Source organism: Somniosus microcephalus, unplaced genomic scaffold (genome assembly GCF_052327205.1).
Source record: "Somniosus microcephalus isolate GS21.2 unplaced genomic scaffold, FLI_Smic_1.0 unresolved_chr1, whole genome shotgun sequence".
Taxonomy (NCBI): Eukaryota; Metazoa; Chordata; class Chondrichthyes; order Squaliformes; family Somniosidae; genus Somniosus; species Somniosus microcephalus.
This window is the reverse complement of record NW_028225179.1, coordinates 42,808,544-42,952,722: the sequence shown is the minus strand read 5'-3', so window position 1 is coordinate 42,952,722 and position 144,179 is coordinate 42,808,544. Positions and strand designations below refer to the sequence as shown.

Sequence of the window (144,179 nt, the reverse complement as noted above, 5' to 3'; positions counted from 1 at the left end):
GAGACACCAGTCAGTGTACAGATATCTCCCTCTGAGAGAGAGGGACTGAGAGACACCAGTCAGTGTGCAGATATCTCCCTGAGAAAGGGACTGAGAGACACCAGTCAGTGCACAGATATCTCCCTGAGAGAGAGGGACTGAGAGACACCAGTCAGTGTACAGATATCTCCCTCTGAGAGAGAGGGACTGAGAGACACCAGTTAGTGTACAGATATCACCCTGAGAGACAGGGACTGAGGGACACCAGTCATTGTACAGATATATCCCTGAGGGAGAGAGACTGAGAGACACCAGTCAGTGTACAGATATCTCCCTCTGAGAGAGGTACTGAGAGACATTAGTCAGTGTACAGATATCTCCCTGAGAGAGGGGACTGAGAGACACCAGTCAGTGTACAGATATCGCCCTGAGGGAAAAGGAATGAGGGACACCAGTCATTGTACAGATATATCCCTGAGGGAGAGAGACTGAGAGACACCAGTCAGTGTACAGATATCTCCCTCTGAGAGAGGTACTGAGAGACATTAGTCAGTGTACAGATATCTCCCTGAGGGAGAGGGGACTGAGAAACGCCAGTCAAAGTAAAGATATCTCCCTGATGAAGAGACAGACTGAGGGACACCAGTCAGTGTACAGATATCTCCCTGAGAGAGGGGACTGAGAGACACCAGTCAGTGTACAGATATCTCCCTGAGAGAGAGAGGGACTGAGAGACACAAGTCAGTGTACAGATATCTCCCTGAGAGAGGGACTGAGAGACACCAGTCAGTGTACAGATATCTCCCTGAGAGAGAGGGACTGAGAGACACCAGTCAGTGTACAGATATCTCCCTGAGAGAGGGACTGAGAGACACCAGTCAGTGTACAGATAGCTCCCTGAGAGAGAGGGACTGAGAGACACCAGTCAGTGTACACATAACTCCCTGAGGGAGAAGGACTTGAGAGACACCAGTCAGTGTACAGATATCTCCCTTAGGGAGAGTGGTCTGAGAGACACCAGTCAGTGTACAGATATCTCCCTGAGGGAGAGGGGACTGAGAAACGCCAGTCAAAGTAAAGATATCTCCCTGAGGAAGAGACAGACTGAGGGACACCAGTCAGTGTACAGATATCTCCCTGAGAGAGGGGACTGAGAGACACCAGTCAGTGTACAGATATCTCCTGAGGGAGAAGGACTGAGAGACACCAGTCAGTGTACAGATATCGCCCTGAGGGAGAGAGACTGAGAGACACCAGTCAGTGTACAGATATCTCCCTGTGAGAGAGGTACTGAGAGACACCAGTCAGTGTACAGATATCTCCCTGAGGGAGAGGGACTGAGAGACACCAGTCAGTGTACAGATATCTCCCTGAGAGAGGGGACTGAGAGACACCAGTCAGTGTACAGATATCTCCCTGAGAGAGGGGACTGAGAGACACCAGTCAGTGTACAGATATCTCCCTGAGAGAGGGGACTGAGAGACACCAGTCAGTGTACAGATATCTCCCTGAGAGAGAGGACTGAGGGACACAAGTCAGTGTACAGATATCTCCCTGAGGGAGGGGTCTGAGAGACACCAGTCAGTGTAGAGATATCTCCCTGAGAGAGAGGACTGAGGGACACAAGTCAGTGTACAGATATCTCCCTGAGGGAGGGGTCTGAGAGACACCAGTCAAAGTACAGACATCTCCCTGACTGTTGTATCGTATGTTAATGAAGACCCGGAGGCAGGAGTTGATTCAACAAGTGTTTACTGAACAAAGTCTGGAGGTGAACTAACTATACAAGATGCTATACAGGCTTATATACCCGAGTGGTCACTACCGGTACTACAGTACCCAGGGGCTTCTAAAAAACATAGTTCCTCTTAAAGGTACATACACTACAATTCCTCCCCTTTTAGATAAATAGTACATAACATTTTAAGTAATCATTCATTAACATTTTTACAAGAACAATAATCTACACATTTGCTGAAGTTAATTAATTACAAATTCAGTCTCCCTGGAGGCTTCCTGACTCGGTCCGGATAACGCCTCGGGGGTGTAGTAGGTTTCGGTGGTGTAGTAGTTTTTGGTGGTGTAGTAGGTTCTTTTGGCAAGGTCGATTCGGCTTGAATGCCAGTGCCGGGTTCATCTGGTTCCAGTATCACCGGATCGGAGGTAGATACTATGGGTATCTCTGCTTCATCATTAGGCGTATAGAGTTGTGGTATAGGTTGTCCCTTTTCGGATGACTCTATGATTTGGTCAGCATGGCGCCTTATTATGCTTTCTCCAATGTCCACGGTATACATCAGCGGTCCTAGTCGTGTGCAAATAGTTCCAGGCTGCCATTTCTCGGTACGGTAGTCCCGGGCCAAAACTTGTTGACATTTCTGGAAGGTTCTAGTTGGCCTTTCATTCATGCCTTGAAATTGCCGGTTCTCTACGTCCCTTCTGATGTTTGGCTTGATCAAATCCAGCCGGCATCTTAGTCTTCTATTGAAAAACATCATGGCTGGGGTTTGGTTTGTAACCACATGTGTTGCATTCCTGTATGCAAACAAGAAGTTATCTACCTTATGTTGTAGATTTATGTCTTCATTACCCATGGCCTTCTTGAAGGTCTGGACAAACCTTTCAGCTAATCCATTGGTGGCGGGATGGTATGGGGCGGACGTGTAGTGCTTAACCCCATTGTTTTTAAGAACTTCCTGAATTCTTCGGATACAAATTGCGGTCCATTATCAGAACAGATCTGTTCAGGCAGCCCATTCCTGGCGAATATGGTCCTTAATACTGTGATGGTTTTTTCTGCGGTGGTGGAGGACATCTTTATTACCTCCGGCCACTTGGAGTGTGCATCAACCGCGATTAAGAACATTGAGTCCATAAATGGACCAGCAAAGTCGATATGTACCCTTTGCCAGGGAGATGAGGTCCACTCCCATGGATGTAGAGGGGCTTGTGGTGGGGCGTTTTGGACCTTCTGGCATCCTAGACAGCTCTTGGTCATTTCTTCGATGTCTCCATCGATACCTGGCCACCACACAAACGCTCTGGCTAAGTTCTTTATTTTCACTCCACCCAGATGCCCCTCGTGAAGCTCCTTTAGCACTTTATCCTGGAGTTTGGGTGGAATCACCACTCTGGATCCACACATCAAGGTTCCTCGGCACACTGACAGCTGTTCTCTTCTTTGCGAGAATGCTGGCAACAGTGGTTCGCCATGTGCTGGCCATCCCTTCACCGTTAAATCGTAGACTCATGAGAGAGTCGGGTCATTTCTCGTTTCCTTTTCAATGGTAGAATTTGTCACTGGTAGACATTCAACTATGGTCGAGTGGAACATCTCCACTGGGTCCACTGTAGGTGCCTCTTCTACCGTTGGCAACGGTAGGCGCGATAAACCGTCAGCATTCCCATGCTGTTTTGTTCCTTTGTATTCTATGTCATGTTGGTGTGCCCCTAGGAAAAGGGACCACCTCTGTAGCCTTTGCGCTGTCATGATGGGAACGCCCTTTTTAGGGTTGAATATGGAGATGAGGGGTTGATGGTCAGTCAACAAGGTAAATTTTTGTCCGTGTAGGTAATGGTTGAATTTCTTCACCCCCCACACCAGGCTGAGTGCCTCCCTGTCGATCTGGGCATAGTTACGCTCAGCTGAGTTCAATGAGCGTGACGCAAAAGCTGTCGGCCGCTCCGAGCCATCAGGGAATTTATGCGATAATACCGCTCCCACGCCGTAAGGGGATGCATCGCATGCCAGTCTGATTGGCAGTGATGGGTTGTAATGAGCCAACACTTCCTTGGACGTGATCAAGCCTTTGCATTTATGGAAGGCACGTTTACAGTCTTCGCTCCATTTCCAAATTACTCCCGTTTGTAGCAGTGCGTTAAGAGGTTGCAGAACCGTTGACAAGTTCGGTAAAAATTTATGATAGTAATTTATTAATCCCAGGAACGACCTTAATTGTGAGACATTTTCAGGCGCTGGGGCTTTTACGACCGCTTCAATTTTTTCAGGTGATTTATGCAACCCTTCTTCATTAATGACATGGCCACAATATGATATTTGTTTCTGGAAAAATTCGCACTTGGGGCGATTTGCTCGTAGGCCCCGTTCTCTCAGCCTCGTGAGCACCTGCTCCAAATTGGCAAGGTGCTCGTTGTCATTTTCTCCTGTTACAAGGATGTCGTCTAGGTAGCATTGAGTCCCCGGAATCCCTTGCAGTACTTGCTCCATAGCTCTTTGCCAGATAGCTGGAGCTGATGTTACTCCGAAAACTAGCCGATTCTACTGGTACAGGCCTTTGTGTGTGTTTATCGTGAGATATTTTTTAAAGGTCTCCTCAACCTCCATCTGTAGATATGCCTGTGCCAAGTCAATTTTGGATGAAACGTTTCCCTCCGGATAGTGAGGTGAAAATATCTTCTATCCTCGGAAGAGGATACTGTACCATATGAAGAACTGGGTTTACGGTCACCTTGAAGTCCCCACAGATGCGAATTTTTCTCTGTTCTTCAGATTTATCATTATTCAACGTTTTCTTCATGACCGGGACGATGGGTGTTGCCCACTCGCTCCAATCTACCTTGGATAACACGCCTGCTTTTTCCAAATTCTCCAGCTCTGCCTTGACTGCTGGGCGAATTGCGTATGGCACCGGGCTTGCCTTAAAAAACTTGGGAATTGCCGCATCTTCCACTTTTATTGAGGCGGTGGCGCCTTTCAGGCTTCCTAGTTCCTGTTGAAACACTTCTTTGGCGTTAGCCAAGATTTCTTTTAATCGTCCAGGGATGACGTCATCATCATTTTTTTTCTTACTGGTCACCGTCAGTGCCTGAATGGAGTGCCAGTCCAAACGTATCTTTCTGATCCATTCACGTCCCAACAACGGTAGACCACCATCTTGCAGAACGTATAAATACAACTTCTGTATTTCCTTGCCGTTGTATACAACAGGCACCCTTATTTTCCCTCTGGGGTATACTTTCTGCCCCGTATATGTCTTCAAGATAATGGATGTGTCTTTCAAAGGTATATGCGGAAATAGCCGCTCATAATCCCGTCGACTTATGACGGTCAGAGCTGATCCTGTATCTAGCTCCATTTTAACTGGGGACCCCGCTATTGTGAGGGTAACCCAAATGGTCTGGTAATCTTCTTTGGCAATTATATTATGTAATTTGAGACAGCTTAGTCTCTTGTTTTCGGAGTCGCTATCGCTCTTCTGGTCTTCGGAGCTACTGTCCGTCATCATTTGTACCTTCCTGTACTTTTCCTTATTGACCTTTTTACTGTCAGCGGATTTTTTTCCAGATCGGCATACACGTGCAATGTGTCCCATCTTTCCGCATTGCCTGCATGCTTTGTCCTTGAACCAGCAGTCCCTCTGTTTATGGGTGGATCTGCTGCAGCGATAACATCTCTCGAAACCCCGTGTCATTTCATGGGTGCCAAAGTCCTGTGGCTTTTGCTGTATGTCTGCAGCTCCTCTTGCTGCTGCTTCGTATGATACAGCCACACTGAAAGCCTTGTCCAGTGTCAAATCTTTCTCAGAAAGTAGTCTTTTCTGTGTTCCTTCGCTTAGGAGACCACAGACGAATTTGTCTCGTAGAGAATCTGCCAGTCCTGCCCCGAATTGGCAGTGCTTAGACAGCTTTCGTAATTCAGTGAGGTAATCAGCGTTACTTTCATTCTTGTGCTGATTCCTCCTGAAGAATTTGAATCGTTCCGCTATCAGCAGCGGTGTTGGGTTTAAGTGCTCCTGTAGGGTATCAACAATCTCCTTAAAATTCTTGTCCATCGGTTTGGCTGGAGTGATCAAGTTTCGTAACAGCCCGTATGTCCTTGCGCCCATCAGATTTAGAAGTACCGATGCCTTTTTATCATCTGCTACTTCATTCGCCTTGCAATATACCTCCACTCTTTCCACATATGTGGTCCAATCCTCTATATCACTATCGAAAGCAGTAATATTGCCAGTCTTAGGCATCCTGAAAATCAAAAATGGCGCCTCCCGTGCTTTCCTTCTTCCCTGCCGAGTCAAAATGGCGCCTCCCGCGCTATCCCACCGCTGCTGCTGCTGCCAACGCTGTTCTCTGCGGTTTTTATTCACATATATATTTTTAAACAGTTTCTCCGTCACTTGGAGAATCGTTCCTGTCGGACTCTCTGGGACTTTCCCCTCCCTTTGCTTGGTCCGAACGCCGACCTGCTTTGCAGCGCCGGCCGTGTCCTGAGTGCTCCACCCTCTGTCTCTGTTTGCTTCTGCCTTACGACTCGCTGCCCGGCCCCGCTGCAGAGCTACCCGATCGAGCCCCAGCCCGTCGCCCAGGAAGGATCAGTGCACTACCTGCCACCAGCCCGCTTAGCTGGTGAAACCACAGTTTAGGAATCGATCTCCTTGAGGTGTTGCCGAATTGCAGGTAAGTTAATTTCTAACTCGTCGCCACTGTTGTATCCGTATGTTAATGAAGACCCAGAAGCAGGAGTTGATTCAACAAGTGTTTACTGAACAAAGTCTGGAGGTGAACTAACTGTACAAGACGCCATACGATCTTATATACCCGAGTGGTCACTACCGGTACTACATTACACACGGGCTTCAAAAAAACATAGTTCCTCTTAAAGGTACATACACCACAAGAGACACCAGTCAGTGTACAGATATCTCCCTGAGAGAGGGACCGAGAGACACCAGTCAGTGTACAGATATCTCCCTGAGAGAGGGGATGAGAGACGCCAGTCAGTGTACAGATATCTCCCTGAGAGAGAGGGACTGAGAGACACCAGTCAGTGTACAGATATCTCCCTGAGAGGGAGAGGGGACTGAGAGACGCCAGTCAGTGTACAGATATCTCCCTGAGAGAGAGGGTCTGAGAGACACCAGTCAGTGTACAGATGTCTCCCTGAGAGAGGGGAATGAGAGACGCCAGTCAGTGTACAGATATCTCCCTGAGAGAGAGGGACTGATGGACACCAGTCAGTGCACAGATATCTCCCTGAGAGAGAGGGACTGAGAGACACAATTCGGTGTACAGATATCTCCCTGAGGGAGAGGGACTGAAAGACACCAGTCAGTGTACAGATATCGCCCTGAGGGAAAACGACGGAGAGACACCAGTCAGTATACAGATATCTCACTGAGCGAGAGGGGACTGAGAGACAACAGTCAGTGTACAGATATCTCCCTGATAGAGAGGGGACTGAGAGACACCAGTCAGTGTACAGATATCTCCCTGAGAGAGGGGACTGAGAGACACCAGTCAGTGTACAGATATCTCCCTGAGAGAGGGGACTGAGAGACACCAATCAGTGTACAGATATCTCCCTGAGGGAGAGTGGGACTGAGAGACACCAGTCAGAGTACAGATATTTCCCTGAGGGAGAGGGGACTGAGAGACACCAGTCAGTGTACAGATATCTCCCTGAGAGAGAGGGGACTGAGGGACACCAGTCAGTGTACAGATATCTCCCTGAGGGAGAAGGACTGAGGGATACCAGTCAGTGTACAGATATCTCCCTGAGAGACAGGGGACTGAGAGACACCAGTCAGTGTACAGATATCTCCCTGAGGGAAAGGGATTGAGAGACACCAGTCAGTGTACAGATATCCCCTGAGAGAGAGGGACTGAGAGACACCAGTCAGTGTACAGATATCTCCCTGAGGGAGAAGGACTGAGAGATACCAGTCAGTTTACAGATATCACCCTGAGAGAGAGGAGACTGAGAGACACCAGTCAGTGTACAGATATCTCCCTGAAATAGAGGGACTGAGATACACCAGTCAGTGTACAGATATCTCCCTGAGGGAGAGCGGTCTGAGAGACACCAGTCAGTGTACAGATATCCCCTGAGAGAGAGTGACTGAGAGACACGAGTCAGTGTACAGATATCTCCCTGAGAGAGAGGGACTGAGAGACACCAGTCAGTGTACAGATATCTCCCTGAGAGAGAAGGGACTGAGAGACACCAGTCAGTGTACAGATATCTCCTTGAGGGAGAGAGACAGAGACACCAGTCAGTGTACAGATATCTCCCTGAGAGAGAGAGGCTGAGAGATACCAGTCAGTGTACAGATATCTCCCTGAGGGAGAGAGACTGAGAGACACCAGTCAGTGTACAGATATCTCCCTGAGAGAGAGCGACTGAGAGACACCAGTCAGTGTACAGATATCTCCCTGAGAGAGAGGGTCTGAGAGACACCAGTCAGTGTACAGATATCCCCTGAGAGAGGGGACTGAGAGACACCAGTCAGTGTACAGGTATCTCCCTGAGGGAGAAGGACTGAGAGATACCAGTCAGTGTACAGATATCACCCTGAGAGAGAGGGTACTGAGAGACACCAGTCAGTGTACAGATATCTCCCTGAGAGAGAGGGACTGAGAGACACCAGTCAGTGTACAGATATCGCCCTGAGAGAGGGGACTGAGAGACACCAGTCAGTGTACAGATATCTCCCTGAGGGAGAGAGACTGAGAGACCCCAGTCAGTGTACAGATATCTCCCTGAGGGAGAGAGACTGAGAGACACCAGTCAGTGTACAGATATCTCCCTGAGAGAGAGGGACTGAGAGACACCAGTCAGTGTACAGATATCTCCCTGAGGGAGAGGGACTGAGAGACACCAGTCAGTGTACAGATATCTCCCTGAGAGAGGGGACTGAGAGACACCAGTCAGTGTACAGATATCTCCCCGTGGGAGAGGGACTGAGAGACACCAGTCAGTGTACAGATATCTCCCTGAGAGAGGGGACTGAGAGACACCAGTCAGTGTACAGATATCTCCCTGAGAGAGAAGACTGAGGGACACAAGTCAGTGTACAGATATCGCCCTGAGGGAGAAGGACTGAGAGACACCAGTCAGTGTACAGATATCTCCCTGAGTGAGAGGGACGGAGAGACACCAGTCAGTGTGCAGATATCACCCTGAGAGACAGGGACTGAGGGACACCTGTCAGTGTACAGATATCTCCCTGAGGGAGAGAGACTGAGAGACACCAGTCAGTGTACAGATATCTCCCTTGTGAGAGAGGTACTGAGAGACATTGGTCAGTGTACAGATATTGCCCTGAGGGAGAAGGACTGAGAGACACCAGTCAGTGTACAGATATCGCCCTGAGGGAGAGAGACTGAGAGACACCAGTCAGTGTACAGATATCTCCCTGTGAGAGAGGTACTGAGAGACACCAGTCAGTGTACAGATATCTCCCTGAGGGAGAGGGACTGAGAGACACCAGTCAGTGTACAGATATCTCCCTGAGAGAGGGGACTGAGAGACACCAGTCAGTGTACAGATATCTCCCTGAGAGAGGGGACTGAGAGACACCAGTCAGTGTACAGATATCTCCCTGAGAGAGGGGACTGAGAGACACCAGTCAGTGTACAGATATCTCCCTGAGAGAGAGGACTGAGGGACACAAGTCAGTGTACAGATATCTCCCTGAGGGAGGGGTCTGAGAGACACCAGTCAGTGTAGAGATATCTCCCTGAGAGAGAGGACTGAGGGACACAAGTCAGTGTACAGATATCTCCCTGAGGGAGGGGTCTGAGAGACACCAGTCAAAGTACAGACATCTCCCTGACTGTTGTATCGTATGTTAATGAAGACCCGGAAGCAGGAGTTGATTCAACAAGTGTTTACTGAACAAAGTCTGGAGGTGAACTAACTATACAAGATGCTATACAGGCTTATATACCCGAGTGGTCACTACCGGTACTACAGTACCCAGGGGCTGCTAAAAAACATAGTTCCTCTTAAAGGTACATACACTACAATTCCTCCCCTTTTAGATAAATAGTACATAACATTTTAAGTAATCATTCATTAACATTTTTACAAGAACAATAATCTACACATTTGCTGAAGTTAATTAATTACAAATTCAGTCTCCCTGGAGGCTTCCTGACTCGGTCCGGATAACGCCTCGGGGGTGTAGTAGGTTTCGGTGGTGTAGTAGTTTTTGGTGGTGTAGTAGGTTCTTTTGGCAAGGTCGATTCGGCTTGAATGCCAGTGCCGGGTTCATCTGGTTCCAGTATCACCGGATCGGAGGTAGATACTATGGGTATCTCTGCTTCATCATTAGGCGTATAGAGTTGTGGTATAGGTTGTCCCTTTTCGGATGACTCTATGATTTGGTCAGCATGGCGCCTTATTATGCTTTCTCCAATGTCCACGGTATACATCAGCGGTCCTAGTCGTGTGCAAATAGTTCCAGGCTGCCATTTCTCGGTACGGTAGTCCCGGGCCAAAACTTGTTGACATTTCTGGAAGGTTCTAGTTGGCCTTTCATTCATGCCTTGAAATTGCCGGTTCTCTACGTCCCTTCTGATGTTTGGCTTGATCAAATCCAGCCGGCATCTTAGTCTTCTATTGAAAAACATCATGGCTGGGGTTTGGTTTGTAACCACATGTGTTGCATTCCTGTATGCAAACAAGAAGTTATCTACCTTATGTTGTAGATTTATGTCTTCATTACCCATGGCCTTCTTGAAGTTCTGGACAAACCTTTCAGCTAATCCATTGGTGGCGGGATGGTATGGGGCGGACGTGTAGTGCTTAACCCCATTGTTTTTAAGAACTTCCTGAATTCTTCGGATACAAATTGCGGTCCATTATCAGAACAGATCTGTTCAGGCAGCCCATTCCTGGCGAATATGGTCCTTAATACTGTGATGGTTTTTTCTGCGGTGGTGGAGGACATCTTTATTACCTCCGGCCACTTGGAGTGTGCATCAACCGCGATTAAGAACATTGAGTCCATAAATGGACCAGCAAAGTCGATATGTACCCTTTGCCAGGGAGATGAGGTCCACTCCCATGGATGTAGAGGGGCTTGTGGTGGGGCGTTTTGGACCTTCTGGCATCCTAGACAGCTCTTGGTCATTTCTTCGATGTCTCCATCGATACCTGGCCACCACACAAACGCTCTGGCTAAGTTCTTTATTTTCACTCCACCCAGATGCCCCTCGTGAAGCTCCTTTAGCACTTTATCCTGGAGTTTGGGTGGAATCACCACTCTGGATCCACACATCAAGGTTCCTCGGCACACTGACAGCTGTTCTCTTCTTTGCGAGAATGCTGGCAACAGTGGTTCGCCATGTGCTGGCCATCCCTTCACCGTTAAATCGTAGACTCATGAGAGAGTCGGGTCATTTCTCGTTTCCTTTTCAATGGTAGAATTTGTCACTGGTAGACATTCAACTATGGTCGAGTGGAACATCTCCACTGGGTCCACTGTAGGTGCCTCTTCTACCGTTGGCAACGGTAGGCGCGATAAACCGTCAGCATTCCCATGCTGTTTTGTTCCTTTGTATTCTATGTCATGTTGGTGTGCCCCTAGGAAAAGGGACCACCTCTGTAGCCTTTGCGCTGTCATGATGGGAACGCCCTTTTTAGGGTTGAATATGGAGATGAGGGGTTGATGGTCAGTCAACAAGGTAAATTTTTGTCCGTGTAGGTAATGGTTGAATTTCTTCACCCCCCACACCAGGCTGAGTGCCTCCCTGTCGATCTGGGCATAGTTACGCTCAGCTGAGTTCAATGAGCGTGACGCAAAAGCTGTCGGCCGCTCCGAGCCATCAGGGAATTTATGCGATAATACCGCTCCCACGCCGTAAGGGGATGCATCGCATGCCAGTCTGATTGGCAGTGATGGGTTGTAATGAGCCAACACTTCCTTGGACGTGATCAAGCCTTTGCATTTATGGAAGGCACGTTTACAGTCTTCGCTCCATTTCCAAATTACTCCCGTTTGTAGCAGTGCGTTAAGAGGTTGCAGAACCGTTGACAAGTTCGGTAAAAATTTATGATAGTAATTTATTAATCCCAGGAACGACCTTAATTGTGAGACATTTTCAGGCGCTGGGGCTTTTACGACCGCTTCAATTTTTTCAGGTGATTTATGCAACCCTTCTTCATTAATGACATGGCCACAATATGATATTTGTTTCTGGAAAAATTCGCACTTGGGGCGATTTGCTCGTAGGCCCCGTTCTCTCAGCCTCGTGAGCACCTGCTCCAAATTGGCAAGGTGCTCGTTGTCATTTTCTCCTGTTACAAGGATGTCGTCTAGGTAGCATTGAGTCCCCGGAATCCCTTGCAGTACTTGCTCCATAGCTCTTTGCCAGATAGCTGGAGCTGATGTTACTCCGAAAACTAGCCGATTCTACTGGTACAGGCCTTTGTGTGTGTTTATCGTGAGATATTTTTTAAAGGTCTCCTCAACCTCCATCTGTAGATATGCCTGTGCCAAGTCAATTTTGGATGAAACGTTTCCCTCCGGATAGTGAGGTGAAAATATCTTCTATCCTCGGAAGAGGATACTGTACCATATGAAGAACTGGGTTTACGGTCACCTTGAAGTCCCCACAGATGCGAATTTTTCTCTGTTCTTCAGATTTATCATTATTCAACGTTTTCTTCATGACCGGGACGATGGGTGTTGCCCACTCGCTCCAATCTACCTTGGATAACACGCCTGCTTTTTCCAATTTCTCCAGCTCTGCCTTGACTGCTGGGCGAATTGCGTATGGCACCGGGCTTGCCTTAAAAAACTTGGGAATTGCCGCATCTTCCACTTTTATTGAGGCGGTGGCGCCTTTCAGGCTTCCTAGTTCCTGTTGAAACACTTCTTTGGCGTTAGCCAAGATTTCTTTTAATCGTCCAGGGATGACGTCATCATCATTTTTTTTCTTACTGGTCACCGTCAGTGCCTGAATGGAGTGCCAGTCCAAACGTATCTTTCTGATCCATTCACGTCCCAACAACGGTAGACCACCATCTTGCAGAACGTATAAATACAACTTCTGTATTTCCTTGCCGTTGTATACAACAGGCACCCTTATTTTCCCTCTGGGGTATACTTTCTGCCCCGTATATGTCTTCAAGATAATGGATGTGTCTTTCAAAGGTATATGCGGAAATAGCCGCTCATAATCCCGTCGACTTATGACGGTCAGAGCTGATCCTGTATCTAGCTCCATTTTAACTGGGGACCCCGCTATTGTGAGGGTAACCCAAATGGTCTGGTAATCTTCTTTGGCAATTATATTATGTAATTTGAGACAGCTTAGTCTCTTGTTTTCGGAGTCGCTATCGCTCTTCTGGTCTTCGGAGCTACTGTCCGTCATCATTTGTACCTTCCTGTACTTTTCCTTATTGACCTTTTTACTGTCAGCGGATTTTTTTCCAGATCGGCATACACGTGCAATGTGTCCCATCTTTCCGCATTGCCTGCATGCTTTGTCCTTGAACCAGCAGTCCCTCTGTTTATGGGTGGATCTGCTGCAGCGATAACATCTCTCGAAACCCCGTGTCATTTCATGGGTGCCAAAGTCCTGTGGCTTTTGCTGTATGTCTGCAGCTCCTCTTGCTGCTGCTTCGTATGATACAGCCACACTGAAAGCCTTGTCCAGTGTCAAATCTTTCTCAGAAAGTAGTCTTTTCTGTGTTCCTTCGCTTAGGAGACCACAGACGAATTTGTCTCGTAGAGAATCTGCCAGTCCTGCCCCGAATTGGCAGTGCTTAGACAGCTTTCGTAATTCAGTGAGGTAATCAGCGTTACTTTCATTCTTGTGCTGATTCCTCCTGAAGAATTTGAATCGTTCCGCTATCAGCAGCGGTGTTGGGTTTAAGTGCTCCTGTAGGGTATCAACAATCTCCTTAAAATTCTTGTCCATCGGTTTGGCTGGAGTGATCAAGTTTCGTAACAGCCCGTATGTCCTTGCGCCCATCAGATTTAGAAGTACCGATGCCTTTTTATCATCTGCTACTTCATTCGCCTTGCAATATACCTCCACTCTTTCCACATATGTGGTCCAATCCTCTATATCACTATCGAAAGCAGTAATATTGCCAGTCTTAGGCATCCTGAAAATCAAAAATGGCGCCTCCCGTGCTTTCCTTCTTCCCTGCCGAGTCAAAATGGCGCCTCCCGCGCTATCCCACCGCTGCTGCTGCTGCCAACGCTGTTCTCTGCGGTTTTTATTCACATATATATTTTTAAACAGTTTCTCCGTCACTTGGAGAATCGTTCCTGTCGGACTCTCTGGGACTTTCCCCTCCCTTTGCTTGGTCCGAACGCCGACCTGCTTTGCAGCGCCGGCCGTGTCCTGAGTGCTCCACCCTCTGTCTCTGTTTGCTTCTGCCTTACGACTCGCTGCCCGGCCCCGCTGCAGAGCTACCCGATCGAGCCCCAGCCCGTCGCCCAGGAAGGATCAGTGCACTACCTGCCACCAGCCCGCTTAGCTGGTGAAACCACAGTTTAGGAATCGATCTCCTTGAGGTGTTGCCGAATTGCAGGTAAGTTAATTTCTAACTCGTCGCCACTGTTGTATCCGTATGTTAATGAAGACCCAGAAGCAGGAGTTGATTCAACAAGTGTTTACTGAACAAAGTCTGGAGGTGAACTAACTGTACAAGACGCCATACGATCTTATATACCCGAGTGGTCACTACCGGTACTACATTACACACGGGCTTCAAAAAAACATAGTTCCTCTTAAAGGTACATACACCACAAGAGACACCAGTCAGTGTACAGATATCTCCCTGAGAGAGGGACCGAGAGACACCAGTCAGTGTACAGATATCTCCCTGAGAGAGGGGATGAGAGACGCCAGTCAGTGTACAGATATCTCCCTGAGAGAGAGGGACTGAGAGACACCAGTCAGTGTACAGATATCTCCCTGAGAGGGAGAGGGGACTGAGAGACGCCAGTCAGTGTACAGATATCTCCCTGAGAGAGAGGGTCTGAGAGACACCAGTCAGTGTACAGATGTCTCCCTGAGAGAGGGGAATGAGAGACGCCAGTCAGTGTACAGATATCTCCCTGAGAGAGAGGGACTGATGGACACCAGTCAGTGCACAGATATCTCCCTGAGAGAGAGGGACTGAGAGACACAATTCGGTGTACAGATATCTCCCTGAGGGAGAGGGACTGAAAGACACCAGTCAGTGTACAGATATCGCCCTGAGGGAAAACGACGGAGAGACACCAGTCAGTATACAGATATCTCACTGAGCGAGAGGGGACTGAGAGACAACAGTCAGTGTACAGATATCTCCCTGATAGAGAGGGGACTGAGAGACACCAGTCAGTGTACAGATATCTCCCTGAGAGAGGGGACTGAGAGACACCAGTCAGTGTACAGATATCTCCCTGAGAGAGGGGACTGAGAGACACCAGTCAGTGTACAGATATCTCCCTGAGAGAGAGAGGGACTGAGAGACACCAGTCAGAGTACAGATATTTCCCTGAGGGAGAGGGGACTGAGAGACACCAGTCAGTGTACAGATATCTCCCTGAGGGAAAGGGATTGAGAGACACCAGTCAGTGTACAGATATCCCCTGAGAGAGAGGGACTGAGAGACACCAGTCAGTGTACAGATATCTCCCTGAGGGAGAAGGACTGAGAGATACCAGTCAGTTTACAGATATCACCCTGAGAGAGAGGAGACTGAGAGACACCAGTCAGTGTACAGATATCTCCCTGAAATAGAGGGACTGAGATACACCAGTCAGTGTACAGATATCTCCCTGAGGGAGAGCGGTCTGAGAGACACCAGTCAGTGTACAGATATCCCCTGAGAGAGAGTGACTGAGAGACACGAGTCAGTGTACAGATATCTCCCTGAGAGAGAGGGACTGAGAGACACCAGTCAGTGTACAGATATCTCCCTGAGAGAGAGGGGACTGAGAGACACCAGTCAGTGTACAGATATCTCCTTGAGGGAGAGAGACAGAGACACCAGTCAGTGTACAGATATCTCCCTGAGAGAGAGAGACTGAGAGATACCAGTCAGTGTACAGATATCTCCCTGAGGGAGAGAGACTGAGAGACACCAGTCAGTGTACAGATATCTCCCTGAGAGAGAGCGACTGAGAGACACCAGTCAGTGTACAGATATCTCCCTGAGAGAGAGGGTCTGAGAGACACCAGTCAGTGTACAGATATCCCCTGAGAGAGGGGACTGAGAGACACCAGTCAGTGTACAGGTATCTCCCTGAGGGAGAAGGACTGAGAGATACCAGTCAGTGTACAGATATCACCCTGAGAGAGAGGGTACTGAGAGACACCAGTCAGTGTACAGATATCTCCCTGAGAGAGAGGGACTGAGAGACACCAGTCAGTGTACAGATATCGCCCTGAGAGAGGGGACTGAGAGACACCAGTCAGTGTACAGATATCTCCCTGAGGGAGAGAGACTGAGAGACCCCAGTCAGTGTACAGATATCTCCCTGAGGGAGAGAGACTGAGAGACACCAGTCAGTGTACAGATATCTCCCTGAGAGAGAGGGACTGAGAGACACCAGTCAGTGTACAGATATCTCCCTGAGGGAGAGGGACTGAGAGACACCAGTCAGTGTACAGATATCTCCCTGAGAGAGGGGACTGAGGGACACAAGTCAGTGTACAGATATCGCCCTGAGGGAGAAGGACTGAGAGACACCAGTCAGTGTACAGATATCTCCCTGAGTGAGAGGGACGGAGAGACACCAGTCAGTGTGCAGATATCACCCTGAGAGACAGGGACTGAGGGACACCTGTCAGTGTACAGATATCTCCCTGAGGGAGAGAGACTGAGAGACACCAGTCAGTGTACAGATATCTCCCTTGTGAGAGAGGTACTGAGAGACATTGGTCAGTGTACAGATATTGCCCTGAGGGAGAAGGACTGAGAGACACCAGTCAGTGTACAGATATCGCCCTGAGGGAGAGAGACTGAGAGACACCAGTCAGTGTACAGATATCTCCCTGTGAGAGAGGTACTGAGAGACACCAGTCAGTGTACAGATATCTCCCTGAGGGAGAGGGACTGAGAGACACCAGTCAGTGTACAGATATCTCCCTGAGAGAGGGGACTGAGAGACACCAGTCAGTGTACAGATATCTCCCTGAGAGAGGGGACTGAGAGACACCAGTCAGTGTACAGATATCTCCCTGAGAGAGGGGACTGAGAGACACCAGTCAGTGTACAGATATCTCCCTGAGAGAGAGGACTGAGGGACACAAGTCAGTGTACAGATATCTCCCTGAGGGAGGGGTCTGAGAGACACCAGTCAGTGTAGAGATATCTCCCTGAGAGAGAGGACTGAGGGACACAAGTCAGTGTACAGATATCTCCCTGAGGGAGGGGTCTGAGAGACACCAGTCAAAGTACAGACATCTCCCTGACTGTTGTATCGTATGTTAATGAAGACCCGGAAGCAGGAGTTGATTCAACAAGTGTTTACTGAACAAAGTCTGGAGGTGAACTAACTATACAAGATGCTATACAGGCTTATATACCCGAGTGGTCACTACCGGTACTACAGTACCCAGGGGCTGCTAAAAAACATAGTCCCTCTTAAAGGTACATACACTACAATTCCTCCCCTTTTAGATAAATAGTACATAACATTTTAAGTAATCATTCATTAACATTTTTACAAGAACAATAATCTACACATTTGCTGAAGTTAATTAATTACAAATTCAGTCTCCCTGGAGGCTTCCTGACTCGGTCCGGATAACGCCTCGGGGGTGTAGTAGGTTTCGGTGGTGTAGTAGTTTTTGGTGGTGTAGTAGGTTCTTTTGGCAAGGTCGATTCGGCTTGAATGCCAGTGCCGGGTTCATCTGGTTCCAGTATCACCGGATCGGAGGTAGATACTATGGGTATCTCTGCTTCATCATTAGGCGTATAGAGTTGTGGTATAGGTTGTCCCTTTTCGGATGACTCTATGATTTGGTCAGCATGGCGCCTTATTATGCTTTCTCCAATGTCCACGGTATACATCAGCGGTCCTAGTCGTGTGCAAATAGTTCCAGGCTGCCATTTCTCGGTACGGTAGTCCCGGGCCAAAACTTGTTGACATTTCTGGAAGGTTCTAGTTGGCCTTTCATTCATGCCTTGAAATTGCCGGTTCTCTACGTCCCTTCTGATGTTTGGCTTGATCAAATCCAGCCGGCATCTTAGTCTTCAATTGAAAAACATCATGGCTGGGGTTTGGTTTGTAACCACATGTGTTGCATTCCTGTATGCAAACAAGAAGTTATCTACCTTATGTTGTAGATTTATGTCTTCATTACCCATGGCCTTCTTGAAGGTCTGGACAAACCTTTCAGCTAATCCATTGGTGGCGGGATGGTATGGGGCGGACGTGTAGTGCTTAACCCCATTGTTTTTAAGAACTTCCTGAATTCTTCGGATACAAATTGCGGTCCATTATCAGAACAGATCTGTTCAGGCAGCCCATTCCTGGCGAATATGGTCCTTAATACTGTGATGGTTTTTTCTGCGGTGGTGGAGGACATCTTTATTACCTCCGGCCACTTGGAGTGTGCATCAACCGCGATTAAGAACATTGAGTCCATAAATGGACCAGCAAAGTCGATATGTACCCTTTGCCAGGGAGATGAGGTCCACTCCCATGGATGTAGAGGGGCTTGTGGTGGGGCGTTTTGGACCTTCTGGCATCCTAGACAGCTCTTGGTCATTTCTTCGATGTCTCCATCGATACCTGGCCACCACACAAACGCTCTGGCTAAGTTCTTCATTTTCACTCCACCCAGATGCCCCTCGTGAAGCTCCTTTAGCACTTTATCCTGGAGTTTGGGTGGAATCACCACTCTGGATCCACACATCAAGGTTCCTCGGCACACTGACAGCTGTTCTCTTCTTTGCGAGAATGCTGGCAACAGTGGTTCGCCATGTGCTGGCCATCCCTTCACCGTTAAATCGTAGACTCATGAGAGAGTCGGGTCATTTCTCGTTTCCTTTTCAATGGTAGAATTTGTCACTGGTAGACATTCAACTATGGTCGAGTGGAACATCTCCACTGGGTCCACTGTAGGTGCCTCTTCTACCGTTGGCAACGGTAGGCGCGATAAACCGTCAGCATTCCCATGCTGTTTTGTTCCTTTGTATTCTATGTCATGTTGGTGTGCCCCTAGGAAAAGGGACCACCTCTGTAGCCTTTGCGCTGTCATGATGGGAACGCCCTTTTTAGGGTTGAATATGGAGATGAGGGGTTGATGGTCAGTCAACAAGGTAAATTTTTGTCCGTGTAGGTAATGGTTGAATTTCTTCACCCCCCACACCAGGCTGAGTGCCTCCCTGTCGATCTGGGCATAGTTACGCTCAGCTGAGTTCAATGAGCGTGACGCAAAAGCTGTCGGCCGCTCCGAGCCATCAGGGAATTTATGCGATAATACCGCTCCCACGCCGTAAGGGGATGCATCGCATGCCAGTCTGATTGGCAGTGATGGGTTGTAATGAGCCAACACTTCCTTGGACGTGATCAAGCCTTTGCATTTATGGAAGGCACGTTTACAGTCTTCGCTCCATTTCCAAATTACTCCCGTTTGTAGCAGTGCGTTAAGAGGTTGCAGAACCGTTGACAAGTTCGGTAAAAATTTATGATAGTAATTTATTAATCCCAGGAACGACCTTAATTGTGAGACATTTTCAGGCGCTGGGGCTTTTACGACCGCTTCAATTTTTTCAGGTGATTTATGCAACCCTTCTTCATTAATGACATGGCCACAATATGATATTTGTTTCTGGAAAAATTCGCACTTGGGGCGATTTGCTCGTAGGCCCCGTTCTCTCAGCCTCGTGAGCACCTGCTCCAAATTGGCAAGGTGCTCGTTGTCATTTTCTCCTGTTACAAGGATGTCGTCTAGGTAGCATTGAGTCCCCGGAATCCCTTGCAGTACTTGCTCCATAGCTCTTTGCCAGATAGCTGGAGCTGATGCTACTCCGAAAACTAGCCGATTCTACTGGTACAGGCCTTTGTGTGTGTTTATCGTGAGATATTTTTTAAAGGTCTCCTCAACCTCCATCTGTAGATATGCCTGTGCCAAGTCAATTTTGGATGAAACGTTTCCCTCCGGATAGTGAGGTGAAAATATCTTCTATCCTCGGAAGAGGATACTGTACCATATGAAGAACTGGGTTTACGGTCACCTTGAAGTCCCCACAGATGCAAATTTTTCTCTGTTCTTCAGATTTATCATTATTCAACGTTTTCTTCATGACCGGGACGATGGGTGTTGCCCACTCGCTCCAATCTACCTTGGATAACACGCCTGCTTTTTCCAAATTCTCCAGCTCTGCCTTGACTGCTGGGCGAATTGCGTATGGCACCGGGCTTGCCTTAAAAAACTTGGGAATTGCCGCATCTTCCACTTTTATTGAGGCGGTGGCGCCTTTCAGGCTTCCTAGTTCCTGTTGAAACACTTCTTTGGCATTAGCCAAGATTTCTTTTAATCGTCCAGGGATGACGTCATCATCATTTTTTTTCTTACTGGTCACCGTCAGTGCCTGAATGGAGTGCCAGTCCAAACGTATCTTTCTGATCCATTCACGTCCCAACAACGGTAGACCACCATCTTGCAGAACGTATAAATACAACTTCTGTATTTCCTTGCCGTTGTATACAACAGGCACCCTTATTTTCCCTCTGGGGTATACTTTCTGCCCCGTATATGTCTTCAAGATAATGGATGTGTCTTTCAAAGGTATATGCGGAAATAGCCGCTCATAATCCCGTCGACTTATGACGGTCAGAGCTGATCCTGTATCTAGCTCCATTTTAACTGGGGACCCCGCTATTGTGAGGGTAACCCAAATGGTCTGGTAATCTTCTTTGGCAATTATATTATGTAATTTGAGACAGCTTAGTCTCTTGTTTTCGGAGTCGCTATCGCTCTTCTGGTCTTCGGAGCTACTGTCCGTCATCATTTGTACCTTCCTGTACTTTTCCTTATTGACCTTTTTACTGTCAGCGGATTTTTTTCCAGATCGGCATACACGTGCAATGTGTCCCATCTTTCCGCATTGCCTGCATGCTTTGTCCTTGAACCAGCAGTCCCTCTGTTTATGGGTGGATCTGCTGCAGCGATAACATCTCTCGAAACCCCGTGTCATTTCATGGGTGCCAAAGTCCTGTGGCTTTTGCTGTATGTCTGCAGCTCCTCTTGCTGCTGCTTCGTATGATACAGCCACACTGAAAGCCTTGTCCAGTGTCAAATCTTTCTCAGAAAGTAGTCTTTTCTGTGTTCCTTCGCTTAGGAGACCACAGACGAATTTGTCTCGTAGAGAATCTGCCAGTCCTGCCCCGAATTGGCAGTGCTTAGACAGCTTTCGTAATTCAGTGAGGTAATCAGCGTTACTTTCATTCTTGTGCTGATTCCTCCTGAAGAATTTGAATCGTTCCGCTATCAGCAGCGGTGTTGGGTTTAAGTGCTCCTGTAGGGTATCAACAATCTCCTTAAAATTCTTGTCCATCGGTTTGGCTGGAGTGATCAAGTTTCGTAACAGCCCGTATGTCCTTGCGCCCATCAGATTTAGAAGTACCGATGCCTTTTTATCATCTGCTACTTCATTCGCCTTGCAATATACCTCCACTCTTTCCACATATGTGGTCCAATCCTCTATATCACTATCGAAAGCAGTAATATTGCCAGTCTTAGGCATCCTGAAAATCAAAAATGGCGCCTCCCGTGCTTTCCTTCTTCCCTGCCGAGTCAAAATGGCGCCTCCCGCGCTATCCCACCGCTGCTGCTGCTGCCAACGCTGTTCTCTGCGGTTTTTATTCACATATATATTTTTAAACAGTTTCTCCGTCACTTGGAGAATCGTTCCTGTCGGACTCTCTGGGACTTTCCCCTCCCTTTGCTTGGTCCGAACGCCGACCTGCTTTGCAGCGCCGGCCGTGTCCTGAGTGCTCCACCCTCTGTCTCTGTTTGCTTCTGCCTTACGACTCGCTGCCCGGCCCCACTGCAGAGCTACCCGATCGAGCCCCAGCCCGTCGCCCAGGAAGGATCAGTGCACTACCTGCCACCAGCCCGCTTAGCTGGTGAAACCACAGTTTAGGAATCGATCTCCTTGAGGTGTTGCCGAATTGCAGGTAAGTTAATTTCTAACTCGTCGCCACTGTTGTATCCGTATGTTAATGAAGACCCAGAAGCAGGAGTTGATTCAACAAGTGTTTACTGAACAAAGTCTGGAGGTGAACTAACTGTACAAGACGCCATACGATCTTATATACCCGAGTGGTCACTACCGGTACTACATTACACACGGGCTTCAAAAAAACATAGTTCCTCTTAAAGGTACATACACCACAAGAGACACCAGTCAGTGTACAGATATCTCCCTGAGAGAGGGACCGAGAGACACCAGTCAGTGTACAGATATCTCCCTGAGAGAGGGGATGAGAGACGCCAGTCAGTGTACAGATATCTCCCTGAGAGAGAGGGACTGAGAGACACCAGTCAGTGTACAGATATCTCCCTGAGAGGGAGAGGGGACTGAGAGACGCCAGTCAGTGTACAGATATCTCCCTGAGAGAGAGGGACTGAGAGACACCAGTCAGTGTACAGATGTCTCCCTGAGAGAGGGGAATGAGAGACGCCAGTCAGTGTACAGATATCTCCCTGAGAGAGAGGGACTGATGGACACCAGTCAGTGCACAGATATCTCCCTGAGAGAGAGGGACTGAGAGACACAATTCGGTGTACAGATATCTCCCTGAGGGAGAGGGACTGAAAGACACCAGTCAGTGTACAGATATCGCCCTGAGGGAAAACGACGGAGAGACACCAGTCAGTATACAGATATCTCACTGAGCGAGAGGGGACTGAGAGACAACAGTCAGTGTACAGATATCTCCCTGATAGAGAGGGGACTGAGAGACACCAGTCAGTGTACAGATATCTCCCTGAGAGAGGGGACTGAGAGACACCAGTCAGTGTACAGATATCTCCCTGAGAGAGGGGACTGAGAGACACCAGTCAGTGTACAGATATCTCCCTGAGAGAGAGGAGACTGAGAGACACCAGTCAGTGTACAGATATCTCCCTGAGGGAAAGGGATTGAGAGACACCAGTCAGTGTACAGATATCCCCTGAGAGAGAGGGACTGAGAGACACCAGTCAGTGTACAGATATCTCCCTGAGGGAGAAGGACTGAGAGATACCAGTCAGTTTACAGATATCACCCTGAGAGAGAGGAGACTGAGAGACACCAGTCAGTGTACAGATATCTCCCTGAAATAGAGGGACTGAGATACACCAGTCAGTGTACAGATATCTCCCTGAGGGAGAGCGGTCTGAGAGACACCAGTCAGTGTACAGATATCCCCTGAGAGAGAGTGACTGAGAGACACGAGTCAGTGTACAGATATCTCCCTGAGAGAGAGGGACTGAGAGACACCAGTCAGTGTACAGATATCTCCCTGAGAGAGAGGGGACTGAGAGACACCAGTCAGTGTACAGATATCTCCTTGAGGGAGAGAGACAGAGACACCAGTCAGTGTACAGATATCTCCCTGAGAGAGAGAGACTGAGAGATACCAGTCAGTGTACAGATATCTCCCTGAGGGAGAGAGACTGAGAGACACCAGTCAGTGTACAGATATCTCCCTGAGAGAGAGCGACTGAGAGACACCAGTCAGTGTACAGATATCTCCCTGAGAGAGAGGGTCTGAGAGACACCAGTCAGTGTACAGATATCCCCTGAGAGAGGGGACTGAGAGACACCAGTCAGTGTACAGGTATCTCCCTGAGGGAGAAGGACTGAGAGATACCAGTCAGTGTACAGATATCACCCTGAGAGAGAGGGTACTGAGAGACACCAGTCAGTGTACAGATATCTCCCTGAGAGAGAGGGACTGAGAGACACCAGTCAGTGTACAGATATCGCCCTGAGAGAGGGGACTGAGAGACACCAGTCAGTGTACAGATATCTCCCTGAGGGAGAGAGACTGAGAGACCCCAGTCAGTGTACAGATATCTCCCTGAGGGAGAGAGACTGAGAGACACCAGTCAGTGTACAGATATCTCCCCGTGGGAGAGGGACTGAGAGACACCAGTCAGTGTACAGATATCTCCCTGAGAGAGAGGGACTGAGAGACACCAGTCAGTGTACAGATATCTCCCTGAGGGAGAGGGACTGAGAGACACCAGTCAGTGTACAGATATCTCCCTGAGAGAGGGGACTGAGAGACACCAGTCAGTGTACAGATATCTCCCCGTGGGAGAGGGACTGAGAGACACCAGTCAGTGTACAGATATCTCCCTGAGAGAGGGGACTGAGAGACACCAGTCAGTGTACAGATATCTCCCTGAGAGAGAAGACTGAGGGACACAAGTCAGTGTACAGATATCGCCCTGAGGGAGAAGGACTGAGAGACACCAGTCAGTGTACAGATATCTCCCTGAGTGAGAGGGACGGAGAGACACCAGTCAGTGTGCAGATATCACCCTGAGAGACAGGGACTGAGGGACACCTGTCAGTGTACAGATATCTCCCTGAGGGAGAGAGACTGAGAGACACCAGTCAGTGTACAGATATCTCCCTTGTGAGAGAGGTACTGAGAGACATTAGTCAGTGTACAGATATCGCCCTGAGGGAGAAGGACTGAGAGACACCAGTCAGTGTACAGATATCGCCCTGAGGGAGAGAGACTGAGAGACACCAGTCAGTGTACAGATATCTCCCTGTGAGAGAGGTACTGAGAGACACCAGTCAGTGTACAGATATCTCCCTGAGGGAGAGGGACTGAGAGACACCAGTCAGTGTACAGATATCTCCCTGAGAGAGGGGACTGAGAGACACCAGTCAGTGTACAGATATCTCCCTGAGAGAGGGGACTGAGAGACACCAGTCAGTGTACAGATATCTCCCTGAGAGAGGGGACTGAGAGACACCAGTCAGTGTACAGATATCTCCCTGAGAGAGAGGACTGAGGGACACAAGTCAGTGTACAGATATCTCCCTGAGGGAGGGGTCTGAGAGACACCAGTCAGTGTAGAGATATCTCCCTGAGAGAGAGGACTGAGGGACACAAGTCAGTGTACAGATATCTCCCTGAGGGAGGGGTCTGAGAGACACCAGTCAAAGTACAGACATCTCCCTGACTGTTGTATCGTATGTTAATGAAGACCCGGAAGCAGGAGTTGATTCAACAAGTGTTTACTGAACAAAGTCTGGAGGTGAACTAACTATACAAGATGCTATACAGGCTTATATACCCGAGTGGTCACTACCGGTACTACAGTACCCAGGGGCTTCTAAAAAACATAGTTCCTCTTAAAGGTACATACACTACAATTCCTCCCCTTTTAGATAAATAGTACATAACATTTTAAGTAATCATTCATTAACATTTTTACAAGAACAATAATCTACACATTTGCTGAAGTTAATTAATTACAAATTCAGTCTCCCTGGAGGCTTCCTGACTCGGTCCGGATAACGCCTCGGGGGTGTAGTAGGTTTCGGTGGTGTAGTAGTTTTTGGTGGTGTAGTAGGTTCTTTTGGCAAGGTCGATTCGGCTTGAATGCCAGTGCCGGGTTCATCTGGTTCCAGTATCACCGGATCGGAGGTAGATACTATGGGTATCTCTGCTTCATCATTAGGCGTATAGAGTTGTGGTATAGGTTGTCCCTTTTCGGATGACTCTATGATTTGGTCAGCATGGCGCCTTATTATGCTTTCTCCAATGTCCACGGTATACATCAGCGGTCCTAGTCGTGTGCAAATAGTTCCAGGCTGCCATTTCTCGGTACGGTAGTCCCGGGCCAAAACTTGTTGACATTTCTGGAAGGTTCTAGTTGGCCTTTCATTCATGCCTTGAAATTGTCGGTTCTCTACGTCCCTTCTGATGTTTGGCTTGATCAAATCCAGCCGGCATCTTAGTCTTCTATTGAAAAACATCATGGCTGGGGTTTGGTTTGTAACCACATGTGTTGCATTCCTGTATGCAAACAAGAAGTTATCTACCTTATGTTGTAGATTTATGTCTTCATTACCCATGGCCTTCTTGAAGGTCTGGACAAACCTTTCAGCTAATCCATTGGTGGCGGGATGGTATGGGGCGGACGTGTAGTGCTTAACCCCATTGTTTTTAAGAACTTCCTGAATTCTTCGGATACAAATTGCGGTCCATTATCAGAACAGATCTGTTCAGGCAGCCCATTCCTGGCGAATATGGTCCTTAATACTGTGATGGTTTTTTCTGCGGTGGTGGAGGACATCTTTATTACCTCCGGCCACTTGGAGTGTGCATCAACCGCGATTAAGAACATTGAGTCCATAAATGGACCAGCAAAGTCGATATGTACCCTTTGCCAGGGAGATGAGGTCCACTCCCATGGATGTAGAGGGGCTTGTGGTGGGGCGTTTTGGACCTTCTGGCATCCTAGACAGCTCTTGGTCATTTCTTCGATGTCTCCATCGATACCTGGCCACCACACAAACGCTCTGGCTAAGTTCTTTATTTTCACTCCACCCAGATGCCCCTCGTGAAGCTCCTTTAGCACTTTATCCTGGAGTTTGGGTGGAATCACCACTCTGGATCCACACATCAAGGTTCCTCGGCACACTGACAGCTGTTCTCTTCTTTGCGAGAATGCTGGCAACAGTGGTTCGCCATGTGCTGGCCATCCCTTCACCGTTAAATCGTAGACTCATGAGAGAGTCGGGTCATTTCTCGTTTCCTTTTCAATGGTAGAATTTGTCACTGGTAGACATTCAACTATGGTCGAGTGGAACATCTCCACTGGGTCCACTGTAGGTGCCTCTTCTACCGTTGGCAACGGTAGGCGCGATAAACCGTCAGCATTCCCATGCTGTTTTGTTCCTTTGTATTCTATGTCATGTTGGTGTGCCCCTAGGAAAAGGGACCACCTCTGTAGCCTTTGCGCTGTCATGATGGGAACGCCCTTTTTAGGGTTGAATATGGAGATGAGGGGTTGATGGTCAGTCAACAAGGTAAATTTTTGTCCGTGTAGGTAATGGTTGAATTTCTTCACCCCCCACACCAGGCTGAGTGCCTCCCTGTCGATCTGGGCATAGTTACGCTCAGCTGAGTTCAATGAGCGTGACGCAAAAGCTGTCGGCCGCTCCGAGCCATCAGGGAATTTATGCGATAATACCGCTCCCACGCCGTAAGGGGATGCATCGCATGCCAGTCTGATTGGCAGTGATGGGTTGTAATGAGCCAACACTTCCTTGGACGTGATCAAGCCTTTGCATTTATGGAAGGCACGTTTACAGTCTTCGCTCCATTTCCAAATTACTCCCGTTTGTAGCAGTGCGTTAAGAGGTTGCAGAACCGTTGACAAGTTCGGTAAAAATTTATGATAGTAATTTATTAATCCCAGGAACGACCTTAATTGTGAGACATTTTCAGGCGCTGGGGCTTTTACGACCGCTTCAATTTTTTCAGGTGATTTATGCAACCCTTCTTCATTAATGACATGGCCACAATATGATATTTGTTTCTGGAAAAATTCGCACTTGGGGCGATTTGCTCGTAGGCCCCGTTCTCTCAGCCTCGTGAGCACCTGCTCCAAATTGGCAAGGTGCTCGTTGTCATTTTCTCCTGTTACAAGGATGTCGTCTAGGTAGCATTGAGTCCCCGGAATCCCTTGCAGTACTTGCTCCATAGCTCTTTGCCAGATAGCTGGAGCTGATGCTACTCCGAAAACTAGCCGATTCTACTGGTACAGGCCTTTGTGTGTGTTTATCGTGAGATATTTTTTAAAGGTCTCCTCAACCTCCATCTGTAGATATGCCTGTGCCAAGTCAATTTTGGATGAAACGTTTCCCTCCGGATAGTGAGGTGAAAATATCTTCTATCCTCGGAAGAGGATACTGTACCATATGAAGAACTGGGTTTACGGTCACCTTGAAGTCCCCACAGATGCAAATTTTTCTCTGTTCTTCAGATTTATCATTATTCAACGTTTTCTTCATGACCGGGACGATGGGTGTTGCCCACTCGCTCCAATCTACCTTGGATAACACGCCTGCTTTTTCCAAATTCTCCAGCTCTGCCTTGACTGCTGGGCGAATTGCGTATGGCACCGGGCTTGCCTTAAAAAACTTGGGAATTGCCGCATCTTCCACTTTTATTGAGGCGGTGGCGCCTTTCAGGCTTCCTAGTTCCTGTTGAAACACTTCTTTGGCGTTAGCCAAGATTTCTTTTAATCGTCCAGGGATGACGTCATCATCATTTTTTTTCTTACTGGTCACCGTCAGTGCCTGAATGGAGTGCCAGTCCAAACGTATCTTTCTGATCCATTCACGTCCCAACAACGGTAGACCACCATCTTGCAGAACGTATAAATACAACTTCTGTATTTCCTTGCCGTTGTATACAACAGGCACCCTTATTTTCCCTCTGGGGTATACTTTCTGCCCCGTATATGTCTTCAAGATAATGGATGTGTCTTTCAAAGGTATATGCGGAAATAGCCGCTCATAATCCCGTCGACTTATGACAGTCAGAGCTGATCCTGTATCTAGCTCCATTTTAACTGGGGACCCCGCTATTGTGAGGGTAACCCAAATGGTCTGGTAATCTTCTTTGGCAATTATATTATGTAATTTGAGACAGCTTAGTCTCTTGTTTTCGGAGTCGCTATCGCTCTTCTGGTCTTCGGAGCTACTGTCCGTCATCATTTGTACCTTCCTGTACTTTTCCTTATTGACCTTTTTACTGTCAGCGGATTTTTTTCCAGATCGGCATACACGTGCAATGTGTCCCATCTTTCCGCATTGCCTGCATGCTTTGTCCTTGAACCAGCAGTCCCTCTGTTTATGGGTGGATCTGCTGCAGCGATAACATCTCTCGAAACCCCGTGTCATTTCATGGGTGCCAAAGTCCTGTGGCTTTTGCTGTATGTCTGCAGCTCCTCTTGCTGCTGCTTCGTATGATACAGCCACACTGAAAGCCTTGTCCAGTGTCAAATCTTTCTCAGAAAGTAGTCTTTTCTGTGTTCCTTCGCTTAGGAGACCACAGACGAATTTGTCTCGTAGAGAATCTGCCAGTCCTGCCCCGAATTGGCAGTGCTTAGACAGCTTTCGTAATTCAGTGAGGTAATCAGCGTTACTTTCATTCTTGTGCTGATTCCTCCTGAAGAATTTGAATCGTTCCGCTATCAGCAGCGGTGTTGGGTTTAAGTGCTCCTGTAGGGTATCAACAATCTCCTTAAAATTCTTGTCCATCGGTTTGGCTGGAGTGATCAAGTTTCGTAACAGCCCGTATGTCCTTGCGCCCATCAGATTTAGAAGTACCGATGCCTTTTTATCATCTGCTACTTCATTCGCCTTGCAATATACCTCCACTCTTTCCACATATGTGGTCCAATCCTCTATATCACTATCGAAAGCAGTAATATTGCCAGTCTTAGGCATCCTGAAAATCAAAAATGGCGCCTCCCGCGCTTTCCTTCTTCCCTGCCGAGTCAAAATGGCGCCTCCCGCGCTATCCCACCGCTGCTGCTGCTGCCAACGCTGTTCTCTGCGGTTTTTATTCACATATATATTTTTAAACAGTTTCTCCGTCACTTGGAGAATCGTTCCTGTCGGACTCTCTGGGACTTTCCCCTCCCTTTGCTTGGTCCGAACGCCGACCTGCTTTGCAGCGCCGGCCGTGTCCTGAGTGCTCCACCCTCTGTCTCTGTTTGCTTCTGCCTTACGACTCGCTGCCCGGCCCCGCTGCAGAGCTACCCGATCGAGCCCCAGCCCGTCGCCCAGGAAGGATCAGTGCACTACCTGCCACCAGCCCGCTTAGCTGGTGAAACCACAGTTTAGGAATCGATCTCCTTGAGGTGTTGCCGAATTGCAGGTAAGTTAATTTCTAACTCGTCGCCACTGTGGTATCCGTATGTTAATGAAGACCCAGAAGCAGGAGTTGATTCAACAAGTGTTTACTGAACAAAGTCTGGAGGTGAACTAACTGTACAAGACGCTATACGATCTTATATACCCGAGTGGTCACTACCGGTACTACATTACACACGGGCTTCAAAAAAACATAGTTCCTCTTAAAGGTACATACACCACAAGAGACACCAGTCAGTGTACAGATATCTCCCTGAGAGAGGGACCGAGAGACACCAGTCAGTGTACAGATATCTCCCTGAGAGAGGGGATGAGAGACGCCAGTCAGTGTACAGATATCTCCCTGAGAGAGAGGGACTGAGAGACACCAGTCAGTGTACAGATATCTCCCTGAGAGGGAGAGGGGACTGAGAGACGCCAGTCAGTGTACAGATATCTCCCTGAGAGAGAGGGACTGAGAGACACCAGTCAGTGTACAGATATCTCCCTGAGAGAGAGGGACTGAGAAACACCAGTCAGTGTACAGATATCTCCCTGAGAGAGAGGGACTGAGAGACACCAGTCAGTGTACAGATATCTCCCTGAGAGGGAGAGGGGACTGAGAGACGCCAGTCAGTGTACAGATATCTCCCTGAGAGAGAGGGACTGAGAGACACCAGTCAGTGTACAGATGTCTCCCTGAGAGAGGGGAATGAGAGACGCCAGTTAGTGTACAGATATCTCCCTGAGAGAGAGGGACTGATGGACACCAGTCAGTGCACAGATATCTCCCTGAGAGAGAGGGACTGAGAGACACAATTCGGTGTACAGATATCTCCCTGAGGGAGAGGGACTGAAAGACACCAGTCAGTGTACAGATATCGCCCTGAGGGAAAACGACGGAGAGACACCAGTCAGTATACAGATATCTCACTGAGCGAGAGGGGACTGAGAGACAACAGTCAGTGTACAGATATCTCCCTGATAGAGAGGGGACTGAGAGACACCAGTCAGTGTACAGATATCTCCCTGAGAGAGGGGACTGAGAGACACCAGTCAGTGTACAGATATCTCCCTGAGAGAGGGGACTGAGAGACACCAGTCAGTGTACAGATATCTCCCTGAGAGAGAGAGGGACTGAGAGACACCAGTCAGAGTACAGATATTTCCCTGAGGGAGAGGGGACTGAGAGACACCAGTCAGTGTACAGATATCTCCCTGAGAGAGAGGGGACTGAGGGACACCAGTCAGTGTACAGATATCTCCCTGAGGGAGAAGGACTGAGGGATACCAGTCAGTGTACAGATATCTCCCTGAGGGAAAGGGATTGAGAGACACCAGTCAGTGTACAGATATCCCCTGAGAGAGAGGGACTGAGAGACACCAGTCAGTGTACAGATATCTCCCTGAGGGAGAAGGACTGAGAGATACCAGTCAGTTTACAGATATCACCCTGAGAGAGAGGAGACTGAGACACCAGTCAGTGTACAGATATCTCCCTGAAATAGAGGGACTGAGATACACCAGTCAGTGTACAGATATCTCCCTGAGGGAGAGCGGTCTGAGAGACACCAGTCAGTGTACAGATATCCCCTGAGAGAGAGTGACTGAGAGACACGAGTCAGTGTACAGATATCTCCCTGAGAGAGAGGGACTGAGAGACACCAGTCAGTGTACAGATATCTCCCTGAGAGAGAGGGGACTGAGAGACACCAGTCAGTGTACAGATATCTCCTTGAGGGAGAGAGACAGAGACACCAGTCAGTGTACAGATATCTCCCTGAGAGAGAGAGACTGAGAGATACCAGTCAGTGTACAGATATCTCCCTGAGGGAGAGAGACTGAGAGACACCAGTCAGTGTACAGATATCTCCCTGAGAGAGAGCGACTGAGAGACACCTGTCAGTGTACAGATATCTCCCTGAGAGACAGGGACTGAGGGACACCAGTCAGTGTACAGATATCTCCCTGAGGGAGAGAGACTGAGAGACACCAGTCAGTGTACAGATATCTCCCTGTGAGAGAGGTACTGAGAGACATTAGTCAGTGTACAGATATCGCCCTGAGGGAGAAGGACTGAGAGACACCAGTCAGTGTACAGATATCGCCCTGAGGGAGAGAGACTGAGAGACACCAGTCAGTGTACAGATATCTCCCTGTGAGAGAGGTACTGAGAGACACCAGTCAGTGTACAGATATCTCCCTGAGGGAGGGGGACTGAGAGAAACCAGTCAGTGTACAGATATCTCCCTGAGGGAGAGGGACTGAGAGACACCAGTCAGTGTACAGATATCTCCCTGAGTGAGGGGACTGAGAGACACCAGTCAGTGTACAGATATCTCCCTGAGGGAGAGGGCACTGAGAGACACCAGTCAGTGTACAGATATCTCCCTGAGAGAGAGCGACAGAGGGACACCAGTCAGTGTTCAGATATCAACCTGAGAGACAGGGACTGAGGGACACCAGTCAGTGTATAGATATAGCCCTGAGGGAGAGAGACTGAGAGACACCAGTCACTGTACAGATATCTCCCTGTGAGAGAGGTACTGAGAGACATTAGTCAGTGTACAGATATCTCCCTGAGAGAGGGGACTGAGAGACACAAATCGGTGTACAGATATCTCCCTGAGAGAGAGGGACTGAGAGACACAAATCGGTGTACAGATATCTCCCTGAGAGAGAGGGACTGAGAGACACCAGTCAGTGTACAGATAGCTCCCTGAGAGAGAGGGGACTGAGAGACACCAGTCAGTGTAGAGATATCTCCCTGAGGGAGAGGGACTGAGAGACACCAGTCAGTGTACAGATATCGCCCTGAGGGAAAACGACGGAGAGATACCAGTCAGTATACAGATACCTCCCTGAGCGAGAGGGGACTGAGGGACACAAGTCAGTGTACAGATATCTCCCTGAGGGAGAAGGACTGAGAGATACCAGTCAGTGTACAGATATCCCCTGAGAGAGAGGGACTGAGAGACACCAGTCAGTGTACAGATATCTCCCTGAGAGAGAGGGACTGAGGGACACCAGTCAGTGCACAGATATCTCCCTGGGAGAGAGGGACTGAGAGACACAATTCGGTGTACAGATATCTCCCTGAGGGAGAGGGACTGAGAGACACCAGTCAGTGTACAGATATCGCCCTGAGGGAAAACGACGGAGAGATACCAGTCAGTTTAGAGCTATCTCCCTGAGCGAGAGGGGACTGAGAGACAACAGTCAGTGTACAGATATCTCCCTGATAGAGAGGGGACTGAGAGACACCAGTCATTGTACAGATATCTCCCTGAGAGAGAGGGACTGAGGGACACCAGTCAGTGTACAGATATTTCCCTGATGGAGAGGGGACTGAGAGACACCAGTCAGTGTACAGATATCTCCCTGAGAGAGAGGGACTGAGGGACACCAGTCAGTGTACAGATATTTCCCTGAGGGAGAGGGGACTGAGAGACACCAGTCAGTGTACAGATATCTCCCTGAGAGAGAGGGGACTGAGGGACACCAGTCAGTGTACAGATATCTCCCTGAGGGAGAAGGACTGAGAGATACCAGTCAGTGTACAGATATCTCCCTGAGAGACAGGGGACGGAGAGACACCAGTCAGTGTACAGATATCTCCCTGAGGGAAAGGGATTGAGAGACACCAGTCAGTGTACAGATATCCCCTGAGAGAGAGGGACTGAGAGACACCAGTCAGTGTACAGATATCTCCCTGAGGGAGAAGGACTGAGAGATACCAGTCAGTTTACAGATATCACCCTGAGAGAGAGGAGACTGAGAGACACCAGTCAGTGTACAGATATCTCCCTGAAATAGAGGGACTGAGATACACCAGTCAGTGTACAGATATCTCCCTGAGGGAGAGCGGTCTGAGAGACACCAGTCAGTGTACAGATATCCCCTGAGAGAGAGGGGACTGAGAGACACCAGTCAGTGTACAGATATCTCCTTGAGGGAGAGAGACAGAGACACCAGTCAGTGTACAGATATCTCCCTGAGGGAGAGAGACTGAGAGACACCAGTCAGTGTACAGATATCTCCCTGAGAGAGAGCGACTGAGAGACACCAGTCAGTGTACAGATATCTCCCTGAGAGAGAGGGGTCTGAGAGACACCAGTCAGTGTACAGATATCCCCTGAGAGAGGGGACTGAGAGACACCTGTCAGTGTACAGATATCTCCCTGAGAGAGGGGACTGAGAGACACCAGTCAGTGTACAGATATCGCCCTGAGGGAGAAGGACTGAGATACACCAGTCAGTGTACAGATATCTCCCTGAGTGAGAGGGACTGAGAGACACCAGTCAGTGTACAGATATCTCCCTGAGAGAGAGAGGGGACTGAGAGACAGCAGTCAGTGTACAGATATCACCATGAGAGACAGGGACTGAGGGACACCAGTCAGTGTACAGATATCTCCCTGAGGGAGAGAGACTGAGAGACACCAGTCAGTGTACAGATATCTCCCTGTGAGAGAGGTACTGAGAGACATTAGTCAGTGTACAGATATCGCCCTGAGGGAGAGAGACTGAGAGACACCAGTCAGTGTACAGATATCTCCCTGTGAGAGAGGTACTGAGAGACACCAGTCAGTGTACAGATATCTCCCTGAGGGAGGGGGACTGAGAGACACCAGTCAGTGTACAGATATCTCCCTGAGGGAGAGGGACTGAGAGACACCAGTCAGTGTACAGATATCTCCCTGAGAGAGGGGACTGAGAGACACCAGTCAGTGTACAGATATCTCCCCGTGGGAGAGGGACTGAGAGACACCAGTCAGTGTACAGATATCTCCCTGAGAGAGGGGACTGAGAGACACCAGTCAGTGTACAGATATCTCCCTGAGAGAGAAGACTGAGGGACACAAGTCAGTGTACAGATATCGCCCTGAGGGAGAAGGACTGAGAGACACCAGTCAGTGTACAGATATCTCCCTGAGTGAGAGGGACGGAGAGACACCAGTCAGTGTGCAGATATCACCCTGAGAGACAGGGACTGAGGGACACCTGTCAGTGTACAGATATCTCCCTGAGGGAGAGAGACTGAGAGACACCAGTCAGTGTACAGATATCTCCCTTGTGAGAGAGGTACTGAGAGACATTAGTCAGTGTACAGATATCGCCCTGAGGGAGAAGGACTGAGAGACACCAGTCAGTGTACAGATATCGCCCTGAGGGAGAGAGACTGAGAGACACCAGTCAGTGTACAGATATCTCCCTGTGAGAGAGGTACTGAGAGACACCAGTCAGTGTACAGATATCTCCCTGAGGGAGAGGGACTGAGAGACACCAGTCAGTGTACAGATATCTCCCTGAGAGAGGGGACTGAGAGACACCAGTCAGTGTACAGATATCTCCCTGAGAGAGGGGACTGAGAGACACCAGTCAGTGTACAGATATCTCCCTGAGAGAGGGGACTGAGAGACACCAGTCAGTGTACAGATATCTCCCTGAGAGAGAGGACTGAGGGACACAAGTCAGTGTACAGATATCTCCCTGAGGGAGGGGTCTGAGAGACACCAGTCAGTGTAGAGATATCTCCCTGAGAGGACTGAGGGACACAAGTCAGTGTACAGATATCTCCCTGAGGGAGGGGTCTGAGAGACACCAGTCAAAGTACAGACATCTCCCTGACTGTTGTATCGTATGTTAATGAAGACCCGGAAGCAGGAGTTGATTCAACAAGTGTTTACTGAACAAAGTCTGGAGGTGAACTAACTATACAAGATGCTATACAGGCTTATATACCCGAGTGGTCACTACCGGTACTACAGTACCCAGGGGCTGCTAAAAAACATAGTTCCTCTTAAAGGTACATACACTACAATTCCTCCCCTTTTAGATAAATAGTACATAACATTTTAAGTAATCATTCATTAACATTTTTACAAGAACAATAATCTACACATTTGCTGAAGTTAATTAATTACAAATTCAGTCTCCCTGGAGGCTTCCTGACTCGGTCCGGATAACGCCTCGGGGGTGTAGTAGGTTTCGGTGGTGTAGTAGTTTTTGGTGGTGTAGTAGGTTCTTTTGGCAAGGTCGATTCGGCTTGAATGCCAGTGCCGGGTTCATCTGGTTCCAGTATCACCGGATCGGAGGTAGATACTATGGGTATCTCTGCTTCATCATTAGGCGTATAGAGTTGTGGTATAGGTTGTCCCTTTTCGGATGACTCTATGATTTGGTCAGCATGGCGCCTTATTATGCTTTCTCCAATGTCCACGGTATACATCAGCGGTCCTGGTCGTGTGCAAATAGTTCCAGGCTGCCATTTCTCGGTACGGTAGTCCCGGGCCAAAACTTGTTGACATTTCTGGAAGGTTCTAGTTGGCCTTTCATTCATGCCTTGAAATTGCCGGTTCTCTACGTCCCTTCTGATGTTTGGCTTGATCAAATCCAGCCGGCATCTTAGTCTTCTATTGAAAAACATCATGGCTGGGGTTTGGTTTGTAACCACATGTGTTGCATTCCTGTATGCAAACAAGAAGTTATCTACCTTATGTTGTAGATTTATGTCTTCATTACCCATGGCCTTCTTGAAGGTCTGGACAAACCTTTCAGCTAATCCATTGGTGGCGGGATGGTATGGGGCGGACGTGTAGTGCTTAACCCCATTGTTTTTAAGAACTTCCTGAATTCTTCGGATACAAATTGCGGTCCATTATCAGAACAGATCTGTTCAGGCAGCCCATTCCTGGCGAATATGGTCCTTAATACTGTGATGGTTTTTTCTGCGGTGGTGGAGGACATCTTTATTACGTCCGGCCACTTGGAGTGTGCATCAACCGCGATTAAGAACATTGAGTCCATAAATGGACCAGCAAAGTCGATATGCACCCTTTGCCAGGGAGATGAGGTCCACTCCCATGGATGTAGAGGGGCTTGTGGTGGGGCGTTTTGGACCTTCTGGCATCCTAGACAGCTCTTGGTCATTTCTTCGATGTCTCCATCGATACCTGGCCACCACACAAACGCTCTGGCTAAGTTCTTCATTTTCACTCCACCCAGATGCCCCTCGTGAAGCTCCTTTAGCACTTTATCCTGGAGTTTGGGTGGAATCACCACTCTGGATCCACACATCAAGGTTCCTCGGCACACTGACAGCTGTTCTCTTCTTTGCGAGAATGCTGGCAACAGTGGTTCGCCATGTGCTGGCCATCCCTTCACCGTTAAATCGTAGACTCATGAGAGAGTCGGGTCATTTCTCGTTTCCTTTTCAATGGTAGAATTTGTCACTGGTAGACATTCAACTATGGTCGAGTGGAACATCTCCACTGGGTCCACTGTAGGTGCCTCTTCTACCGTTGGCAACGGTAGGCGCGATAAACCGTCAGCATTCCCATGCTGTTTTGTTCCTTTGTATTCTATGTCATGTTGGTGTGCCCCTAGGAAAAGGGACCACCTCTGTAGCCTTTGCGCTGTCATGATGGGAACGCCCTTTTTAGGGTTGAATATGGAGATGAGGGGTTGATGGTCAGTCAACAAGGTAAATTTTTGTCCGTGTAGGTAATGGTTGAATTTCTTCACCCCCCACACCAGGCTGAGTGCCTCCCTGTCGATCTGGGCATAGTTACGCTCAGCTGAGTTCAATGAGCGTGACGCAAAAGCTGTCGGCCGCTCCGAGCCATCAGGGAATTTATGCGATAATACCGCTCCCACGCCGTAAGGGGATGCATCGCATGCCAGTCTGATTGGCAGTGATGGGTTGTAATGAGCCAACACTTCCTTGGACGTGATCAAGCCTTTGCATTTATGGAAGGCACGTTTACAGTCTTCGCTCCATTTCCAAATTACTCCCGTTTGTAGCAGTGCGTTAAGAGGTTGCAGAACCGTTGACAAGTTCGGTAAAAATTTATGATAGTAATTTATTAATCCCAGGAACGACCTTAATTGTGAGACATTTTCAGGCGCTGGGGCTTTTACGACCGCTTCAATTTTTTCAGGTGATTTATGCAACCCTTCTTCATTAATGACATGGCCACAATATGATATTTGTTTCTGGAAAAATTCGCACTTGGGGCGATTTGCTCGTAGGCCCCGTTCTCTCAGCCTCGTGAGCACCTGCTCCAAATTGGCAAGGTGCTCGTTGTCATTTTCTCCTGTTACAAGGATGTCGTCTAGGTAGCATTGAGTCCCCGGAATCCCTTGCAGTACTTGCTCCATAGCTCTTTGCCAGATAGCTGGAGCTGATGCTACTCCGAAAACTAGCCGATTCTACTGGTACAGGCCTTTGTGTGTGTTTATCGTGAGATATTTTTTAAAGGTCTCCTCAACCTCCATCTGTAGATATGCCTGTGCCAAGTCAATTTTGGATGAAACGTTTCCCTCCGGATAGTGAGGTGAAAATATCTTCTATCCTCGGAAGAGGATACTGTACCATATGAAGAACTGGGTTTACGGTCACCTTGAAGTCCCCACAGATGCAAATTTTTCTCTGTTCTTCAGATTTATCATTATTCAACGTTTTCTTCATGACCGGGACGATGGGTGTTGCCCACTCGCTCCAATCTACCTTGGATAACACGCCTGCTTTTTCCAAATTCTCCAGCTCTGCCTTGACTGCTGGGCGAATTGCGTATGGCACCGGGCTTGCCTTAAAAAACTTGGGAATTGCCGCATCTTCCACTTTTATTGAGGCGGTGGCGCCTTTCAGGCTTCCTAGTTCCTGTTGAAACACTTCTTTGGCATTAGCCAAGATTTCTTTTAATCGTCCAGGGATGACGTCATCATCATTTTTTTTCTTACTGGTCACCGTCAGTGCCTGAATGGAGTGCCAGTCCAAACGTATCTTTCTGATCCATTCACGTCCCAACAACGGTAGACCACCATCTTGCAGAACGTATAAATACAACTTCTGTATTTCCTTGCCGTTGTATACAACAGGCACCCTTATTTTCCCTCTGGGGTATACTTTCTGCCCCGTATATGTCTTCAAGATAATGGATGTGTCTTTCAAAGGTATATGCGGAAATAGCCGCTCATAATCCCGTCGACTTATGACGGTCAGAGCTGATCCTGTATCTAGCTCCATTTTAACTGGGGACCCCGCTATTGTGAGGGTAACCCAAATGGTCTGGTAATCTTCTTTGGCAATTATATTATGTAATTTGAGACAGCTTAGTCTCTTGTTTTCGGAGTCGCTATCGCTCTTCTGGTCTTCGGAGCTACTGTCCGTCATCATTTGTACCTTCCTGTACTTTTCCTTATTGACCTTTTTACTGTCAGCGGATTTTTTTCCAGATCGGCATACACGTGCAATGTGTCCCATCTTTCCGCATTGCCTGCATGCTTTGTCCTTGAACCAGCAGTCCCTCTGTTTATGGGTGGATCTGCTGCAGCGATAACATCTCTCGAAACCCCGTGTCATTTCATGGGTGCCAAAGTCCTGTGGCTTTTGCTGTATGTCTGCAGCTCCTCTTGCTGCTGCTTCGTATGATACAGCCACACTGAAAGCCTTGTCCAGTGTCAAATCTTTCTCAGAAAGTAGTCTTTTCTGTGTTCCTTCGCTTAGGAGACCACAGACGAATTTGTCTCGTAGAGAATCTGCCAGTCCTGCCCCGAATTGGCAGTGCTTAGACAGCTTTCGTAATTCGGTGAGGTAATCAGCGTTACTTTCATTCTTGTGCTGATTCCTCCTGAAGAATTTGAATCGTTCCGCTATCAGCAGCGGTGTTGGGTTTAAGTGCTCCTGTAGGGTATCAACAATCTCCTTAAAATTCTTGTCCATCGGTTTGGCTGGAGTGATCAAGTTTCGTAACAGCCCGTATGTCCTTGCGCCCATCAGATTTAGAAGTACCGATGCCTTTTTATCATCTGCTACTTCATTCGCCTTGCAATATACCTCCACTCTTTCCACATATGTGGTCCAATCCTCTATATCACTATCGAAAGCAGTAATATTGCCAGTCTTAGGCATCCTGAAAATCAAAAATGGCGCCTCCCGTGCTTTCCTTCTTCCCTGCCGAGTCAAAATGGCGCCTCCCGCGCTATCCCACCGCTGCTGCTGCTGCCAACGCTGTTCTCTGCGGTTTTTATTCACATATATATTTTTAAACAGTTTCTCCGTCACTTGGAGAATCGTTCCTGTCGGACTCTCTGGGACTTTCCCCTCCCTTTGCTTGGTCCGAACGCCGACCTGCTTTGCAGCGCCGGCCGTGTCCTGAGTGCTCCACCCTCTGTCTCTGTTTGCTTCTGCCTTACGACTCGCTGCCCGGCCCCGCTGCAGAGCTACCCGATCGAGCCCCAGCCCGTCGCCCAGGAAGGATCAGTGCACTACCTGCCACCAGCCCGCTTAGCTGGTGAAACCACAGTTTAGGAATCGATCTCCTTGAGGTGTTGCCGAATTGCAGGTAAGTTAATTTCTAACTCGTCGCCACTGTTGTATCCGTATGTTAATGAAGACCCAGAAGCAGGAGTTGATTCAACAAGTGTTTACTGAACAAAGTCTGGAGGTGAACTAACTGTACAAGACGCCATACGATCTTATATACCCGAGTGGTCACTACCGGTACTACATTACACACGGGCTTCAAAAAAACATAGTTCCTCTTAAAGGTACATACACCACAAGAGACACCAGTCAGTGTACAGATATCTCCCTGAGAGAGGGACCGAGAGACACCAGTCAGTGTACAGATATCTCCCTGAGAGAGGGGATGAGAGACGCCAGTCAGTGTACAGATATCTCCCTGAGAGAGAGGGACTGAGAGACACCAGTCAGTGTACAGATATCTCCCTGAGAGGGAGAGGGGACTGAGAGACGCCAGTCAGTGTACAGATATCTCCCTGAGAGAGAGGGACTGAGAGACACCAGTCAGTGTACAGATGTCTCCCTGAGAGAGGGGAATGAGAGACGCCAGTCAGTGTACAGATATCTCCCTGAGAGAGAGGGACTGATGGACACCAGTCAGTGCACAGATATCTCCCTGAGAGAGAGGGACTGAGAGACACAATTCGGTGTACAGATATCTCCCTGAGGGAGAGGGACTGAAAGACACCAGTCAGTGTACAGATATCGCCCTGAGGGAAAACGACGGAGAGACACCAGTCAGTATACAGATATCTCACTGAGCGAGAGGGGACTGAGAGACAACAGTCAGTGTACAGATATCTCCCTGATAGAGAGGGGACTGAGAGACACCAGTCAGTGTACAGATATCTCCCTGAGAGAGGGGACTGAGAGACACCAGTCAGTGTACAGATATCTCCCTGAGAGAGGGGACTGAGAGACACCAGTCAGTGTACAGATATCTCCCTGAGAGAGAGGAGACTGAGAGACACCAGTCAGTGTACAGATATCTCCCTGAGGGAAAGGGATTGAGAGACACCAGTCAGTGTACAGATATCCCCTGAGAGAGAGGGACTGAGAGACACCAGTCAGTGTACAGATATCTCCCTGAGGGAGAAGGACTGAGAGATACCAGTCAGTTTACAGATATCACCCTGAGAGAGAGGAGACTGAGAGACACCAGTCAGTGTACAGATATCTCCCTGAAATAGAGGGACTGAGATACACCAGTCAGTGTACAGATATCTCCCTGAGGGAGAGCGGTCTGAGAGACACCAGTCAGTGTACAGATATCCCCTGAGAGAGAGTGACTGAGAGACACGAGTCAGTGTACAGATATCTCCCTGAGAGAGAGGGACTGAGAGACACCAGTCAGTGTACAGATATCTCCCTGAGAGAGAGGGGACTGAGAGACACCAGTCAGTGTACAGATATCTCCTTGAGGGAGAGAGACAGAGACACCAGTCAGTGTACAGATATCTCCCTGAGAGAGAGAGACTGAGAGATACCAGTCAGTGTACAGATATCTCCCTGAGGGAGAGAGACTGAGAGACACCAGTCAGTGTACAGATATCTCCCTGAGAGAGAGCGACTGAGAGACACCAGTCAGTGTACAGATATCTCCCTGAGAGAGAGGGTCTGAGAGACACCAGTCAGTGTACAGATATCCCCTGAGAGAGGGGACTGAGAGACACCAGTCAGTGTACAGGTATCTCCCTGAGGGAGAAGGACTGAGAGATACCAGTCAGTGTACAGATATCACCCTGAGAGAGAGGGTACTGAGAGACACCAGTCAGTGTACAGATATCTCCCTGAGAGAGAGGGACTGAGAGACACCAGTCAGTGTACAGATATCGCCCTGAGAGAGGGGACTGAGAGACACCAGTCAGTGTACAGATATCTCCCTGAGGGAGAGAGACTGAGAGACCCCAGTCAGTGTACAGATATCTCCCTGAGGGAGAGAGACTGAGAGACACCAGTCAGTGTACAGATATCTCCCCGTGGGAGAGGGACTGAGAGACACCAGTCAGTGTACAGATATCTCCCTGAGAGAGAGGGACTGAGAGACACCAGTCAGTGTACAGATATCTCCCTGAGGGAGAGGGACTGAGAGACACCAGTCAGTGTACAGATATCTCCCTGAGAGAGGGGACTGAGAGACACCAGTCAGTGTACAGATATCTCCCCGTGGGAGAGGGACTGAGAGACACCAGTCAGTGTACAGATATCTCCCTGAGAGAGGGGACTGAGAGACACCAGTCAGTGTACAGATATCTCCCTGAGAGAGAAGACTGAGGGACACAAGTCAGTGTACAGATATCGCCCTGAGGGAGAAGGACTGAGAGACACCAGTCAGTGTACAGATATCTCCCTGAGTGAGAGGGACGGAGAGACACCAGTCAGTGTGCAGATATCACCCTGAGAGACAGGGACTGAGGGACACCTGTCAGTGTACAGATATCTCCCTGAGGGAGAGAGACTGAGAGACACCAGTCAGTGTACAGATATCTCCCTTGTGAGAGAGGTACTGAGAGACATTAGTCAGTGTACAGATATCGCCCTGAGGGAGAAGGACTGAGAGACACCAGTCAGTGTACAGATATCGCCCTGAGGGAGAGAGACTGAGAGACACCAGTCAGTGTACAGATATCTCCCTGTGAGAGAGGTACTGAGAGACACCAGTCAGTGTACAGATATCTCCCTGAGGGAGAGGGACTGAGAGACACCAGTCAGTGTACAGATATCTCCCTGAGAGAGGGGACTGAGAGACACCAGTCAGTGTACAGATATCTCCCTGAGAGAGGGGACTGAGAGACACCAGTCAGTGTACAGATATCTCCCTGAGAGAGGGGACTGAGAGACACCAGTCAGTGTACAGATATCTCCCTGAGAGAGAGGACTGAGGGACACAAGTCAGTGTACAGATATCTCCCTGAGGGAGGGGTCTGAGAGACACCAGTCAGTGTAGAGATATCTCCCTGAGAGAGAGGACTGAGGGACACAAGTCAGTGTACAGATATCTCCCTGAGGGAGGGGTCTGAGAGACACCAGTCAAAGTACAGACATCTCCCTGACTGTTGTATCGTATGTTAATGAAGACCCGGAAGCAGGAGTTGATTCAACAAGTGTTTACTGAACAAAGTCTGGAGGTGAACTAACTATACAAGATGCTATACAGGCTTATATACCCGAGTGGTCACTACCGGTACTACAGTACCCAGGGGCTTCTAAAAAACATAGTTCCTCTTAAAGGTACATACACTACAATTCCTCCCCTTTTAGATAAATAGTACATAACATTTTAAGTAATCATTCATTAACATTTTTACAAGAACAATAATCTACACATTTGCTGAAGTTAATTAATTACAAATTCAGTCTCCCTGGAGGCTTCCTGACTCGGTCCGGATAACGCCTCGGGGGTGTAGTAGGTTTCGGTGGTGTAGTAGGTTCTTTTGGCAAGGTCGATTCGGCTTGAATGCCAGTGCCGGGTTCATCTGGTTCCAGTATCACCGGATCGGAGGTAGATACTATGGGTATCTCTGCTTCATCATTAGGCGTATAGAGTTGTGGTATAGGTTGTCCCTTTTCGGATGACTCTATGATTTGGTCAGCATGGCGCCTTATTATGCTTTCTCCAATGTCCACGGTATACATCAGCGGTCCTAGTCGTGTGCAAATAGTTCCAGGCTGCCATTTCTCGGTACGGTAGTCCCGGGCCAAAACTTGTTGACATTTCTGGAAGGTTCTAGTTGGCCTTTCATTCATGCCTTGAAATTGTCGGTTCTCTACATCCCTTCTGATGTTTGGCTTGATCAAATCCAGCCGGCATCTTAGTCTTCTATTGAAAAACATCATGGCTGGGGTTTGGTTTGTAACCACATGTGTTGCATTCCTGTATGCAAACAAGAAGTTATCTACCTTATGTTGTAGATTTATGTCTTCATTACCCATGGCCTTCTTGAAGGTCTGGACAAACCTTTCAGCTAATCCATTGGTGGCGGGATGGTATGGGGCGGACGTGTAGTGCTTAACCCCATTGTTTTTAAGAACTTCCTGAATTCTTCGGATACAAATTGCGGTCCATTATCAGAACAGATCTGTTCAGGCAGCCCATTCCTGGCGAATATGGTCCTTAATACTGTGATGGTTTTTTCTGCGGTGGTGGAGGACATCTTTATTACCTCCGGCCACTTGGAGTGTGCATCAACCGCGATTAAGAACATTGAGTCCATAAATGGACCAGCAAAGTCGATATGTACCCTTTGCCAGGGAGATGAGGTCCACTCCCATGGATGTAGAGGGGCTTGTGGTGGGGCGTTTTGGACCTTCTGGCATCCTAGACAGCTCTTGGTCATTTCTTCGATGTCTCCATCGATACCTGGCCACCACACAAACGCTCTGGCTAAGTTCTTTATTTTCACTCCACCCAGATGCCCCTCGTGAAGCTCCTTTAGCACTTTATCCTGGAGTTTGGGTGGAATCACCACTCTGGATCCACACATCAAGGTTCCTCGGCACACTGACAGCTGTTCTCTTCTTTGCGAGAATGCTGGCAACAGTGGTTCGCCATGTGCTGGCCATCCCTTCACCGTTAAATCGTAGACTCATGAGAGAGTCGGGTCATTTCTCGTTTCCTTTTCAATGGTAGAATTTGTCACTGGTAGACATTCAACTATGGTCGAGTGGAACATCTCCACTGGGTCCACTGTAGGTGCCTCTTCTACCGTTGGCAACGGTAGGCGCGATAAACCGTCAGCATTCCCATGCTGTTTTGTTCCTTTGTATTCTATGTCATGTTGGTGTGCCCCTAGGAAAAGGGACCACCTCTGTAGCCTTTGCGCTGTCATGATGGGAACGCCCTTTTTAGGGCTGAATATGGAGATGAGGGGTTGATGGTCAGTCAACAAGGTAAATTTTTGTCCGTGTAGGTAATGGTTGAATTTCTTCACCCCCCACACCAGGCTGAGTGCCTCCCTGTCGATCTGGGCATAGTTACGCTCAGCTGAGTTCAATGAGCGTGACGCAAAAGCTGTCGGCCGCTCCGAGCCATCAGGGAATTTATGCGATAATACCGCTCCCACGCCGTAAGGGGATGCATCGCATGCCAGTCTGATTGGCAGTGATGGGTTGTAATGAGCCAACACTTCCTTGGACGTGATCAAGCCTTTGCATTTATGGAAGGCACGTTTACAGTCTTCGCTCCATTTCCAAATTACTCCCGTTTGTAGCAGTGCGTTAAGAGGTTGCAGAACCGTTGACAAGTTCGGTAAAAATTTATGATAGTAATTTATTAATCCCAGGAACGACCTTAATTGTGAGACATTTTCAGGCGCTGGGGCTTTTACGACCGCTTCAATTTTTTCAGGTGATTTATGCAACCCTTCTTCATTAATGACATGGCCACAATATGATATTTGTTTCTGGAAAAATTCGCACTTGGGGCGATTTGCTCGTAGGCCCCGTTCTCTCAGCCTCGTGAGCACCTGCTCCAAATTGGCAAGGTGCTCGTTGTCATTTTCTCCTGTTACAAGGATGTCGTCTAGGTAGCATTGAGTCCCCGGAATCCCTTGCAGTACTTGCTCCATAGCTCTTTGCCAGATAGCTGGAGCTGATGCTACTCCGAAAACTAGCCGATTCTACTGGTACAGGCCTTTGTGTGTGTTTATCGTGAGATATTTTTTAAAGGTCTCCTCAACCTCCATCTGTAGATATGCCTGTGCCAAGTCAATTTTGGATGAAACGTTTCCCTCCGGATAGTGAGGTGAAAATATCTTCTATCCTCGGAAGAGGATACTGTACCATATGAAGAACTGGGTTTACGGTCACCTTGAAGTCCCCACAGATGCAAATTTTTCTCTGTTCTTCAGATTTATCATTATTCAACGTTTTCTTCATGACCGGGACGATGGGTGTTGCCCACTCGCTCCAATCTACCTTGGATAACACGCCTGCTTTTTCCAAATTCTCCAGCTCTGCCTTGACTGCTGGGCGAATTGCGTATGGCACCGGGCTTGCCTTAAAAAACTTGGGAATTGCCGCATCTTCCACTTTTATTGAGGCGGTGGCGCCTTTCAGGCTTCCTAGTTCCTGTTGAAACACTTCTTTGGCGTTAGCCAAGATTTCTTTTAATCGTCCAGGGATGACGTCATCATCATTTTTTTTCTTACTGGTCACCGTCAGTGCCTGAATGGAGTGCCAGTCCAAACGTATCTTTCTGATCCATTCACGTCCCAACAACGGTAGACCACCATCTTGCAGAACGTATAAATACAACTTCTGTATTTCCTTGCCGTTGTATACAACAGGCACCCTTATTTTCCCTCTGGGGTATACTTTCTGCCCCGTATATGTCTTCAAGATAATGGATGTGTCTTTCAAAGGTATATGCGGAAATAGCCGCTCATAATCCCGTCGACTTATGACAGTCAGAGCTGATCCTGTATCTAGCTCCATTTTAACTGGGGACCCCGCTATTGTGAGGGTAACCCAAATGGTCTGGTAATCTTCTTTGGCAATTATATTATGTAATTTGAGACAGCTTAGTCTCTTGTTTTCGGAGTCGCTATCGCTCTTCTGGTCTTCGGAGCTACTGTCCGTCATCATTTGTACCTTCCTGTACTTTTCCTTATTGACCTTTTTACTGTCAGCGGATTTTTTTCCAGATCGGCATACACGTGCAATGTGTCCCATCTTTCCGCATTGCCTGCATGCTTTGTCCTTGAACCAGCAGTCCCTCTGTTTATGGGTGGATCTGCTGCAGCGATAACATCTCTCGAAACCCCGTGTCATTTCATGGGTGCCAAAGTCCTGTGGCTTTTGCTGTATGTCTGCAGCTCCTCTTGCTGCTGCTTCGTATGATACAGCCACACTGAAAGCCTTGTCCAGTGTCAAATCTTTCTCAGAAAGTAGTCTTTTCTGTGTTCCTTCGCTTAGGAGACCACAGACGAATTTGTCTCGTAGAGAATCTGCCAGTCCTGCCCCGAATTGGCAGTGCTTAGACAGCTTTCGTAATTCAGTGAGGTAATCAGCGTTACTTTCATTCTTGTGCTGATTCCTCCTGAAGAATTTGAATCGTTCCGCTATCAGCAGCGGTGTTGGGTTTAAGTGCTCCTGTAGGGTATCAACAATCTCCTTAAAATTCTTGTCCATCGGTTTGGCTGGAGTGATCAAGTTTCGTAACAGCCCGTATGTCCTTGCGCCCATCAGATTTAGAAGTACCGATGCCTTTTTATCATCTGCTACTTCATTCGCCTTGCAATATACCTCCACTCTTTCCACATATGTGGTCCAATCCTCTATATCACTATCGAAAGCAGTAATATTGCCAGTCTTAGGCATCCTGAAAATCAAAAATGGCGCCTCCCGCGCTTTCCTTCTTCCCTGCCGAGTCAAAATGGCGCCTCCCGCGCTATCCCACCGCTGCTGCTGCTGCCAACGCTGTTCTCTGCGGTTTTTATTCACATATATATTTTTAAACAGTTTCTCCGTCACTTGGAGAATCGTTCCTGTCGGACTCTCTGGGACTTTCCCCTCCCTTTGCTTGGTCCGAACGCCGACCTGCTTTGCAGCGCCGGCCGTGTCCTGAGTGCTCCACCCTCTGTCTCTGTTTGCTTCTGCCTTACGACTCGCTGCCCGGCCCCGCTGCAGAGCTACCCGATCGAGCCCCAGCCCGTCGCCCAGGAAGGATCAGTGCACTACCTGCCACCAGCCCGCTTAGCTGGTGAAACCACAGTTTAGGAATCGATCTCCTTGAGGTGTTGCCGAATTGCAGGTAAGTTAATTTCTAACTCGTCGCCACTGTGGTATCCGTATGTTAATGAAGACCCAGAAGCAGGAGTTGATTCAACAAGTGTTTACTGAACAAAGTCTGGAGGTGAACTAACTGTACAAGACGCTATACGATCTTATATACCCGAGTGGTCACTACCGGTACTACATTACACACGGGCTTCAAAAAAACATAGTTCCTCTTAAAGGTACATACACCACAAGAGACACCAGTCAGTGTACAGATATCTCCCTGAGAGAGGGACCGAGAGACACCAGTCAGTGTACAGATATCTCCCTGAGAGAGGGGATGAGAGACGCCAGTCAGTGTACAGATATCTCCCTGAGAGAGAGGGACTGAGAGACACCAGTCAGTGTACAGATATCTCCCTGAGAGGGAGAGGGGACTGAGAGACGCCAGTCAGTGTACAGATATCTCCCTGAGAGAGAGGGACTGAGAGACACCAGTCAGTGTACAGATATCTCCCTGAGAGAGAGGGACTGAGAAACACCAGTCAGTGTACAGATATCTCCCTGAGAGAGAGGGACTGAGAGACACCAGTCAGTGTACAGATATCTCCCTGAGAGGGAGAGGGGACTGAGAGACGCCAGTCAGTGTACAGATATCTCCCTGAGAGAGAGGGACTGAGAGACACCAGTCAGTGTACAGATGTCTCCCTGAGAGAGGGGAATGAGAGACGCCAGTTAGTGTACAGATATCTCCCTGAGAGAGAGGGACTGATGGACACCAGTCAGTGCACAGATATCTCCCTGAGAGAGAGGGACTGAGAGACACAATTCGGTGTACAGATATCTCCCTGAGGGAGAGGGACTGAAAGACACCAGTCAGTGTACAGATATCGCCCTGAGGGAAAACGACGGAGAGACACCAGTCAGTATACAGATATCTCACTGAGCGAGAGGGGACTGAGAGACAACAGTCAGTGTACAGATATCTCCCTGATAGAGAGGGGACTGAGAGACACCAGTCAGTGTACAGATATCTCCCTGAGAGAGGGGACTGAGAGACACCAGTCAGTGTACAGATATCTCCCTGAGAGAGGGGACTGAGAGACACCAGTCAGTGTACAGATATCTCCCTGAGAGAGAGAGGGACTGAGAGACACCAGTCAGAGTACAGATATTTCCCTGAGGGAGAGGGGACTGAGAGACACCAGTCAGTGTACAGATATCTCCCTGAGAGAGAGGGGACTGAGGGACACCAGTCAGTGTACAGATATCTCCCTGAGGGAGAAGGACTGAGGGATACCAGTCAGTGTACAGATATCTCCCTGAGAGACAGGGGACTGAGAGACACCAGTCAGTGTACAGATATCTCCCTGAGGGAAAGGGATTGAGAGACACCAGTCAGTGTACAGATATCCCCTGAGAGAGAGGGACTGAGAGACACCAGTCAGTGTACAGATATCTCCCTGAGGGAGAAGGACTGAGAGATACCAGTCAGTTTACAGATATCACCCTGAGAGAGAGGAGACTGAGAGACACCAGTCAGTGTACAGATATCTCCCTGAAATAGAGGGACTGAGATACACCAGTCAGTGTACAGATATCTCCCTGAGGGAGAGCGGTCTGAGAGACACCAGTCAGTGTACAGATATCTCCTTGAGGGAGAGAGACAGAGACACCAGTCAGTGTACAGATATCTCCCTGAGAGAGAGAGACTGAGAGATACCAGTCAGTGTACAGATATCTCCCTGAGGGAGAGAGACTGAGAGACACCAGTCAGTGTACAGATATCTCCCTGAGAGAGAGCGACTGAGAGACACCAGTCAGTGTACAGATATCTCCCTGAGAGAGAGGGTCTGAGAGACACCAGTCAGTGTACAGATATCCCCTGAGAGAGGGGACTGAGAGACACCTGTCAGTGTACAGATATCTCCCTGAGAGAGGGGACTGAGAGACACCAGTCAGTGTACAGATATCGCCCTGAGGGAGAAGGACTGAGATACACCAGTCAATGTACAGATATCTACCTGAGTGAGAGGGACTGAGAGACACCAGTCAGTGTACAGATATCACCCTGAGAGACAGGGACTGAGGGACACCAGTCAGTGTACAGATATCTCCCTGAGGGAGAGAGACTGAGAGACACCAGTCAGTGTACAGATATCTCCCTGTGAGAGAGGTACTGAGAGACATTAGTCAGTGTACAGATATCGCCCTGAGGGAGAAGGACTGAGAGACACCAGTCAGTGTACAGATATCGCCCTGAGGGAGAGAGACTGAGAGACACCAGTCAGTGTACAGATATCTCCCTGTGAGAGAGGTACTGAGAGACACCAGTCAGTGTACAGATATCTCCCTGAGGGAGGGGGACTGAGAGAAACCAGTCAGTGTACAGATATCTCCCTGAGGGAGAGGGACTGAGAGACACCAGTCAGTGTACAGATATCTCCCTGAGTGAGGGGACTGAGAGACACCAGTCAGTGTACAGATATCTCCCTGAGGGAGAGGGCACTGAGAGACACCAGTCAGTGTACAGATATCTCCCTGAGAGAGAGCGACAGAGGGACACCAGTCAGTGTTCAGATATCAACCTGAGAGACAGGGACTGAGGGACACCAGTCAGTGTATAGATATAGCCCTGAGGGAGAGAGACTGAGAGACACCAGTCACTGTACAGATATCTCCCTGTGAGAGAGGTACTGAGAGACATTAGTCAGTGTACAGATATCTCCCTGAGAGAGGGGACTGAGAGACACAAATCGGTGTACAGATATCTCCCTGAGAGAGAGGGACTGAGAGACACAAATCGGTGTACAGATATCTCCCTGAGAGAGAGGGACTGAGAGACACCAGTCAGTGTACAGATAGCTCCCTGAGAGAGAGGGGACTGAGAGACACCAGTCAGTGTAGAGATATCTCCCTGAGGGAGAGGGACTGAGAGACACCAGTCAGTGTACAGATATCGCCCTGAGGGAAAACGACGGAGAGATACCAGTCAGTATACAGATACCTCCCTGAGCGAGAGGGGACTGAGGGACACAAGTCAGTGTACAGATATCTCCCTGAGGGAGAAGGACTGAGAGATACCAGTCAGTGTACAGATATCCCCTGAGAGAGAGGGACTGAGAGACACCAGTCAGTGTACAGATATCTCCCTGAGAGAGAGGGACTGAGGGACACCAGTCAGTGCACAGATATCTCCCTGGGAGAGAGGGACTGAGAGACACAATTCGGTGTACAGATATCTCCCTGAGGGAGAGGGACTGAGAGACACCAGTCAGTGTACAGATATCGCCCTGAGGGAAAACGACGGAGAGATACCAGTCAGTTTAGAGCTATCTCCCTGAGCGAGAGGGGACTGAGAGACAACAGTCAGTGTACAGATATCTCCCTGATAGAGAGGGGACTGAGAGACACCAGTCATTGTACAGATATCTCCCTGAGAGAGAGGGACTGAGGGACACCAGTCAGTGTACAGATATTTCCCTGATGGAGAGGGGACTGAGAGACACCAGTCAGTGTACAGATATCTCCCTGAGAGAGAGGGACTGAGGGACACCAGTCAGTGTACAGATATTTCCCTGAGGGAGAGGGGACTGAGAGACACCAGTCAGTGTACAGATATCTCCCTGAGAGAGAGGGGACTGAGGGACACCAGTCAGTGTACAGATATCTCCCTGAGGGAGAAGGACTGAGAGATACCAGTCAGTGTACAGATATCTCCCTGAGAGACAGGGGACGGAGAGACACCAGTCAGTGTACAGATATCTCCCTGAGGGAAAGGGATTGAGAGACACCAGTCAGTGTACAGATATCCCCTGAGAGAGAGGGACTGAGAGACACCAGTCAGTGTACAGATATCTCCCTGAGGGAGAAGGACTGAGAGATACCAGTCAGTTTACAGATATCACCCTGAGAGAGAGGAGACTGAGAGACACCAGTCAGTGTACAGATATCTCCCTGAAATAGAGGGACTGAGATACACCAGTCAGTGTACAGATATCTCCCTGAGGGAGAGCGGTCTGAGAGACACCAGTCAGTGTACAGATATCCCCTGAGAGAGAGGGGACTGAGAGACACCAGTCAGTGTACAGATATCTCCTTGAGGGAGAGAGACAGAGACACCAGTCAGTGTACAGATATCTCCCTGAGGGAGAGAGACTGAGAGACACCAGTCAGTGTACAGATATCTCCCTGAGAGAGAGCGACTGAGAGACACCAGTCAGTGTACAGATATCTCCCTGAGAGAGAGGGGTCTGAGAGACACCAGTCAGTGTACAGATATCCCCTGAGAGAGGGGACTGAGAGACACCTGTCAGTGTACAGATATCTCCCTGAGAGAGGGGACTGAGAGACACCAGTCAGTGTACAGATATCGCCCTGAGGGAGAAGGACTGAGATACACCAGTCAGTGTACAGATATCTCCCTGAGTGAGAGGGACTGAGAGACACCAGTCAGTGTACAGATATCTCCCTGAGAGAGAGAGGGGACTGAGAGACAGCAGTCAGTGTACAGATATCACCATGAGAGACAGGGACTGAGGGACACCAGTCAGTGTACAGATATCTCCCTGAGGGAGAGAGACTGAGAGACACCAGTCAGTGTACAGATATCTCCCTGTGAGAGAGGTACTGAGAGACATTAGTCAGTGTACAGATATCGCCCTGAGGGAGAGAGACTGAGAGACACCAGTCAGTGTACAGATATCTCCCTGTGAGAGAGGTACTGAGAGACACCAGTCAGTGTACAGATATCTCCCTGAGGGAGGGGGACTGAGAGACACCAGTCAGTGTACAGATATCTCCCTGAGGGAGAGGGACTGAGAGACACCAGTCAGTGTACAGATATCTCCCTGAGAGAGGGGACTGAGAGACACCAGTCAGTGTACAGATATCTCCCCGTGGGAGAGGGACTGAGAGACACCAGTCAGTGTACAGATATCTCCCTGAGAGAGGGGACTGAGAGACACCAGTCAGTGTACAGATATCTCCCTGAGAGAGAAGACTGAGGGACACAAGTCAGTGTACAGATATCGCCCTGAGGGAGAAGGACTGAGAGACACCAGTCAGTGTACAGATATCTCCCTGAGTGAGAGGGACGGAGAGACACCAGTCAGTGTGCAGATATCACCCTGAGAGACAGGGACTGAGGGACACCTGTCAGTGTACAGATATCTCCCTGAGGGAGAGAGACTGAGAGACACCAGTCAGTGTACAGATATCTCCCTTGTGAGAGAGGTACTGAGAGACATTAGTCAGTGTACAGATATCGCCCTGAGGGAGAAGGACTGAGAGACACCAGTCAGTGTACAGATATCGCCCTGAGGGAGAGAGACTGAGAGACACCAGTCAGTGTACAGATATCTCCCTGTGAGAGAGGTACTGAGAGACACCAGTCAGTGTACAGATATCTCCCTGAGGGAGAGGGACTGAGAGACACCAGTCAGTGTACAGATATCTCCCTGAGAGAGGGGACTGAGAGACACCAGTCAGTGTACAGATATCTCCCTGAGAGAGGGGACTGAGAGACACCAGTCAGTGTACAGATATCTCCCTGAGAGAGGGGACTGAGAGACACCAGTCAGTGTACAGATATCTCCCTGAGAGAGAGGACTGAGGGACACAAGTCAGTGTACAGATATCTCCCTGAGGGAGGGGTCTGAGAGACACCAGTCAGTGTAGAGATATCTCCCTGAGAGGACTGAGGGACACAAGTCAGTGTACAGATATCTCCCTGAGGGAGGGGTCTGAGAGACACCAGTCAAAGTACAGACATCTCCCTGACTGTTGTATCGTATGTTAATGAAGACCCGGAAGCAGGAGTTGATTCAACAAGTGTTTACTGAACAAAGTCTGGAGGTGAACTAACTATACAAGATGCTATACAGGCTTATATACCCGAGTGGTCACTACCGGTACTACAGTACCCAGGGGCTTCTAAAAAACATAGTTCCTCTTAAAGGTACATACACTACAATTCCTCCCCTTTTAGATAAATAGTACATAACATTTTAAGTAATCATTCATTAACATTTTTACAAGAACAATAATCTACACATTTGCTGAAGTTAATTAATTACAAATTCAGTCTCCCTGGAGGCTTCCTGACTCGGTCCGGATAACGCCTCGGGGGTGTAGTAGGTTTCGGTGGTGTAGTAGTTTTTGGTGGTGTAGTAGGTTCTTTTGGCAAGGTCGATTCGGCTTGAATGCCAGTGCCGGGTTCATCTGGTTCCAGTATCACCGGATCGGAGGTAGATACTATGGGTATCTCTGCTTCATCATTAGGCGTATAGAGTTGTGGTATAGGTTGTCCCTTTTCGGATGACTCTATGATTTGGTCAGCATGGCGCCTTATTATGCTTTCTCCAATGTCCACGGTATACATCAGCGGTCCTAGTCGTGTGCAAATAGTTCCAGGCTGCCATTTCTCGGTACGGTAGTCCCGGGCCAAAACTTGTTGACATTTCTGGAAGGTTCTAGTTGGCCTTTCATTCATGCCTTGAAATTGCCGGTTCTCTACGTCCCTTCTGATGTTTGGCTTGATCAAATCCAGCCGGCATCTTAGTCTTCTATTGAAAAACATCATGGCTGGGGTTTGGTTTGTAACCACATGTGTTGCATTCCTGTATGCAAACAAGAAGTTATCTACCTTATGTTGTAGATTTATGTCTTCATTACCCATGGCCTTCTTGAAGGTCTGGACAAACCTTTCAGCTAATCCATTGGTGGCGGGATGGTATGGGGCGGACGTGTAGTGCTTAACCCCATTGTTTTTAAGAACTTCCTGAATTCTTCGGATACAAATTGCGGTCCATTATCAGAACAGATCTGTTCAGGCAGCCCATTCCTGGCGAATATGGTCCTTAATACTGTGATGGTTTTTTCTGCGGTGGTGGAGGACATCTTTATTACCTCCGGCCACTTGGAGTGTGCATCAACCGCGATTAAGAACATTGAGTCCATAAATGGACCAGCAAAGTCGATATGTACCCTTTGCCAGGGAGATGAGGTCCACTCCCATGGATGTAGAGGGGCTTGTGGTGGGGCGTTTTGGACCTTCTGGCATCCTAGACAGCTCTTGGTCATTTCTTCGATGTCTCCATCGATACCTGGCCACCACACAAACGCTCTGGCTAAGTTCTTCATTTTCACTCCACCCAGATGCCCCTCGTGAAGCTCCTTTAGCACTTTATCCTGGAGTTTGGGTGGAATCACCACTCTGGATCCACACATCAAGGTTCCTCGGCACACTGACAGCTGTTCTCTTCTTTGCGAGAATGCTGGCAACAGTGGTTCGCCATGTGCTGGCCATCCCTTCACCGTTAAATCGTAGACTCATGAGAGAGTCGGGTCATTTCTCGTTTCCTTTTCAATGGTAGAATTTGTCACTGGTAGACATTCAACTATGGTCGAGTGGAACATCTCCACTGGGTCCACTGTAGGTGCCTCTTCTACCGTTGGCAACGGTAGGCGCGATAAACCGTCAGCATTCCCATGCTGTTTTGTTCCTTTGTATTCTATGTCATGTTGGTGTGCCCCTAGGAAAAGGGACCACCTCTGTAGCCTTTGCGCTGTCATGATGGGAACGCCCTTTTTAGGGTTGAATATGGAGATGAGGGGTTGATGGTCAGTCAACAAGGTAAATTTTTGTCCGTGTAGGTAATGGTTGAATTTCTTCACCCCCCACACCAGGCTGAGTGCCTCCCTGTCGATCTGGGCATAGTTACGCTCAGCTGAGTTCAATGAGCGTGACGCAAAAGCTGTCGGCCGCTCCGAGCCATCAGGGAATTTATGCGATAATACCGCTCCCACGCCGTAAGGGGATGCATCGCATGCCAGTCTGATTGGCAGTGATGGGTTGTAATGAGCCAACACTTCCTTGGACGTGATCAAGCCTTTGCATTTATGGAAGGCACGTTTACAGTCTTCGCTCCATTTCCAAATTACTCCCGTTTGTAGCAGTGCGTTAAGAGGTTGCAGAACCGTTGACAAGTTCGGTAAAAATTTATGATAGTAATTTATTAATCCCAGGAACGACCTTAATTGTGAGACATTTTCAGGCGCTGGGGCTTTTACGACCGCTTCAATTTTTTCAGGTGATTTATGCAACCCTTCTTCATTAATGACATGGCCACAATATGATATTTGTTTCTGGAAAAATTCGCACTTGGGGCGATTTGCTCGTAGGCCCCGTTCTCTCAGCCTCGTGAGCACCTGCTCCAAATTGGCAAGGTGCTCGTTGTCATTTTCTCCTGTTACAAGGATGTCGTCTAGGTAGCATTGAGTCCCCGGAATCCCTTGCAGTACTTGCTCCATAGCTCTTTGCCAGATAGCTGGAGCTGATGCTACTCCGAAAACTAGCCGATTCTACTGGTACAGGCCTTTGTGTGTGTTTATCGTGAGATATTTTTTAAAGGTCTCCTCAACCTCCATCTGTAGATATGCCTGTGCCAAGTCAATTTTGGATGAAACGTTTCCCTCCGGATAGTGAGGTGAAAATATCTTCTATCCTCGGAAGAGGATACTGTACCATATGAAGAACTGGGTTTACGGTCACCTTGAAGTCCCCACAGATGCAAATTTTTCTCTGTTCTTCAGATTTATCATTATTCAACGTTTTCTTCATGACCGGGACGATGGGTGTTGCCCACTCGCTCCAATCTACCTTGGATAACACGCCTGCTTTTTCCAAATTCTCCAGCTCTGCCTTGACTGCTGGGCGAATTGCGTATGGCACCGGGCTTGCCTTAAAAAACTTGGGAATTGCCGCATCTTCCACTTTTATTGAGGCGGTGGCGCCTTTCAGGCTTCCTAGTTCCTGTTGAAACACTTCTTTGGCGTTAGCCAAGATTTCTTTTAATCGTCCAGGGATGACGTCATCATCATTTTTTTTCTTACTGGTCACCGTCAGTGCCTGAATGGAGTGCCAGTCCAAACGTATCTTTCTGATCCATTCACGTCCCAACAACGGTAGACCACCATCTTGCAGAACGTATAAATACAACTTCTGTATTTCCTTGCCGTTGTATACAACAGGCACCCTTATTTTCCCTCTGGGGTATACTTTCTGCCCCGTATATGTCTTCAAGATAATGGATGTGTCTTTCAAAGGTATATGCGGAAATAGCCGCTCATAATCCCGTCGACTTATGACGGTCAGAGCTGATCCTGTATCTAGCTCCATTTTAACTGGGGACCCCGCTATTGTGAGGGTAACCCAAATGGTCTGGTAATCTTCTTTGGCAATTATATTATGTAATTTGAGACAGCTTAGTCTCTTGTTTTCGGAGTCGCTATCGCTCTTCTGGTCTTCGGAGCTACTGTCCGTCATCATTTGTACCTTCCTGTACTTTTCCTTATTGACCTTTTTACTGTCAGCGGAGTTTTTTCCAGATCGGCATACACGTGCAATGTGTCCCATCTTTCCGCATTGCCTGCATGCTTTGTCCTTGAACCAGCAGTCCCTCTGTTTATGGGTGGATCTGCTGCAGCGATAACATCTCTCGAAACCCCGTGTCATTTCATGGGTGCCAAAGTCCTGTGGCTTTTGCTGTATGTCTGCAGCTCCTCTTGCTGCTGCTTCGTATGATACAGCCACACTGAAAGCCTTGTCCAGTGTCAAATCTTTCTCAGAAAGTAGTCTTTTCTGTGTTCCTTCGCTTAGGAGACCACAGACGAATTTGTCTCGTAGAGAATCTGCCAGTCCTGCCCCGAATTGGCAGTGCTTAGACAGCTTTCGTAATTCGGTGAGGTAATCAGCGTTACTTTCATTCTTGTGCTGATTCCTCCTGAAGAATTTGAATCGTTCCGCTATCAGCAGCGGTGCTGGGTTTAAGTGCTCCTGTAGGGTATCAACAATCTCCTTAAAATTCTTGTCCATCGGTTTGGCTGGAGTGATCAAGTTTCGTAACAGCCCGTATGTCCTTGCGCCCATCAGATTTAGAAGTACCGATGCCTTTTTATCATCTGCTACTTCATTCGCCTTGCAATATACCTCCACTCTTTCCACATATGTGGTCCAATCCTCTATATCACTATCGAAAGCAGTAATATTGCCAGTCTTAGGCATCCTGAAAATCAAAAATGGCGCCTCCCGCGCTTTCCTTCTTCCCCGCCGAGTCAAAATGGCGCCTCCCGCGCTATCCCACCGCTGCTGCTGCTGCCAACGCTGTTCTCCGCGGTTTTTATTCACATATATATTTTTAAACAGTTTCTCCGTCACTTGGAGAATCGTTCCTGTCGGACTCTCTGGGACTTTCCCCTCCCTTTGCTTGGTCCGAACGCCGACCTGCTTTGCAGCGCCGGCCGTGTCCTGAGTGCTCCACCCTCTGTCTCTGTTTGCTTCTGCCTTACGACTCGCTGCCCGGCCCCGCTGCAGAGCTACCCGATCGAGCCCCAGCCCGTCGCCCAGGAAGGATCAGTGCACTACCTGCCACCAGCCCGCTTAGCTGGTGAAACCACAGTTTAGGAATCGATCTCCTTGAGGTGTTGCCGAATTGCAGGTAAGTTAATTTCTAACTCGTCGCCACTGTTGTATCCGTATGTTAATGAAGACCCAGAAGCAGGAGTTGATTCAACAAGTGTTTACTGAACAAAGTCTGGAGGTGAACTAACTGTACAAGACGCTATACGATCTTATATACCCGAGTGGTCACTACCGGTACTACAGTACACAGGGGCTTCAAAAAGACATAGTTCCTCTTAAAGGTACATACACCACAAGAGACACCAGTCAGTGTACAGATATCTCCCTGAGAGAGGAACCGAGAGGCACCAGTCAGTGTACAGATATCTCCCTGAGAGAGGGGATGAGAGACGCCAGTAAGTGTACAGATATCTCCCTGAGAGAGAGGGACTGAGAGACACCAGTCAGTGTACAGATATCTCCCTGAGAGAGAGGGACTGAGAGACACCAGTCAGTGTACAGATATCTCCCTGAGAGAGGGGGACTGAGAGACACCAGTCAGTGTACAGATATCTCCCTGAGAGAGGGGGACTGAGAGACGCCAGTCAGTGTACAGATATCTCCCTGAGAGAGAGGGACTGAGAGACGCCAGTCAGTGTACAGATATCTCCCTGAGAGAGAGGGGACTGAGAGAAGCCAGTCAGTGTACAGATATCTCCCTGAGAGAGAGGGGACTGAGAGACACCAGTCAGTGTACAAATATCGCCCTGAGAGAGAGAGGACTGAAAGACACCAGTCAGTGTACAGATATCTCCCTGAGGGAAAGGGGACTGAGAGACGCCAGTCAGTGTACAGATATCTCCCTGAGGGAGAGGGCACTGAGAGACACCAGTCAGTGTACAGATATCTCCCTGAGGGAGAGGGGGCTGAGAGACACCAGTCAGTATACAGATATCTCCCTGAGAGAGAGGGGACTGAGAGACACCAGTCAGTGTACAGATATCTCCCAGAGGGAGAGGGGACTGAGAGACGCCAGTCAAAGTAAAGATATCTCCCTGAGGAAGAGACAGACTGAGGGACACCAGTCAGTGTACAGATATCTCCCTGAGGGAGAGGGACTGAGAGACACCAGTCAGTGTACAGATATCTCCCTGAGAGAGAGGGGACTGAGAGACACCAGTCAGTGTACAGATATCTCCCTGAGCGAGAGGGGACTGAGAGACACCAGTCAGTGTACAGATATCTCCCCGAGGGAGAGGGACTGAGAGACACCAGTCAGTGTACAGATATCTCCCTGAGGGAGAGAGGACTGAGAGAGACACCAGTCAGTGTACAGATATCTCCCTGAGAGAGGGGATGAGAGACGCCAGTAAGTGTACAGATATCTCCCTGAGAGAGAGGGACTGAGAGACACCAGTCAGTGTACAGATATCTCCCTGAGAGAGAGGGACTGAGAGACACCAGTCAGTGTACAGATATCTCCCTGAGAGAGGGGGACTGAGAGACACCAGTCAGTGTACAGATATCTCCCTGAGAGAGGGGGACTGAGAGACGCCAGTCAGTGTACAGATATCTCCCTGAGAGAGAGGGACTGAGAGACGCCAGTCAGTGTACAGATATCTCCCTGAGAGAGAGGGGACTGAGAGAAGCCAGTCAGTGTACAGATATCTCCCTGAGAGAGAGGGGACTGAGAGACACCAGTCAGTGTACAAATATCGCCCTGAGAGAGAGAGGACTGAGAGACGCCAGTCAGTGTACAGATATCTCCCTGAGGGAGAGGGCACTGAGAGACACCAGTCAGTGTACAGATATCTCCCTGAGGGAGAGGGGGCTGAGAGACACCAGTCAGTATACAGATATCTCCCTGAGAGAGAGGGGACTGAGAGACACCAGTCAGTGTACAGATATCTCCCAGAGGGAGAGGGGACTGAGAGACGCCAGTCAAAGTAAAGATATCTCCCTGAGGAAGAGACAGACTGAGGGACACCAGTCAGTGTACAGATACCTCCCTGAGGGAGAGGGACTGAGAGACACCAGTCAGTGTACAGATATCTCCCTGAGAGAGAGGGGACTGAGAGACACCAGTCAGTGTACAGATATCTCCCTGAGCGAGAGGGGACTGAGAGACACCAGTCAGTGTACAGATATCTCCCCGAGGGAGAGGGACTGAGAGACACCAGTCAGTGTACAGATATCTCCCTGAGGGAGAGAGGACTGAGAGAGACACCAGTCAGTGTACAGATATCTCCCTGAGAGAGAGGGACTGAGAGACACCAGTCGGTGTACAGATATCTCCCTGAGGGAGAGAGGACTGAGAGAGACACCAGTCAGTGTACAGATACCTCCCTGAGAGAAGGGGACTGAGAGACACCAGTCAGTGTACAGATATCTCCCTGAGAGAGGGGACTGAGAGACACCAGTCAGTGAACAGATATCTCCCTGAGGGAGAGGGGATTGAGAGACGCCAGTCAGTGTACAGATATCTCCCTGAGAGAGAGGGACTGAGAGACGCCAGTCAGTGTACAGATATCTCCCTGAGAGAGAGGGGACTGAGAGAAGCCAGTCAGTGTACAGATATCTCCCTGAGAGAGAGGGGACTGAGAGACACCAGTCAGTGTACAGATATCTCCCTGAGAGAGAGGGACTGAGAGACGCCAGTCAGTGTACAGATATCTCCCTGAGAGAGAGGGGACTGAGAGAAGGCAGTCAGTGTACAGATATCTCCCTGAGAGAGAGGGGACTGAGAGACACCAGTCAGTGTACAAATATCGCCCTGAGAGAGAGAGGACTGAAAGACACCAGTCAGTGTACAGATATCTCCCTGAGGGAAAGGGGACTGAGAGACGCCAGTCAGTGTACAGATATCTCCCTGAGGGAGAGGGCACTGAGAGACACCAGTCAGTGTACAGATATCTCCCTGAGGGAGAGGGGGCTGAGAGACACCAGTCAGTATACAGATATCTCCCTGAGAGAGAGGGGACTGAGAGACACCAGTCAGTGAACAGATATCTCCCTGAGGGAGAGGGGATTGAGAGACGCCAGTCAGTGTACAGATATCTCCCTGAGTGAGGGGACTGAGAGACACCAGTCAGTGTACAGATATCTCCCTGAGAGAGGGGACTGAGAGACACCAGTCAGTGTACAGATACCTCCCTGAGACAGAGGGACTGAGAGACACCAGTCGGTGTACAGATATCTCCCTGAGGGAGAGAGGACTGAGAGAGACACCAGTCAGTGTACAGATATCTCCCTGAGAGAGGGGGACTGAGAGAGACACCAGTCAGTGTACAGATATCTCCCCAAGGGAGAGGGACTGAGAGACACCAGTCAGTGGACAGATATCTCCCTGAGAGAGAGGCTCCGAGAGACACCAGTCAGTGTACAGATGTCTCCCCGAGGGAGAGGGTCTGAGAGACACCAGTCAGTGTACAGATATCTCCCTGAGGGAGAGGGGGCTGAGAGACAGCAGTCAGTATACAGATATCTCCCTGAGAGAGAGGGGACTGAGAGACACCAGTCAGTGTAGAGATATCTCCCAGAGAGAGAGGGGACTGAGAGACACCAGTCAGTGTACAGATATCCCCCTGAGAGAGAGGGGACTGAGAGACACCAGTCAGTGTACAGATATCCCCCTGAGAGAGAGGGGACTGAGAGACACCAGTCAGTGTACAGATATCTCCCTGAGAGAGAGGGACTGAGAGACACCAGTCAGTGTACAGATATCTCCCAGAGAGAGAGGGGACTGAGAGACACCAGTCAGTGTACAGATATCTCCCTGAGAGAGAGGGGACTGAGAGACACCAGTCAGTGTACAGATATCTCCCAGAGAGAGAGGGGACTGAGAGACACCAGTCAGTGTACAGATATCCCCCTGAGAGAGAGGGGACTGAGAGACACCAGTCAGTGTACAGATACCTCCCTAAGAGAGGGGACTGAGAGACACCAGTCAGTGTACAAATATCCCCCGAGAGAGAGGGAGTGAGAGACACCAGTCAGTGTACAGATATCTCCCTGAGGGAGAGGGACTGAGAGACACCAGTCAGTGTACAGATATCCCCCGAGAGAGAGGGACTGAGAGACACCAGTCAGTGTCGAGATATCCCCCGAGAGAGAGGGACTGAGAGACACCAGTCACTGTACAGATATCTCCTTGAGAGAGAGGAGACTGAGAGACACCAGTCAGTGTACAGATATCTCCCTGAGAGAGAGGAGACTGAGAGACACCAGTCAGTGTACAGATATCTCCCTGAGAGAGAGGGGACTGAGAGACACCAGCCAGTGTACAGATATCTCCCTGAGAGAGAGGGACTGAGAGACACCAGTCAGTGTACAGATATCTCCCTGAGAAAGAGTGAAGCTTTGGGTGATGTATTTACAGGCAGGACTTCACGGAACAGTTAATGCTTTTGATAGTGGAAACAAATGGCTCTTGTGAACTCCTTGTGATATGAAAAGAGAAAAGCATGCAACCCATTCTGTCTCTACACACGGTCACTGAAAGAGAGGAGCACTTGCTTAAGCCTAAGCTGGACCAGAAGAACATACGAACATTAGAATTAGGAGCAGGAGTCGGCCATTCGGCCCCTCGAGCCTGCTCCGTCATTCAATAAGATCATGGCTGATCTTTGACCTCAACTCCACTTTCCCACCCGATCCCAATATTCCCCATGAGTCCAAAAATCTATTTATCTCAGCCCTGAATATACTCCGCGACTGAGCATCCACAGCCCTCTGGGGAAAAGAATGCCAAAGATTCTCCGTCCTCTGGGTGAAGACATTTCTCTTCATCTCGTTCTTAAATGGCCGACCCCTTCTCCTGATACTGTGACCCCTGGTTCTAGACATGGCAGCTGTAGTGTATGTACTTTGCAGAAGGAACTATATTCTGCAGCCCCTGTATACTGCAGTACCAGTAGTGACCACCCCTGTATATAAGCCTGTGTAGTAACTTTGCATAGTTAGTTCCAGTTTGTCTCCACTCAGTAAAGACCTGTTATAACCAACTCCTGCAGTCCGTGTCTCAATTACACACGGACATAATACTGGCGACGAGCAGATCCGAACTTACCTACAGTCTGCACCACCTCATGGGGATCCATCCCTGAAGCGAAGTTGTCAGAGGTCGAGGCCAGAAGGAAGAAAGAAAAAAAAACAAACAGAAGAAACGGACGTCGACCGCGGGCAACCGCCTCTGATTCATCGGAGTTGAAGATTTGCAGGAGAGGCTGTCAAGAGCGGGGCTTGGTTATCCTGTCGATGGTGTTCCAGCTAATCGGGCTGGTGGCAGGTAGTACACTGATCCTTCCTGGGCTGCGGCAGGCTAGAGCTCGATCGGGTGGCTTTTCAACGGGGCCGAGCAGTGTTGTCGGGAAGAGGAGAGAGAGAGAGAGGGTGGAGCACACAGGGCGCGGCCGGTGCTACGAAGCCGGGCAGCGTACAGACCCGAGAAGAGGGAGGAAAGTGTCCCATAGGGTTGCTCCGACGACGGGGAAATAAAAGAAATTAGAAGCGCATAAAGCCGCGAGGAGCTGCAGTTTGCCACGGGAACCGCGGAGAGCGGCGTTAGCAGCAGCGCGGGGGGAAGTGCGCGAAGACCATAGGGTGTCGCCATCAAGGCATAAAACGCCAGCAACAGCGCTAGCAGCAGCAGAGATGACGGAAAGCGCGGGAGGCGCCATTTTGTTAAATCGGGGAAGAAGGCAAAGCGCGGGAGACGCCATCTTAGATTTCCAAGATGCCGAAGACTGGCAATATCACTGCCTTCGATAATGCAATAGAAGACTGGACCACGTATGTGGAAAGAGTCGAAGTATATTGCGAGGCAAACGAAGTAGCCGATGAGAAAAAGGCATCGGTACTACTAAACTTAATGGGCGCAAGAACGTACGGCCTATTGCGGAACCTGATTACTCCAGCCAAACCGATGGCGAAGAGTTTTAACGAAATTGTTGATATCCTACAGGAACACCTAAATCCTACACCGCTGCTGATAGCAGAAATATTTAAATTCCACAGGAGAAATCAGCATAAAGATGAGAGCAATGCTGATTATCTTACGGAACTACGCAAGCTATCAAAGCACTGCCAGTTCGGAGCAGGACTGACAGATACTCTATGGGACAAATTTGTCTGTGGACTCCTGAGTGAAGGAACCCAGAAGAGGTTACTCTCAGAGAAAGAGCTGACGCTAGATAAGGCTTTCAGCGTGGCAGTATCGTACGAAGCAGCAGCAAGGGGAGCTGCGGAAATACAGCAAAAGCCACAGGAATACGGCACCCACGAAATGACACGGGGATTTGAAAAATGTTATCGCTGCGGCAGAACAACCCATGACCAGAAGGATTGCTGGTCCAAGGACAAAATATGCAGGCAATGCGGAAAGATGGGACACATTGCACGAGTTTGCAGGTCTGGGAAGAAGACTAACGACAACAAAAAGGCTACTAAGGAACAGTACAGGAAAGTACAAAAGATGAGGGACAGTAGTTCCGAAGACCAGATGAGCGATAGTGAATCCGGGAACAAGAGACTAAGCTGTCTCAAACTTCACAACGTAATCGCAAAAGAGGATCACCGAACCATTTGGGTCACCCTCACGATAGCAGGGTCCCAAGTCAAAATGGAATTGGATACAGGATCAGCCCTGACCGTCATGAATTGACGAGACTACGAGCGGCTATTCTCACCCTTGAAAGAGACATCCATTGTCTTGAAGACGTATACGGGGCAAAAAGTATACCCCAGAGGGAAAATAAGGGTGCCTGTCGAATACAACGGCAAGGAAATACAGAAATTGTATCTGTACATACTGCAAGATGGTGGACCACCGTTATTGGGACGTGAATGGATCAGAAAGATAAGTTTAGACTAGCACTCCATTCAGGCACTGACGGTGGCTGGTAACAAGGATGACGACGTCACACCTGGACGATTGTCAAAAATCTTAGCTAACGACAAAGAGATATTTCAACAAGAACTGGGAACTCTTAAAGGCATAACCGCCTCGATAAAAATAGAAGAGATTGCAATTCCCAAGTTTTTCAAAGCAAGACCGGTACCATATGCAATTCGCCCAGCCGTCGAGGCAGAGCTGGAGAATCTGGAAAATGCAGGCGTGTTATCTAAGGTAGACTGGAGCAGGTGGGCGACACCCATCGTTCCTGTCAGGAAGAAATCGTTAAACAATAAGTCTGAGGAGCCAAGGAAGGTTCGCATCTGTGGGGACTTCAAGGTGACGGTGAACCCAGTCCTTCACACAGTACAAATATCCTCTCCCGAGGATAGAAGATATTTTCGCCTCACTATCTGGAGGGAAGCGTTTTACAAAAATTGACCTAGCACAAGCATATTTGCAGATGGAGGTTGAAGAATCCTCTAGGAAGTATCTCACGATAAACACTCACAAAGGTCTTTACCAGTATAATCGACTGGTATTCGGAGTAGCATCAGCTCCGGCGATATGGCAAAGAGCGATGGAACAAGTCCTGCAAGAGATTCCGGGGACTCAGTGTTACTTGGACGACATCCTAGTGACAGGTGAAGATGACAGTGAACACCTTGCCAACCTAGAGCAGGTGCTCACTAGACTAAGAGAACATGGGCTACAAGCCAATCGCCCCAAGTGCGAGTTTTTTAAGAAACAGATATCGTATTGTGGCCACGTGATTGATGAAGAGGGGTTACATAAGTCCCCTGACAAAATTGAAGTGGTAGTTAAGGCTCCAGCGCCTGAAAATGTGTCGCAACTGAGGTCATTCCTCGGATTGGTGAATTACTACCGTAAGTTTTTGCCGAACTTGTCCACAGTTCTGCACCCACTGAACGCCCTACTACAAACTGGAGTAGCATGGAAATGGAGCAATGAATGTAAGCGGGCCTTTCAGAAGAGTAAAGACCTAATCACTTCAAGAGAAGTATTGGCTCACTACAACCCATCACTACCGATAAGACTGGCGTGTGATGCGTCTCCCTACGGCATTGGAGCGGTACTGTCACATAAATTCCTTGATGGTTCAGAGAGGCTGATAGCTTTTGCGTCACGCTCGTTAACTTCAGCCGAGCGTAACTACGCCCAGATTGACAGAGAGGCCCTCAGCCTGGTGTGGGGGGTGAAGAAGTTCAATCACTACCTGCACGGTCAGAAATGTACTCTACTAACTGATCATCAACCTCTTGTCTCCATTTTCAACCCTCAGAAGGGCATCCCGATAATGACAGCACAACGGCTACAGAGGTGGTCCCTGTAGTGTATGTGTCTTTAAGAGCCCCCTGTGTACTGTAATGCCGGTAATGGTCACTTGGGCTATATAAGCCTGTATATTGTGTTGTATCAGTTAGTTCACCTCCAGACTTTGTTCAGTAAACACCTGTGAAACCAACTCCTGCCTTCAGTGTCTCTATTAACACACGGACACAACAGTGGCGACGAATTGGAAACGGACTTACCTGCAATTCGGCAGCACCTCAAGGACATCGATTCCTCAGACGTCCAAAGTCGAAGAAAAGCAAGAAAAAAAAAGCTGTGGTTTCACCAGCTAGCCGGGCTGGTGGCAGGTACTGCAATAATCCTTCCTGGGCAGCGAGCTGGGGCTCCATCGGCTGGCTCTGCGGCGAGGCCAAGCAGCGAAGGCGGAGGCAAGCAGTAACAGACGGGGGGGGGAGCACTCGGGAGACGGCCGGCGTTGCAAAGCAGGTCGGCGTTCGGACCTAGCAGAAAGAGTCCGGCGGGAACGAGCCTCCACCTGTAAATAATAAATAAATAAATAAATAAATAAAAACCGCGGAAAACAGCGTTGTCAGCAGCAGCAGCGGCGGGAAAGCACGGGAAGCGCCATATCTTTTTTGCAGGAAAGAAAGAAAAGCGCGGGAAGCGCCATTTTTTTTCCAGGATGCCTAAGGCTGGCAATATTGATGCTTTTGATAACGATATAGAGGATTGGACCACATATGTGGAAAGAGTGGAGGTATATTGCACAGCAAATGGAATAGAAAATGATAAAAAGGCATCAGTACTTCTAAATCTAATGGGCGCAAAGACATACGGGCTGTTACGAAACTTAATCACTCCAGCCAAACCGAAGGACAAGAATTTTAAAGAAATTGTTGATACCCTACAGGAGCACTTAAACCCAACACCGCTGCTGATAGCGGAACGATTCAAATTCTTCAAGAGGAATCAGCACAAGAATGAAAGTAACGCTGATTACCTCACCGAATTAAGAAAGCTATCAAAGCACTGCCAATTCGGGGCAGGACTGGCAGATTCTCTTCGAGACAAATTCGTCTGCGGTCTCCTAAGTGAAGAAACACAGAAAAGGCTGCTTTCTGAGAAAGATTTGACACTGGACAAGGCTTTCAGTATGGCTGTATCATACGAAGCAGCCGCAAGAGGAGCTGCAGAGATACAGCAAAAGACACAGGACTTCGGCACCCATGAAATGACACGGGGTTTCGAGAGATGTTATTGCTGCGGCAGATCCACCCATGACCAGAGGGACTGCTGGTTCAAGGACAAAGCATGCAGGCAATGCAGAAAGATTGGACACATTGCACGGGTATGCCGATCTGGACAAAAAAAATCCACGAACAGGGAAAAAAAAATCAATAAAGAAAAGTACAGAAAGGTACAAATGATGACGGACAGTAGCTCCGAAGACCAGAAGAGCGATAGCGACTCCGGAAACAAGAGACTAAGCTGTCTGAAATTACATAATGTAATTGCCAAAGAAGATTACCAGACCATTTGGATTACCCTCACGATAGCAGGGTCCCCAGTTAAAATGGAGCTAGATACAGGATCAGCTCTGACCGTCATAAATCGACGGGATTACGAGCGGCTATTTCCGCATATACCTTTAAAAGACACATCCATTATCTTGAAAACATATACGGGGCAGAAAGTATATCCCAAAGGAAAAATAAGGGTGCCTGTTGTATACAACGGCAAGGAAATACAGAAGTTGTATTTATACGTTCTACAAGATGGTGGTCCACCGCTGTTGGGATGTGAATGGATCAGGAAGATACGTTTAGACTGGCACTCCATTCAGGCACTGACGGTGACCAGTAAGGAAAAAAATGATGATGACGTCATACCTGAACGATTAAAAGACATCTTGGCCAACGCCAAGGAAGTGTTTCAAGAGAAACTAGGAACCTTGAAAGGCATCACCGCCTCAATAAAAGTGGAAGATGCGGCAATTCCCAAGTTTTTTAAGGCAAGGCCGGTGCCATACGCAATTCGTCCAGCAGTCGAGGCAGAGCTGGAGAATTTGGAAAAGGCAGGCGTATTATCCAAGATAGATTGGAGCGAGTGGGCAACACCCATCGTCCCGGTCATGAAAAAAACGTTGAATAATGATAAATCTGAAGAACAGAGAAAAATTCGCATCTGTGGAGACTTCAAGGTGACTGTAAACCCGGTCCTTCACACGGTACAGTATCCTCTTCCGAGGATAGAAGATATTTTCGCCTCACTATCCGGAGGGAAACATTTCACCAAAATTGACTTGGCACAGGCATATCTACAGATGGAGGTTGAAGAGGCCGCTAAAAAGTATCTCACGATAAATACACACAAAGGCCTGTACCAGTACAATCGACTGGTTTTCGGAGTAGCATCAGCTCCAGCTATCTGGCAAAGAGCTATGGAGCAAGTCCTCCAAGGGATTCCGGGGACTCAATGTTACCTGGACGACATCCTGGTAACAGGAGAAAACGACAACGAGCACTTGCCAATTTGGAGCAGGTGCTCACTAGGCTGAAAGAACGGGGCCTACGAGCAAATCGCCCCAAGTGTTAATTTTTCCAGAATCAAATATCATATTGTGGCCACATAATTAATAAGGAAGGGTTGCATAAGTCACCTGAAAAAATTGAAGCGGTCATAAAAGCCCCAGCCCCTCAAAATGTTTCACAATTAAGGTCGTTCCTGGGATTGATAAATTACTATCATAAATTTTTACCGAACTTATCAACTCTTCTACACCCTCTTAATGAACTGCTACAAACAGGAGTAATTTGGAAATGGAGCGAAGACTGTAAACGTGCCTTCCATAAATGCAAAGGCTTAATCACGTCCAAGGAAGTTTTGGCTCATTACAACCCATCACTGCCAATCAGACTGGCGTGCGATGCATCCCCTTACGGCGTAGGAGCGGTATTATCGCATAGATTCCCCGATAGCTTTTGCGTCACGCTCATTGAACTCAGCTGAGCGTAACTATGCCCAAATCGACAGGGAAGCACTCAGCCTGGTATGGGGAGTAAAGGAATTCAACCATTACCTACACGGACAAAAATTTACCTTGTTGACTGACCATCAACCCCTCATCTCCATATTCAACCCTAAAAAGGGTGTTCCCATTATGACAGCTCAAAGGCTACAGAGGTGGTCCCTTTTTCTAGGGGCACACCAATATGACATAGAATACAAAGGATCAAAACATCATGGGAATGCTGACGGTTTATCGCGCCTACCGTTGCCAACGGTAGAAGAGGCACCTACAGTAGACCCAGTGGAGATGTTCCACTCTACCATAGTCGAATGTCTACCAGTAACAAATTCTGCCATTGAAAGGGAAACGAGAAATGACCCGACTCTCTCACGAGTCTACGATTTAACAGTGAAGGGATGGCCAGCACATGGCGAACCACTGTTGCCAGCATTCTCGCAAAGAAGAGAACAGCTGTCAGTGTGCCGAGGAACCTTGATGTGTGGATCCAGAGTGGTGATTCCACCCAAACTCCAGGATAAAGTGCTAAAGGAGCTTCACGAGGGGCATCTGGGTGGAGTGAAAATGAAGAACCTAGCCAGGGCACTTGTATGGTGGCCAGGTATCGATGGAGACATCGAAGAAATGACCAAGAGCTGTCTAGGATGCCAGAAGGTCCAAAACGCTCCACCACAAGCCCCTCTACATTCATGGGAGTGGCCCTCATCTCCATGGCAAAGGGTACACATCGACTTTGCTGGTCCATTTATGGACTCAATGTTCTTAATCGCAGTTGATGCACACTCCAAGTGGCCAGAGGTAATAAAGATGTCCTCCACCACCACGGAAAAAACCATCACAGTATTAAGGACCATATTTGCCAGGAATGGGCTGCCTGAACAGATCTGTTCTGATAATGGACTGCAATTTGTGTCCGAAGAATTCAGGAAGTTCTTAAAAAACAATGGGGTTAAGCACTACACGTCCGCCCCATACCATCCCGCCACCAATGGATTGGCTGAAAGGTTTGTCCAGACCTTCAAGAAGGCCATAAAGGCCATGGGTAATGAAGTCATAAAACTTCAGCATAAGGTAGATAACTTCTTGTTTGCATACAGGAATGCAACACATATGGTTACAAACCAAACTCCCGCCATGATGTTCTTCAATAGAAGCCTAAGATGCCGGCTGGATTTGATCAAGCCAAACATCAGAAGGGACGTGGAGAACCGGCAATTTCAAGACATGAATGAAAGGCCAACTAGAACCTTCCAGATAGGTCAACAACTTTTGGCCCGGGACTACCGTACCGAGAAATGGCAGCCTGGAACTATTTCCACACGACTAGGACCGCTGATGTATACCATGGGCATTGGAGAATGCATAATAAGGCGCCATGCTGACCAAATCATAGAGTCATCCGAAAAGGGACAACCTACACCACAACCCTATACGCCTAATGATGAAGTAGAGATACCCATAGTATCTACCTCCGATCCGGTGATACTGGAACCAGATGAACCTGACACTGGCATTCAAGCCAAATCAGCCTTGCCAAAAGAACCTACTACACCACCAGAAACTACTACACCACCGAGGCGTTATCCGGACCGAGTCAGGAAGCCTCCAGAGAGACTGACTTATAATTGATTAACTGCAGCAATGTGTAGATTATTGTTCTTGTAACATGTAATTAATGATTACTTAAAATATTATGTACTGTTTGGCTAAAAGGGGAGGAATTGTAGTGTATGTGCCTTTAAGAGCCCCCTGTGTACGGTAATGCCAGTAATGGCCACTCAGGCTATATAAGCCTGTATATTGTGTTGTATCAGTTAGTTCACCTCCAGACTTTGTTCAGTAAACACCTGTGAAACCAACTCCTGCCTTCAGTGTCTCTATTAACACACGGACACAACAGTCCCTTTTCCTAGGGGCACACCAATATGACATCGAGTACAAAGGAACTAAACAGCATGGGAATGCTGATGGATTGTGTTAAGTCTGTGAATTATTTAGTTAATTAAGACACAGACTAATGAGTAACAATAAAAACAGGTCTTTACTGGTTGGAGGTAGGGACTATGCTGAATACAAGATTACTGCACAGTGCTTATATACCGGTGTGTTCACCCCCGGTATTACGTCTACAGCAGCCTGAGAAAGTAGTACATCTCTTAAGGTGGAACAGGCTTAAGCTCTCTTAAGGTGGAACAGGTTACATACACAACACTCCTCCCTTCTTAGCTTTATAGTCATCCCCCCATTTAACATAACGTAATAACATATATACATATATAACTTCATGTTTAACGTAACATATCACAGATTCAGTCTCTGCGGAAAACAGTTCACAGATTCAATCTCTGTGGTGTAGTCGGTTCACGTTACTAATTCAATAGTCCTTTCATGGATTAAACAGCTTGAACTTCCGAACTGATTTGGCTCCGTTCGGAGGGACCACGTGTGTGATCTGGTAGAGGTGATAATGGTTCAGATGGGTCATCTTCTGTTTTTACTTTTCCTTTTCTGCTTCTTGGAGACTCTCTGGGCTCCATTGTCAGCTGCCACAGCTGCCAGCTGCATGCGCAGTTCCTCCTTCTCTTCCTCCTGTTTCCGTCGTAGAGCCAGCTTCTCCCGATGTTCCGTAGACTTTTGGTGCTCCTCCATGATTTCTGCACTTTGGGAGTCGAAGTTACAAGCTGGGCAGGACAGGACATAGTAATATTCGGTGTCGTCCACCAGGTCATAGTAATATTCGGTGTCGTCCTGAGCTAGACCAGTGAGAGGGTCGTCTATTTCCTCCATACCCAGCTGGACGTTAGCCAGCTCTTGTTCCAAATCCAGACATCTTTCCTGAAGAGACTTCTTCATGTGTACCTCTGCATCCAGCTTTTTCTGGGCTTTCAGCAAGTCGTTTACTAGTGACCTCATTTGTGATTTTAATACTTCAACTTCCTTTGGAGATTGATTGATCGGACTATGCAATCCGTCTACCGGAGCAGCTGTTTCAGCGGTCTGTTGTTCTACATTGACGTGAGTCAGCGTACTTTTGGCATCCAATGGCTGCTCTGTTGCAGTCGTTTCAGTCTGTGTCGTCACATCAGCCATCTCAATGACTTTTGAGAGCTCCGAACCCTTTTCCTTTGAAGATCGCAGCTCGTGTTCAAGTTTTTCCCATTTCAGAGTCTTGTCCCTCAGCATATGAAGGAGTTGGCTGACCGTTAACTCTTCTGACACCAGATTATGGCACGCACCTTCAGAACCTGAATCAGCTTTGATTCGTTCGGCCTCCTCGCGCAGATGGTTGGTGTGCTCCTGCTCCATTTTCTCCATCAGTTGCTTCTGTTGCCTTTCCAGATTCTCCCACTCTGTAACAAAGAACTTTTTTATTTCATTCATCTCTTGCTCAAAACGGCGAATCATTTGTTCTAATTGCTGTTGTAGTTTGAAATGGAGTTGAGTTCGAGCCCAGTGTCCCTCAAAAATGTGCATATCAGTAGACTTGACAGACTCAGAATTCTCTGTTAAACTATGTTGTTGTTGCTCAGTGGAATTCTGTGCTGAAACTTTGTCTTTTGCACATGGGTTGGTCTTACCATCATCAGTTCTAGAGTCTGGGCTGATTATCTGCACCGAGTTCTCACTCTTTATGGCTTTTAGCGAATGCCAGTCCATATTTATGTTTCTAAACCACTCCCGGCCTAGTAGTGGTGGACCTCCCTCCGGTAGCACATATAAGTCCATTATTTGACTTCCTTCGCCCTTGTTGGCCACTGCAACCTTTATTGTCCCGATGGGGTACACTCTCTGCCCCGTGTAGGTTGTCAATATAATCTCCGTATCCTGTAGGGGAATATGTTGGAATAACCTTCTGTAATCTTTCTTATTCATGACCGACAATGCCGATCCAGTGTCCAATTCCATTTTTACTTGGACTCCTTCTATCTGAAGAGTAACCCAAATTGTCTGGAGGTCTGCACCCTTACCAACGTTGAGTACCCTTAAGCTAGCCAGTTCAATACTGCTTAAGCCAGCCAGTTCATTACTGCTAGCGTCTGAATCGGACTCCTGTTCGGCCACCTTGTGTACCTTTGCGTATTTCCCTTGCGGTGACTTCTTGTTGCTGGTCTTCTTCCCTGACCTGCATACTCTAGCTATATGTCCAAGCTTACCACATGTTCTGCATTCTTGGTTTTTAAACCAACACTGGTTCTGATCATGCGTTGTCTTTCCACAACGATAACATTTAACAGAACTCACACCCAATTTGTGTGCACTGAGCTCCGGTGACCGTAGCTGCATTACTGCTGTGCCTCTCGCTGCGGCTTCGTGTGCTGCTGCCATAGTGACCGCCTTCTCAAGCGTCAGCTCATTCTCCTCGAGCAGTCGCTTTTGTGTATCCTGTTTAAATAAACCACACACAAATTTGTCTCGTAGTGCATCTGTCAGTCCCGTTCCAAACTGGCAATATTTCGCTAATTTACGCAATTCCAGCAAATATTCAGCATTGCTTTCATGCTGTAGCTGCCTTCTGTCGTAAAATTTAAATCGTTCCGCTAGCATCAGCGGCGTGGGGTTTAGATGATCTTTCAGGACAGTAACAATCTCATCGAACGTCTTATCCGCCGGTTCATCTGGTGATAACAGGTGTTTCAATTGCCCGTATGTCTTCGCACCCATTAAATTTAATAATGTTAGAGCTTTATCTTGGTCACGAATTTTATTGGCCTTACAATAATTTTTTACTCTTTCAACATATATGGCCCAATCTTCGAGGTCACTATCAAAGGTGCTAATATTCCCGTGTTTAGGCATTGTAGATTTGCAATTTCTCAGATTTTATTTTCTTTACTTGTTATCAAAGATGGCGGCTTCCCGCTCTTGCCGTCGTCCTCCGCCCACAAAATGGCGGTTTTCCCGCGCTTGGCGGTCTTCACCCGTCCCCCGACGCCGTCTCCCTTCAGCCCCCGAGTGCGGCCCTTATCTTCGCCGCGATCGCCCGAGTGCGGCCCTTATCAGCGGATGCGATCGATGGCCCGGCTGCGCCTCGCACTTGAAAGCGGCCCGGCCCTTATCAGTGCTTGCGATCGATGGCCCGGCTGCGCCCCTCACTTCAAAGCGGCCCGGCCCTTATCTGCCGATCGCTATCGCCCTGTACCTCTCTCTTCCCCAGTCCTGTCTTCTACTCCAGTTCACAAGCTGATGGAGGCTTCAGGGTCCTAATGCCTGTCGCTTCCAGTGGGGTGGTGAGTGGTGAGGTTTGAAACCTCTCTTCAACCGCCGTGGAATAACTGCCGCAGGGTAAGAACCTGACTCGTCGCCAGTGTTAAGTCTGTGAATTATTTAGTTAATTAAGACACAGACTAATGAGTAACAATAAAAACAGGTCTTTACTGGTTGGAGGTAGGGACTATACTGAATACAAGATTACTGCACAGTGCTTATATACCGGTGTGTTCACCCCCGGTATTACGTCTACAGCAGCCTGAGAAAGTAGTACATCTCTTAAGGTGGAACAGGCTTAAGCTCTCTTAAGGTGGAACAGGTTACATACACAACAGATTGTCGCGCCTACCGTTGCCGACGGTGGCGGAAGCACCTGCAGTGGATCCAGTGGAGATATTCCACTCGACCATAGTCAAATGTCTACCTGTGACGAATGCAAACATAGAAAAGGAAACACGAAATGACCCGACAGTCTCCTGGGTCTATGATTTAATGGTGAAGGGATGGCCAGCACATGGCGAACCACTGTTGCCAGCATTCTCGCCGAGAAGAGAACAGCTGTCAGTGTACAGAGGAACCTTGATGTGTGGATCCAGAGTAGTAATTCCACCCAAATTGAAGGATAGAGTGCTCAATGAGCTTCATGAGGGTCATCTGGGAGGGGTAAAAATGAAGAACTTAGCCAGAGCGTTTGTGTGGTGGCCGGGAATCGATAGAGAAATCGAAGAGATGACCAAGAGCTGTACAGGATGCCAGAAGGTCCAAAACGCCCCACCACAAGCCCCTCTACATCCATGGGAGTGGCCCTCATCTCCATGGCAAAGGGTGCACATTGATTTTGCTGGTCCATTTATGGACTCGATGTTTTTAATTGCGGTGGATGCACATTCAAAGTAGCCAGAGGTAATAAAAATGTCCTCAACCACCACAGAAAAAACTATCACAGTCTTACGAACCATATTCGCCAGAAATGGGCTGCCTGAACAGATTTGCTCTGACAATGGACCACAGTTTGTGTCTGAAGAGTTCCGGAGGTTCTTAAAGAACAATGGTGTTAAGCATTACACATCTGCCCCATATCATCCAGCCACTAATGGATTGGCTGAGAGGTTCGTTCAAACATTCAAGAAGGCTATCAAGGCAATGTGTAATGAAGACATACCCCTACAACACAAGGTGGATAACTTCTTGTTTGCCTACCGGAATGCGACACATGCGGTTACCAACCAAACTCCAGCCATGATGTTCTTCAATCGAAGACTACGATGCCGCTTGGATTTGGTTAAGCCAAACATCAGAAGAGATGTGGAGAACAGGCAGTTTCAGAATATGAATGAAAGGCCGACCAGGAGTTTTAAGATAGGTCAACCAGTTTTGGCCCGGGACTACCGCACAGAGAAATGGCAGCCAGGAACGATCTGTACACAGCAAGGACCTCTAATGTATACCGTGGACGTTGGAGAGAGCATTGTAAGACGCCATGCTGACCAGATTCTAGAGTCACTGGAAAACGTCAATTCCACACCACGATCCGATACACCTGGTGATGAAACCGAAGTACCAATTGCATCTACCTCAGAATCGGGAATATTGGTAGCAGACGAACCCAACAACGACGTTGATCCCGACTCAACTTTGCCAGAAGAACCTGATACCCCAAAGAGGCGTTATCCAGACAGAATCAGGAAGCCTCCTCAAAGACTGAACTTATAATTGCTTAACTTCAGCTAATGTATATGACAACTGTAATTGTAAATATGTTATTTAATTATTAATCAAATGTTATGTACTGTTTAGCTAAAAGGGGAGGAATTGTAGTGTATGTACTTTACAGAAGGAACTGTATTCTGCAGCCCCTGTATACTGCAGTACCAGTAGTGACCACCCCTGTATATAAGCCTGTGTAGTAACTTTGCATAGTTAGTTCCAGTTTGTCTCCACTCAGTAAAGACCTGTTATAACCAACTCCTGCAGTCCGTGTCTCAATTACACACGGACATAATAGCAGCCAGGTGAAACAACCTCTTTGCATCTACTGTGTCAATTCCCCTCAGAATCTTGTATGTTTCAATGAGATTACCTCTCACTGTTCTAAACTCCAGAGAGTATCGGCCCATTCTACACAATCTCTCATCATAGGACAGCCCTCTCATCCCAGGAATCAATCTAGTGAACCTTTGTTGCACCACCTCCAAGGCAAGTATATCCTTCCTTAGATAAGGAGACCAAAACTGTGCACAGTACTCCAGGCGTGTGTCCTAACTCACACCAAGTCCCATTCACCCATCACCCCCTGTGCTCGCTGACCTACATTGGCTCCCGGTTAAGCAGCGCCTCGATTTCAAAATTCTCATCCTTGTTTTCAAATCCCTCCATGGCCTCGCCCCCCTCCCTATCTCTGTAATCTCCTCCAGCCCCGCAACCCCCCGAGATATCTGCGCTCCTCTAATTCTGCCCTCTTGAGCATCCCTGATTATAATTGCTCAACCTTTGGTGGCCGTGCCTTCTGTTGCCTAGGCCCTAAGCTCTGGAATTCCCTCCCTAAACCTCTCCACCTCGCTACCTCGCTCTCCTCCTTTAAGACGCTCCTTAAAACCTCCCTCTTTCACCAAGCTCTTGGTCACCTACCCTAATTTCTCCTTATGTGGCTCGTGTCAAATTAATTTTTTTTGTCTCTTAATAGTCCTATGAAGCGTCTTGGGACGTTTTACGATGTTAAAGGTGCTACATAAATACACATTGTTGTTGTTGTTGTTGTGGTCTCACCAAGGCCCTGTACAATTGGAGCGAGACTTCCTTACTCTTATACTCCAACCCCCTTGCAATAAAGGCCAACCTGCCATTTGCCTTCCTCATTGCTTGCTGTACCTGCATGCTAACTCTGTGTTTATTATATTTGTTTGACAAGATCTTTGAAATTCAGACGGCCAAATTCACAGAGATGCTCCTTTATTCCAGTGCGCTGCCCCTTTAACAATGCTCAGCTGTCAATCACAGCGGGAAGACAATGTACATCTAATGATTTAATTGAAACCAAAATGGATCTTCGTCAATATATAGAGGGAAAGAAAATCTATTTCTGCATTCAGACGATCAGCAATGCCAACTGATGGACCCTGTGATAATAATTAAGTGTCGGCCCAGGCTCAGTTTGACCTCTCGCCTCTGAGTCAGTACTCCCTCAGTACTGACCCTCCGACAGTGCAGCGCTTCCTCAGTACTGCCCCTCTGACAGTACAGAGCTCCCTCAGTATTGACCCTCCGATAGTGCGGCACTACCTCAGTACTGACCCTCCGACAGTGAAGCGCTCCCTCAGTACTGCCCCTCCGACAGTGCAGCACTCCCTCAGTACTGACCCTCCGACAGTGCAGCACTCCCTCAGTACTGACCCTCCGACAGTGCAGCGCTCCCTCAGTACTGCCCCTCTGACAGTACAGAGCTCCCTCAGTACTGCCCCTCCGACAGTGCAGCGCTCCCTCAGTACTGCCCCTCTGACAGTACAGAGCTCCCTCAGTATTGACCCTCCGATAGTGCGGCACTCCCTCAGTACTGCCCCTCCGACAGTGTGGCGCACCCTCAGTACTGACCCTCTGACAGTGCGGCTCTCCCTCAGTACTGACCCTCCGACAGTGCAACACTCCCTTAGTAATGCCCCTCCGACAGTGCGCGCTCCCTCAGTACTGCCCTCCAACAGTGCGGGGCTCCCTCAGTACTGCCCCTCCGACAGTACTGCGCTCCCTCAGTACTGCCCGTCTGACAGAGCAGCGTTCCGTCAGTACTGACCCTCCGACAGTGCTGCAGTCCCTCAGTACTGCCCCTGCGACAGTGCAGTGCTCCCTCAGTACTGGCCCTCCGACAGTGCAGCGCTCCCTCAGTAGTGCCCCTCCGACAGTGCGCTCTCCCTCAGTACTGACCCTCCAACAGTGCGGCGCTCCCTTAGTACTGATCCTCCGACAGTGTGGCGCTCCCTCAGTACTACCACTCCGACAAAGCAGCACTCCCTCAGTACTGCCCCTCCGACAGTGCAGCACTCCCTCAGTACCACCCCTCCGACAGTGCAGCACTCCCACAGTACTGACCCTCCGACAGTGCAGCGCTCCCTCAGTACTGCCCCTCCGACAGTGCTGCAGTCCCTCAGTACTGCCCCTGCGACAGTGCAGCGCTCCCTCAGTACTGCCGCTCCGACAGTGCAGCATTCCCTCAGTACTGACCCTCCGACAGTGCGGCGCTCCCGTAGTAATGACCCGCCGACAGTGCGGCACTCCCTCAGTACTACCCCTTCGAAAGTGCAATGCTCCCTCAGTACTGCCCCTCCGACAGTGCAGCCCTCCGTCTGTACTGCCCCTCCGACAGTGCAGCGCTCCCTCAGTAGTGCCCCTTTGACTGTGCGCGCTCCCTCAGTACTGACCCTCCGACAGTGCAGCGCTCCCTCAGTACTGCCCCTCCGACAGTGCAGCACTCCCTCAGTACTGACCCTTCGACAGTGCGGCACTCCCTCAGTACTACCCCTTCGACAGTGCAATGCTCCCTCAGTACTGCCCCTCCGACAGTGAAGCGATCCCTCAGTACTGCCCCTCGGACTGTGCAGAGCTCCCTCAGTACTGACCCTCCGACAGTGCGGCGTTCCCTCAATACTGAACCTCCGACAGTGCAGCGCTCCCTCAGTACTGCCCCTCCGACAGTGCGGCGCTACCTCAGTACTGACCCTACGACATTGCAGCGCTCCCTCAGTACTGCCCCTCCGACAGTGCAGCACTCCCTCAGTACTGACCCTCCGACAGTGCTGCAGTCCCTCAGTACTGCCCCTGTGACAGTGCGGCGCTCCCTCAGTAGTGCCCCTCCGACAGTGCGCGCTCCCTCAGTACTGACCCTCCGACAGTGCGGCGCTCCCTTAGTACTGATCCTCCGACAGTGCGGTGCTCCCTCAGTACTACCACTCCGACAGAGCAGCACTCCCTCAGTACTGACACTCCGACAGTGCAGCATTCCCTCAGTATACCCGTCCGACAGTGCAGCGCTCCCTCTGTACTGCCCCTCTGACAGGGCAGCGCTCCCTCTGTACTGCCCCTCCGACAGAGCAGCGCTGTCTCAGTATTGCCCCTCCGAAAGTGCTGCGCTCCCTCAGTACTGCCCCTCCGACAGTGCAGCGCTCCCTCAGTACTGCCCCTCCGACAGTGCAGCTCTCCCTCACTACTGCCCCTCCGACAGTGCAGCGCTCCCTCGGTACTGCCCCTCCGACAGTGCAGCTCTCCCTCACTACTGCCCCTCCGACAGTGCGGCGCTCCCTCAGTACTGAACCTCCGACAGTGCGGCGCTCCCTGAGTACTGCCCCTCCAACAGTGCAGCGCTCCATCAATACTGCCGCTCCAACACTGCGGCGCTCCCTCAGCACTGCCCCTCCGATGGTGCGACGCTCCCTCAGTACTGTCCCTCTGACAGTGCGACACTCCCTCAGTATTGCCCCTGCAACAGTGCAGCGCTTCCCCAGTACTGCCCCTCCGAAAGTGCTGCGCTCCCTCAGTACTGCCCCTCCGACAGTGCAGCGCTCCCTCAGTACTGCCCCTCCGACAGTGCAGCTCTCCCTCACTACTGCCCCTCCGACAGTGCAGCGCTCCCTCGGTACTGCCCCTCCGACAGTACGGCGCTCCCTCAGTACCGACCGTACGACATTGCAGCGCTCCCTCAGTACTGCCCCTCTGACAGTGCAGCGCTCCCTCAGTACTGCCCCTCCGACAGTGCAGCATTCCCTCAGTACTGACCCTCCGACAGTGCTGCAGTCCCTCAGTACTGCCCCTGCGACAGTGCAGCGCTCCCTCAGTACTGGCCCTCCGACAGTGCGGCGGTCCCTCAGTAGTGCCCCTCCGACAGTGCGCGCTCCCTCAGTACTGACCCTCCGACAGTGCGGCGCTCCCTTAGTACTGATCCTCCGACAGTGCGGCGCTCCCTCAGTACTACCACTCCGACAGAGCAGCGCTCCCTCTGTACTGCCCCTCTGACAGTGCAGCATTCCCTCTGTACTGCCCCTCCGACAGAGCAGCGCTCTCTCAGTATTGCCCCTCCGACAGTGCAGCGGACCCTCAGTACTGCTCCTCCGACAGTGCAGCGCTCACTCAATATTGCCCCTCCGACAGTGCAGCGCTCCCTCAGTACTGACCCTCCGACAGTGCGGCGCTCCCTCAGTATTGAACCTCCAGCAGTGCGGTGCTCCCTCAGTACTACCCCTCCGACAGTGCAGCGCTCCCTGAGTACTGCCCCTCCGACAGTGCAGCGCTCCCTCAATACTGCCCCTCCAATAGTGCGGCGCTACCTCAGCACTGCCCCTATGATGGTGCGACGCTCCCTCAGTACTGTCCCTCCGACAGTGCGACACTCCCTCAGTATTGCCCCTGCAACAGTGCCGCGCTTCCCCAGTACTGCCCCTCCGAAAGTGCTGCGCTCCCTCAGTACTGACCATCCGACAGTGCTGCGCTCCCTCAGTACTGCCCCTCTGACAGTGCGGCGCTCTGTCAGTACTGACCCACCGACAGTGCGGCTCTCCCTCAATACTGATCCTCCGACAGTTCGGCACTCCCTCTGTACTGACCCTCCGACCGTTCAGCTCTCCCTCAGTACTGCCCCTCCGACCGTTCAGCGCTCCCTCAGTGCTGATACTCCGACAGTGCGGCACTCCCTCAGTACTGCCCCTCCGACAGTGCGGCGCTCCCTCAGTACTGCCCCTCCGACAGTGCAGCGCTCCCTCAGTACAGCCCCTCCGACAGTGCAGTGCTCCCTCAGTTCTGCCCCTCCGACAGTGCAGCGCTCCCTCAGTACTGAGGAATTTCTTCACCCAGAGAGTGGTGAACCTGTGGAATTCTCTACCACAGAAGGCAGTGGAGGCCAATTCATTAAATATATTCAAGAAGGAGTTAGATATATCTCTTAAGGCTAAAGGGATCAAGGGATATGGGGAGAAAGCAGGGACAGGGTACTGAGTTTGGATGATAAGCCATGATCGCATTGACTGGCGGAGCAGGCTCGAGGGGCTGAATGGCCTACTCCTGCTCCTACCTTCTGTGTTTTTTGTTCTATGTTAACTCTCCCCCTTTGCTTCTGTGCTGTCCCAATGAGCAGAATATCTCTCTTTTTAAAAAAAAAGCAGTGGAAAATGTTATTTTTTAAAAGAATAAAAAGCAGAGTGTAAGTTTGCATGGAGATTTGGGGGGGGAGGGGTGAACCATGCACAAGAGCTCAGAGAGAGAGAGAGGGAGAGGGCGGGGAATAAGGTCTGCACCGTTGCAATATAAGGACATCTCTGGGCTGTGCAACAGCACATGGAGGGGAGCAGGCGCCAGTCTCAAAGATGGCCACCACGCCGGCCCGTCCCCTTTTGCTTCAATTAGTCACGCCTGCCAGTACCTAAGGACCCTCCCAAGAGGAGGGGGAAAGGTTAAAAAAATAGCCGTCTATCCCAACCGCCTAATTCGTGTTTTTTTATTTCCCCCCTTTACAAAGCGCAGCGGATCTCACTTAGTAAAAAAAAAATCAGAAGGTGTTCCGAGCTGATTGGGATCGTTGCTTGTGTTTTTTTTTCCCGAGTTCCCCCTCCCCTCGTCCTCCGGTTGGCTGGGTTGGAGGTGGCTCAGGCGCGGCGCGGGGGCCGGGCCGCTAGAGAGGGGAGGGGACGGCCGGCGGGGGCGGGCCGAAAGTAGGAGGCGAAAGCGAAATGGCGGACTTCGAAGACTTCGAGGACAAGACGTACAGCTCGTTCGGCAGCCGGAGGTGAGGCATGGAGGAGGCGATGGGGCCGCCAGGGCGGGGGCAGCGGCGATGGGGTGGATGGCGATGGATTGCAAACTAGGCCGCAGGGCTGAGCCGGGGAGAGAGAGCAATGGCGGCGGCTGTGGGGAGGGGGTGAGACAATTGAGCAATACCGGGACCCCCTCTCACCCCCCTTATATACCCAGGGAGGGGGTGAGGCAATTGAGCAATACCCGGACCCTCTCTCACCCCCTTATATACCCAGGGAGGGGGTGAGACAATTGAGCAATACCCGGACCCCCTCTCACCCTTATATACCCAGGGAGGGGGTGAGACAATTGAGCAATACCCGGACCCCCTCTCACCCCCTTATATACCCAGGGAGGGGGTGAGGCAATTGAGCAATACCCGGACCCCCCCTCTCACCCTTATATACCCCAGGAGGGGGTGAGGCAATTGAGCAATACCCAGACCCCCTTCTCTTTGCCCCCTAGCTCTGACCTTTCCCCTTTCATCCCATTGGACCCCCTTTCCCTGCCCTTTCACCCCATCGCCCCCTTCCAGTGCCCTCTTTCCCCCCCCACCCTCTCCTCCCTTGCTCTATCGCCCCCTCTTCACCACCCCCCCGTGCCATCTCCCCCATGCCCTCTTCCCCCCCGTGCCATCTCACCCCCCCTCGTGCCCCCTCACCCCATCGTTCCCCCCTCCGTGTGCACGCCCTGAACGAGCCCCATGCCCTCTCCCCCCCACCCTCTCCCCATCACCCACTCTCCTCCCCCACCCCCTCACCCCATCCATCGTTCCCCCTCCGTGCGCACGCCCTGAACGAGCCCCATGCCCTCTCCCCCCCCCACCCTCTCCCCATCACCCACTCTCCTCCCCCACCCCCTCACCCCATCGTTCCCCCTCCGTGCGCACGCCCTGAACGAGCCCCCTGCCCTCTCCCCCCTCCCTCTCCCCCCCCCCACCCTCTCCCCATCACCCACTCTCCTCTCTCACCCCATCACCCCCCCGTGCCCTCTTCCCCCACTGCCCTCTCACCCCATCGTTCCCCCCCTCCGTACGCACTCCCTGAACGAGCCCCATGCCCTCTCACCCCATCGCACCCTGCCCCCACTCTGCTCTCTTCTCGCCCTCTCCCTGAATCAGCCCCATGCCCTCTCGCCCCATTGCCCCCCTTACCCGTGCCCTCTCACCCCATCGCCTCCTGCCCCCCACTCTGCCCTCTTCCCGCCCTCTCCCCGAATCAGCCCCTGGCATTTTGCCACCCCCCCACCATCTTGCCACCCCCCCCCCCCCCCCGGCCCCTTTATCTGGACGAGCTCCACGCTTCGTCCCGTTATATCTAGAGAGCTAGAATATAAAGGGGGTAGAAGTTATGCTGCAGCTATACAAAGCCCTGGTTTGACCACAACAACACAAAAGCAAAATACTGCGGATGCTGGAAATCTGAAATAAAAACAGCAAATGCTGGAAATACTCAGCAGTTCAGGCAGCATCTGTGGAGAGAGAAACAGAGTTAACCGTTTCAGGTCGGTGGCCTTTCGTCAGAACCTGGTTAGAACACACCTGGAGTACAGTGAGCAGTTCTGGGCACCACACCTTAGGATGGACATACTGGCCTTGGAGGGAGTGCAGCGTAGGTTTACCGGGATGATACCCGGACTCCGAGGGTTAAATTAGGAGGAGAGATTATACAAACTAGGGTTGTATTCCCTGGAATTTAGAAGGTTAAGGGGTGATCTGATCCAAGTTTTCAGGATATTAAGGGGAACAGATAGGGTAGGGAGAGAGAGAAACTATTTTTGCTGGTTGTGGGGGGAAGTCTAGGACAAGGTGACATAACCTTAAAATCAGAGCCAGGTCATTCAGGGGAGAAGTTAGGAAATAATTCTTCTCACAAAGGGTGGTAGAAGTGTGGAACTCCCACAAAAAACCAGTAGATGCTTGGGGGGGGTCAATGAGGAACATCGGAACAGGAGGAGGCCATTCAGCCCCTCGAGCCTGTTCCACCATTCAATGAGATCATCAAAATTCAGTACCCTGTCCCTGCTTTCTCCCCATATCCCTTGATCCCTTTAGCCTTTAAGAAATATATCTAACTCCTTCTTGAATACATTTAATGAATTGGCCTCTACTGCCTTTTGTGGTAGAGAATTTCACAGGTTCACCACTCTCTGGGTGAAGAAATTCCTCCTCATCTCAGTCCTAAATGGCTTACCCTTTATCCTTAGACTGTGACCCCTGGTTCTGGACTCCCCGACCATCGGGAACATCCTTCCTGCATCTAGTCTGTCCAGTCCTGTTAGAATTTTATAAGTTTCAATGAGATCCCCTCTCATTCTTCTAAACTCCAGTGAGTACAAGCCCAATCGACCCAATCTCTCCTCATACGTCATTCCTGCCATCCCAGGTATCAGTCTGATAATATACTTGTAATATACTAGCATGGATTGAGGATTGGTTAAGAGACAGAAACCAGAGAGTAGGAATAAACAGGACATTTTCAGGTTGGCAGGCTGTAACCAGTGGGGTACCGCCAGGATCAGTGCTTGGGCCTCAGCTATTCACAATCTACATCAATGATTTGGATGAGGGGACCAAATGTAATATATCCAAGTTTGCTGATGACACAAAGCTAGGCGGGAATGTAAGTTGTGAGGAGGATGCAAGGAGGCTTCAAGGGGATATAGACAGGCTAAGTGGGCAAGAACATGGCAAATGGAATATAATGTGGAGAAGTGTGAAGTTATCCACTCTGGTGGGAAAAATAGAAAAGCAGAGTATTTTTTAAATGGTGAGAGATTGGGAAATGCTGGTGTTCAGAGGGACCTGGGTGTCCTTGTACACGAATCACTGAAAGTTAACATGCAGGTACAGCAAGCAATTAGGAAAGCAAATGGTATGTTGGCCTTTATTACAGGAGGATTTGAGTATAAGAGTAAAGACGTCTTACTGCAATTATACAGGGCCCTGGTGAGACCACACCTGGAGTATTGTGTACAGTTTTGGTCTCCTTACCTAAGGAAGGATATACTTGCCATAGAGGGAGTGCAACGAAGGTTCACCAGACTGGTTCCTGGGATGGGGGGGATTGTCCTGTGAGGAGAGATTGAGTAGACTAGGCCGATATTCTCTCGAGTTTAGAAGAATGAGAGGTGATCTCATTGAAACATACAAAAGTCTTACAGGGCTTGACAGGGTAGATGCAGGGAGGATGTTTCCCCTGGCTGGGGAGTCTAGAACCAGGGGTCACAGTCTCAGAATAAGGGGTCGGCCATTTAGGACTGAGATGAGGAGAAATTTCTTCACTCAGAGGGTGGTGAATTTTTGTAATTCTCTCCCCCAAGGCTCGGTCGTTGAGTATATTCAAGACAGAGATCGCTAGATGTTTGAATATTAAGGGAATCAAGGAATATGGGGATAGTGCAGGAAAGTGGAGATGAGGTCGAAGATCAGCCATGATCTTATTGAATGGCAGCAGGCTCGAAGGGCCAAATGGCCGACTCCTGCTCCTATTTCTTATGTAAGTTCTAGGGAATGCAACCCTAATTTGTGTAATCTCTCCTCGTAACTTAACCCTTTATAAAACACAGGTTCAGCCCAACTGGAGTACTGTGTCCAATTCTGGGCACCGCACTTTAGGAAGGATGTGAAGGCCTTAGAGAGGGTGCAGAAAAGATTGACCAGAATGGTTCCAGGGATGAGGGACTTCAGTTACGTGGATAGACTGGAGAAGCTGGGATTCTTCTCCTTAGAGCAGAGAAGACTGAGAGGAGATTTGATAGAGGTGCTCACAATCATGAGGGGTCTGGACAGAGTAGATAGAGAGAGAAACTGGTCCCACCGGCTGAAGGGTCGAGAACCAGAGGACACAGACTTAAGGTGATTGGCAGAAGAACCAAAGGCGACATGTGGAACAACTGTTTCACGCAGCATGTGGTGAGGATCTGGAATGCACTGCCTGAAAGGGTGGTGGAGGCAGATTCAATCATGGCTTTCAAAAGGGAATTGGAGGAGAAAAATTTGAGGGGCTGCGGGGGAGTGGGTCTAGCTGAAGTGCTCTTGCAGAGAGCTGGCACGGGCTCGACGGGCCGAATGGCCTCCTTCTGTGCTGTAACCGTTCTATGATTCTAAGTCCGGGTATCATTCTGGTAAACCTACGCTGCACTCCCTCCAAGGCCAATATATTCTTCCTACGGTGCGATGCCCACAACTACACAAAGCTGGGTGGGCGTGTGTGCTGTGAGGAGGATGCCGAGAAACTCCAGTATGATTTGGACAGGTTGGGTGATTGGGCAGATGCAGTATAATGTGGATAAATGCGAGGTTATCCACTTTGGTGGCAAAAACAGGAAGGCAGATTATTATTTGAACGGCAATAGATTGGGAGAAGGGGAAGTGCAACGAGACCTGGGTGTCCTTGTGCACCAGTCGCTGAAGGTAAGCATGCAGGTGCAGCAGGCGGTTAAGAAGGCAAATGGTATGTTGGCCTTCGTAGCGAGAGGGTTTGAGTACAGGAACAAGGATGTCTTGCTGCAGTTGTACAGGGCCTTGGCGAGACCACACCTTGAGTATTGTGTGCAGTTTTGGTCGCCTTATCTGAGGAAGGATGTTCTTGCCATGGAGGGAGTTCAGCGAAGATTCACCAGGCTGATACTTGGGATGGCAGGAATGATGTATGAGGAGAGATTGGGACGATTGGGCTTGTACTCGCTGGAGTTTAGAAGAATGAGAGGGGATCTCATTGAAACTTATAAAATTCTATCAGGACTGGACAGACTAGATGCAGGAAGGATGTTCCCGATGGCCGGGGAGTCCAGAACCAGGGGTCACAGTCTACGGATAAGGGGTAAGCCATTTAGGACCGAGATGAGGAATTTCTTCACCCAGAGAGTGGTGAACCTGTGGAATTCTCTACCACAGAAGGTCGTTGAGGCCAATTCATTAAATATATTCAAGAAGGAGTTAGATATATTTCTTCAGGCTAAAGGGATCAAGGGATATGGAGAGAAGGCAGGGACAGGGTACTGAATTTGGATGATCAGCCATGATCGTATTGAATGGCGGAGCAGGCTCGAGGGGCCGAATGGCCTACTCCTGCTCCTATCTTCTATGTTTCTATGTAACTGCTCACAGTGCTCCAGGTGTGGTCTAACCAGGGCTTTGTATATTAATTTTAGATCTGAGATCGATAGATTTTTTGCTAGTCAAGGGTATAAAAGAATATGGAGCCAAGGCGGATGGACATGGTTAAGATACAGATCAGCCGTACACTATAAATGGCACCACTTTCAAAAGTGTAGATGAGCAGAGAGCACTTGGCGTCCATGTACAGAAATCCTTAAAGGTGACAGGGCAAGTTGATCAGGTGGTTAAAAAAGCAGATGGGTTACTTGGGTTTATACATCCTGGGGGTCACCATTGACCAGAAACTTAACTGGACCAGCCACATAAATACTGTGGCCACAAGAGCAGGTCAGAGGCTGGGTATTCTGCAGTGAGTGTCTCACCTCCTGACTCCCCAAAGCCTCTCCACCATCTACAAGGCACAAGTCAGGAGTGTGATGGAATACTCTCCACTTGCCTGGATGAGTGCAGCTCCAACAACACTCAAGAAGCTCGACACCATCCAGGACAAAGCAGCCCGCTTGATTGGCACCCCATCCACCACCTTAAACATTCACTCCCTCCACCGCCGGCGCACCGTGGCTGCAGTGTGTACCATCTACAACATGCACTGCAGCAACTCGCCAAGGCTTCTTCGGCAGCACCTCCCAAACCCGCGACCTCTTCCACCTAGAAGGACAAGGGCAGCAGGCGCCGGGGAACACCACCACCTCCAAGCTCCCCTCCAAGTCACACACCATCCCGACTTAGAAGTATATCGGCCGATCCTTCATCGTCGCTGGGTCAAAATCCTGGCACTCCCTCCCTAACAGCACTGTGGGAGTACCTTCACCACACGGACTGCAGCGGTTCAAGAAGGCAGCTCACCGCCACCTTCTCGAGGGCAATTAGGAATGGGCAATAAATGCCAGCTTTGCCAGCAACGCCCATGTCCCAGGAATGCCTAAAAAATAAATAGAGGCATAGAATATAAAAGCAAAGGAATCACGCTAGAGCTTGATAAATCACTGGTTAGGCCTCAGCTGGAGTATTGTGGGCAGTTCTGGGCCCCACACTTCAGGAAAGACGTCAAGACCTTAGAAAGGGTGCAGAGGAGGTTTATCAGTGATGAGCAGAGGTTGGGAAAGAAACATAGAAGATAGGAGCAGGAGTCAGCCATTCGGCCCCTCGAGCCTGCTCCGCCATTCAATGCGATCATGGCTGATCATCCACATTCAGTACCCTGTCCCTGCCTTCTCCCCATATCCCTTGATCCCTTTAGCCTTAAGAAATATATCCAACTCTTTCTTGAATATATTTAATGAATTGGCCTCAACTGCCTTCTGTGGTAGAGAATTCCACAGGTTCACCACTCTCTGGGTGAAGAAATTCCTCCTCATCTCTGTCCTAAATGGCTTACCCCTTATCCTTAGACTGTGACCCCTGGATCTGGACTCCCCCGCCATCGGGAACATCCTTCCTGCATCTAGTCTGTCTAGTCCTGTTAGAATTTTATAAGTTTCAATGAGATCCCTTCTCATTCTTCTAAACTCCAGCGAGTATAAGCCCAATCGACCCAATCTCTCCTCATATGTCATTCCTGCCATCCCAGGTATCAGTCTGGTGAATCTTCGCTGCACTCCCTCCATGGCAAGAACGTCCTTCCTCAGGTAAGGCGACCAAAACTGCACACAGAATTAGACTGTCGTATGAGAAGAGATTGAGTAAACTAGGCCTGTATTCTCTTGAATTCAGAAGAATGAGAGGGGATCTCATTGAAGCATAAAAATTATTACAGGGCTTGATAGGGTGGATGCTGGGAGAATGTTTCCCTTGGCTGGGGATCTAGAACCAGGGGCCACAGCCTCAGGATAAAGGGTCGGCCATTCAGGACTGAGATGAGGAGAAATTTCTTCACACAGAGGGTGGTGAATCTTTGGAATTTTCTACCCCAGAGGGCGGTGGAGGCTCAGTCATTGGGTATATTCAAAACAGAAGGCGATAGATTTCTGACTAGTAAGGGCATCAAGGGATATGGCGATAGGGCCGGTGAATGGAGTTGAGGCAGAAGATCAGCCATGATCTCATTGAATGGCAGAGCAGGCTCGAATGGCCGACTCCTGCTCCTATTTGAGGAAGGACGTTCTTGCCATGGAGGGAGTGCAGCGAAGATTCACCAGGCTGACACCTGGGATGGCGAGAATGACGTATGAGGAGAGATTGGGTCGATTGGGCTTATACTCGCTGGAGTTTAGAAGATTGAGAGGGGATCTCATTGAAACTTATAAAATTCTGTCAGGTCTGGACAGACTAGACGCAGGAAGGATGTTCCCGATGGTCGGGGAGTCCAGAACCAGGGGTCACAGTCTAAGGATAACGGGTAAGCCATTTAGGACAGAGATGAGGAGGAATTTCTTCACCCAGAGAGCGGTGAACCTGTGGAATTCTCTACCACAGAAGGCAGTTGAGGGCAATTCATTAAATATATTCAAGAAGGAGTTAGATATATTTCTTAAGGCTGAAGGGATCAAGGGATATGGGGAGAAAGCAGGGACAGGGTACTGAATTTGGATGATCAGCCATGATCTCATTGAATGGCGGAACAGGCTCGAGGGGCCGAATGGCCGACTCCTGCTCCTATTTCTTATGTTCTTATGACTATTCTCCCTGGAACAGAGACGGTTAAGAGGTGACCTAATAGAGGTTTACAAGATGGCGAGAGGTTTTGATGGAGTAGATGAGAGAAAGACTCTTCCCTCTGGCGTGTGGGTCAAGAACCAGAGGTCACAGATTCAAAACCATTGGGGCAAAAGATCTCGAGGGGAGATGAGAATGTTTTCACTCCGAGAGTAGTGGGGATCTGGACCACTCGAACTGAAAAGGTGGTAGAAGCCGATTCCATCGATAATTTTAAAAGGGAGTTGGGCAGGCACTTGAGGATGGGGAACTTAACAGGGTTACGGACAAAAAGCGGGGGTGAGTGGGACTAAGCACGACTGCTCCTTCAAAGACCTGATTGAATGGCAGAACAGGCTCGAGGGGCTGAATGGCCGCCTCCTGTCGCTACTTTCATTTCCCCTGCTCTCGCCCCCATCGCCCCTGTCTCTCTGTCCTGGAGGCGCGCTCTGGTTTCTCGTATGTTAGCGGGGGGAGGAGGCCTGGATGTCAGCTGTGACTCAGTGGGTAGCACCCTCGCTCTGAGTCAGAGGGCTGTGGGTTCAATTCAATTCAATTCAGTTCAAGTCCCACTCCAGAGACTTGAGCACAAAAATCTAGGCTGACACTCCAGTGCAGTACTGAGGGAGCGCTGCACTGTCGGAGGGACAGTACTGAGAGCGCCGCACTGTCGGAGGGACAGTACTGAGGGAGCGCTGCACTGTCGGAGGGGCAGGACTGAGGGAGCGCCACACTGTCGGAGGGACAGTACTGAGGGAGCGCTGCACTGTCGGAGGGACAGTACTGAGGGAGCGGCGCACTGTCGGAGGTGCCGTCTTTCGGATGAGACGTTAAACCCAGGCCCCGTCTGCCCCCTCAGGTGGACGTGAAAGATCCCGTGGCCACTATTTCGAAGAAGACCAGGGGGGAGTTCTCCCCGGTGTCCTGGCCAATATTTATCCCTCAATCAACATCACAGATGATCAGGTGATTTATCACATTGCTGTTTGTGGGAGCTTGCTGTGCGCAAAGTGGCTGCTGCGTTTCCTACAACTGACTACACTTCAAAAAGTACTTCATTGGCTGTAAACCCGGACTCCAAGGGTTAAATTACGAGGAGAGATTACACAAATTACGGTTGTATTCCCTGGAATTTAGAAGATTAAAGGATGATCTGATCCAAGTTTTCAGGATATTAAGTGGAACAGATAGGGTAGATAGAGAGAAACCATTTCCGCTGGTTGGGGAGTCTGGGACTTGGGGGCAGAGTCTAAAAATTAGAGCCAGACCTTTCAGGGGCGAAGTTAGGAAACACTTCTACACACAAAGGGAGGTAGAAGTTTGGCACTCTTCCGCAAACAGCAATTGATGCGAGATCAATTGATTTTAAATCGGAGATTGATGGCTTTTTGTTAATCAAAGCTATTTCGGGATAGGGGCCAAAGGCGGGTAGATGGAGTTAGGTCACAGATCAGCCATGATCTCATTGAATGGTGGAACAGGCTCGAGGGGCTGAACGGCCTCCTCCTGTTGCTATGTTTCCTTAATGTCTTTTTTTTTCTTACTGAACTGACCCAGTGTGTGTGTGTGTGTGTGTGTGTGCTCTCTCTCTCTCTCTCTCTCTCTCCCCCGTCCACCACCGGCAATGCAGGAGGCCACGCGGCGGAGCTGCAGGCGCAGGCGGCGACGGGCCACGCAGGCAGAAGGAGCTGCCCACCGACCCTCCTTACACCGCCTTCGTGGGCAATCTCCCCTTCAACGCCGTCCAGGGAGACATCGACCACATCTTCAAGGAGCTCCGGGTGCGCAGCATCCGACTGGTGCGCGACAAGGAGACAGACAAGTTCAAAGGTCAGTGGCTCGGATGCATTGGGTGTCACTTTCCAAAATTCCGTCGATCCTGGAACGGCTTCCCGCGGATTGGAAGCTGGCAAATGTAGCCCCACTATTTAAGAAAGGAGGGAGAGAGAAAACGGGGACCAGCTAGCCTGACATCGGTAGTAGGGAAAATGCTAGACTATTATTAAGGATGTGGTAACAGGGCACTTAGAAAATAATAAGAGGATTGGGCAGAGTCAGCACGGAGTTATGGAAGGGAAATCGTGTTTGACAAATCTGTTGGCGTTTTTTGAGGTTGTAACTAGCAGAATAGATAAGGGGGAAACCAGTGGATGTGGTGTATTTGGATTTGCAGAAGGCATTCAATAAAGGGCCACACAAGAGGCTATTAAACAAAATTAGGGCTCATGGGATTGGGGGTAATATACTAGCATGGATTGAGGATTGGTTAACGGACAGAAACCAGAGAGTAGGAATAAACAGGTCATTTTCGGGTTGGCAGGCTGTAACTAGTGGGGTACCGCAAGGATCAGTGCTTGGGCCTCAGCTATTCACAATCTATATCAATGATTTGGATGAGGGGACCAAATGTAATATACCCAAGTTTGCTGATGATACAAAGCTGGGTGGGAATGTAAGTTGTGAGGAGGATGCAAGGAGGCTTCAAGGGGATATAGACAGGCTAAGTGAGTGGGCAAGAACATGGCAAATGGAATATAATGTGGAGAAATGTGAAGTTATCCACTTTGGTGGGGAAAATAGAAAAGCAGAGTTTTTTTAAATGGTGAGAGATTGGGAAATGTTGGTGTTCAGAGGACCTGGGTGTCCTTGTACACGAATCACTGAAAGTTAACATGCAGGTACAGCAAACAATTAGGAAAGCAAATGGTATGTTGGCCTTTATTACCAGAGGATTTGAGTATAAGAGTAAAGACGTCTTACTGCAATTATATAGGGCCCTGGTGAGACCACACCTGGAGTATTGTGTACAGTTTTGGTCTCCTTACCTGAGGAAGAATATACTTACCATAAAGGGAGTGCAACGTAGGTTCACCAGACTGGTTCCTGGGATGGGGGGATTGTCCTGTGAGGAGAGATTGGGTAGACTAGGCCTATATTCTCCAGAGTTTAGAAGAATGGGAGGTGATCTCATTGAAACAGGGCTTGACAGGGTAGATGCAGGGAGGATGTTTCCCCTGGCTGGGGAGTCCAGAACCAGGGGTCACAGTCTCAGAATAAGAGGTCGGCCATTTAGGACTGAGATGAGAAATTTCTTCACTCAGAGGGTGGTGAATCTTTGGAATTCTCTCCCCCAGAGGGCTGTGGAGGCTCAGTCGTCGAGTATGTTCAAGGCAGAGATCGATAGATTTTTGAATATCAAGGGAATTGAGGGATATGGGGATAGTACGGGAAAGTGGAGATGAGGGAGAAGATCAGCCATGATCTTATTGAATGGGCTCGAGGGACCAAATGGCCTAATCCTGCTCCTATTTCTTATGGTTGGCCAAGCAACTTGGGACAGAGCCCCAGGTGCACACGCACAGAGCAGGAAGGCCCTGGTTCCATCCCCGGCCTAGTGCTGAGTTACCTGATCGCACAGCCACTGTGGGACTGAGCACCACGCGCGCACACACCCCAACCATTCGGCCCATCGTGCCTGTGCCGGCTCTTTGGATGAGCTCTCCAATTAATCCCACTCCCCTGCTCTTCCCCCACAGTCCTGCAAGTTCGTCCCCTTCAAATATTTATCCAATTCCCTTTTGAAAGTTACTATTGAATCTGCTTCCACCGCTCTTTCAGGCAGCGCATTCCAGATCACAACAACTCGCTGTGTAAAATACATTCTCCTCATCTCCCCGTCTGGTTCTTTGGCCAATCACCTTAAACCTGTGTCCTCTGGTAACCGGCCCTCCTGTCACTGGAAACAGTTTCTCCTTATTTACTCTGTCAGCACCCCTCATGATTTTGAACATCTCTATCGAATCTCCTCTTAACCTTCATAGAATGATCCAGCACAGAAGGAGGCCATTCGGCCCATCGTGTCTGTGCCGGCTCTTTGGCCCGAGCTCTCCAATTACAGGAAACTCTCGTTTAAACGGCACCTAAATACCCGGAATTCTCTATTAACCAGCAAAATTCTCACTCCGAAAACAACACCTCAATAACCGGCAATGTTGCCGAGTCCGAGCCTCCCGTGGTGGCCGAGTTAGTCAGTGGGGGTAGTTCTTCAAACTGCCACTACTCGGCTTCTGGGCGCTGTCGGGAGTCGGAACACCTCAATACCCCTGTAACAGCGGCCATGTTCGCGCCCAGGTGGCCCTGGAGATGGAGCACGCGGTGTCCGCCGGCGCGCTTGAGTATTTGCGCGACCGGTGGGCACCGCGGGGACTGGATATCAACCTGCAAAACCAAATTTTAATTTGATTTGTTAAGTTTTAGTTGAACTTTTGTTTATTTACAGTCCAATTGGGTTTTTTTTGGGTCCAAACAAAAAGAGTACCCCTGTAACAGGAGTCTGACTCTCCTGCGCTGCCGGTAGTCTCTTCTGATCCGCCATTTTACAGGGGTACTGTGAGTCTCCCACGCTGCTGGTAGTCATTGCATTGCATTACCCTCAACTGGCAGTACTGTACTTAATCAAGCATCTTCCACCATCCATTTAACACAACATTCTGTAGGTGAGTACCCAGTTACTGTATACTGCACATTTATTGATTTTTTTATTTTTCTTTGTTAAAAATAGCCTCGGTAGATAACCCTCTCCATCATCCGGAATTTTTGATCAACCGGCAACGCGCCAGTCCCGTCGGTGCCAGATACCAAAGAGTTTCCTGTCGTTCCACTCCCCTGCTCTTTCTCCATAGCCCTGCAATTTCGTCCTCTTCAAGTACATGTCCAATTGCCCTCTGAAAGTTGCTGAATATGATTCCACCATCCTTTCAGGTAGTGCGTTGCCGATCTGAACAACCCTCTGTGTGAAGAACTTTCTCCCCATTTTCCCCTCTGGTTCTTTGGCCAGTTATTTTAAATCTGTGACTACTTGCTCGATCAACAGCCCTTGTGATCTGGAATACCTCTGTCAAATCACCTCTTAACCTTCTCTGCTCTAAGGAGAACAACTCCAGTCTCTCCACGTAACTGAAGTCCCTCATCCCTGGTACCATTCTGGTCAATCTCCCCTTAACCTTCTCTGCTCTAAGGAGAACAACCCCAGCTTCTCCAGTCTCTCCACATAACTGAAGTCCCTCATCCCTGGTACCATTCTGGTCAATCTCCCCTTAACCTTCTCTGCTCTAAGGAGAACAATCCCAGCTTCTCCAGTCTCTCCACATCACTGAAGTCCCTTATCCCTGGTACCATTCTGGTCAATCGCCTCTGCACCTTATCCAAGGCCTTGACATCCTTCCTAAAGTGTGGAGCCCAGAATTGGACACTACTCCAACTGGGACCTAACCAGTGTTTTATAAAGGGTTTAGCAATAACTAGCTTGCTTTTGTACTCTATGCCTCTATTTATAAAGCCAACGATCCCATATGCCTTTTTAACAGCCTTATCAACTTGTCCTGCCACCATCAAAGATTAGTGCACGCACACCCCCAGGTCTTTCTGTTCCTGCACCCTTTTTAAAATTGTGCCACTTAGTTTATATTGCCTCTCATTCTCCTAACAAAATGCATCGCTTCACACTTCTTTGCATTAAACTGCATCTGCCCTCTGTCTGCCCATTTCACCAGTCTATCTGTGTCCTTCTGAAGTCTGTTATTGTCCTCCTCACTGTTTATAGCATTTACGAGTTTTGTGTCATCTTCAAACTTTGAAATATGCCCTGTACACCCAAGTCCAGGTCATTAATATATACCAAAAAGAGCAGTGCTCCCAATCCCAATCCCTGGGGAACACCACCGAATGCCTCCCTCCAGTTTGAGAAACAACCGGCCACCACTGCTCTCTGCTTTCTGTCCCTTAGCCAATTTTGTATCCATGCTGCCACTGTCCCGTTAATCCCATGGGCTTCCATTGTAATGTAGGAAACGTGGCAGAGCAAGGTCCCACACACAGCAGTGTATTTCAAGTGTGGTCTCACCAAGGTATAAGTAGACCAGAACTGTGCACAGTGCTCCAAGTGTGGTCTGACCAAGGTATATGGAGACCAGAACTATGCACAGTGCTCCCAAGTGTGGCCTAACCAAGGTTCAATACCTGTTTAACATAACTTGCTTGCTTTTCAATACCTCTATTAGTTTCTCATCCGATCTCTAACACTTGGATTCCTTGCCCTGTTTTCCCCACAGGTTTCTGTTATGTGGAGTTCGATGATGTAGAAACGCTGGAGGAAGCCCTCACATTTGACGGAGCGGTGAGTGTGTTTATGTTCAGTACTTCTACTACGCACACACCCCCTCGGGCAACTCCAGGGCCGTGTGGGAGCGGGCTGCACAGGCTAACACTGACCGGGTCTAAAGCCAGCCCATGGAGACATCATAAAATGAACGGATATCCCGGGAGTGAGTTACAGGCTGGGATCTAATCGTGGGGTTCGGGGGGTTTATATATAGAATAACAGATACCCGGGAGTGAGTTACAGGCTGGAATCTAATCGAGGGGTTCGGGAGTTTATATATAGAATAACATACCCGGGAGTGAGTTACAGGCTGGGATCTAATCGTGGGGTTCGGGGGGTTTATATATAGAATAACAGATACCCGGGAGTGAGTTACAGGCTGGGATCTAATCGAGGAGTTCGGGGGTTTATATATAGAATAACAGATACCCGGGAGTGAGTTACAGGCTGGGATCTAATCGAGGGGTTCGGGGGGTTTATATATAGAATAACAGATACCCGGGAGTGAGTTACAGGCTGGGATCTAATCAAGGGGTTCGGGGGGTTTATATATAGAATAACAGATACCCGGGAGTGAGTTACAGGCTGGAATCTAATCGAGGGGTTTGGGGGGTTTATATATAGAATAACAGATACCCGGGAGTGAGTTACAGGCTGGAATCTAATCGAGGGGTTTATATATACAATAACAGATACCCGGGAGTGAGTTACAGGCTGGAATCTAATCGAGGGGTTTGGGGGGTTTATATATAGAATAACAGATACCCGGGAGTGAGTTACAGGCTGGAATCTAATCGAGGGGTTTATATATACAATAACAGATACCCGGGAGTGAGTTACAGGCTGGAATCTAATCGAGGGGTTCGGGGGGTTTATATATAGAATAACAGATACCCGGGAGTGAGTTACAGGCTGGAATCTAATCGAGGGGTTTATATATAGAATAACAGATACCCGGGAGTGAGTTACAGGCTGGAATCTAATCGAGGGGTTTATATATAGAATAACAGATACCCGGGAGTGAGTTACAGGCTGGAATCTAATCGAGGGGTTCGGGGGTTTATATGTAGAATAACAGATACCCGGGAGTGAGTTACAGGCTGGAATCTAATCGAGGGGTTTATATATAGAATAACAGATACCCGGGAGTGAGTTACAGGCTGGAATCTAATCGAGGGGTTTATATATAGAATAACAGATACCCGGGAGTGAGTTACAGGCTGGAATCTAATCGAGGGGTTCGGGGGTTTATATATAGAATAACAGATACCCGGGAGTGAGTTACAGGCTGGAATCTAATCGAGGGGTTCGGGGGGTTTATATATAGAATAACAGATAACCAAGAGAGAGTTACAGGCTGGGATCTAATCGAGGGGTTCGGGGGGTTTATATATAGAATAACAGATACCCGGGAGTGAGTTTCAGGCTGGAATCTAATCGAGGGGTTCGGGGTGGTTTATATATAGAATAACAGATACCCGGGAGTGAGTTACAGGCTGGAATCTAATCGAGGGGTTCGGGGGTTTATATATAGAATAACAGATGCCCGGGAGTGAGTTACAGGCTGGAATCTAATCGAGGGGTTCGGTGGATTTATATATAGAATAACAGATGCCCGGGAGTGAGTTACAGGCTGGGGTCTAATCGAGGGGTTCGGGAGGTTTATATAAGGACATAAGAAATAGGAGCAGGAGTCGGCCAATCGGCCCCTCGAGCCTGCTCCGCCATTCAATAAGATCATGGCTGATCTGATCCTAACCGCCAATCCACTATCACAGAACCATCTCCTGAATCTAACAGAATTAGACACACGAAATAGGAGCAGGATCAGGCTACACGGCCCCTGGGCCCGCTCCGCTACCCACAGGGCCATGACCGATCCGAACCTAGACTCATGTCCAAATTCCTGCCCGCTCCCCGTAACCCTTAATTCCCTTTTACTTCTAGGAATTTCTGTTTTAAATTTATGTAATGATGTAGCTTCTACAGCTTTTTGGGGCAGCATATTCCATGGACTTACCACCCTCTGAGTGAAGTAGTTCCTCCTCATCTCCGTTTTGAAAGAGCAGCCCCTTATTCTAAGACTATGCCCCCTAGTTCTAGTTTCACCCATCATCGGGAACATCTTCCCCGCATCCACCCGATCCAACCCCTTCACAATCTTATATGTTTCAATACGATCGCCTCTCATTCTTCTGAACTCCAATGAGTAGAGTCCCAATCTACTCAACCTCTCCTCATATGTCCATCCCCTCATCCCCGGGATTAACCGAGTGAACCTTTGTACTGACTCGAGAGCAAGTATGTCCTTTCTTAAGTATGGACACCAAAACTGTACACAATATTCCAGGTGCGGTCTCACCAATACCTTGTACAACTGAAGCAATACCTCCCTATTTTTATATTCTATCCCCCTAGCAATGAAAGCCAACATTCTATTGGCCTTCTTAATCACTTGCTGCACCTGCATACTAACCTTTTGAGTTTCGTGCACCAGGACCCCCAGATCCCTTTGTACTTCAGTACTTTCCAGTTTCTTGCCATTAAGATAATAACTTGCTCTACGATTTTTCCTGCCAAAGTGCATAACCTCACACTTTCCAGTATTGTATTCCATCTGCCAAATCTCTGCCCACTTACTTAGCCTGTCGATGTCCCCTTGCAGGTTTTTTATGTCCTCCTCACTCACTACTTTCCCTCCCATCTTAGTATCATCTGCAAACTTTGATATGTTACACTCGGTCCCCTCCTCCAAATCGTTAATATAGATTGTAAAGAGTTGGGGACCCAGCACTGACCCCTGCGGAACACCACTAGTTACTGATTGCCAGTCTGAGAATGAACCATTTATCCCAACTCTCTGCCTTCTGTTAGATAGCCAATCCTCTATCCATGCCAAAATATTACCCCCAATCCTGTGATTTTTTATCTTAAGCAATAATCTTTTGTGTGGCACCTTGTCAAATGCCTTTTGGAAGTCTAAATACACTACGTCCACTGGTTCCCCTTTATCCACCCTATACGTTACTTCCTCAAAGAACTCCAGCAAATTTGTCAAACATGACTTCCCCTTCATAAAACCATGCTGACTTTGTCCTATTAAATTATGATTATCCAAATGTCCTGTTACTGTCTCCTTAATAATGGACTCCAAAATTTTACCTACCACAGATGTGAGGCTAACCGGTCTATAGTTTCCAGCCTTCTGTCTACTGCCCTTTTTAAATAAGGGTGTTACATTAGCAGTTTTCCAGTCTGCCGGGACCTTTGCCGAGCCCAGGGAGTTTTGGAAAATTATTACTAATGCATCCACAATCCCGACCGCCACTTCCCTCAAGACCCTAGGATGTAAGCCATCAGGTCCAGGTGATTTATCCGCCTTGAGTCCCATTATTTTACCGAGTACCACTTCCTTAGTGATTTTGATCGTGTTTAGCTCCTTCCCCCCCCCCCACCTTTAGCCCCCTGTTTGTCCAGTGTTGGGATATTCTTAGTGTCTTCTACTGTAAAGACTGATGTAAAATATTCATTCAGTGTTTTTGCCATCTCCATATTTCCCACCATTAATTTCCCGGCCTCATCCTCTAAGGGACCAACATAGAATAACAGGTACCCGGGAGTGAGTTACAGGCTGGAATCTAATCGAGGGGTTCGGGGGGGTTTATATATAGAATAACAGATACCCGGGAGTGAGTTACAGGCTGGAATCTAATCGAGGGGTTCGGGGGTTTATATATAGAATAACAGATACCCGGGAGTGAGTTACAGGCTGGAATCTAATCGAGGGGTTCGGGGTTTATGTATAGAACAGATACCCGGGAGTGAGTTACAGGCTGGAATCTAATCGAGGGGTTCGGGGTTTATATATAGAATAACAGATACCCGGGAGTGAGTTACAGGCTGGGATCTAATCGAGGGGTTCAGAGGGGTTTATGTATAGAATAACAGATACCCGGGAGTGAGTTACAGGCTGGAATCTAATCGAGGGGTTCGGGAGGTTTATATATAGAATAACAGATACCCGGGAGTGAGTTACAGGCTGGAATCTAATCGAGGGGTTCGGGGTTTATGTATAGAACAGATACCCGGGAGTGAGTTACAGGCTGGAATCTAATCGAGGGGTTCGGGGTTTATATATAGAATAACAGATACCCGGGAGTGAGTTACAGGCTGGGATCTAATCGAGGGGTTCGGGGGTTTATATATAGAATAACAGATACCCGGGAGTGAGTTACAGGCTGGGATCTAATCGAGGGGTTCGGGGGGTTTATGTATAGAATAACAGATACCCGGGAGTGAGTTACAGGCTGGGATCTAATCGAGGGGTTCGGGGGTTTATATATAGAATAACAGATACCCGGGAGTGAGTTACAGGCTGGGATCTAATCGAGGGGTTCAGAGGGGTTTATGTATAGAATAACAGATACCCGGGAGTGAGTTACAGGCTGGAATCTAATCGAGGGGTTCGGGGGGTTTATATATAGAATAACAGATACCCAGGAGTGAGTTACAGGCTGGAATCTAATCGAGGGGTTCGGGGGTTTATATATAGAATAACAGATACCCGGGAGTGAGTTACAGGCTGGAATCTAATCGAGGGGTTCGGGGGGGTTTATATATAGAATAACAGATACCCAGGAGTGAGTTACAGGCTGGAATCTAATCGAGGGGTTCGGGGTTTATATATAGAATAACAGATACCCGGGAGTGAGTTACAGGCTGGAATCTAATCGAGGGGTTCGGGGGGTTTATATATAGAATAACAGATACCTGGGAGTGAGTTACAGGCTGGAATCTAATCGAGGGGTTCGGGGGGGTTTATATATAGAATAACAGATACCCAGGAGTGAGTTACAGACTGGAATCTAATCGAGGGGTTCGGGGGTTTAAAGATAGAACAACAGATACCCAGGAGTGAGTTACAGGCTGGAATCTAATCGAGGGGTTCGGGGGTTTATATATAGAATAACAGATACCCGGGAGTGAGTTGCAGGCTGGAATCTAATCGAGGGGTTCGGGGGGTTTATATATAGAATAACAGATACGCGGGAGTGAGTTACAGGCTGGAATCTAATCGAGGGGTTCGGGGTTTATATATAGAATAACAGATACCCGGGAGTGAGTTACAGGCTGGGATCTAATCGAGGGGTTCGGGGGTTTATATATAGAATAACAGATACCCGGGAGTGAGTTACAGGCTGGAATCTAATCGAGGGGTTCGGGGGTTTATATATAGAATAACAGATACCCGGGAGTGAGTTACAGGCTGGGATCTAATCGAGGGGTTCGGGGGGTTTATGTATAGAATAACAGATACCCGGGAGTGAGTTACAGGCTGGGATCTAATCGAGGGGTTCGGGGGTTTATATATAGAATAACAGATACCCGGGAGTGAGTTACAGGCTGGGATCTAATCGAGGGGTTCAGAGGGGTTTATGTATAGAATAACAGATACCCGGGAGTGAGTTACAGGCTGGAATCTAATCGAGGGGTTCGGGGGGGTTTATATATAGAATAACAGATACCCAGGAGTGAGTTACAGGCTGGAATCTAATCGAGGGGTTCGGGGTTTATATATAGAATAACAGATACCCGGGAGTGAGTTACAGGCTGGAATCTAATCGAGGGGTTCGGGGGGTTTATATATAGAATAACAGATACCTGGGAGTGAGTTACAGGCTGGAATCTAATCGAGGGGTTCGGGGGGGTTTATATATAGAATAACAGATACCCAGGAGTGAGTTACAGACTGGAATCTAATCGAGGGGTTCGGGGTTTATATATAGAATAACAGATACCCGGGAGTGAGTTACAGGCTGGGATCTAATCGAGGGGTTCGGGGGTTTATATATAGAATAACAGATACCCGGGAGTGAGTTACAGGCTGGAATCTAATCGAGGGGTTCGGGAGGGTTTATATACAGAATAACAGATACCCGGGAGTGAGTTACAGGCTGGAATCTAATCGAGGGGTTCGGGGTGGTTTATATATAGAATAACAGATACCCGGGAGTGAGTTACAGGCTGGAATCTAATCGAGGGGTTCGGGGGGTTTATATATAGAATAACAGATACCCGGGAGTGAGTTAGAGGCTGGAATCTAATCGAGGGGTTCGGGGTTTATATATAGAATAACAGATACCCGGGAGTGAGTTACAGGCTGGAATCTAATCGAGGAGTTCGGGGGGTTTATATATAGAATTACAGATACCCGGGAGTGAGTTAGAGGCTGGAATCTAATCGAGGGGTTCGGGGTTTATATATAGAATAACAGATACCCGGGAGTGAGTTAGAGGCTGGAATCTAATCGAGGGGTTCGGGGTTTATATATAGAATAACAGATACCCGGGAGTGAGTTACAGGCTGGAATCTAATCGAGGGGTTCGGGGGGTTTATATATAGAATAACAGATACCCGGGAGTGAGTTACAGGCTGGAATCTAATCGAGGAGTTCGGGGGGTTTATATATAGAATAACAGATACCCGGGAGTGAGTTAGAGGCTGGAATCTAATCGAGGGGTTCGGGGTTTATATATAGAATAACAGATACCCGGGAGTGAGTTACAGGCTGGAATCTAATCGAGGGGTTCGGGGGGTTTATATATAGAATAACAGATACCCGGGAGTGAGTTACAGGCTGGAATCTAATCGAGGGGTTCGGGTGTTTATATATAGAATAACAGATACCCGGGAGTGAGTTACAGGCTGGAATCTAATTGAAGCGTTCACGTGATTTTTATATATAGAATAACAAGAGTGAGTTACAGGCTGGGATCTAATCAAGGGGACAGGGGGAGTTGATGTATAGTATAACAGATACCCGGGATATGCGGAGTGATTTTGCGAAGCAGTTTCCGAATTATTTTGGCTTTTCCTTTATTGCAAGGCTGGGGGCTTGGAGTATAACAGTAAGGAAGTCTTGCTGCAATTATATAGGACTTTGGTGAGACCACAGTTTTGGCCTCCTTATCTAAGGAATAATATACTTGCCTTAGAGAGGGTGCAATGAAGATTCACGAGATTGATCCCTGGGCTGGGAGGGCTGTCCAATGAGGAGAGATTGAGTAGCTTGGGCCTATACTCTCTGCAGTTTAGGAGAATGAGAGGTGATCTCATTGAAACGTAACATTCTGAGGGGGATTGACAGGGTAGATGCTGAGAGGTTGTTTCACCCGGCTGGAGTGTCTAGAACTAGGGGTCACAGTCTCAGGATAAGGGGTCGGCCATTTAGGACTGAGATGAGAAATTTCTTCACTCAGAGGGTTGTGATTCTTGGGAATTCTCTACCCCGGAGTCCTGTGGATGCTCAGTCGTTGAGTATATCTGAGATCGATAGATTTTTGGATATTATGGGAATCAAGGCATATGGGGACCGGGCGGGAAAGTGGAGTTGAGGTCGAAGATCAGCCACGATCTTATTGATTGGCGGAGCAGGGTCGAGGGGCAGTATGGCCTCGTCCTGCTCCTATTTCTTATGGTCTTATGTCTGTGAATTTAATCAGCCAGTGGCTCAGTTGGTAGCACCCTTGCCTCGGAGTCAGAAGGTTGTGGGCTCAAGTCCCACTGCAGGGCTTGAGTGTAAAAAATCTAGGCTGACACTCCAGTGCAGTACTGAGGGAGCGCTGCACTGTTGGAGGTGCCGTCTATCGGATGAGACGTGAAACCGAGGTCCCGTCTGCTCTCTCGGGTGGACGTAAAGGATGCCACGGCCACTATTAAAAGAAGGCCAATAAGTTATCCCTCAATGGGATATAGTGAAACAGATGATCTGGTCGTTATCACATTGCTGTTTGTGGGAGCTTGCTGTGTGCAAATTGGCTGCTGCGTTTGCCACATTACAACAGTGACTCCACTTCTAAAAAGTACTTCAATGGCAAAAACAGGAAGACAGTTTATTATCTGAACGGCAATAGATTGGGAGAAGGGGAAGTGCAACGAGACCTGGGTGTCCTTGTGCACCAGTTGCTGAAGGTAAGCATGCAGGTGCAGCAGGCGGTTAAGGCAAATGGTATGTTGGCCTTCATAGCGAGAGGGTTTGAGTACAGGAGCAATGATGTCTTGCTGCAGTTGTACAGGGTCTTGGTGAGACCACACCTTGAGTATTGTGTGCAGTTTTGGTCGCCTTATCTGAGGAAGGATGTTCTTGCCATGGAGGGAGTGCAGCGAAGATTCACCAGACTGATACCTGGGATAGCAGGAATGATGTATAAGGAGAGATTGGGTCGATTGGGCTTATAATCACTGGAGTTTAGAAGATTGAGAGGGGATCTCATTGAAACTTATAAAATTCTAACAGGACTAGACAGACTAGATGCAGGAAGGATGTTCCCGATGGCGGGGGAGTCCAGAACCAGGGGTCACAGTCTAAGGATAAGGGGTAGGCCATTTAGGACTGAGATGAGGAGGAATTTCTTCACCGAGAGAGTGGTGAACCTGTGGAATTCTCTACCACAGAAGGCAGTAGAGGCCAATTCATTAAATATATTCAAGAAGGATTTGGATATATTTCTTAAGGCTAAAGGGATCAAGGGATATGGGGAGAAGGCAGGGACAGGGTACTGAATTTGGATGATCAGCCATAATCTCATTGAATGGCGGAGTAGGCTCGAGGGGCCGAATGGCCTACTCCTCCTATCTTCTATGTTTCTATGTAAAGCGCTTTGGGATGTCTGGTCGTGAAAGGCGCTCTGGAAATGCAAGTCTTTCTTTGCGAATCTCCAAACCTGATGTTGGTCTCTCTCTCCCTCTCTCCCCCAGCTCTACGGTGACCGGACATTACGAGTGGACATAGCCGAGGGGCGGAGACAGGAGAAAGGTGGATTCGGACGAGGAGGCGACCGAGGTGAGGCTGGCGTTGGCAACGGTAAACGCGAGTCTCTCTCTACTCCCTTGTTTTGTGTCTCGGTCTCCTCTATTGCCGCGCCCCCGCCCTCCTACAAAACAGACGGCAGAATTTCTTGACTGGAAGATCGACCAACATACGAACATGCCAAGAGCATCTGGTCCAACCATCCTGCACAATTGCCATTCGGCCCAACTGGTCGGTGCCGGTGTTTCTGCTCCACACCAGCCTCCTCCCACCCTCTCTTCATCTCACCCCGTCAACATATCCTTCTATTCCTTTCTCCTTCATGTGTTTATCTAGCTTCCCGTTAAATGCATCTAATGCTATTCGCTTCAACCACTCCCTTGTGGTAGCGAGTTCCGCATTCTCGCCACTCTCTGGGTCGCACTCTCGCTGTGTAAAAAAAAGTTTTTCCTCGTGCTGCCTTTGGTTCTTCTGCCAATCCACCTTAAATCGGTGTCCTCTGGCTCTCAACCCTTCCACCAATGGGAACAGTTTCTCTCCATCTACTCTGTCTGGACCCCTCATGGATCTTGTCCACCTCTGTCCAATCTCCTCTCGGCCTTCTCTGCTCTCAACCACGTAACTGAAGTCCCTCATCCCTGGGATCCTGTGGAATTCTCTGCCACAGAAGGCTGTGGAGGCCAAGTCGCTGAATTATATTTAAGAAGGAGATAGATAGATTTCTAGACACAAAAGGCATCAAGGGGTATGGGGAGAGAGCGGGAATAATGGCACAGGAAATTCTCGATTTACCGGCACCTAAATAACCGGAAATCTCAGTTAACCGGCAAAATTCAGGAGTAGGTTCAGGTAAGTTTTACTTCATATTAGTGGCCGTTCCTCGATCTGTGGCTGTGCAAGCGGGGTTGCTGCAGCTGTTGCTAAGAAACAGGGACGCTTGGATCTTGTGGCCGGGTTCCTGCACCTGTTGCTAAGCAACAGGCAAGCCTGGATTTGTCGCTGTGTACGGAGCTCTCGTACCTTTTATTATAGCTCTCGGTAATCCGGACTTGTTGATAAACCGGCACCACGCCAGTCCCGTCGGTGCCGGATGAAAAAGAGTTTCCTGTATGGAGATAGAGGATCAGCCATGATCATATCGAATGGCGGAGCAGGCTCGAATGGCCTACTCCTGCTCCCATTTTTCTATGTCTCTGTCATTCTCGTGAATCTTTTCTGCACCCTAGCTAAGGCCTTCACCTCGTCTAGCCTCTGCAACCTGTCCTCATTAATTTACCCCTTTTAGCCCCCCCAGTATCATTCTGCACTGCACCCCCTCCAAAGCCAATAAACCTTCCCTGAGGGTGCCGGGCCCAGGCTCGAATGCAGTTACTCCAGGTGGGGCCTGACCAGAGCTTGTTAGAAACTGTCTCATAACTCCCTCCCCATGGTATTCCAGCCCTCTTGAGATACATCCCATTAGCCTTTCCGATTATTTTTTTGTACCTTGTCCTCTTAACTTTGTGATTTCTGTACTCGGACCCCGAAATCTCTCTGCTCCCCCACTGTTCCCAGCTCCTCGCCATTTAGAGAATACACCGATCTATCTTTCTCGGGTCCGAAGTGGATGACCGCACACTTTCCCCACGTTGAATCCCATCTGCCACGGTTTTGCCCACTCGCTTACATAGGGTTACAGGAAACTCTGTGCTATCCGGCACCCACGGGACCGGGTTGCTGCCGTTGCCTCAAAACTGCCGTACTCTCCAGAGTTAATGTTGAGAGATACGGAGATTCTTATCTCCGTATTTGACAACAAACACTGTTGCTTAGCAACAGCTTCTAAACACTCGGGTGTGGCCCTAAAGCTCTGTAGCTGAAGCTGTTGCTATAGCTACAGACCTTGCACAGCTTGACTGTTCAAACAAAGCAAAAAAAACAAACAAAAAGAATAAAAAACGGCGGCTGATTTTTGCCGGTGGCGCCAGATTGCCGGATAGCTCACCTCCGGAGAGCACAAAGTTTCCTGTACATGGAATATGCAGCGCGGAAACAAGCCATTCGGCCCAACCAGTCCATACCGGCGTTTATGCTCCACTCCAGCCTCCTTCCCGTCTTTCCTCATCTAAATCTATCAGCTTAACCCTCTATTCCCTTCTCGCTCATGTGCTTGTCTAGCCTCCCTTTAAGTGCATCTGCACTACTTGCCTCCAACCACTCCCTGTGGCAGCGAGTTCCACATTCTCACCACTCTCTGGGTAAAGAAGGTTCTTCTGAATTCCCTACTGGCTTTCTTGGTGACTATCTTATATTGATGGCCTCTAGTTTTGCTCTTCCCCACAAGTGGAAACACTCTCTCTGTGTCCACTCTTATCAAAACCTTGCCTAATTTTGAAGACCTCTATTGGGTCACCCCTCAGCCTTCTCTTTTCAAGAGAAAGGAGACCCAGCCTGTTCATCCTTTCCTGATATGTTACCTTCGCACTTCTGGTATCATCCTTGTAAATCTTCTCTGCACCCTCTCCAGTGCCTCTATATCCTTTCTGTAATATGGCGACCAGAACTGTACGCAGTGCTCCCAAGTGTGATCTAACCAAGGTTCGATACAAGTTTAGAATAACTTCGCTACTTTTTCAATTCTATCCCTCTAGCAATAAACCCTAGTGCTTGTTTTTTTTTATGGCCTTGTTAACCTGTGTCGCTACTTTTAGTGGTTTGTGTATTTGTACTCCGAGATCCCTCTACTCCATTTAGATTCTTATTTTTCCAAGTAATATGTGACCTCCCTATTTGTTTCTTAATCTATCAATGCCCCTCGGCAATGTTCTGCTCGCATCTACACGATTTACTGTGCCAACTAACTTGGTGTCGTCAGCAAACTTGGATATCCGGCTCTCTAGAGTTTGAAACATAGAAAATTCGTTAAGGGGCTTGACAGGGTAGATGCAGGGAGGATGTTTCCCCTGGCTGGGGAGTCTCGAACCAGGGGTCACAGTCTCAGAATAAGGGGTCGGCCATTTAGCACTGAGGCGATGAAAAATTCCTTCACTCAGAGGGTGGTGAATCTTTGGAATTCTCTCCCCCGGACCGAGATCGATGGATTTTTGAACACTAAATATAGGAGCAGGCTCAAAGGGCCAAATGGCTTACTCCTGCTCCTATTTCTTATGTTCTTAGTCCTTCATCTTAAGTATTTATAACTATAGTGAAAAGCTGAGGCCGCAGTACAGATCCCTGGGAGACACCACTAGTCACATCCTGCCAATTGGAGTACAGACCCATTATTCCCGACTCGCTGTCTCCCAACCAGTTCCCTATGCACGTCAATAAGTTGCCTCCAATTCCATGCCCCCTCGATTTTTGATAACAGTCTCTTGTGTGGAACCTTGTCGAATGCCTTCTGCAAGTCCATATAAACTATGACGTAAGAAAACTACTAGGCACTTGGTCTAAGCGTTAAACAAAGCTTTAATCAACTGTTTTACAGCATGGAGGTCTAGTTGTGTCCTTCACTAGTTCCTGTTAAGAATGTCCTGCGCAAGCTGGGCCCGTGCCCGAGTATTTATACTCTCCCTGGACAGTGCCACCCGTAGGCCGCTCGGTATTATTTCATACGTCTTTCTTTCATGAATGACCAATTCATGGCAAACTACATCCATAGATTCTCCCTTATCTACCATGTTAGTGACCTCAAAAAAAATTCATCTAGGTTCCTTAGGCATGACTCGCCTTTTACAAATCCAAAATAACAACAGAAAACGCTGGAAAAACTCAGCAGGCCAGGCAACATCCGTGGAGAGAGAAACAGAGTTAACGTTTCAGGTTGAGAACCTTCGTCAGAACTGAGAAAAAAGCAGGAAATGAAACGGATGCAAAAAGCAAGTTTGGGGGAGGGGATGAAAGAACAAAAGGGAAGGTCTGTGTGAGGTGAAGAGACATTGAGAGATATTCAAGGCGAGACGAGATGGTAATAGGACAGGTAAAGAAACAAAAGATGGCTCTAGATGAAGTGTGAAATGCTCTGGCAGAATGAAAGACAGCTGCCGTGTGGGAGAGAGAAAAAAAAAGGAAAAGGCACAAACCAAAAGTATGGATAAAAAATATAATAGGGGCCGAGGTTATGATCTGAAATTGTTGAACTCGATATTGAGTCCGGAAGGCTGTAAAGTGCCTAATCGGAAGATGAGGTGCTGTTCCTCGAGCTTACACTGAGCTTCCGTGGAACAATGCAAGAGCCCGAGTACAGGGAGGTCTGAGTGGGAATGGAGCGGTGAATTAAAGTGACAGGCGACCGGAAGCTCGGGGTCACCCTTACGGACTGAACGGAGGTGTTCCGCAAAGCGGTCGCCCAATCTGCGTTTGGTCTCCCCAATGTAGAGGAGACCACATCGTGAGCAGCGAATACAGTATACTAGATTGCGAGAAGTACAGGAAACTCTCTTTTAACCGGCACCTAAATATCTGGAAATCTCTCTTAACCGGCAAAATTCGGGAGTAGGTTCAGGTAAGTTTTACTATATATTAGTGGCCGTGTAACAGGGACTCCTGGATCTGTGGCCGCGTAACCGGGGTTCCTGCACCTGTGGCCGTGTAACCGGGGCTCCTGGACCTGTGGCCGTGTACGGGGCTCTCGTACCTTGGTAAGTATACCTCTCTGTAATCTGGACTTTTTGATCAACTGGCACCACGCCGGTCCTGTCGGTGCTGGATAAAAAAAGAGTTTCCTGTACAAGTAAATCGCTGTTTCACCTGGAAGGGGTGTTTGAGGCCCTGGACAGTGGGAAGGGAGGAGGTAAAAGGGCATGTGTTGCATCACCTGCACTTGCACGCTTTACAAATCCAGCTGGCTCTCTCTCTGATCAGCTCCTGCTCAATCACTATGTCCCTAATAATAGATTCTACTAACTTCCCCACAACAGATGCTAGACAAGTAGGCTTGTAATTCCCTAGTTTAAGGGGAGTCCACGAGACGATTTAGGCTATGGATGCAGTGGACTGGAGGGGCCTGTTCTCGCTGACCTACACTGTCTCCGGGTCTGGCAACGCCTAATTTTTCAAATTCTTATCCTTGTCTTCAAATCCCTCCGTAGCCCTCTTCAACCACCCCCCCCCCCATCCCATCTCTGTGACCTCCTGCAGCCCGACAACCTGCCGAGATACCTGCGCTCCAATTCTGGCCTCTTGTGGATCACTGGATTTTGCATCGCTCCGCCTTTGGCGGCCGTGCCTTCGGCTGCCTGGGCCCTAAGCTCTGGAATTCCCTCCCTAAACCTCTCCGTCTCTCTTTCTCCTCCTCGAAGGCCCTCCTTAAAAACCTACCTCTTTGACCAAGCTTTTGGTTCATCTGTCCCAATATCTCTACGTGGCTCGGCGTCAGATTTTGTTTTGATAATCGCTGCTTTGAAGCGTCTTGGGACGTTTTACTACGTTAAAGGCGCTATATAAATACAAGTTGTTGTGTTCTTACCCTTAAATAGTGGAGTGGACATTTGCGATTTTTCCAGTCCAAGGGGACAATTCCTGAATCGAGAGAGTCGTTGGAAGGAGCATCACTGGAACATCTACAATTACCTCACCACCTACTTTTAAGTCTTGCTGCAATTGTACAGGGCTTTGGTGAGCCCACACCTGGAGTACTGTGCACAGTTTTGGTCTCCTTATCTAAGGAAGGATATACTTGCCTTAGAGGCGGTGCAACGAAGGTTCACCAGACTGATTCCCGGGATGAGAGGGCTGTCCCATGAGATTGTGTAGAATGGGCCGATACTCTCTGGCGTTTAGAAGAATGAGAGGCGATCTCATTGAAACATATAAGATTCTGAGGGGGATTGACGGGCTAGATGCTGAGAGGTTGTTTGCCCCCCTGGCTGGAGAGTCTAGAACTAGGGGGTCACAGTCTCCGGATAAGGGGCCGGCCATTTAAGACTGAGAAGAGGAGAAGTTTTTTCACCCAGAGTGTTGCGAACCTTTGGAATTCTCTGCACCAGAGGGCTGTGGATGCTCAGTCGTTGAGTATATTCAAGACACAGATCGATAGAATTTTGGATATTAAGGGAATCCTGGGATATATCCGGCGTTGAAAGTGGGATTGAGGCCGAAGATCAGCCAGGATCTTATTGAATGGCGGAGCAGGCTCGAAGGGCCTACTCCTCCTAATTCTTGTGTTATGTTCTTGGAAACTGGGTCTTGGAGATTTGTCTGTATCTTCAGTCCCATTATTTTCTCCATTTCAATTTTTTTTTTGGAATTTATCTTAAATCCTAAGGAACCTGGAAAGGGTTCCCTAAGGTTAGGTACCAACATCTATCGTGGGAGGGGAGTCCACAAAGGGGAAATGAGTGCTCCCTACATCTGGTGTGGGAGGGGAGTCCACAACAGAGGAATTCGGCCTGGGCTCCGGATGCAGTAGACTGGAGGGGCCGAATGGCCTGCTCTCATTCCAGACTCGCTGCACCTTAATTATTGTAGGCCCCTAATCTTTTTTCCTCTGTCTCGCTTGATTCTCTGGACAGGCCGAGGGGGTTCAAGGGGAGCATCGCGAGGCGGCCGTGACGATGACATTCAAGGAGGAGGTGAGGGCTTCATCCCTGTGCTTACTGTTGGCCATAGAACTGATGTCCGTTCCCCCGCCCCCCACCCTATAAGGCCTGGCTTCCTTGCTGGTGCAGCTCTCTGGAGATAGAACCTTGGCTGGCGTTTTTCTCCCTCTGCCCCCTTCCTAAACTTGAGGCACCGAGACCAACGCCCGACCAAGCTGACTCGGCGCTGACTCGATGTGGGCCCTTGACGGCGAGGCCTGTACTTTGGTCAAGCCCCTGTACCGTGTGTTTGGGGCCTTGTCCAGGTTCATGGTCTGGGGCCAAGAATGGAGCAACGCCCTGTCCCGTCAGTAGCTCGTTCACCCCCAACTCGTAGGCCCCAGGCCTGGTCCCGTCCCATCCCTGCAGATGGGTTCCACGTCACTTGTGTTTGGCAGCTGGGTTGCTCCCCCCTCGCGGCTGGGACAGAGCCTGGGAGTGAGGATGGGGAGGGGCGTTGGGGAAGGGGATTCACGGGAGGGGACGTGGGATGAAGGGTGTTTGCGCGTCTGTCCTGCTCGGGCGACACAGGGACGGTGTCTGATCGTTTCCTGCGATGTTTGCAGCTAACCATCTTCATTTATTTTGGCGTTCTTCCCCTCCCTTTTCCCTTCCCTCTCTCTCCCCCCCCCGCCCCATGCCCTCCCTCTCTCCCTGCCCCTCTCTCTCTCCCTGCCCCCTCTCTCTCTCCCTGCCCCCTCTCTCTCTCCCTGCCCCCTCTCTCTCTCCCTGCCCCCTCTCTCTCTCCCTGCCCCCTCTCTCTCTCCCTGCCCCCTCTCTCTCTCCCTGCCCCCTCTCTCTCTCCCTGCCCCCTCTCTCTCTCCCTGCCCCCTCTCTCTCTCCCTGCCCCCTCTCTCTCTCCCTGCCCCCTCTCTCTCTCCCTGCCCCCTCTCTCTCTCCCTGCCCCCTCTCTCTCTCCCTGCCCCCTCTCTCTCTCCCTGCCCCCTCTCTCTCTCCTGCCCCCTCTCTCTCTCCCTGCCCCCTCTCTCTCTCCCTGCCCCCTCTCTCTCTCCCTGCCCCCTCTCTCTCTCCCTGCCCCCTCTCTCTCTCCCTGCCCCCTCTCTCTCTCCCTGCCCCCTCTCTCTCTCCCTGCCCCCTCTCTCTCTCCCTGCCCCCTCTCTCTCTCCCTGCCCCTCTCTCTCTCCCTGCCCCCTCTCTCTCTCCCTGCCCCCTCTCTCTCTCCCTGCCCCCTCTCTCTCTCCCTGCCCCCTCTCTCTCTCCCTGCCCCCTCTCTCTCTCCCTGCCCCCTCTCTCTCTCCCTGCCCCCTCTCTCTCTCCCTGCCCCTCTCTCTCTCCCTGCCCCCTCTCTCTCTCCCTGCCCCCTCTCTCTCTCCCTGCCCCCTCTCTCTCTCCCTGCCCCCTCTCTCTCTCCCTGCCCCCTCTCTCTCTCCCTGCCCCCTCTCTCTCTCCCTGCCCCCTCTCTCTCTCCCTGCCCCCTCTCTCTCTCCCTGCCCCCTCTCTCTCTCCCTGCCCCCTCTCTCTCTCCCTGCCCCCTCTCTCTCTCCCTGCCCCCTCTCTCTCTCCCTGCCCCCTCTCTCTCTCCCTGCCCCCTCTCTCTCTCCCTCCCCTGCCCCCTCTCTCTCTCCCTGCCCCCTCTCTCTCTCCCTGCCCCCTCTCTCTCTCCCTGCCCCCTCTCTCTCTCCCTGCCCCCTCTCTCTCTCCCTGCCCCCTCTCTCTCTCCCTGCCCCCTCTCTCTCTCCCTGCCCCCTCTCTCTCTCCCTGCCCCCCTCTCTCTCTCCCTGCCCCCTCTCTCTCTCCCTGCCCCCTCTCTCTCTCCCTGCCCCCTCTCTCTCTCCCTGCCCCCTCTCTCTCTCCCTGCCCCCTCTCTCTCTCCCTGCCCCCTCTCTCTCTCCCTGCCCCCTCTCTCTCTCCCTGCCCCCTCTCTCTCTCCCTGCCCCTCTCTCTCTCCCTGCCCCCTCTCTCTCTCCCTGCCCCCTCTCTCTCTCCCTGCCCCCTCTCTCTCTCCCTGCCCCCTCTCTCTCCCTGCCCCCTCTCTCTCTCCCTGCCCCCTCTCTCTCTCCCTGCCCCCTCTCTCTCTCCCTGCCCCCTCTCTCTCTCCCTGCCCCCTCTCTCTCTCTCCCTGCCCCCTCTCTCTCTCCCTGCCCCCTCTCTCTCTCCCTGCCCCCTCTCTCTCTCCCTGCCCCCTCTCTCTCTCCCTGCCCCCTCTCTCTCTCCCTGCCCCCTCTCTCTCTCCCTGCCCCCTCTCTCTCTCCCTGCCCCCTCTCTCTCTCCCTGCCCCCTCTCTCTCTCCCTGCCCCCTCTCTCTCTCCCTGCCCCCTCTCTCTCTCCCTGCCCCCTCTCTCTCTCCCTGCCCCCTCTCTCTCTCCCTGCCCCCTCTCTCTCTCCCTGCCCCCTCTCTCTCTCCCTGCCCCCTCTCTCTCTCCCTGCCCCCTCTCTCTCTCCCTGCCCCCTCTCTCTCTCCCTGCCCCCTCTCTCTCTCCCTGCCCCCTCTCTCTCTCCCTGCCCCCTCTCTCTCTCCCTGCCCCCTCTCTCTCTCCCTGCCCCCTCTCTCTCTCCCTGCCCCCTCTCTCTCTCCCTGCCCCCTCTCTCTCTCCCTGCCCCCTCTCTCTCTCCCTGCCCCCTCTCTCTCTCCCTGCCCCCTCTCTCTCTCCCTGCCCCCTCTCTCTCTCCCTGCCCCCTCTCTCTCTCCCTGCCCCCTCTCTCTCTCCCTGCCCCCTCTCTCTCTCCCTGCCCCCTCTCTCTCTCCCTGCCCCCTCTCTCTCTCCCTGCCCCCTCTCTCTCTCCCTGCCCCCTCTCTCTCTCCCTGCCCCCTCTCTCTCTCCCTGCCCCCTCTCTCTCTCCCTGCCCCCTCTCTCTCTCCCTGCCCCCTCTCTCTCTCCCTGCCCCCTCTCTCTCTCCCTGCCCCCTCTCTCTCTCCCTGCCCCCTCTCTCTCTCCCTGCCCCCTCTCTCTCTCCCTGCCCCCTCTCTCTCTCCCTGCCCCCTCTCTCTCTCCCTGCCCCCTCTCTCTCTCCCTGCCCCCTCTCTCTCTCCCTGCCCCCTCTCTCTCTCCCTGCCCCCTCTCTCTCTCCCTGCCCCCTCTCTCTCTCCCTGCCCCCTCTCTCTCTCCCTGCCCCCTCTCTCTCTCCCTGCCCCCTCTCTCTCTCCCTGCCCCCTCTCTCTCTCCCTGCCCCCTCTCTCTCTCCCTGCCCCCTCTCTCTCTCCCTGCCCCCTCTCTCTCTCCCTGCCCCCTCTCTCTCTCCCTGCCCCCTCTCTCTCTCCCTGCCCCCTCTCTCTCTCCCTGCCCCCTCTCTCTCTCCCTGCCCCCTCTCTCTCTCCCTGCCCCCTCTCTCTCTCCCTGCCCCCTCTCTCTCTCCCTGCCCCCTCTCTCTCTCCCTGCCCCCTCTCTCTCTCCCTGCCCCCTCTCTCTCTCCCTGCCCCCTCTCTCTCTCCCTGCCCCCTCTCTCTCTCCCTGCCCCCTCTCTCTCTCCCTGCCCCCTCTCTCTCTCCCTGCCCCCTCTCTCTCTCCCTGCCCCCTCTCTCTCTCCCTGCCCCCTCTCTCTCTCCCTGCCCCCTCTCTCTCTCCCTGCCCCCTCTCTCTCTCCCTGCCCCCTCTCTCTCTCCCTGCCCCCTCTCTCTCTCCCTGCCCCCTCTCTCTCTCCCTGCCCCCTCTCTCTCTCCCTGCCCCCTCTCTCTCTCCCTGCCCCCTCTCTCTCTCCCTGCCCCCTCTCTCTCTCCCTGCCCCCTCTCTCTCTCCCTGCCCCCTCTCTCTCTCCCTGCCCCCTCTCTCTCTCCCTGCCCCCTCTCTCTCTCCCTGCCCCCTCTCTCTCTCCCTGCCCCCTCTCTCTCTCCCTGCCCCCTCTCTCTCTCCCTGCCCCCTCTCTCTCTCCCTGCCCCCTCTCTCTCTCCCTGCCCCCTCTCTCTCTCCCTGCCCCCTCTCTCTCTCCCTGCCCCCTCTCTCTCTCCCTGCCCCCTCTCTCTCTCCCTGCCCCCTCTCTCTCTCCCTGCCCCCTCTCTCTCTCCCTGCCCCCTCTCTCTCTCCCTGCCCCCTCTCTCTCTCCCTGCCCCCTCTCTCTCTCCCTGCCCCCTCTCTCTCTCCCTGCCCCCTCTCTCTCTCCCTGCCCCCTCTCTCTCTCCCTGCCCCCTCTCTCTCTCCCTGCCCCCTCTCTCTCTCCCTGCCCCCTCTCTCTCTCCCTGCCCCCTCTCTCTCTCCCTGCCCCCTCTCTCTCTCCCTGCCCCCTCTCTCTCTCCCTGCCCCCTCTCTCTCTCCCTGCCCCCTCTCTCTCTCCCTGCCCCCTCTCTCTCTCCCTGCCCCCTCTCTCTCTCCCTGCCCCCTCTCTCTCTCCCTGCCCCCTCTCTCTCTCCCTGCCCCCTCTCTCTCTCCCTGCCCCCTCTCTCTCTCCCTGCCCCCTCTCTCTCTCCCTGCCCCCTCTCTCTCTCCCTGCCCCCTCTCTCTCTCCCTGCCCCCTCTCTCTCTCCCTGCCCCCTCTCTCTCTCCCTGCCCCCTCTCTCTCTCCCTGCCCCCTCTCTCTCTCCCTGCCCCCTCTCTCTCTCCCTGCCCCCTCTCTCTCTCCCTGCCCCCTCTCTCTCTCCCTGCCCCCTCTCTCTCTCCCTGCCCCCTCTCTCTCTCCCTGCCCCCTCTCTCTCTCCCTGCCCCCTCTCTCTCTCCCTGCCCCCTCTCTCTCTCCCTGCCCCCTCTCTCTCTCCCTGCCCCCTCTCTCTCTCCCTGCCCCCTCTCTCTCTCCCTGCCCCCTCTCTCTCTCCCTGCCCCCTCTCTCTCTCCCTGCCCCCTCTCTCTCTCCCTGCCCCCTCTCTCTCTCCCTGCCCCCTCTCTCTCTCCCTGCCCCCTCTCTCTCTCCCTGCCCCCTCTCTCTCTCCCTGCCCCCTCTCTCTCTCCCTGCCCCCTCTCTCTCTCCCTGCCCCCTCTCTCTCTCCCTGCCCCCTCTCTCTCTCCCTGCCCCCTCTCTCTCTCCCTGCCCCCTCTCTCTCTCCCTGCCCCCTCTCTCTCTCCCTGCCCCCTCTCTCTCTCCCTGCCCCCTCTCTCTCTCCCTGCCCCCTCTCTCTCTCCCTGCCCCCTCTCTCTCTCCCTGCCCCCTCTCTCTCTCCCTGCCCCCTCTCTCTCTCCCTGCCCCCTCTCTCTCTCCCTGCCCCCTCTCTCTCTCCCTGCCCCCTCTCTCTCTCCCTGCCCCCTCTCTCTCTCCCTGCCCCCTCTCTCTCTCCCTGCCCCCTCTCTCTCTCCCTGCCCCCTCTCTCTCTCCCTGCCCCCTCTCTCTCTCCCTGCCCCCTCTCTCTCTCCCTGCCCCCTCTCTCTCTCCCTGCCCCCTCTCTCTCTCCCTGCCCCCTCTCTCTCTCCCTGCCCCCTCTCTCTCTCCCTGCCCCCTCTCTCTCTCCCTGCCCCCTCTCTCTCTCCCTGCCCCCTCTCTCTCTCCCTGCCCCCTCTCTCTCTCCCTGCCCCCTCTCTCTCTCCCTGCCCCCTCTCTCTCTCCCTGCCCCCTCTCTCTCTCCCTGCCCCCTCTCTCTCTCCCTGCCCCCTCTCTCTCTCCCTGCCCCCTCTCTCTCTCCCTGCCCCCTCTCTCTCTCCCTGCCCCCTCTCTCTCTCCCTGCCCCCTCTCTCTCTCCCTGCCCCCTCTCTCTCTCCCTGCCCCCTCTCTCTCTCCCTGCCCCCTCTCTCTCTCCCTGCCCCCTCTCTCTCTCCCTGCCCCCTCTCTCTCTCTCCCTGCCCCCTCTCTCTCTCCCTGCCCCTCTCTCTCTCCTGCCCTCTCTCTCTCCCTGCCCCCTCTCTCTCTCTCCCTGCCCCCTCTCTCTCTCTCCCTGCCCCTCTCTCTCTCTCTCCCTGCCCCCTCTCTCTCTCTCCCTGCCCCCTCTCTCTCTCTCCCTGCCCCCTCTCTCTCTCTCCCTGCCCCCTCTCTCTCTCTCCCTGCCCCCTCTCTCTCTCTCCCTGCCCCCTCTCTCTCTCTCCCTGCCCCCTCTCTCTCTCTCCCTGCCCCCTCTCTCTCTCTCCCTGCCCCCTCTCTCTCTCTCCCTGCCCCCTCTCTCTCTCTCCCTGCCCCCTCTCTCTCTCTCCCTGCCCCCTCTCTCTCTCTCCCTGCCCCCTCTCTCTCTCTCCCTGCCCCCTCTCTCTCTCTCCCTGCCCCCTCTCTCTCTCTCCCTGCCCCCTCTCTCTCTCTCCCTGCCCCCTCTCTCTCTCTCCCTGCCCCCTCTCTCTCTCTCCCTGCCCCCTCTCTCTCTCTCCCTGCCCCCTCTCTCTCTCTCCCTGCCCCCTCTCTCTCTCTCCCTGCCCCTCTCTCTCTCTCCCTGCCCCCTCTCTCTCTCTCCCTGCCCCCTCTCTCTCTCTCCCTGCCCCCTCTCTCTCTCTCCCTGCCCCCTCTCTCTCTCTCCCTGCCCCCTCTCTCTCTCTCCCTGCCCCCTCTCTCTCTCTCCCTGCCCCCTCTCTCTCTCTCCCTGCCCCCTCTCTCTCTCTCCCTGCCCCCTCTCTCTCTCTCCCTGCCCCCTCTCTCTCTCTCCCTGCCCCCTCTCTCTCTCTCCCTGCCCCCTCTCTCTCTCTCCCTGCCCCCTCTCTCTCTCTCCCTGCCCCCTCTCTCTCTCTCCCTGCCCCCTCTCTCTCTCTCCCTGCCCCCTCTCTCTCTCTCCCTGCCCCCTCTCTCTCTCTCCCTGCCCCCTCTCTCTCTCTCCCTGCCCCCTCTCTCTCTCTCCCTGCCCCCTCTCTCTCTCTCCCTGCCCCCTCTCTCTCTCTCCCTGCCCCCTCTCTCTCTCTCCCTGCCCCCTCTCTCTCTCTCCCTGCCCCCTCTCTCTCTCTCCCTGCCCCCTCTCTCTCTCTCCCTGCCCCCTCTCTCTCTCTCCCTGCCCCCTCTCTCTCTCTCCCTGCCCCCTCTCTCTCTCTCCCTGCCCCCTCTCTCTCTCTCCCTGCCCCCTCTCTCTCTCTCCCTGCCCCCTCTCTCTCTCTCCCTGCCCCCTCTCTCTCTCTCCCTGCCCCCTCTCTCTCTCTCCCTGCCCCCTCTCTCTCTCTCCCTGCCCCCTCTCTCTCTCTCCCTGCCCCCTCTCTCTCTCTCCCTGCCCCCTCTCTCTCTCTCCCTGCCCCCTCTCTCTCTCTCCCTGCCCCCTCTCTCTCTCTCCCTGCCCCCTCTCTCTCTCTCCCTGCCCCCTCTCTCTCTCTCCCTGCCCCCTCTCTCTCTCTCCCTGCCCCCTCTCTCTCTCTCCCTGCCCCCTCTCTCTCTCTCCCTGCCCCCTCTCTCTCTCTCCCTGCCCCCTCTCTCTCTCTCCCTGCCCCCTCTCTCTCTCTCCCTGCCCCCTCTCTCTCTCTCCCTGCCCCCTCTCTCTCTCTCCCTGCCCCCTCTCTCTCTCTCCCTGCCCCCTCTCTCTCTCTCCCTGCCCCCTCTCTCTCTCTCCCTGCCCCCTCTCTCTCTCTCCCTGCCCCCTCTCTCTCTCTCCCTGCCCCCTCTCTCTCTCTCCCTGCCCCCTCTCTCTCTCTCCCTGCCCCCTCTCTCTCTCTCCCTGCCCCCTCTCTCTCTCTCCCTGCCCCCTCTCTCTCTCCCTGCCCCCTCTCTCTCTCTCCCTGCCCCCTCTCTCTCTCTCCCTGCCCCCTCTCTCTCTCCCTGCCCCCTCTCTCTCTCCCTGCCCCCTCTCTCTCTCCCTGCCCCCTCTCTCTCTCTCCCTGCCCCCTCTCTCTCTCCCTGCCCCCTCTCTCTCTCCCTGCCCCCTCTCTCTCTCTCTCTCTCTCTCTCTCCCTGCCCCCTCTCTCTCTCTCTCTCTCTCCCTGCCCCCTCTCTCTCTCTCTCTCCCTGCCCCCCCTCTCTCTCTCTGCAATCGATGTGTTCAGGATTCCGAGACTCGGAGTATGGCCGTGGTGGAGGTGCAGGTGCAGGTGCAGGTGCAGGTGCTGGTGCTGGTGGCTTTGGGGGAGCCCGGAGTTTTGCAGAAGGCCGAGTCCCGGCAGAGCGTCGCGGGGCGATGAGCGGAGGAAGCGGCCGCTTCCGAGAGGCCCCCCCGCGGGGTGGTGCCTCCTTCGACTTCAGAGAGCCCTCAGATGGTGAGTTTCGCGGGAGGGGAGGGGGGCCACCATGGTGCAGTACTGAGGGAGCGCTGCACTGTCGGAGGGGCAGTACTGAGGGAGCGCCGCACTGTCGGAGGGGCGGTACTGAGGGAGTGTCGGAGGGGCGGTACTGAGGGAGTGTCGGAGGGGCGGTACTGAGGGAGCGCTGCAATGTCGGGCAGTACTGAGTGAACGCCGCTGTCGAAGGGGCAGTACTGAGATAGCGACGCCCTGTCGGAGGGTCAGTACTGAGATAGCGACGCCCTGTCGGAGGGTCAGTATTGAGGGGGTGCCACTGCAAAATCATTTTTTTTGCGCGGCGAGATAGGTTCTGGAATACGCTGCTTGAAAGCAGATTCGATTGTAACTTCCAAAAGGGAATTTGGGATAAAAGCTTGAAAAGGGGAAAAATTTGCAAGGCTATTGGGAAAGGACAGGGTTGGTGGGGCAAATTTGGAGAGCTCTTTCAAAGAGCCGGCACAGGCACAATGGGCCGAATGGCCTCCTGTGCTGTTGAGATTGTATAAGTGAAGTCGAAGTGCACTATCCACAGCTAACGCCCGTCTCCCTGCCCCCCCCCCCCTCCCTCTCTCTATCTCTCTCTCACAGAGGAGCGAGCTCAAAGGCCTCGGCTCCAGCTGAAACCCAGGACAGTCTCAGCGCCACTGAACCAGGTCGCCAACCCCAACTCGGCCATCTTTGGAGGAGCCAAGCCTCGGCAAGAGAAGGACGGGAAGGACGACCAAGCCGAGGAGCAGAGCTCCTAGTTCCGGCGGAACTTTTCAGAATGATTTGCGGTGCGGGGTGGGGGAGGGTGGGTGGGTGGGTAGTGATGGTGGTGGTGGGGGGGGGGGGGCGGGATGAATCAAACGTGGGGCACCGCTGCTGCTCTCAATCTGCGCGTGTGGCCTCGGCATGTTTAAACAAAAAAAAACCTTTCTCCCGCTGCCATTTTTAAGTCTCGTGTTTGTCAAAAAAAAAGGTTTGGACGCGCAAAAAAAAAAAGGAAGTTTAAACAATAGGAAACGATTCCTTTCTTGTTGGTTCAAGGTCCCCCCGTTCCACCGAGCCCTGTCTTGTCACCGAAGGACCCACTTCTTTCCCATTTCCCTTAATGGCACTGCATCCTATCCCACGAAGCCTTCCGGTGTAGGCCCGGCGTTGCCTAGGCGATGGTCAAACAGCAGCAAAAAAGAAAGAGCTGAAGGGAGTTTGTTCTTTTGAGCTCAGAGTTTTACACACACACACACACACACACACACACACACACACACACACACACACACACACACACACTAGGAACGGTCCTAGCTCCATCCCCCAGGCTTAGCACTGAGTTAGCCGATCCCAGTCCGGGGTGGTGGGGTTGGGGGTCGGGTAGGAGGTTTAGTCTCTGCACCCTAGAGCGAGGGAGGGTTCTGTGTCCCGCTTACTGTCCAGTGCACGATTTGATGCCGGGCGTGGTGGTGAGGGGAAATGGCCCTGTAAAATTCGCTGTCCCTTTAACCGCCCCTTGGCGCTCTTTCTCCCTCCCCCCCCCCCCCCCCCCCTCAGGCAGATATCTGCACACTGACTGGTGTCTCTCTCTCCCTCTCTCTCAGGGAGATATCTGTACACTGACTGGTGTCTCTCAGTCCCTCTCTCTCAGGGAGATATCTGTACACTGACTGGTGTCTCTCAGTCCCTCTCTCTCAGGGAGATATCTGCACACTGACTGGTGTCTCTCTCTCCCTCTCTCTCAGGGAGATATCTGTACACTGACTGGTGTCTCTCTCTCCCTCTCTCTCAGGGAGATATCTGTACACTGACTGGTGTCTCTCAGTCCCTCTCTCTCAGGGAGATATCTGTACACTGACTGGTGTCTCTCAGTCCCTCTCTCTCAGGGAGATATCTGTACACTGACTGGTGTCTCTCAGTCCCCTCTCTCTCAGGGAGATAGCTGTGCACTGACTGGTGTCTCTCAGTCCCCTCTCTCTCAGGGAGATATCTGTGCACTGACTGGTGTCTCTCAGTCCCCCTCTCTCAGGGAGATATCTGTACACTGACTGGTGTCTCTCAGTCCCTCTCAGGGAGATATCTGTAGACTGACTGGTGTCTCTCAGTCCCTCTCCCTGAGGGAGATATCTGTACACTGACTGGTGTCTCTCAGTCCCCCTCTCAGGGAGATATCTGTACACTGACTGGTGTCTCTCAGTCCCCCTCTCTCAGGGAGATACCTGTACACTGACTGGTGTCTCTCAGTCCCTCTCTCCCAGGGAGATATCTGTACACTGACTGGTGTCTCTCAGTCCCCCTCTCTCAGGGAGATATCTGTACACTGACTGGTGTCTCTCAGTCTATTCTCTCTCGGGGAGATATCTGTACACTGACTGGTGTCTCTCAGTCCCTCTCTCCCAGGGAGATATCTGTACACTGACTGGTGTCTCTCAGTCCCCCTCTCTCAGGGAGATATCTGTACACTGACTGGTGTCTCTCAGTCCCTCTCTCCCAGGGAGATATCTGTACACTGACTGGTGTCTCTCAGTCCCCCTCTCTCAGGGAGATATCTGTACACTGACTGGTGTGTCTCAGTCTATTCTCTCTCGGGGAGATATCCGGTTCCATCCCAAGACTGGGCCGGGACAGGGAGAGATGAACCCCCTCTCTTTCCCCTCCCCCTCCTCCGCAAACCCTCTTCTCCCCGCGGTAGATTTGCAATCGAACGCCTCTGTGTTTAAGCGGGGAGAGGAGTGAGGTTGTTTGTGTGTGTGTGTGTATGTATGGTGGGAGGGATGGGCCGAGGGGCTAGAGGACCCTCGCATCCCCCGACGTAAACTTGACGGGAATCGGGTGTTCCTTGGGGTTTGGTGCGGGGCAGGAACAGGGGCAGCACCTGGAACTCGAGCTCATGGGGAGAGGGGCTATTGTCCTCGGAAAGCATGTCCTGCTCAGAACTTACTGGTGGGGCCCTTATTCCACCCCCGCCCCCCCCCCCTCCCAAAACCACCCTTCCGCTGTGTTAACTTCCACGGAAGAGGAATAGGTAACCCCCTACCCCCTCCCCCGTTTTCTCCCTCCCCTTATGTGTGGAAAGTGAAGCCTCCCCCCAGTCGATCAACAGGAGGAACGGGAAAAGATTTTAAAAGAAGATGAAGACAAAAACTTGTTGCGCTTGGCAGCTCTTGGTATTATTTTGCGGGGGGGTGGGTGGGTGTGTGTATCACTTTAAGGGGTGCTGTTGGGGGTGGGGGGTGGACGAGGGTCGGGGTGGAATGGCTAATCGCCCAGGAATCATGAAGACTTTGGGGTTTTAGAGTGAGGTTTACGTGGCCAGGTTTAAAGGGGGGAGGGTCTCGGAGACACAGAGAGAGGGGGCGAAACCGTATATGTTGCTCTTGAAATAAAAATGTAAAGTATAAAATCAGCCCCACGTGTCTCTGGTCTGGTGTGTGAAACACTGTGGCGAAGGCCCTCGCTCGGTCTCCGACTGCTACTACCATCTGCTCCTCCTCTCCCTCACCATCTCCTCACACTGCTCACAGGAAGTTAACATGCAGGTACAGCAAGCAATTAGGAAAGCAAATGGTATGTTAGCCTTTATTACAAGTATAAGTAAGGAGGTCTTACTACAATTGTACAGGGCCTTGGTGAGACCACACCTGGAGTATCACAGAAACTCCACAGTGCAGATAGAGGCCATTTTGGCCCATCGAGCCTGCACCGACACATATCCCACCCGATCCCCGTAACCCCTACACCAACACATGTCCCACCCTATCCCCGTAACCCCACGTATTTAATCCCCCTAACACTAAGGGTCAATTTATCATAGCCAATCAACCTAACCCGCACATCTTTGGACTGTGGGAGGAAACCGGAGCACCCCCACGCAAACACGGGGAGAATGTGCAAACTTCAAACAGACAGTCACCCAGAGGCCGGATTCGAACCCGGGCCCCTGGCGCTGTGAGGCAACAGTGCTAACCACTATGCCACCGTGCTGCCCTATTGTGCACAATTTTGGTCTCCTTATCTAAGGAAGGATATACTTGCCTTGGAGGCGGTGCAACAAAGGTTCACCAGATTGATTCCTGGGATGAGAGGGCTGTCCTATGATGAGAGATTGTGTAGCTTGGGCCGATACTCTCTGGAGTTTAGAACAGTGAGAGGTGATCTCAGTGAAACATACAAGATTCTGAAGGGGGATTGACAGGGTAGATGCTGGGCAGTTGTTTCCCCTGACTGGAGAGTCTAGAACTGGGGGGCATAGTTTCAGGATAAGGGTCGGCCATTTAGGACTGAGATGAGGAGGAATTTCTTCACTCAGAGGGTGGTGAATCTTTGGAATTCTCTGCCCCAGAGGGCTGTGGAGGCTCAGTCGTTGAGTATATTCAAGGCTTTTGAGATTTTTTGCACTCTTGGGGGAAAATCGAGGGATGTAGGGATTGGGCGGAGCAGGCTTGAGGGGCCGTACGGCCTGCAGAGCAGAGAAGGTTGAGAGGAGATTTTACAGAGGTGTTCAAAATCGTGAGGGGTCTGGACAGTGCAGATAGAGAGAGAAACTGTTCCCATTGGCGGAAGGGTCGAGAACCGGAGGGGATGGATTGGCAGAAGAACCAAAGGCGACATGAGGAAAATCGGGTTTGCGCAGCGAGTGGTTAGAATCTGGAATTCACTGCCGGAGAGGGTGGAGGAGGCAGATTCAATCGTGGCTTTCAAAAGGGGTGCTACTTTCAAAAAGGGTAAGTAGCTGATGGAAAAAAATTGTCAGGGCTACGGGGAAGGGGCGGGGGAGTGGGACTAGCTGAAGTGCTCTTGCAGAGAGCCGGCAGGGGCTCGACGGGCCGAATGGTCTCCTTCCGTGCTGTAACCATTTGCTGATTCTATTATGTTCTCCCTCTTTCCACTCTTTTCCTCTCCCTAATCAGTAAAACTGAAATAAACTATTGATCGGCACACCACCCAACCCTTTCATTTAATAGACCTCGATCAGGACTCCCCTCGGTCTCCGCTGCGCTACAGTAAGTAGACCCGGCTCCTTCAGCCTTCCGCGAGGGAAAGTGGGGGTGGGGAAGGTGGAGCTTCTGTTCGCTGAACTCCGAGCTGTGAAGAAGAGCGGTGACGAGAACGATGGAGGGTTCCGCATGACTAAGATGATCGCAGAGCTGACCGGCTAGACGTGATCAGCGAGAAGTGACTGGCTGGAGCTAGGTCACCCAGTAGTGGATGTGTTCAATCATTACCCCCACAATCAGGAATTTCTCCCCACCCCTGTCCCGGGGCAGAGTGCAAGGGTGGGGAGGGCAGCCGGCTCTGCCCAGTGAATGTCCTGGAGCTGGGACTACACTGGTAATCCCTGCAAGTGTTTGATGGGACAGTGTAGAGGGAGCTTTACTCTGTATCTAACACGTGCTGTACCTGCCCTGGGAGTGTTTGATGGGACAGTTTAGAGAGATTTACTGTGTATCTAACCTGTGCTGTACCTGCCCTGGGAGTGTTTGATGGGACAGTGTAGAGGGAGCTTTACTCTGTATCTAACCCATGTCAATTGCTCTGGCTCTTGGGCTGTACCTAGCGCTCCATCCAGTAAGTGGCAGTGTTGCACTGTCCTGTGTGTTGCAGTGCTCAAGAGACAGATGCAGGCTCCATTTCTAACCCGCATTAATCGGGCAGCTCCTAATTATATTTTTCCACCATTAAAAAGTCAGGAGGACATCAAAAAGCAAATCCCATCCCTTCAGTCTCCTAACTCCCCCATCGAAGCCCATCCCTCCGGTTCCCTAACTCCCCCACCGAAGCCCATCCCTCCAGTCCCCTAACTCCCCCACCGAAGCCCATCCATCCAGTCCCCTAACTCCCCCACCGAAGCCCATCCCTCCAGTCCCCTAACTCCCCCACCGAAGCCCATCCCTCCAGTCCCCTAACTCCCCCACCGAAGCCCATCCCTCCAGTCCCCTAACTCCCCCATTGAAGCCCATCCCTCCAATCCCCTAACTCTCCCATCGATGCCCATCCCTCCAGTCCCCTAACTCCCCCATCGATGCCCATCCCTCCAGTCCCCTAACTCTCCCATCGAAGCCCATCCCTCCAGTCCCCTAACTCTCCCATCGAAGCCCATCCCCCCAGTCCCCTAACTCTCCCATCGAAGCCCATCCCTCCAGTCCCCTAACTCTCCCATCAAAGCCCATCCCTCCAGTCCCCTAACTCTCCTATCAAAGCCCATCCCTCCAGTCCCCTAACTCTCCTATCAAAGCCCATCCCTCCAGTCTCCTAACTCCCCCATCGAAGCCCATCCCTCCAGTCTCCTAACTCTCCCATCGAAGCCCATCCCTCCAGTCCCCTAACTCTCCCATCGAATCCCATCCCTCCAGTCCCCTAACTCCCCCATCAAAGCCCATCCCTCCAGTCCCCTAACTCTCCTATCGAAGCCCATCCCTCCAGTCCACAAACTCTCCCATCGATGCCAATCCCCTAACTCTCCCATCGAAGCCCATCCCTCCAGTCCCCTCACTCTCCAATTGAAGCGCATTGCTCGAGCCTGTGCTGAGTTAACTGACCTCCCCTCGTGTGGTATCACATCACAAATACACCAGTCCCACTGGGATTTGGGGCTTAGTTAAGTTGAAGGTAGCACAATCCTGCATGGTTGTAAACATCACACCCTAACAGATAGATAACTGACTGAAAAATCAACATGTTGGCTCCACACTTGTTACATGTCTTGGCTGCATATAGAGACACCACAAGTCCCAGCCAGAGGGCGATGATTGGGTAATTCTCTTGTCAATCACGCCTGGAGAACACGCTGCTGGAAGTGACTGGGATTGATTTCACACACACAATTTGTTTTATGCAACTATCCTCCACTCGTCATTTTGCTGAAGAAATAATCTTGCTTTTATTGGGAGAATTTGCTGTAGTTTCGGTCATGAGGTCCGTTTGTAGAGACTCTTTGCTGTCATGTGCTGATTAAATAGACTCTGCTGCCGTGCTCTGATTAAATAGACTTTGCAGTCGTGCTCTGATTAAATAGACTCTGCTATAGTGCACTGGTTAAATAGACTCTTTGCTGTCATGCTCTGATTAAATAGATTCTGTTTACTGTCGTGAGCTGATTAAATAGACTCTGCTGTCGTGCACAGATTAAATAGACTCTGTTTGTTGTCGTGCTCTGATTAAATAGACTCTGCTGCTGTGCGTTGGTTAAACCAACTCTCTTTTGTCATTATTCCCACCTCGCCTCCAACTCTTTGGCAGACACGAGGGGTGTGAACTCGCCATGAAAATTCTTTACACAAAATGTTTTTAAGTTGCATTAATCCCTCACACCTACTAACTTCACATTGCTCTGCATAATCCCTGCACCTTAATCTCAGTCATGTGTTAGCCTCAATCCTGACATTCTCGTAATGGTGCAGGCTTTATTCTTCCGACTTTGTTAGACATTATCCTACGTTTAGGTGAGCCTCTGTTTTACCCTGGTATGGGATGCACACACTTAACTTACTTGAACGCACCCAGGGTGCGTCGGCTTCATTCTGAAACTGTTTCCCCACGCCCCCCTGCCCATGGTATCTTGCTTATTATGCGAAGGCACCCACAGTTGAATAGCCCACCAAAACCATCCATAAGGAGGAGGGAAGCGGGCATCTCACTCCAGCTTGGGCTGGTGTGTCAGAAGCGGGTGATTTAAAGAAAATCTCATTATGTACAAAGAGTTTTGTGACCTCGATAAACACGCCTAGAAAGATACAGCACAGAAGGAGGCCATTCGGCCCATCGTGCCTGTGCCGGCTCTTTGAAAGAGCGAAACAATTAATCCACTTCCCCTGCTCTTTTCTTTTTAAGTATTTATCCAATTCCCTTTTGAAAGTTACTATTGAATCTGCTTCCACCGCCCTTTCAGGCAGCGCATTCCAGATCACAACAACTCGCTGCGGAAAATACATTCTCCTCATCTCCCCCTCTGGTTCTTTTGCCAATCACCTTCAATCTGTGTCCTCTGGTTACCGACCCTCCCGCCACTGGAAACAGTTTCTCCTTATTTACTCTATCAAAACCCGTGTAATTTTGAACACCTCCATCAAATCTCGCCTTAACCTTCTCATCCCTGGTACCATTCTGGTCAATCTCCCCTTAACCTTCTCTGCTCTAAGGAGAACAACCCCAGCTTCTCCAGTCTCTCCACGTCACTGAAGTCCCTCATCCCTGGTACCATTCTGGTCAATCTCCCCTTAACCTTCTCTGCTCTAAGGAGAACAACCCCAGCTTCTCCAGTCTCTCCACATCACTGAAGTCCCTCATCCCCGGTACCATTCTGGTCAATCTCCTCTGCACCCTCTCCAAGGCCTTGACATCCTTCCTAAAGTGTGGAGCCCAGAATTTCACACCATACTCCAGCTGGGGCCTAAGCCAGTGATTTACCACGGTTTATTGAGCGAGGACCTTTAATGTTCTGATGATACCGTTGACCCCCTTGTGAAACAGGACAGTTTCCTGATTCTGATTGTATTGTAACTGGAATCATGTAAAGAGGAACTGGCGAGCAGGCCACCCGAGTTACAGAGCAACACAGGCACTGATCAGGTAGGCAGTGACTTATATTTCTGTGCTTGGGAAAATAGCAGGTAAAAGGGAATGATTCTCTTCCGTGTGTGTCTCAGTGTCAGCTCCAGTACATGTACAGTACACAACGGGTTAAAGGGAACGATTCACTCCCATCTGGTACTGTACGGTCCGTGTGTGTCTCAGTGTCAGCTCCTGTACATGTACAATACACAGTAGGTAAAAGGGAATGATTCACTCCCGTCTGGTACTGTACGGCCCGTGTGTGTCTCAGTGTCAGCTCCTGTACATGTACAGTACACAGTGGGTAAAAGGGAACGATTCACTCCCGTCTGGTACTGTACGGCCCGTGTGTGTCTCAGTGTCAGCTCCTGTACAGTACACAGCGGGTAAAAGGGAACGATTCACTCCCGTCTGGTACTGTACGGCCCGTGTGTGTCTCAGTGTCAGCTCCTGTACATGTACAGTACACAGCGGGTAAAAGGGAACGATTCACTCCCATCTGGTACTGTACGGCCCATGTGTGTCTCAGTGTCAGCTCCTGTACATGTACAGTACACAGCGGGTAAAAGGGAACGATTCACTCCCGCCTGGTACTGTACGGCCCGTGTGTGTCTCAGTGTCAGCTCCTGTACATGTACAGTACACATCGGGTAAAAGGGAACGATTCACTCCCGTCTGGTACTGTACGGCCCGTGTGTGTCTCAGTGTCAGCTCCTGTACATGTACAGTACACAGCGGGTAAAAGGGAACGATTCACTCCCGTCTGGTACTGTACAGCCCGGGTGTGTCTCAGTGTCAGCTCCTGTACATGTACAGCACACAGCGGGTAAAAGGGAACGATTCACTCCCGTCTGGTACTGTACGGCCCGTATGTGTCTCAGTGTCAGCTCCTGTACATGTACAGCACACAGCGGGTAAAAGGGAACGATTCACTCCCGTCTGGTACCGTACGGCCCGTGTGTGTCTCAGTGTCAGCGCCTGTACATGTACGGCACACAGCAGGTAATAGGGAACGATTCACTCCCGTCTGGTACTGTACGGCCCGTGTGTGTCTCAGTGTCAGCTCCTGTACATGTACAGCACACAGCAGGAAATGTGATTAGTGATGAGGCAAAACAATGTCAGTTGTGGCTCAGTAGGTCTCTGTCTCTCGCCTCTGAGTCAGAAGGTCGTGGGTTCGAGCCACACGCACTCCATAATCCAGTACTGAGCGAAAGCTGCAATTTTGGAGGAGCGATATCTCGCTGTATTCCCTCAGTACCGCCCCTCCGACAGTACGGCGCTCCCTCACTACGGCCCCTCCAACAGTGCGGCGCTCCCTCGGTAACGCCCCTCCGACAGTGCGGCGCTCCCTCGGTACCGCCCCTCCGACAGTGCGGCGCTCCCTCGGTACCGCCCCTCCGACAGTGCGGCGCTCCCTCGGTACCGCCCCTCCGACAGTGCGGCGCTCCCTCGGTACCGCCCCTCCGACAGTGCGGCGCTCCCTCGGTACCGCCCCTCCGACAGTGCGGCGCTCCCTCGGTACCGCCCCTCCGACAGTGCGGCGCTCCCTCGGTACCGCCCCTCCGACAGTGCGGCGCTCCCTCGGTACCGCCCCTCCGACAGTGCGGTGCATGTAACACTTGCTAGCAAGGTGAGTCCATTGGTAAGACCAACTTGCAATGTAGTTTGCTTCTTAAATCACATCTTGCCCTTAAGCTGTGCAGTAGGTCAGAGGCTGGGAATTCTGCGGCGAGTGTCCCACCTCCTGACTCCCTAAATTCTTTCCACCATCGACAAGGCACAAGTAAGGAGTGTGAGGGAAAACTCTCCACTTGCCTGGATGAGTGCAGCTCCAACAACACTCAAGAAGCTCGACACCATCCAGGACACAGCAGCCCGCTTGATTGGCACCCCCTCCACCACCTTCAACATTCACTCCCTCCACCACCGGCGTACCGTGGCTGCAGTGTGTACCATCTACAAGATGCATTGCAGCAACTCGCCAAGGCTTCTTCGGCAGCACCTCCCAAACCCGCGACCTCTTCCACCTAGAAGGACAAGGGCAGCAGGCGCCGGGGAACACCACCACCTCCAAGTTCCCCTCTGAGTCACACACCATCCTGACTTGGAAATATATCGATTGATCCTTCATCCAAAATCCTGGAACTCCCTCCCTAACAGCACCGTGGGAGTACCTTCACCACACGGACTGCAGCGGTTCAAGAAGGCGGCTCACCGCCACCTTCTCAAGGGCAACTAGGGCTGGGCAATAAATGCTGGCCTTGCCAGCGACGCCCACATCCCAGGAACGAATTTTAAAAAATGTCTTATCACCTCTCCGCAGGCAAGTTGCGCGTCAGCCGTGAGGAGGTGTGACTTAAGTGGGGCCGTTAACCCATCATGGACATTCTTAGACTGTTGATTGCAGGTTCACTCCTTGTAATATTTTCCCTTTACTGACGCGTAGCCTTGTTTGCACATGAAAGGTTTAATCGCTCCGACTAGTTATCAAAAACAACAGCTTGCATTGATATAACAACAAGAGCTTGTATTTATATAGCGCCTTTAATGTTGCCCGGAGTGATTATAAGACAAAAAATTTGACACCGCGCCACAAGGAGAAATTAGGGCAGGTGACCAAAAGCTTGGTCAAAGAGGTAGGTCTTCAAGAAAGGAAGACTTGCATTTATATTGCGCCTTTCACGACCACCGGACGCCTTAAAGTGCTTCACACCAATGAGGTACTTTTTGAAGTGTGCGCACTGTTGTAATGGGGGAAACGTGGCAGCTAATTTGCGCACAGCAAGCTCCCACAAACAGAAATGTGATAATGACCACATCATCTGTGTTTTTTCTTATGTTGATTGAGAGATAAATATTGGCCCCATGACACCGGGGATAACTCTTCTTCGAAATAGTGCAGTGGGATCTTTTATGTCCACCTCAGAGAGCAGACGGGGACTCGGTTTAACGTTTCATCCGAAAGACGGCACCTCTGACAGTGCAGCACTCTGTCAGCACTGCCCCTCTGACAGTGCAGCGTTCCCTCAGTACTGCTCCTCCGACAGTGCAACGGTCCCTCAGAACATGCTCCTGTGACAGTGCGGCGCTCGCTCAGTACTGCCCCTCCGACAGTGCAGTGCTCCCTCTGTACTGCCCCTCCGAAAGTGCAGTGCTCCCTCAGTACTGCCCCTCCGACAGTGCGGCGCTCCCACAGTACTGCCCCTCCGACAGTGCAGTGCTCCCTCAGTACTGACCCTCTGAAAGTGCAGTGCTCCCTCAGTACTGCCCCTCCGAAAGTGCAGTGCTCCCTCAGTACTGCCCCTCCAACAGTGCAGCGCTCCCTCAGAAATGCTCGTCCGACAGTGCAGTGCTCCCTCAGTACTGACCCTCTGACAGTGCGGCGCTCCCTCTGTACTGACCCTCTGACACTGCAGCGCTCCCTCTGTACTGCCCCTCCGACAGTGCGGCGCTCCCTCAGTACTGCCCCTCCGACAGTGCGGCGCTCCCTCAGTACTGCCCCTCCAACAGTGCGGCGCTCCCTCAGTACTGCCCCTCCGACAGTGCAGCGCTCCCTCTGTACTGCCCCTCTGACAGTGCGGTGCTCCCTCAGTACTGCCCCTCCGACAGTGCGGCACTCCCTCAGTACTGCCCCTCCGAAAGTGCAGCACTCCCTCTGTACTGACCCTCCGACACTGCAGCGCTCCCTCAGTACTGCCCCTCCGACAGTGCGGCGCTCCCTCAGTACTGCCCCTCCGACAGTGTAGCGCTCCCTCAGTACTGCCCCTCCGACAGTGCGGCGCTCCCACAGTACTGCCCCTCCGACAGTGCGGCGCTCCCACATTACTACCCTGGGAGTATCGATCTAGATTTTGGGCCCGGGCTGGGGTGGTGGGGGAGAAGGAATGGGTTTGACCTTTCCCGACGCTGGTTCCGGCCTGTGGTCAAGCCCAGCCTCTCAACCAGCGCCAATAGCCATCCCAGGCACCTGGGGGCCTTCGGATGTCTCCCCGCCACCCCCTGCTCCACACATCCACCCCGACACCAGCCAAACTCTCAGCCCCTACCGATCGTTCCCGAGAGACAGAGAGAGACAGTTAGAGAGAGAGAGAGAACGCCCAGTGCCAGTCAACACTCAACACTTCCTACGGTCACTCAAAGCGGAAAAGAGATGCAGAGAGAGTGATTTGCGGTGAATTTTCTGTGGTTCTGCTCACCCAGTTCGTTTACCTGACTAACAACTTTATTTATAGAACGTTGACCACTGTCTCTGAAGCTTGGCAGCTTTGATTGGACAGGAACCTCTCAAACCACGTTAAAAGCACAGTGTCCTGTCAGATTGGGGCAGCATAGAGGGAGATTTACTCTGTATCTAACCCCGTGCTGTACCTACACTGGGAGTGTTTGATGGGACAGTGTAGAGGGAGAGTTACTGTGTATCTAACCCGTGCTGTACCTGCCCTGGGAGTGTTTGATGGGACAGTGTAGTGGGAGCTTTACACTGTATCTAACCCATGCTGTACCTGCCCTGGGAGTGTTTGATGGGACAGTGTAGAGGGAGCTTTACTCTGTATCTAACCCGTTCTGTACCTGCCCTGGGAGTGTTTGATGGGACAGTGTAGAGGGAGCTTTACTCTGTATCTAACCCGTGCTGTACCTGCCCTGGGAGTGTTTGATGAGACAGTGTAGCGGGTTCTTTACTCTGTAACTAACCCGTGCTGTACCGACACTGGGAGTGTTTGATGGGACAGTGTAGAGGGAGCTTTACTCTGTATCTAACCCGTGCTGTACCTGCCCTGGGAGTGTTTGATGGGACAGTGTAGAGGGAGCTTTACTCTATATCTAACCCGTTCTGTACCTGCCCTGGGAGTGTTTGATGGGACAGTGTAGAGGGAGCTTTACTCTGTATCTAACCCATGCTGTACCTGCCCTGGGAGTTTTTGATGGGGACAGTGTAGAGGGAGATTTACTCTGTATCTAACCCGTGCTGTACCTGCCCTGGGAGTGTTTGATGGGGCAGTGTAGAGGGAGCTTTACTCTGTATCTAACCCGTGCTGTACCTGCCCTGGGAGTGTTTGATGTGACAGTGTAGAGGGAGCTTTACTCTGTATCTAACCCGTTCTGTACCTGCCCTGGGAGTGTGTGATGGGACAGTTTAGAGGGAGCTTTACTCTGTATCTAACCCGTGCTGTACCTGCCCTGGGAGTGTTTGATGGGACAGTGTAGAGGGAGCTTTACCCTGTATCTAACCCGTGCTGTACCTGCCCTGGGAGTGTTTGATGGGATAGTGTAGAGGGAGCTTTACTCTGTATCTAACGTGTGCTGTACCTGCCCTGGGAGTGTTTGATGGGACAGTGTAGAGGGAGCTTTACTCTGTATCTAACCCGTGCTGTACCTGCCCTGGGAGTGTTTGACGAGTCAGTGCAGAGGAAGCTTTACTCTGTATCTAATCCGTGCTGTACCTGCCGTGGGAGTGTTTGATGGGATAGTGTAGAGCGAGCTTTACTCTGTATCTAACGTGTGCTGTACCTGCCCTGGGAGTGTTTGATGGGACAGTGTAGAGGGAGCTTTACTGTGAATCTAACCCGTGCTGTACCTGCCCTGGGAGTGTTTGATCGGGCAGTGTAGAGGGAGCTTTACTCTGTATCTAACCCGCGCTGTCCCTGCCCTGGGAGTTTTTGACGGGACAGTCTAGAGGGAGCTTTACTCTGTATGTAACCACGTGCTGTACCTGCCCTGGGAGTGTTTGATGGGACAGTGTAGAGGGAGCTTTACTCTGTATCTAACCCGTGCTGTACCTGCCCTGAAAGTGTGTGATGGGACAGTGTAGAGGGAGCTTTACTCTGTATCTAACCCGTGCTGTACCTGCCCTGAAAGTGTGTGATGGGACAGTGTAGAGGGAGCTTTACTCTGTATCTAACCCGTGCTGTACCTGCCCTGGGATTGTTTGATGGGATAGTGTAGAGCGAGCTTTACTCTGTATCTAACCCCGTGCTGTACCTGCCCTGGGACTGTTTGATGGGACAGTGTAGAGGGAGCTTTACTCTGTATCTAACCCATGCCCGGGGAGTGCTTGACGGGACAGTTAAGGCCCACTGGTGCGGACGTCGACGAAGCCTCGCACAGCTGGAGTGGAGGCCGACGGTTTCCGTGGTGACGAGCTCAGCAGTCGAGAAAGATAACGAAACTCGCTGCACCGAGGGCGTGAGGCCGATGGCAGGCTGCCTGCTCTGGCACCTGTGTCAGGATGTGGCAGATGAATGGGCGGGGGGAGGTGGGGGGAGGGGCGGCCTCCAGAACGGGGCCTCCAGACAGCTGCGGAAGAAACGCCTCGAAAATAGTCAGAACCTGCTGGCAGTGAGGCTCGAGGCGTCTCTTTTAACCGGTAGGCCACGTTCGGATTTGATCCATCTCTCTTTCCTGAGGCTTGAAGGCCGTCGCTAGGCCCCGTTCTTTGATGGGGGGGTGGGGAGGGGGGGTGGCGGAGATCAGCCGATCAAGCGCTTTATTTTTGACGTGCAGTCGCTGTTGTACGGTAGGGAAAGGCGGCAGCCAATGGCACACAGCAAGATCCCAAAACGAGCAATGTGCTAATGACCAGATTACCCGTATTTTTTTCTCCAAGTGATGTTGGTTGAGGGATGAATGTTGGCCCCAGGATACCGGGGAGCACTCCCCTCTGCTCTTGAGCCATGAACCGTCGCAATGGGCTTTGCAGGACATTAATGAGGCAGAACTCGACGCCGAGCCACGCAAGGAGGTGTCGGGACAATAGACCAAAATGCTCGGTCCAAGATGTCGGTTGCAAGCAGCATCTTAAAGGAGGAGAGAGAGGTAGAGAGGCGGAGAAGTTTAGGGAGGGAATTCCAGAGCTTAGGGCCCAGGCGGCTGAAGGCACGGCCACCAATGGCAGAGCGATGGATATCAGGGGGATGTTCAAGAGGCTGGAATTGGAGTCACGCAGAGATCTCGGAGGGTTGTATGGGCTGGAGGAGGTTAGAGGGATAAGGAGGGTTGTAGGGGCTCGAGGATGTTACAGAGATGGGGAGGGTTGTGGGGTTGGAGGAGGTTACAGAGATAGGGAGGGTTGTAGGGGCTGGAGGAGGTTACAGAGATAGGGAGGGTTGTAGGGGCTGGTGGAGGTTACAGAGATAGGGAGGGTTGTAGGGGCTGGAGGAGGTTGCAGAGATAGGGAGGGGTGTAGAGGCTGGAGAAGGTTACAGAGATAGGGAGGGTTGTAGGGGTTGGAGGAGGTTACAGAGATCGGGAGGGTTGTAGGCCTGGAGGAGGTTGCAGAGATCGGGAGGGTTGTAGGGTTTGGAGGAGGTTACAGAGATAGGGAGGGTTGTAGGGGTTGGAGGAGGTTACAGAGATAGGGAGGGTGGTAGGGGCTGTAGGAGGTTACAGAGATCGGGAGGGTTGTAGGGGTTGGAGGAGGGTACAGAGATAGGGTAGGTTGTAGGTCTGGAGGAGGTTACAGAGATAGGGAGGGTTGTAGGGGCTGGAGGAGGTTACAGAGATAGGGAGGGTTGTAGGGGTTGGAGGAGGTTACAGAGATAGGGAGGGTTGTAGGGGTTGGAGGAGGTTACAGAGATAGGGACGGGTGTAGAGGCTGGAGGAGGTTACAGAGATGGGGAGGGTTGTAGTTGTTGGAGGAGGTTACAGAGATCGGGAGGGTCGTAGGCCTGGAGGAGGTTGCAGAGATCTGGAGGGTTGTAGGGGTTGGAGGAGGGTACAGAGATAGGGAGGGTTGTAGGGGGCTGGAGGAGGTTACAGAGATCAGAAGGGTTGTAGGGGTTGGAGGAGGGTACAGAGATAGGGAGTGGAGGGCGAGCACCATGGAGCCTTTTGAACAGGAGGCTGAGAATATTAAATTCGAGGCATTTTTGGACCGGGATCCAGTGCAGATCAGCGAGCACAGGGGTGGTGATGGGCGAACGGGACTCGGTGCGAGTTAGGATATGGGGGCTAACGTTCATCTTGACTCAGACAGCCTGACGCTGTGGGGGCGGGCGAGGGGGGAATCAGTCCCACGGCTCTGCCTTGTGTCGCTTTCAACAGTTGAACATCTCCCTCGTGGCTCAGTGAGCAGATCCTGGCACAGTGCGCGTGGTGTGGGCTGACCACAGCCCGGCACAGTTTGATTCGGACTTCCTCTGACTCGCAATTATGCGTCGAGAAGGGCGGCCTGAGCTCCAATGAGCAGCACCAAACAGACACCGACCAATGTGGTACAAATGTGCGATAACAGGCCCTGCTTATGGCTCGTCGCCAGGGAGACTGCTTAGCGCCAGCTCGCGGGTTTCGGGCCTCTAGCAGGCCTCGGGGGCTTTGTGGTGACGGTTTATGTGTGTCTCGGGCCAACGGGGGGGAGGGGGGCTCTCAGAGTCTCCTTAGCTGCGGTTCGTGCAGTTAACTGGGGCCCTGGGTGGCCTCTTAACAACTGGTGTGTGCCTCAGGCCAACAGTAGGTCTCTGAGGCCATGTTTGAAGCCTGCAGACTCCTTAGCAACAGCTCGCGTGGGATTGGAGTATAAAAGTAGGGAAGTCCTGTTGCAACTCTACAGGGTATTGGTGAGACCACACCTGGAGTACGGCGTACAGTTTTGGTCTCCTTATTTAAGGAGGGATATCCTTGCATTGGAGGCAGTTCAGAGAAGGTTCATGAGGTTAATTCCAGAGATGAAGAGTGACATTAATCAGTCATTCATGAAAGAAAGACGTATGAAATAATACCGAGCGGCCTACGGGTGGCACTGTCCAGGGAGAGTATAAATACTCGGGCATGGGCCCAGCTTGCGCAGGACATTCTTGAACAGGAACTAGTGAAGGACACAACTCCATGTTGTAAAACAGTTGATTAAAGCTTTGTTTAATGCTTAGACCAAGTGCCTAGTAGTTTTCCTACGTCAAAGGGTTGTCTTATGAAGAAAGGTTGAGCAAGTTGGGCCCATATTCGTTGGAGTTTAGAAGAATGAGAGGGGATCTTATTGAAACATATAGGGGGATAAATTCGGTTGGTTGCGCCACCCATTAGCGCCTAAAGAGGCCGAGAAGTGGGGCGCTAACCAACTAGCGCCCAGGCGCAGCGAACCCTGCGCCTCTTCCCATATTGAGCGGACATTTAGCGCCGGCGCTAAACCTTAGCGCCCGCTCACCAGCGCACGCAGATCATGACGTCATTTCAGTGTGCAACGCCTTTGGGGCGCCCCGGACCGGAAATTCAGTGGCGCCCCCCTCCGTTCCGCCTGGCGCTAACAAGGACAGGTTACCTGGAACGTTTCCCAGTCGCTGTTGGGCTCGGGGGGCGCTCTTTAAAGGGGACTGTTCTGGATTATTAGTGGCAGCCATTTTTGGACCACAACTTCTTTGAGAGAGAGAGACCTCTCCCTGGCCCTCTCCCATGTGGTTGACGTTTTGCCCGCCACAGGTAGGTTGCTGCCGATTTTGAGGCCTACAAGGCGCAGAGTGTGGCTGCAGATGATAATCGATCCGCCCCTTTAAGAGCTGGCCGGCGCCAGCGTGTCTGGGTGAAATCGATAATTGACGGCACCTGCGCTGCGCCCGCCCGCGGAGAAATTGCGTTGCACCGCCGGGTTAGCGCCTTAAGACTACAGTGCAGCGCCTGATTTAGCGCCGCAATCACCTTCAGGGGCGCTGCAACCCAATATTGCTCGAGGTGGCGATAAATTGCGCCCGGCGCTAAACTTTGCGCACCACCAATACTAGCGCCCCAAACGGGGCGATACCGAATTTCTCCCCCATAAGATTCTGAAGGGGCTTGACAGGGTAGATGCAGAGAGGATGTTTCCCCTCGTGGGGGAATCTAGAACTAGGGGGCATAGTTTCAGAATAAGGGGGCACTCTTTTTAATCGGAAATGAGGAGGAATTTCTTCTCTGAGGGCCGTGAATCTTTGGAATTCTTTTCCCCAGAGAGCTGTGGAGGCGGAGTCATTGAATATATTTAAGGTGGAGATAGACAGGTTTTTGAAAGGTCAGGGAGTCCAGGGCTATGAGGAACGGGCAGGGAAGTGGAGTTGAGGCCTAGATCAGATTAGCAATGATCTTATTGAATGGTGGAGCAGGCTCGAGGGGCCGAATGGCCTACTCCTGCTCCTGCTCCTATTTCTTATGTTCTTCTGACTCAGGCCTGGGAGACTCCTTAGCGATTACACGTGTCTCAGAGCCTCAGAGGCTGCAGAAAGGCCATGTTTGAGGCCCGAAGGCCGCATTCTCCCTAGCAACAGCTGACGCGCGACTCAGGCCCACTGGGTGAGCTGGTTGGGCCCTTAGCAACGGGCTTTGACACCCGGGCTCTCAGCTCCATTTCCCGTTTGAAATCCCAGGCCCCCCCCCCCACATCCCCATCTCCGCCGTCACTCTCCCTCCCCAGTGCTCTGAACTCTCTGAGCCGGAGGGCCCGCCGAGGCCTCCTGCTCCCCGGGCCGACACCAGAGTTGAGCCCCTGGGGCCACGTCGGGTGAAGGGAGGCCGAGACAGTTCTGCAGCTGTCGGAGCCTCTCCGAGCCTGTTTCACAGTTTCCGCCTCGCTGCAGCGAAACCACTACCTCACCCTCAAAACCCGAGAAAAGGAGAGACTGACTGAAATGAGAGATGGAAAGGAAGCTTGCTGAACCTCCATTTCCCCTCCCCTCCCCTCCCTGCACCACAGATACACACAACTCCTAGTCAGAGACATTTCAACAGCAGACGTCTAACGCCAGGTCTGGCAACTAGGAGCTGCCTTCACTCCCTCGCTCCCTCACTCCCTCGCTCGCTCACTCCCTCCCTCACTCGCTCACACACTAACTCGCTCACTCACTCACTCGCTCCCTCGCTCGCTCTCTCACACACTAACTCACTCGCTCCCTCACTCCCTCACTCGCTCACTCCCTCACTGACTCACTGACTCGCTCGCTCGCTCACACACTAGCTCACTCACTCACTCGCTCCCTCACTCGCTCACTCCCTCACTGACTCACTGACTCGCTCGCTCGCTCACACACTAGCTCACTCACTCACTCGCTCCCTCACTCCCTCGCTCGCTCACTCCCTCGCTCGCTCTCTCACACACTAACTCACTCACTCGCTCACTCGCTCACTGACTCACTCCCTCACTGACTCACTGACTCGCTTGCTCGCTCACACCCTCACCCCCTCGCTCGCTCATTCCCTCACTGACTCACTCCCTCACTCCCTCGCTCGGTCACTCACACACTAACTCGCTCGCTCACTCACTCGCTCACTCCCTCGCTCGCTCTCTCACACACTAACTCACTCGCTCACTCCCTCACTGACTCACTCCCTCACTCCCTCACTGACTCGCTCGCTCACACCCTCACTCCCTCGCTCGCTCATTCCCTCACTGACTCACTCCCTCGCTCGGTCACTCACACACTGACTCACTCCTTCACTCGCTCGCTCACTCACTCACTCACTCACTCCCTCGCTCGCTCTCTCCCTCACTGACTCACTCCTTCACTTCCTCGCTCAATCACTCACACACTGACTCACTCCTTCACTCGCTCACTCACTCACATCGCTCACTCCCTCACTGACTCACTCCTTCACTTCCTCGCTCGCTCACTCACACACTGACTCACTCCTTCACTCACTCACTCACTCCCTCGCTCGCTCACTCCCTCACTGACTCACTCCTTCACTTCCTCGCTCGCTCACACACACTGACTCACTCCTTCACTCGCTCGCTCACTCACTCCTTCACTCCCTCGCTCGCTCACTCCCTCACTGACTCACTCCTTCACTTCCTCGCTCGCTCACTCACACACTGACTCACTCCTTCACTCCCTCACCCACTCCCTGACTCACTCACCTCACTCCCTCGCTCACTCACTCACACACTGACTCACCCGCTCACTCGCTCACCCACTCCCTGACTCACTCACCTCATTCCCTTGCTCGCTCACTCACACCGACTCACTCCTTCGCACCTTCGCTCGCTCGCTCACTGACTCACTCCTTCACTCCCACCCTCCCTCACTCACTCCTTCACTCCGCCCGCTCACTCACTCACACAGTGACTCACTCCCTCGCTCACTCACTCACACACTGACTCACTCCCTCGCTCACTCACTCACAGACTCACTCCCTCGCTCACTCACTCACACACTGACTCACTCCCTCACTCGCTCACTCACTGACTCACTCCTTCACTCCCACCCTCCCTCACTCACTCCTTCACTCCGCTCACTCACTCACACACTGACTCACTCCCTCACTCGCTCACTCACTGACTCACTCCCTCACTTGCTCACTCACTGACTCACTCCTTCACACCTTCGCTCGCTCGCTCACTGACTCACTCCTTCACTCCCTCGCTCGCTCACTCACTCACTGACTCACTGCTTCACTCCCTCGCTCACTCACTCACTGACTCACTCCTTCACTCCCTCGCTCGCTCACTCACTCAATGACTCACTTCTTTACCCCACTCGATTGCTCAATCACTCACTGACTCACTGCTTCACTCCCTCGCTCACTCACTCACTGACTCACTCCTTCACTCCCTCGCTCGCTCACTCACTCACTGACTCACTGCTTCACTCCCTCGCTCACTCACTCACTGACTCACTCCTTCACTCCCTCACTCGCTCACTCACTCACTGACTCACTGCTTCACTCCCTCGCTCACTCACTCACTGACTCACTCCTTCACTCCCACCCTCCCTCACTCACTCCTTCACTCCGCTCACTCACTCACGCACTGACTCACTCCCTCACTCACTCACACACTGACTCACTCCCTCACTCGCTCACTCACTGACTCACTGACTCACTCCCTCACTCGCTCACTCACTGACTCACTCCTTCACACCTTCGCTCACTCACTCACTGACTCACTGCTTCACTCCCTCGCTCACTCACTCACTGACTCACTCCTTCACTCCCACCCTCCCTCACTCACTCCTTCACTCCGCTCACTCACTCACGCACTGACTCACTCCCTCACTCACTCGCTTGCTCACTCAATCACTGACTCACTGACTCACTCCCTCGCTCGCTCACTCACACACTGACTCACTCCCTCGCTCACTCACTCACACACTGACTCACTCCCTCGCTCACTCACTCACACACTGACTCACTCCCTCGCTCACTCACTCACACACTGGCTCACTCCCTCGCTCGCTCACACAATCACTCACTCCTTCACACCCTCGCTCACTCACTCCTTCACACCCTCGCTCGCTCACTCACTCATTCACTCCCTCGCTCGCTCACTCACTCACTGACTCACTTCTTCACTCCCTCGCTCACTCACTCCTTCACTCCCTCTCTCGCTCACTCACTCACTCCTTCACCCCGCTCGCTCACTGACTCACTGACTCACTCCTTCACTCCTTCGCTCCATCGCTCCCTCACTCACTCGCTCACTCGCTCACTCACTCCCTCCCTCCCTCACACGCTCACCCACTCACTCACTGACTCCCTCCCTCACTCCCTCCCTCCCTCACTCACTCACACCCTCACTCACCCACTCACTCACTCCCTCACCCACTCACTCAGCCACACACCCGCCCACTCACTCACTCACACCCTCCCTCACACCCTCCCTCACACCCTCCCTCACACCCTCCCTCACACCCTCCCTCACACCCTCCCTCACACCCCCACTCACTTATGCCCTCACTCCCTCCCTCACCCCTCACTCCCTCCCTCACCCCTCACTCCCTCCCTCACCCCTCACCTCCTCCCTCACCCCTCACTCCCTCCCTCACCCCTCACTCACTCACTCCCTCACTCACACCCTCACTCACCCCCCTCACTCACCCCCTCACTCACCCCCCTCACCCACTCACCCACTCACCCACCCACTCACCCACTCACTCACTCACTCACTCCATCCCTCACCCACTCCCTCACCCACACCCTCCCTCACTCACTCACTCACTGACTCACCCACACCCCCCCTCCAGCCCTCACCCACTCCCTCACTCACTCACTCACTCCCTCACTCCTTCCCTCCCTCACTCCTTCTCTCCCTCACTCCTTCTCTCCCTCACTCCTTCTCTCCCTCACTCCTTCTCTCCCTCACTCCTTCTCTCCCTCACTCCTTCTCTCCCTCACTCCTTCTCTCCCTCACTCCTTCTCTCCCTCACTCCTTCCCTTCCTCACTCCTTCCTCACTCCTTCCTCACTCCTTCCCTCACTCCCTCACTCCCTCACTCCCTCACTCCCTCACCCACTCATTCACTCCATCACTCATTCCTTCACTCACTCACTCACTCACTCACTCCTTCACTCACCCACTCACTCATTAACCCACTCACTCATTCAGTAACCCACTCACTCCCTCACTCACTCACCCACACCCTCCCTCACTCACTCACTTCCCTCCCTCACTTACTCACTCACTCCCACACTCACACTCACTCTCACTCACCCACTCACCCACCCACCCACTCACCCACTCACCCACTCACCCACTCACCCCACTCACCCACTCACTCACTCACTCACTCACTCACCCACTCCCTCCCTCCTCACACATTCACCCACTCACTCACTCACCCGCTCCCTCCCTCACTCACTCACACCCTCCCTCATCCACTCCCTCCCTCCCTCACACATTCACCCACTCACTCACTCACCCCGCTCCCTCCTCACTCAATCACTCACTTCCTCACCCTCTCACTCACTCACTGACTCATTCACTCACTGACTCACTCACTCACCCTCTCGCTCACTCACTCCCTCACTCACTTACTCACCTACTCACTCACTCACTCACTCACTCACTCACTCCCTCACCCTACCTGACTCACTCACTCCCTCACCCACCCACTCACTGACTCACACATTCACCCACTCACTCACTCACTGACTCATTCACTCACTCACTCACTCACTCACCCCTTTCGCTCCCTCACTCACTTACCCACTCACTCACTCACTCACTCACTCACTCACTCCCTCACTCTCACTCACTCACTCCCCTCCCTCCCTCCCTCCCTCCCACCCCTCCCTCCCTCACTTACTCCCTCACCCACCCACTCACTCACTGACTCACCCACTCCCTCACTCAACCACTCACTCACTCACTCACACATTCACCCACTCACACACTCACACACTCACACACTCACACCCCTCACACACACTCACACACACACACTCACTCACTCACTCACTCACTCATCCACTCCCTCCCTCCCTCACTCCCTCACTCACTCCCACACTCACTCCCACACTCACTCCCACACTCACTCCCACACTCACTGACACACTCACTGACACACTCACTGACACACTCACTCACTCCCTCACTCACTGACTCATCCACTCACTGACTCATCCACTCACTGACACACTCACTCACTGACACACTCACTCACTGACACACTCACTCACTGACACACTCACTGACTCACTCACTGACTCACTCACTGACTCACTCACTCACTGACTCACTCACTGACACACTCACTGACACACTCACTCCGTCATTCACTCACTCACCAACTCCCTCCATCCTTCACTCCCTCACTCACTCACTCACTCCATCCCTCACTCACTCACCCCTCACCCACTCCTCACTCCCTCACCCACCCCCGCACCCACCCCCGCACCCACCCCCGCACCCTTCACTCCCTCCCTCACCCACTCCCTCCCTCACCCACTCTCTCCCTCACCCACCCACTCCCTCCCTCACCCACCCCCTCCCTCCCTCACCCACCCCTCCCTCCCTCACCCCACCCCCTCCCTCACCCACCCACCCCCTCCCTCACCCACCCACCCCCTCCCTCACCCACCCACCCCCTCCCTCACCCACCCACTCCCTCCCTCACCCACCCACCCCCTCCCTCACCCACCCCACCCCCTCCCTCACCCACCCACCCCCCTCCCTCACCCACCCACCCCCTCCCTCACCCACCCACCCCCTCCCTCACCCACCCACTCCCTCCCTCACCCACCCACTCCCTCCCTCACCCACCCACCCACTCCCTCCCTCACCCACCCACCTCCCTCCCTCACCCACCCACTCCCTCCCTCACCCCACCCACTCCCTCCCTCACCCACTCTCACAATCACTCATTCATTCACTCACTCACCCACTCCTTCCCTCACGCTCATTCTCTCACTCGTACTCCCTCCTCCCTCCTTCCATCACCTCTCACGCCCTCCTCTAACTCCTTCTCCTCATCCCTCACTCCCTCCTCTGTATAAAACCTT

The 144,179-nt window shown here is 50.9% G+C and overlaps 1 protein-coding gene across 4 annotated transcripts; it reads left to right on the top strand.

Annotated features, from left to right (window-relative positions):
* Nucleotides 1-81,952: 81,952 nt before the first annotated feature.
* LOC147094865 (eukaryotic translation initiation factor 4H-like) lies at nucleotides 81,953-120,265 on the top strand. Of its 4 annotated transcripts, none has more exons than XM_085974475.1 (7): nucleotides 81,953-82,200; nucleotides 91,595-91,794; nucleotides 96,075-96,139; nucleotides 104,882-104,987; nucleotides 111,425-111,484; nucleotides 119,245-119,454; nucleotides 120,067-120,265. In XM_085974475.1, exons 1-7 carry the CDS (start codon nucleotides 82,145-82,147, stop codon nucleotides 120,222-120,224), a joined length of 855 nt encoding a protein of 284 aa, XP_085830601.1. In that variant the 5' UTR covers nucleotides 81,953-82,144; the 3' UTR covers nucleotides 120,225-120,265. The 4 variants fall into 4 exon arrangements, with proteins under 4 accessions (XP_085830601.1, XP_085830603.1, XP_085830602.1 ...); XM_085974476.1 differs by having other exon boundaries at nucleotides 81,954-82,200; nucleotides 104,882-104,966; XM_085974477.1 differs by lacking the exon at nucleotides 111,425-111,484.
* The last annotated feature ends 23,914 nt before the right edge of the window (nucleotides 120,266-144,179 follow it).

Bases quoted from the DNA above. Each gene is read 5' to 3' on its own strand.
- LOC147094865 (XM_085974475.1), top strand. From the start codon at position 82,145: ATGGCGGACTTCGAAGACTTCGAGGACAAGACGTACAGCTCGTTCGGC. The intron at 82,201-91,594 runs GTGAGGCATGGA...CCGGCAATGCAG, and splicing joins AGCTCGTTCGGCAGCCGGAG to GAGGCCACGCGGCGGAGCTG. The intron at 91,795-96,074 runs GTCAGTGGCTCG...TTTTCCCCACAG, and splicing joins GGAGACAGACAAGTTCAAAG to GTTTCTGTTATGTGGAGTTC.